Here is a 142,784-nt window from a genome sequence, read left to right as displayed (position 1 = left end):
TGTCTCCAGCTCAAATAAGCAGAGGCCATCCATCCTTGTATCACTGCAATCACAGGCACAGAATATGTGCTCTCTAAATTTGCTGACCTGATAAAGGCCAGTCCAGGAAGGTCCCAAGATCAGGTCTCTTTCCACTATTCCATGCAGATGCTGATAGGTTTGCAATGAAAGAAAATACTTAAGATGCCCAAATGGTTCCTATTTTTGCTTTGGCTGCCAGGAAGCTCAGAATGCAATATAATTATGCTCAAATAAATTAATATCTTACCTGATCATAGGGGTTCCTCTCTATCTGTAGAGACTCTAATTCCCTCCTCACAGGTAAGAAAGAGTACCAAAATATCCCTCCCTTGCTCTCCAGATCCATCCCTAGAAACGAGTCAGTAGACACTGAGCCTTACCCCCACAGACTTTTGGGTAGCCCTCCAGCTCTTTCTACAGATGAATGCAGGAACAATCCTGATGGACTTCAGACTGTCCCAACAGAGCCAACTCCTCCCCATCACACTGCAGTGGACTCCCTACCAACACCATCAGCAGCCCTCTGAGAATCTTCACAGTGCAGGGACTTTTTTGAAAACCAACCCATTCCCTGCCACAAGGAGCTCAGAGAACTTGCTCAGGACAACAGCCAGGATTCTTGGGGTAGTGTACTGCTTAAAATGGGGGAGTTCCCCCTCCCAGCCTTCTGGGGTGGATCCTGTGACCCTGGCCTAGCCAACCACAACCCCAAACCACTCTTCCTCACAAGGCGATTGGCTCCGCTTTGGGCATGTGAGTTGCACCCAACCAATCAGCACAACAAATCCCTTGGCCCACCCTAGGGAGGGACCTGTGGTTGGCAAGAGAGACTCAGCCCCGCTTTTAGAGACCTTAGAAGTGGTAGGGGCAACGGGTTTTAATCAGTCATTACACAGATATTGGTATCGATCCTAGTGAAATAAACGCTAGGAAGGAGAAAGAGGACACTTCTCCCTACTTTCGCTGGATATTGAGATGAGAAACTATGGAAGATTTTATATGCCTTTCTGCACAAATGCGACTAAAGACATTTGCCCATTATGTTTAATATGAACCCATGTGACAAATTCATCCCAGAGTTTTGTACTAGAGACAAAAACTTCTGATTTGAGAACGTATATGAGTTTGGAAGGAAAAACAAAGCAAACGCATCAGGAGATCTGCTGATCTTTTGTGATTAGGTCCCTGGAAGCTCACCGCAAACGTGATACTGGGGTACGAGGACTGTATTACCTCTGTTCCTGGTCGATCCAGCCCTAACCTTCCTCTCTCTGAAGCCTGATCCCTCTGCCTTCAAAGAGGAAAGGTATGTGCCCCAAGATGTCAAAACCTGAAGGGAAATCGGGAAAATTTCTTTTTGGAGGAAGTGAAAATAAGATCATAAAAAAAAGTGTTTTGACGCACCCCAGTTCGCGAAGAACTTCCAGGCCTTTGGGGCCTGATCTCACCCCCACCCACCTGCCTAGTCTCCCTGGTCTGAAACTTCCTAGAAGCTAAGCAGGGCATGAGGGGCAGGCCTACTAAACCAGAGAAGGGACCTGCTCCAGCCTGACTCAAACAACAAGAGCACAAAGAAGGAAACAAAAGTGAGAGCAAACTATTTTAAAGAGCAAAGCAACCTGGCAGGTTTCACCATTAACCTTCAAACATTCTGCCCAGCTGCCCATCTCCCGGCAGGGCCGCACCTCTCTCCATCATCTCGCAGATTTCTCCGTGAAACCAAAACTCTTTTTATTCCCATTTTGCAGGTAAGAACACTGAAGCTACAAGAAGTTATGTGATTTGCCCAAGTCCACGTGGCTAGTAAAAAACACAGACAGGATTCCTACCCCAGCCCTTGGGTCTCAGAGGCAGCTTTCTGGCACCACAGTCTCTCCCTGTAAACAAGGGCACACAGATATCCACACATACACATGCCCTGCGGTTGCTGGGAACAAAACCCGGAAAATTGCTGGTGTGCAGGGGTAGGAAGGTCTGATTTCTCAGTGCAGATGCCAGAATGAAAGCCACTCCAGCTAGACATGGAGGTCACACCCTCTATGCAGAGTAAGGGCCCAGCAGTTGCATTTATGCCCAAAGACACTAGGCCACCTTGGGTCTCTGGGAAGGCTGCCCCAGGGTCGGAAGTGTCTCAGCTTAGCAGCCTGCAGGGCCAGAGCCGCCAGCAGACCAGTTTCACACATAAAACAGCCAATATCATGGCAGTGGAGAAGCAGAAGCTAGAATTCCTGAAGTGCAGTGTCCAAGCTGCAAGACTACAGGGCCACCTCCAGGTCCAGGTCTGAAATCCTATGGGCTAGGGGACTTGGCTCTTAACCGTTATGATCCTCTGTGCACCAGAGCCACAGCAGCCACCAGAGAAGCATTCCTGCTGTTGACAATGGAGGGGAGGCTAGGAGTCCCGAAACAGCAAGACGGGGGCAGGGGCCATTTCTCAGGGCCCAGAATGTGTGGAATCTGCGAGCTTGGGTAGGCTTTGTGAGTTGGCAAGGAGTTCCTGTCTCTGCCATCCCGAGCCAGGTGGCCCTGGAGACGCGGACAAGCAGAGTGTCAGAGCGGGTGCGGGGCCGTGGCCTCTCCCGGGGCAGCTGTCCGCTTGAATCAGGCAGGGAGGCGCCGCTGGTGACGGCACCTCATGAAACATTGATGCCCGGCTTTCACACTGCCATCTCCCGGCACCTTGAGCCAAAGCGGCAGCCCCAGAGACCCGTGGCCATCGGAGGGCAACTCAGCGGCTCCTGCCCCCCAGCGTGGTCCCCCGACATTCTGGTTTGCGGGACCCTGTCCCATCGCAGGGTCCCAGCAGCAGTAGGCTCAGACTGGGGGCTTGGGGAAAGCAGAAGCATAGGTCAGCCAACTGCTTTCCCCCACAAGGCTTCCAGAGGGGTTATCTGGCTGTGGGCAACATCGGGTGGAACCCAGATCCCATGAGTCCTGCCCATCTCCCAGGAAGAGGCCAACGGGGACACATGGATAGAGTCCTCCCTTATACGGGGGCTACCGATGGAGGGTATGCGGGCGAGGGACGGAGCAAGTGGCCACAGAAGCATCTGCGCTCCGTAGCGTTGATCTCTCTGCTCTTCAGCCCAGCCTCGGAGGAGAATTAGGGAGGGGGGTTATCCTCCAAGCAGGGCAGGGGTCGGGCGTTCGCCCCTCCCCAGTAACAACACCCCCCCAACACCCACAGAGAAATTCTAGGGTCGGACCTCAAACCTCCTTGGCCGCCAAAACCTGCGCCGCGGGCGCTCCCTGCCAAAACGCAAGACCAGCTTCCTCCCGCAGGCTGAGTGGAAAGAGGAAAGGTAGAATCTTAGAACCCCGGCGTGACCCGCGCCAGGGAGGACCAGGGGAAACTCCAAACAGAACCCGTCAAACCGAGGTCTTCCTGGGCCCCTGGTGTGCCAGGTGGAAAACTGAGTCGAGTGAGGAAAAGTGCGCGGAGGCCAGGCCGGGACCCACGGCGGCTTCGTCCGCGTGTGGCCCGGGTCCCCCTTCCGCCCGCCTTCCCCGGCCTCAGACCCCGCCGGCGACCCGCGCCGACCTCTGACTGCGCCCCGAGGGAGGCCCGGACCCCTAGCCTGCTGGACGGCGCGTCGCCCCTCCCCGCTGGTGCGGGCGAGCGCCTAGCTTCCCCTCCCCCCTTCCCGCCTCCCCGGCCGGTGTCCCCGCCTTCCCCGCGGGCGACGGGCGGCGGCGGCGGCGGGAGGAGCGGGCCGAGCCGACGCTGCCTGGACCTTGCGCGGTGCGATGTAGCGAACCAGCGGGCACCGGAGCTGCGAGCACTGCTGGAGACGCAGCTGGATCCGGGGCCCCAGCCGAGGTCGAAACCTGAGGCGGAGTCCGTGGCTAGCGAGCCCGGAGCCGAAGAGCCGCACACGCAACGCAACCCGCGTGGGGTAAGAGTTGTTGGGCTGGGGGCGCTGGGTCGCCGCAGTGTTGGGGCGCAGGGAGGCGGTGGCGGATTCCGCACTGTTTGCTCCAGGCGTTTGTTTGTGGGGTCCAGTGGGTGGCGCGGGACTGAGCGCACCGCCCGGGAGTCCGGGCGCCATCGAGGCAGCGCAAGGACTCGCTCCTGAGCCCAGCGCACTGGCCCAGCTGCCGTCGCGGAGCGCTGCCTCTCCTACTTGGCGGTCCCACCCCATGCTTCGGCTCTAGGCACCCCAAGAGGGCAGCAGCCCCGGGGGCGCGGGCCCCAGCCCTGCTAAGGGCACAGCCCCGGACGCCCTTCTCAGCCCCTCGCGGAGGCGCAGGCCTCCGGGGACCTCTAGGAGAAAGGGCAGGCGAGAGGGCCGCCCGCCGCTTCCCGTTGCGCCGCGGAATGGGGGCCCCAGCACGAGCGAAAGCGCTGGCCCCTCTGCACGCCTGGGGACTTGAGCCGCAGCTTCGTGTCAAGAGGGTATTTTTTCTAAACGACACCGCTTCGTTCGTTGGTTCGTTGGTTCCTTCGGGCGGCTATGCCGCAGAAAAGCAACAGACACGGCCAGAGCCCCGGCTCTCTTCGCCAAGGACCCCGACGTCCCGCCGCCGTGCTCCGAGGCGCCCCCAGCCCACGGCGGCCTGCCCTCGCCCGCAAGAGTCGGGCTTTTTCTTACCCAGACAGAAACCCCAAATGCTCTTCGCAAAATCCAATAAAGACACTCCCGCGGCTTCTCCGGGGTTTGGTTGTTGACGCAGGGCTCCCCGGCACACAGCCGCTTCTCTAGAACCGGGTCTTGGAAATCTGAAATTGACCAGCCGGCTCTGAACGGCTTCAGCCGCGGTCAAGCGAGGGCCCCGAGGCCGGCATCGCAGAAATGGGAACCCCAGGCTGGAATCCGGTTCCAAGGTTTTCCGATTCAGGAATTCCCTGAATCTAAAAATATTTGAGCCCACTTTTCTGAGAAGCTGAGGCTTGGGTATTCTGTTGGCAACCCAGGGGCCTCTGACAGCCACGGGGCCCAGAGGAAGGTAATCCCAGGTTGCTGTCCCTTTGGCCAAAGACACAGGTCTAGGGTAATGGTTAAAGCTACAGGCTGCAGAGGCAGCAGGGGAGGGGGGACTCGCTGGCTCCCTCCCCTTTCCTCATACTGCTTGGAACTCTTTATCTCTGCTCAGAAAAGGAAAAGAGGCAGACGGGGGCATGGAGACCAGCCTGCCAGGACTCTGGGGTGCAGGGGAAGCATTGTTGCTTCTCCGGCCATACTCAGAGTGCCCTTCTCTCAGGAAAGCAGGTCTTGGGAAGAGGAGGCTGGGGTAATGGCATTAGCTGACCCTCTGCTCCCAAGTTGTGTGACCAGCCTCGGCCATTCGCCCAGCCTTCTCCGCCCCTCAGCTCAGCCATTCTCAGGAACCAGAGAACGACCAGTGAGTGGACTCCGTGAGCCATGAGGCCAGCCCTGCCAGCTGGTGCCAGAATTCCGAGTTCCATGCTTCCATAGGCACCCCACTCAGCCATCCTGCCTGAGTACATCCCAGGTTTCTGCACCAGGACAGGCTGGGGAAGCCCAGGTATCAGGAAGACTCAAGCTGGGATCCTTGGAAACCTAGAGAATCCAGTGAGATGGTTCCCTGCCCCACCTGAGCACCCCTTTCCCCCTTCACCCAGTAATTGCTTGTATTCAAAGAAACAAGAGCTTTTATTGGAGAGGGGGTAGAGCAGACAGAAGGAGGTAGGTGGTCCCAGATGCACTCCCAAAACTGGGTTTTCTAGTTTGAACTTCTCCACAGCCTAAGAGGCTTAGGGTTGGAATGTCCCAGAGAGTCATGGATGGCCTCGAGGGCAAGCCACGGCACATTCCTTCCTTTTTCCTAAAATCCCTTGATTCTAATGCAAAGATTAGGACAGGGTACCCCCCATAAGTGGGCGAAAGGATGCCCTCCGTGAGGGCCCTCCAACCACGCTTCCCAAATAAGATTACTGAACCATTCTTGGGCACAGAATCTGTTTTGAGCGAGCCCGGCCTCAGGAAAGGTCCCTATGGGGACTACTTCAAACCTCACAACAGCCTAGGCTTCTCCACTCAACCCAGCCAGGACTCCAAGCCTCCAAATTTCCTGAAAGTCACAGATTCATCGCTAGCTCTGTGTGGCCTGGAGGGATGGGAACTAGGGCACATGGTTCCAGCTCCAGGAAGCCCTCTTCCCTCCTTTCCTCACGTCCCCATCACCAAGCAAGCTGGAAGCTGAAGCAGCAGGTAGGAATTGCTGAGTCCCGAGTCAGACATGGAAACTGGGGCACAGTGCAGGCCGAGCCTTGCCCAAGGTCAGACGGCAAAGTGGGGAGAACACTGAACCCCTGCTTTTACTCCTGAAAGAGAGCTGCGTCCTGTCCTGTGTGTATGATGCATGTCTGTGAGTGTGCTCAAAGCCCCTTCCCTGCTTGGGATAGTGCCCAGCCCGCAGAGGGTGAGGCTGGAGAAAAAGAGAAACTGTCCGTGTCCATTCTCCAGCCAACACCCTGGCTGGCCAGGGTGTCCTCTCGGTCAGTCCCTTCCTCGCCCTGTGCTCATTCAGCATTGGGGGGAGGGGTACTGTGTAGCGGAAGTGACCCCCCTGGGCTCAGCCCCTCTCTAGGCCTCCGGGCCCCTGGCGATATGGAGCTTCACCCTGAAATTGACTGAGGGCCTTTTGGTGGTCCACACAGCAGGCATCAAGATTTCCAAAAAGAGGGACTATTGTGACTGCCTAGGTCACTGCCAGAGGCTTGGGTCCACTGGAGCACACAGCAGGTGCTCGATAAACGCATTAAATGCATCAACAGTGAAGGAGGTGAGCCCCTCAGATGGATCAGCTAGAGCTTCAGAGTCACAGAACACTCTCCATCCATCCATGGAAAATGGTCTCCTTACATCCCATGGACAGTGGAAGGCTAGAGCTTTCAGCCTCTGGACACCCAGAGGTGCACCTTCATTCCCCGTCACCACCCAAGCGGCCACTGTGCTCCCCACCTTGGCCTGACACCTGGCAGCCTTAGAACATAGCTTCTGTCCCCGATCAGCCTGATTTTGCGTTGAGTAGAGTTCTGGAACCCAGAGGTCTGGCTGTGGGCATGCCTAGGTGACTATACAAAGCCCCATGGGTGGATTTAGTGAGTACGTGTGCATCTGTGTGTGCCGCACACCTACATTGTACGTGCTACATGCGTGTGTGTGTGTGTGTGTGCGTGCGCGTGCACTCCTGAGTCCTGCCTGTGCCCAGGCAGGCTGGGTCACACGCTGTGCTTGAAAAGAGTTACCTGCTGCTGCAGGAGACGCATCGGCGAAATGTGGTAAAAGATGGGGCTGAGGGCAAATGCCGGACAACCACACTTCCCAGGCCCCCTTTCTGCCATCCTCCGCCTACACACACACACACACACACACACACACACACACACACACACGACTTAGAGAAATTCCCCTCTGGGAGGAAAGGGCAGGAGTTGCAGAATCTCCCCAAAACCAAACCCCCTGAGAACATAGTCCCTCTGTGGCCTCAGACCCAGACCCTGCCCCTGCGGCCACAGGCACCACTGAGAGAGTGCGCCAGACCCCCAAGGAGCCATGCTTTCTCCCAGGGCCCAGAGCTGGGGTCTCGGGCTAAGCTTCAAGGAGTGAGAAGCAGGCCTGTTTCTACCCTTCGGCCATGGACCCCTGCAATCCTCGCCAAACAGCTCAGCCTGAGACTGTGGGTCTCCCTCTGGTGAGAAGCCAGGGTGAGGGCAAGAAGACAGTGCCTGCAGAACATCGCAGATCTCTCAGCCTGCGCAGTCAGTCCCAAGCAGAGACCTTCCTGGAGGAAGAGATGCGGTTGCACCAGGCCCTGGGGTGAGGCGTGGGGCCTGGAGAGTAGGGCAGTGCTTCTCCACCGGGGTGCTGTCCTGCCCAGCGCTGCTCCTATCTGGGGAAGTTGGTCAGCAGGTGAGGGGCAGAGGGCAGTCTGGGGTCCAGCTGTGGTCAGTGTCACACTCGCCCACCCTAGCTGCCCCTCTGTTTGCTCAAGACTCTGAGGTCTCAGGGCCGGCTAACAATTGTTCGGCAAAATCGTTCAACAAACTTCACTGAAGTAGAACTCCAGAAGCGTATCCTTCTTGGGGTGGGGAGGGGAACGTCTGTGCCTGCACCCATGGAGGCCCCACTGAGCGGAGCTCAGCCACCACTGTACCAGAGAGAGCCTCAAAGGGGGTAGGCTTCCTGGCCTGGAGACCCAGGGCTCGCAAAAGGCAGGCACCTGGCCTGCAGGCGAGGCCAGGTGCCTGCCTCTCGGGGAAGCCACGCAGAGGCCCCAGATGGCTGCAAACCTGCCCTGAAGGGGGCAGAAGCCAATCCCCTGGCTGCCAAGGCCCTGGCCGGGCTGATTTGGCCGGACTGGCGCAAAACAAGCGGAGGGAGCCCTACAGAAGAGGCTGCGGGGCCGGTGGGGCTCTTGGGGTCTCCCGCTGCACTCGCCAGAGGCCTGGAGCCAACAGAAACGTTTCATCTGATTAGAAGCCATCAGTTCTATCCCAATCCCAGAAAATTGACTGCGGTGGAGAGGGGGAGGCCTGAGAAGCAGCCTTGGAGGACAGGGTCCAAGCTAATTAGGAGGCAGCATCCGGGGGCCCATTAGAACGCAGGCTGCTGTCACTCAGCCGGGCTCAGGTCCCGGGAGAAGAGGCCGAGAAAGGAGGGGCGGGCGGCCCTTCGACGAGGACGCCGCTGGGAGCTGCCGGAACGGGCCCCGGGCTCTGCCCCCGCCCTGGCGCTGGCTCGGAGGCGCCCGCTCCGCGCGATCCTGCTCGGGGAACATTCTCTCATCCTGGGCTGTTCTCGCCAGGGGCTGGGGACTTCGAAGCGGCCCAGACAGGAGTTGTTTCTGAGCAAAACAAGTCATTTGGGGCTTGAGGTGGGCACGAGCCACGCGGGACTTGGAGGCCAGATGCGTTTCTTTTGTGCGGCCGAGGGAGAAGTCGGTGTGTCAACCGGGAAGGAGGGAGCGGCGCGGGGAGGCGCCGGGGGCGGGGGGGGGGGGGTGGAGGGAGGGGGCGGGGAGGCGGCGGGAAGGTGGCTGCGGAGGGGAGGGCACGGGCAAGGGAGGGCGGGCGGCTCGGGGCTGGATTCCGCCCGCGCTCCCTCGCTCGCTGGCTCGCTCCCTCCCCAGCCCCCTCCCACCCAGGCCCACCCCACCCACCACCCCTGGCGCAGGGACTGCTGGAACCTGGCGGTGCGCGCTGTCGCTTTAAGACAGCCTCTGCCGGCGCCGTCCGGAGCCTTAGAAACCGGCCCCGGATCGGGAGCCAGAGCCGGGGCCGGGCGGGCGGCAGAGGCCCGAGCGGCGGGAGCGCAGCGCGGAGCGCGAAGCCGGTCATCCGGTCGCGAGAAACCGCTGCCGCTGCCGCCCGCCTGGCCCCGCAGCCCCGGGCAGTCCATGGGGCGGGCGCGGCGTCGTTGCGGGCGCGGGCAGCCCTGGGGGGCAGCCAGTTAGGCGCTGTGCTCTTGTCCCCGCAGGTCGCAGCCAGGGCGGCCGGGCGCGCCCAGCCCCGGCCCCTGGAGCGCCCGCCGCGGTCCCCGCCTCCATGGACGCCTTCAAGGGGGGCATGAGCCTGGAGCGGCTGCCGGAGGGACTCCGGCCGCCGCCGCCGCCGCACGACATGGGGCCTGCCTTCCACCTGGCCCGCGCCGCCGACCCCCGCGAGCCCCTGGAAAACTCCGCCAGCGAATCGTCAGACACGGAGCTGCCAGGTAAGCGCGGCTCCCCGCGAGGCGCGCACCGAGCCGAGCCGGGCGCACGGAGCGGGGAGCGGGAAGCAGGGCCTGGAGCCCGCGCCGCGCAGTCAGGCTCCCTCTGCACCCAGGAGCGTCAGGACCTTTTCTTTTCCCGTTCTCGGCCTGAGGGTGAACGCGTAAATTTACGCGCTTTATAAAACGAAATTCAGTGCTCTACTTCCACCCGGTCCCCACGCGCCAGATGCACAAACCTACAACGGGAGGGTCGGATTGACAGCCCCTCTTGTTCAGAAGCAAAGAGAACAGGAAAAGAAAAATCCGTTTGCGTAACTGGGTGCCCAGGGGCCGCTCAGACCGCCGGAGAGGAGTAGATCGAGAAAGGAATGGGGCAGCGGACGAGAGAGAAAGTGCCCGGAGAGACAGAGACGGGGGCACACACCCCGACAGGCAGTGGGCGACAGACTGAGGAGGGAGAAATCCAAGAGAAGGCGCGGCGGGAAAAGTCAGGAAAACAAACTGAGGGGAGCGGCGGTGGACAACCTCAAATAAAAAGGCAGAGGACAGCGAGGGCGAACGGGCCAAGGGGTGCGCACCCAGCAGGACCCCCCCATTGAGGGAGCCCGGCCCCACGTGCGTCGCGGGACCCCGGAGCCGCCAGGCCGCCCAGCCAGGGCCCTGACTCGGCTCGAGCACGTCTCCCTCCGCGCTGCCTTTTTGTAGGAGCTCAGGCTTTTTCCCCCAGGCCGGCTGCGAGCTGGGCCGGCGGGTGGGCGGTGCGGGCTACGTAGCGGGGCTAATCGTCGGCGGGTGCCGGCTCCCGGGGTCCCAGGTTGGCTCCCGCAGACGGCGCCCCGGCAGAGCTCCCTGATCCGTGGGCACCTCTGCTGTGCTCATTTCTTAATCCACCGCTGAGTGTATCTCTACGCGTTTTTAATCCCTATTTGTTTCTGTTTTGCATCCCTAAGTGACTTTCTCTGAGAAGTTCTGTTTGCTTGGCTAAGAAACAATCAACGCGGAACTGTACTTTTGTTTTCAAGAGTTTTTAGCGTGGCCTTTGGTTGGTTTTTATTTGTTAAAACCCAGAGGAATATACAGCGGTAGACTGCTTTTTAAAACCAAATCTACGTGGATATATTTAATTTTTTAACTGTAATTTTCGGTGTAGAAAGAATTACTACACTAGGCATATTTCTCTGGAATTTTAAAATCTCTACATGCAACATTATTCTTGGGGAGATGTTTTAAAAGTCAATCCAAAATGGCGCGTTTCTCCGGGATTTTTTTTTTTTTTTTTTCAAAATCTATTTGCAGCGGTGTCATTTTGATAACTTAAATTATCTAACTCTATAGTGTCGTATTTCCCTGGGACTTAAAAATTATCTCTAGAAAGGGCATTATTAGGAAGGGGTTAAAAAAATCTATCTACAACAGTACATTGGTTTTTTCTAAATCCCAGAGAAATAAATGCCTGTGTCTGCTTGGAGTTTTTACACCTACAGCACTGTATTTAGTTAGGGGTGTGTTTGCACGGAGATTTCAGGCTTCTTAATTTGCGTTTCCTGTGTTCCTACCTGTCTATTTTTAAGATTTTGTGAGCCTTTCCATGGTTTTAGGATAGAATTGAGTTTATCTGGGCTTCTATGTTTTGTTTTTAAATTTTGTCTTTTTATTTCCATGTGTCTGTGACTGAACATGTTTTGCGTAGCTGTAAAGAGTGAGAGGCTAGAGCCCCAGGTCACCTAGACAGTCTGTTGGTCTGGGCTGCAGCCTGAGGGATTTTCTGGGCCTCTGGAGTTGAGGCCTGGAGCAAAGGCCGGGAACACAGCTGTGTTGTGCCTGCCCATGTGGCTCCCACACAGCCCTGGGGAGAAGAAGGTAGAGGGGCTGCAGGCCATGGCCTCGCTCCAGCTCCACCAACCCACTAGCTTCAGGCTGGAAAGATTTGGTCCTGGCTCAGAAAAGCAGAGCCCCTCCAGATTGACACCCCAAAGAGCCCTCAAAATTTCATACATATGCGGGTGACAAAGCCAGACAGGCTCAAGCCCCAGCGGAGCGGCAGGAGCAGGCTCTGCCCAGCCAGGAACCTCGGCCTGTGCCTCCGGTTCCTGGGCTCTTGGGGCGCGTCTGACCAAAGGTGACTACTGACGATCTGGCCCCCAGCAGGCTCTTTCTAGTGGGGACAATTCTAGGGCTCCTGGCGGGAGGAAGGGCATGCCAGCGCTCGTGGCAGGCGCTTCGGTGGAGCCGGGATGGGTGCAAAAGGGCAGAAGCCCAAGGTGACTGGGGCCTGTCCTGTCCGATTCAGAGAAGGAGCGCAGTGGGGAAGTCAAAGGGCCAGAGGACAACGGCGCAGGAGGCACGGGCTGCGGCGGCGCAGAGGACCCGGCCAAGAAGAAGAAGCAGCGGCGGCAACGCACGCACTTCACAAGCCAGCAGTTGCAAGAGCTGGAGGCCACGTTCCAGAGGAACCGCTACCCCGACATGAGCATGCGGGAAGAGATCGCGGTGTGGACCAACCTCACCGAGCCGCGCGTGCGGGTGAGCTCAGCGTGTGCGCCTAAGGCGACCCGAGTGGAGGGCTGCTGGCCACCTCTGCCGCCGTTCTCGGAAAGCTTTAGACCCGTGCTCAGATTTTGTCTCTGTCCCACCACTCAGACCTGCTCCTTCCCTCCGTGGGAGAAGATTCCACTGTAGGCCCTGGTCTCCCGGCTGCTGCTAAGCCCTTTGGTGGTTAGTGCCCTCACCGCCTGGCAGCCTACCTGACCCTGGGGCTCTGCTACAGCTTCACCATAAGATCTGTGGCCCCAGGGGGGATTTCCCCTGTGCTGTAGGGCCCAGGGCCCACTCGGATATGACTGTCCTAGACTGCACAGAGGATTCCCACTGATGGGGACCTCGGAGCTGCTGGCACCTTCTCCCGAAAACGAAAGGGAAAGGCACGTCTTGCCTAGCCACCTGGCAGAAGCCTGAACAGTACCTAGGCTTGGAGGCTCAGAAACTCCTGGGGCAGTGACCCCAACCACACAGGCTGCTTCTCCAGAACCTCAGCATAGTCCCCGCCTGACTCCTCTCCAGCAGTCAGCCAGTAGAGAGCTGGACCCTTTCCCTGTGGCCCTTTCCTGTAGGGCTGGGTTCAGGTGAAGGAGGAGCAGCTCTGGTGGAAGAGTGACCCTCAGGCCGAGTCCCTTTGGAGATGTAAGATCTCTGACCTGTGACCAGACTGCACCCTCCCTCTCCTCGCCTTTTCCTTCCCAGTGAAATCAAGAGTGAAGAGGTTATGTTGCCAGAGCAGCAAGAGAATCATTTCTTTTCTGAGTACGCAAATATTTAATCAGATACTGGGAGGACGTCCCAAGCGAGCCCAAAGTGCTACCTGGTCTCCTGACTCCCCGCTAGAACGCAAGCTCTCGCCCCTCCCATCAGGCTGGCCAGCCCAGTGGGACACGAGTGAAGACAGCACTCAGTAATCCTGAACTCACTAATCCTGCCCAGGTTTAGGGTGATTCGGGTGGTGTGGGGTGGAATCAGGCAATGTCAGTGCCCAGGACTAGAAAAGGCTGAGATGCAGGGGTCCGGCAGGCTCGCTCAGGAAACTCAGCCCAGGGCTGGAGGAAGGTTTCAGAGGCATGCATAGGAGGATAGGAGAGAATGGGCAAGGACCAGGAGTTGGTAAAGAACAAGTTCTTATTAAATTTTGTGGGAGAAAGTGGAGGGGAGATTAGAGAGAAACTAGTTCAGAAGTGAAAGGAAATTAAATATTTGCAGAGAAACATATTTGGCATATATTTAGGTGGCAGGGAAGAAATTAAATATTTAAGGGAGGGCAAAAGGATCAGATGTTTGAGAAAAATAAAGAATCAACTATTTAAGAGAAACAGTAACGGTCAGATATTTGGAAAGACGGGGAAAACTATTTGGGGAAGAATCAAAAGGATCAAAAGTGAAGGATAACGGAGAAAGTGGACTGAGGGAAAAGAAAGCAGTTCAGATAGCAGGGCGGACCAAAAGAAAATAAACATTTAGGGCAGAAATGAGAATATCAAATGTTCCCAATCAATATGAATACAAACTATTTGAGGAATGAAAAAAAGTAGAATAAAGGGAGTCGGAAGATCCTACATTTCAGGGAAGAAAAATACCTTTTACATTAGAGGGCGAAGAAAAAGAACAGAATATTTAGGAGATAGACTGGGACCCCTTTTGGGGAGAAGGCCGGAGATGGACTGTTGAGAGAGGAAAAAGCAAACGAATATTTGCTAAAACAAAAGAGGATAGATCCGTACTAGAAGAAGCTATCAGATTTAACTTAGGGGAGTGGATGTAGATCAGAAATGGGGAAAAGACGAAATGTTTTCTGGGGACAGGAAAGGAACCATTAAGGAGCGCGGCCGCAGGGGCGGAAATAACGAAGAAAAGAGACGCTATTTGGAGAGGAGGAGGCAGCGGAGGGATGGGGTGGAGGAGGTGGAGGTGGAGGGGCCTTCCCGCCTTCGTCAGCCCTGACCGTTCTCCTGCCCCCTCCCCCAGGTCTGGTTCAAGAACCGGCGAGCCAAGTGGCGGAAGCGCGAGCGTAACCAGCAGCTGGACCTGTGCAAGGGCGGCTACGTGCCGCAGTTCAGCGGCCTGGTGCAGCCCTACGAGGACGTGTACGCCGCTGGCTATTCCTACAACAACTGGGCTGCCAAGAGCCTGGCGCCAGCGCCGCTCTCCACCAAGAGCTTCACCTTCTTCAACTCCATGAGCCCGCTGTCGTCGCAGTCCATGTTCTCGGCACCCAGCTCCATCTCCTCTATGACCATGCCGTCGAGCATGGGCCCCGGCGCTGTGCCCGGCATGCCCAACTCGGGCCTCAACAACATCAACAACCTCACCGGCTCTTCGCTTAACTCGGCCATGTCGCCGGGCGCCTGCCCATACGGCACGCCCGCCTCGCCCTACAGCGTCTACCGGGACACGTGCAACTCGAGCCTGGCCAGCCTGCGGCTCAAGTCCAAGCAGCACTCGTCGTTCGGCTACGGCGGCCTGCAGGGCCCGGCCTCGGGCCTCAACGCGTGCCAGTACAACAGCTGACCGCCCCGCCAGGCCCCGCGGGCCCGCGGCAGGCGCGGCGCCGGGCCAGGGGCGGCGCGGAGGACCTCGCCACGCCGCGCCCCCTGCGCCCGCGCAGCCCTCTCCTCCCCACCTCCCCACCTCTGGGCTGGTTGTGTGTTTGCTTTTCTGGACCCCACTGTGCCCTCCCAAACGAGACGAAACAAAACAAAAAGACGTCGGAGAAAAGTGCTGCGAAAAAAACGGATGAGTTGCAATTTCCCTCGGGGTGGCGCGGGTGGTGTGTGTTCGCTCCCTCGGGCCGGGCGGGGCGGACCGGACCGTTGCGCGGAGGGGACGCGGGGCGGGAGGCCGGCGGTCCGGAGAGGGCGCCCTGGGAGCCCGCGTTCCCGCCGCGCCTGCGAACTGGACGCGCGGAGCCCGCGCAGGCCGGCCCGGGCCCGGTAGGAACCCAGGCGCCCCCTCCAAGCTGGGCCGGGCCGAGCGTACCTTAGCTCGATTCGGATCCGAGTTGGAGCGGGCGTTCGGTCGGGGATGACGGTGCCCAGCCTGGGTTCCAAGACTCGCTGTGGAGCTGCACGCGGCGCCGGCGTGCCCCGCGTGCCCTCGCAGCCGCGAGTACCGGATTCCTATTTTAAGGCTACGGAGCCCCAGCTGGCTGTGCGGACGCGGCGGGAGAATGGGGCAGGCTCATCTCCGAGCACCCCGGCGCCCCCCACCCCCACCCAGCTTCGCCACAGGCCCGGACCCTCCACTCCGCTCCTGGGCTAGGAAGTGGTCCCCTTGGCCCGGCGAAGAGCCCTCCTCGCCGCCTGCCGTGCAAGAGTCGAGCCGGGAGAGCTCGGGGCGCGGCCAGGGCCCCCCCCCCCCCGCGCCGCGCCCACTTTGCACACCCGCTCTCCGGCCCGCGCCCCTGTTTACAGCGTCCCTGTGTATGTCGGACTGACTGTATAGAATTATAAATCTGTCTATATCGACTTGTCCATGTACGTCTATTAAAACCATAGTACAAGCGTGCTAACCACTGCCGGCCCGGACTGCTTCATTCCACTGCGAAGGGAGGCGGGTAGAAAGGGAACGGCGCCACCGTGGACCCTGTGGGTAAGGAGAGAGGAGCCAAGTGGCCGCCTCCTAGTGGAGTGGGAGGTGCTCTCTTCCCACCACGATTCCTGACCTGCTCTGCCCGACTTCATGAGGGCCCCATCCGGAGCTCCGAACTCCCTCTCCGCGCCCACCAGATGCTCCCCGGCTGGACCGCACAGCCTTCGCTCTGTGCTCTGTGCTCCGCAGCCCTAGCCAGCACCCCATTTCCGCGGCTGCCCGACTCTGCAGGCTCTTTCCAAGCTGGGTCGGCGGCGATCCCCAAGCCCTAGGGGCGCTCTGTGGCCCCTGTCCACCCGGAGAGTCAGGGTGAAGGCCGCTGAGAGCTCCTTTAGTCCTGGAGTTGCCTTTTCTCCTGTGGCCCCCGTACTCCTATCTTGAAGCCCTGCCCTAGCTGTTCCAGGGGAACTGAGGATGCGGGATCCGCCAGGGCCTCCCTCAGCTCCCCCCGCCCCCGCGGAAATCCCACGCAGGGGCATCTGGCAAGGCTGTGCTGGAGAAAGTGTCCATCGCAGGGAACTAACGTCTCACTTCCCTTCCACCCCAAGGTATGGGAAGGAGGCTGATGCCGCTTCCACCCTCCCCAGGCTTTGGAAACTACTGAACAAGACCAGCCTGTAAAGTGCCTGTAAAATTCTGCTTCCTTTAAGTCCCTTCACTTCCAATGGCAAAAGAGAATGTTTGCAGCTGGAGTGGGGGAGGGAAGAGGGGCTGGTATTCTGCTTTAGACTCACCTTGTGACTGGGATTGGCACTGCCCTGGAGCTGGACCCCCGGGCAAGCCCCAGATGGGAGGGGGGCCCAGCCATAGGCCTAATCACCAGCTACTAGCTGGAGAGCCCTGTGCACACATTCTGAAACCAGGTCAGCACTGCCTCTGAGGGCAGGAGTGTTGTCCCTATTATACAGGGGATGGAACCATGACTTCACCATGCTTTGCAACTGGGCCAAGGTCACAGGGAGTCAACAATCTTTATATTCCAAAGCATCTTTCCCACTGATCTTCCCACTTTTAAATGAGGAGTGAGGAAGGGTCCTTCCTGGAGGATGGCTCAGCCTGATGCTATAGGACTTAACAGTGTGGGGCTCTGAGGACAGGGCCAGATACACAGGCCAGAGGAGGGAGGTGGGAGGAGGGAAGGCTGGGGCAGGGGGCTGGAGCCAGACCACCCCTCCTCCCCCAAGGGCTCCAGTCCAGAGCTCCGACCCCTCACTCTCTGGAAACATAAACACACAGCCACATCTGGACTCAAAGTTCCTCCCCCAGCCTCACACATCTGCCAAGGCCAGGGGGGCCCTGGTCTCAGTTGAGGGCAGAAGGCAGGAGACCTAGGAGATGGGACTGGAGAAAAAAGGCAGAGAGGCCACTCCTGAAATTCAGGCCCAGCCTCAGGGGACACGGCCGACAAGGGGCTCTGGCAGAGGCTCCAGTGTGGCTTTGGGGTCCCAGACCAAGCAGCTGCAGATAGGGGTAACAGGGCAGAAGCAGTCCCAGAACGACCCTGTCACCCATCAAGGAGCATGGCCAACAAGGTCAGTGTCAGACCCTATGGAGGGCTTCGCCCAGCTCTTCCGACCCCACTGTTCGGTAGCTGCAGAGAGGAGTACCAGCCAGCCCTCCCAGCTGTACCACCACGGGATCATCTCTGAAGGAAGGCTGAGGAATATGTGGGGCTCTGAAAGTCCAATCTTCTGGGGGGAAAAAGCAAAAAGCCCTAGTTGTCTTCTGCCTCAAGAAGCCCCGGGGAAGGAGTACCATTCATTCACGCCACATTTACTGTGTTCCTGCCCTTGGCGCTCGGGATTGAGCGCTGGGAAACAGACAGTCCAGGCTCTCACGGACAAGTAAACAAACACGTGTATAATTACAAACTGGGCTGAGTGCTTTTGAAGAAAAAGAACAGGGTGCTGTGAGTCAGAAAAAAAATGAGAATTCTGCCTTGAACAGGGTGCTCAGTGGGCTGTTCCACAGACGTGGCTCTGTCTCTCATTTCTTCAGCCCGTTTGGGGCCCAGGGCCCAGGGCCAGGGTTAAGCGTCCACTGCTGGGTCAGCCCCCTTACCTGCATGCCAACCCTAGAAGGAAGAGTTCTCCTTGTCCCCTTTCCCTCTTTCCCGGATGAGGTCCCTGAGCCTGACAGAGGTCAGGTCACTTGGCCAAGGTCCATAGCAGGAAGTGATGGAGTGGGCTCCAGCCCAGTCCGTGGCCCTCTAGCTTCAGCACCAGGCTGCCCCATGTGCGGCACCTGGAGCAACATGGTCGGGAGGGGGAGGAGCCTGGCCTGGAAGGGGCTGTGATTTCTCCTGGCTACTGGGGACTAACCCCAGGAAAGAGAAAAACAGATTTGGTCCCTGCTTAGTGCCGAAAGCCACAAAGGGCTGCTGCAGGCTTCGAGCGGTTATGAATTAGAAACAGGCGGGCCAGAGGAGGGTGTCCAGCACTGGTTTGCGGGCACTACGGGGAACCACCACCAGAGTCCCTGGTCACTGAGGGGAACCGAGGTACCTCCCCTAGCTTTAGGGACCCAGCCAGGCTGCGGGCTGCCCTCGGGGCCATGGCCTCCCTAAGGACAGCTGCCAGAGTCATCTAGAAGGGGAGGGGAAGTCACAGCTGGCAGATCTGCCTGGGACGGGGCATTGGCCCGGGAGTGCAGGCCCTGGAGGTGGGCTGTGTGTCTTCCTTCAGCGCCACGTGCCCGAGCCTGCTGCTCCCCACCAGCGGGGCCTCCGTCAGGAGACAACAAGTGTGGGAAAAGAGAGGAAGGATGGTGCGTGCCCACCGACCTCCCCATCTTCTGGGCCAGTTACTCAGCTCTGGAATCCTGAGGAAGCTTCGCTGTGGTCTTGGAGAGCAAGGTTTGCATTCTGGCTCCACCTCTGAGTTGCTTTGGACAAGAGACAACGTCTCTGAGCCTGTTTCCTCTTCCATAAAAGGGAATAACAATCACTTGACACAGTTGCTTGAAGGATTAAAGGAGATAACACGTAAGACATTAGTTGTGGGGCTGGCGTAGAGTTATTACTGATATGGTGGTGGCAGTGTTGCTGTTAATAAAGGGACGTGTCCTGCCACTCCCCTTGAGAGCCTTGTTCCCCGCTTTCCACATTAATAGGACTTCTCTGAGTTTCTCAATGGGTTCTTTCTGAAAATATCATTTGGAACCCAACTTGGGTTTTCCCTCCGGCTTCGCTGGGTGTCATGGGTGTGAGTCGTGACCGGCAGCCCCACCGACCGCCTTCCCCACTGCATCCCACCTGGGGACCAATTCCAGACTTGGACCCACAGGAACCCAGCCCGGTGTCCTAGGTCCAGGGCCTGGGAGGCCCAGTGGAACCAAGCCCAGTCTCTGCTGTCCCCTGGGCCTGGGGAGAGGCCCACAGGTAGTCAGTACTCTGACAGAGGAGCCCGGGGAGCACAGGAGACCCTCACCCCAGAATTGTCCTCTAAGGACTCCCCGCAATGTGGGATAAAGGGGCCTGGACCCTTCTTTTGTGTTCTAGATCTTACTGATAGCTAACATCCGGCCCTTCCTGAGTGCCTGGCCCCAAGAAGCACTTGATAGCAATTCCAGCACTCCCTCCTCGGGAGAGGGAGGGGCTCCTTATGTTTACACAGGAAGAAACTGAGGCTCAGAGAGAATCAACAGCTCACCTGTGATGCCACAGTGAATGGGGGACAGAGTTGGGACCCAGGTCCCTGGTCCCTTCCATGCACTGGGCACTCTCTTGACATCTGTATTGGGCAGCAGGGGATGGGGGGAAGGGTAAACAATTATAGGGGCGTCTGGGTGGCTCAGATGGTTAGGCATCTGCCTTCAGCTCAGATCATGATTTCCAGGTCTTGGGATTGAGCCCCACATGGGATTCTTGGCTGGCTCAGGGGGTAGACTACTTCTCCCTCTCCCTCTGCCTCGCCCCCTGCTTGTGTGTTCTCTCTCTCTCAAATGAATAAATTTCAAAAATCATTTTAAAAAAATTATAATTCATGTTGATTCCTGTCAAGAAGCTGGGCTCAGGTGTGCTCTGGGAGAGAGAAAGAAAAGGCCCCAGGCCCCAGGATTTGCCTCCACTGAGCTCACTTGGCTATGCGGGGGGAGAGCAGCAGAGGGCACAGACTGAGGAAGCCCCGGAATGCCGGCAGCAGAATGGAGTGGGCAGGTGAGGGCACAGAGCAGCTTTCTGGAGAAGCCAGGACCCTGGAATATCAACCATTAAATCCAAACTCCCGTCTCCTTCAGTACTACAAACTTCTCATTTCCTAGACACGTGTTTCTTGTCTGCCTCCCTCTGGAAGCCCTCCTAGGCGTCCTCCCACCCCTTGCTGGCCTGCCTCCTTGCCGCTTTCACCAAAGGATTCTTCGCACTCCCCGTGTTGCCTTCGCAGGGCCCTGGACCCGGCCTCCCAGTTGGCTGGTGCTGCCCAGAGCAGGTGTCCCCCTACTGAGTGGCTGTTAAGAACTTCAGGAGACTCAGCCCCCAGAGCCCAGTCAGACTGGGGGATGGGGGTGCTGTGACCCAGGGCAGAGAGACCCTGCTGAGGAGGAGGTCAAGATGCAGGAAGCTGCATCGGGAGGAAATGGAGGATAGCTGCTCTGGCTGTCTCTGTCCCGTTTCACTCTGCACTGTCCCCTGCCATGCACCAGATATATTTTATTTCTCTTCCTCGTCTCATTTTATAGATGAGGAAGCTGAGGCTCAGGCCTGTCATGTAACCTGTCCAAAGGGTACCCAGCTTCTAGGAACTCAGGTCCCCACCTGACCGCAGAGCCCACAGCACTCACTCATGTGGACAGAGCCTCCCAGAAGCAGGGCACCGGCAGCTGGGCAGGGCGGCTACTGTCACAGAGTCGGCGCGCTGAGGTGAACAGGTGTGGACAGCAGCACCTGGAGAAGTGTCTGAACACCGTCATGCTCCGGGCACATTTGCTGAATAAAAGAACTGAGGGATTGGGGCACCTGGGTGGCTCAGTGGGTTAAGCCTCTGCCTTCAGCTCAGGTCATGATCTCAGGTTCCTGGGATCGAGCCCCACATCGGGCTCTCTGCTCGGCAGGGAGCCTGCTTCCTTCTCTCTGTCTGCCTGCCTCTCTGCCTACTTGTGATCTCTCTCTGTGTCGAATAAATAAATAAAATCTTAAAAAAAAAAAAAAAAAGAACTGAGGGGCTGCCGTCCACAAAACAGATCCTGGCTTTTTCTCCCTCTCCCTGCTCCTCTCTCCTCTCTCTTGTCTCTTTCCTTCACCCGCACACACTTACTCCTCGTGCCCAGCACAGGCCGCTCTGGGCACTGCTTTTAAAGGTGAGACAACAGGGGCACCTGGTGGCGCGGTCAGTTAAGCATCCGACTCTTGGTCGTGATCTTGGCACCCCGAGATGGAGCCCCACATCGAGCCCACCAACGAGCTCCTCGCTCAGCCAGGCGTCTGCCTGGGATTCTCTCTCTCCCTCTCCCTCTGGACCCGACACCCACTCTCTCTCAAATAAATAAATAAATAAATAAATTTTTTTTTTTTAACTGGAGCAACCAAAAAAAAAAAAAAAAAAAACCCCACCCAATTAAAAAATGGGCAAAGGATCTGAATGGGCATCTCCCCGAAGAAGACAGACGCATGGCCAATAAGCACATGAGAAGATGCTCAGCATCACTATTCATTAGGTAAATGCAGATCAAAACCACAGTGAGATACCGCTATACATCCATTAGGAATAAAACAAGATACCAGGTGTCAGCAAGGACGTAGAGCAATTGGAACCCGTGTGCATTGGTGGTTGGAATGTAAATGGTACAGCTGCTCTGGAAAACAGTATGGCAGTTCCTCAAAAAATTTGACAGATTATTACCATATGATCTAGCAATTCCCACTTCTGGGTATTTGCCCAAAAGAAACAAAAGCAGGGACCCCAGAAGATAATGTGTACACCCATGCTCATAGCGGCATTATTCACAATCCCAAAACGTGGGAGCCACCCAACTGTCCATCAACAGATGAATGGAAAAAATGGGGTCCATGCATACAATGGAATAGTATTCAGCCTTAAAAGAGAAGGATATTCTTTTTTTTTTTAAGATTTTATTTATTCACTTGACAGAGATCACAAGTATGCAGAGAGGCAGGCAGAGAGAGGAGGGAGCAGGCTCCCTGCTGAGCAGAGAGTCAGACTCGGGCTCCATCCCAGGACTCTGGGATCATGACCTGAGCTGAAGGCAGAGACTCTAACCCACTGAGCCACCCAGGCGCCCCAAAAGAGAAGGATATTCTGACATCTGCCATGGACGAACCCTGAAGACATTGTACCAAAGTGAAATACACCAGACCCGAAAGGATGACTATTGGAATTCCACTCATCTGAGGTACCTAAAGTAGGCAAATTTATGCAGACAGAAAATAGGATGGTAGTTGCCAGGGACGGGGGAGAAGGGGAACAGACAGTCATCGCTGAATGGGTACAAAGCTTCAAAACAGAAATGTTCTGAAGATGGACAGTGGTGACGGTTGCACAACAATGTGAATATGGTTGATGCCGCTGAACTATCTACTTTTAAAAGGTTAAAATGGTAAATTTCACATCATGCGTATTTGATCACAACTCTTTTTTTTAAAAGATGTATCTGTGTTTATGCCCCAACCTTCTCCAGAGAGGCTAGAGCCCAGGACGTTCAAGGGCCAAGGCCACCGCCACTCTGCTGTTGATCAGAAAACAATTCCCTGCAGCCGTCTTTGACTGGCAGCCCATGCACCCCCCCGGGCAGCTGACCCTCCCCTGTGGCCTTCAACCCATTCTCCATCCCTTCATGCAGCACAGCAGTGGGAACCCAGTCAGGACACTTCCCTTACCAAGTGTCTATTCTGCAGCCAAGAGAGAACAACTGGTATGGATAATTTTTCTCTATCATTTTAGCATAATATTAAATAACAGGTCTGCCGCTGCCTCTTTTTTTTTTTTTAACTGAGCTTCTCTGCCAGAAAACCAAACAAGACAGGCTATAAAACAGTATTTAAGCACTGTCCCATTTTTGCTCTTATATATGCACAGGGAAGTTTCTGGATATGCACAAAGTAACACCAACTACCTCGGGGGTGGTGGGAAATGAGGGATTTTTTTTTTTTCATTTGTCCTTTCCAAGCTATATTCACTGGGCATGTGTTACTTTTGTAAAAGTGACATGAAACAAAAAATATTACTTTAAAAATACCAAGATCTGTGATCTGCAGGGCGGGGAGTGGCATGCCTCCGGGACCTTATCCTCACCCCAAAGGTGTCAGTCATCACCTGCCTGCAATGATGTGTCAACCATCAGGATTCAGCCTCATTTAGGGGCAAGCCGGTGTGACAAGTGTCAAGTAAACCTTTACTGTCAGATTTCCACAGAAGTGAACTTTTTGTTTCCAAACACATTCTTCTTTAAATGGAGGTCAAATGAATAGGGGCTAAGAGGAATGTTCAGAGAGAAGAATCATTTGTGATGTTCTTTTTTTTGCTAAGCAAAAAGGGTTCAGAGTTTAAAAAACGGCTGTCATAGGCAGGGAACCTATCCCTCTCCCGTGTCCCCTTGCTGCACCCCCTCTGCCCCATGCAGGTCCTCCCAACTCAGCAGCCCATCTACACTCCTACCTTGCCTACACACACACACACACACACACACACGCACACATGCACACATGCTCACATGCATGTAGGGTGTGCCTGCCAGCCAGCGCGATCATGGAATCTTTATTAGAGAGGTCCAAATTACCAAGGTTTTACTACACTACTAAAAATAGTCATGCTTACTTAGCCTGCTTAATAAGCACACCATTTCTAATTTTTCTGCCGGAGTAAACTGAAACATCATTCCAGAAATACATTTTTACTGAAACAAGAAGGCTTATTTTTTCTCCTTCGTTCATACATTTTTTCCCTCCTTCCCCTCTCCCTCCTCTCCACCCGTGCTCCTCTTGTCTCCCGTGCTCCTCCTGCTCAACTCCCCACCCCTACTCATTTTTAAATTTTTAAAACATAAAGGGGAAAGTAACAGTGATTTGGACTTGGCTTTCACACAAAATGGGCCAATTTTTTTTAAGTGTTGGTAATTTGTCCTGAAAATGGATATAGGGAGTGGGGCTGGGAAGGCTTTGAAGAGTGGGGTTTTATGAGAGGAAAATGAGGCCTGAGTGTGCGGGACGGCGGGCTGCACCTTCCCCTCTGTGCCTGGGACCGTGCAGGCACGTGTAAATGACCGCAGCTAATAGCACCATTATTGCTTTTATCACATTATATTATTATTAGTCATCAGAATCAGACAAAGCATATTAACCCATTTAATTGAACCAAGGGCTTAACGTCCCAGTGATTTCACGGAAAGTCCTGGGCAAACCTTCCAAGACACTGCAGCCACGAAGCAGCCAGCCACTTGGCCACTCGCCAGGCTGTGGCAGGGCCTGGCAAGGGTTTCCCCAAACTGTTCCTGCCTGTGGCTTCTCTGGGAACTTTCCAGGACATGCTGGGATGGATGCTTATCCCCACCCTTACTCCAGCCCTTCCATGCACATACCTCTCTGTCCCCATGGATAAACCCAATCTACTAAAGGACAGATTTCCATGAACTACCCCACCCCCAACACACACACACACACACACACACACACACACACACACCTGGTTGGCCCAGGCCCCCTCCTCTATTCCCCGAGCTGGCACTCCCCTGAGTCAGCAAGGCTCGTACTGAGCACAGGCACACACTACTCATGGTGAACTCCTGGCTTCTCTTGAGCTTCGTGCCCCACCCCTCCAAAGCTCCTTGAGTCCCGCACGCCACAGGTATGGGTGCACACATCCCGTGCTTAACATTTTGTTCCAGGTGAACATTGTGTGATTTTCCCTGATTATAGGATACATAGTCATTCTTAACATTTCTGAAGTTCAGAAAAGCATGCGGACCAAAGTCAAGACCACCGAGCCATCACTGATGATAACTTCCCAGACATCCCTCCACCTGTACACAGGTGCATTTACACATATATTATATGTGTGCACATACTATTACAGAAAGGATATCCTGCCACGCATTGCTCGAGAAGCCACTTTTTGGACTTAGGATAGTACCAAGAACACCTATTCTTATCCAAAAAGTACTATTTTTAAGGGCCACATGTCTACATTCATAATCATTTAACCAGCATCCTCACCAGTGGGCATTGGGGTAACGTCCTAATTTCTTTTGTTGTGTTTCTCCTCTAGCAGGCCACTGCAGACATCCTTCTCCATGCGTCCCTATGCACTAGTCATCGGGCACATCAGGGTAACTCCAAGAGCAGATCCGCCAGGCCCCAGGAATATGCACATAAAACCCCTTTCCTGCTGACATGAAGGCCACACCTATGGCCATTGCCGGACGTGGCCAAGGGGACCCATTCTGCAGATACTGGCCAGTACTAGCTTTTGTCTATCCTCTTTGCCACCTGGAAGAGAACAGATAGCTCATGGCCACTTTGCATATGTGGTTTTAATTATTTCTCCTCCTCAAAACAAAAACAAAGACAGATTGTGTCGTGTACATTCAGTTCTACAACTGGCTTTTCCCATCTGCCAGTTTCCACTCCTTTTGGGCACGCTCATTCCAGGGTTAGGGGAAAAGCCAGCTACTCAAGTCAAGAGAGTCACCAAGTGCCCCCTTTGGGCGCCCACAGCTTCTATCCTTGCTAATGAGTTATCTGCGGGTGCGGCAGTGGGGGAGCAGAGAGCCAGAAAGGACTGACCTCAAGGTCATCACCTGAGAGACCAACTTTCTGGGTGCAGGAACAGCTGGGCTGCTCTACACGGCACTGCCAAGGTGGGCTCATCCCGCCTGCAGAGCTCTTGCCCGCCCAGCACGTCCCTCCTGCCGGCCATGCCTCGGTGTGGGCTGGCTTCACTGAAACCCGCTGATGGGTGACTTGTAAGCCAAACCCTCGGCGGCCCAGGCTGTAATTTCCCCATTAGGCGCCGGAGTCACAACCCATCTGCGCGCACCATCCCCTCCATCTCCGAGGCTCCCAGGGCCAAGCCAGGGGCTGCTGGGCCAGCAGACTTCGGACTCGGGCCCCACTCGGAAGGCAAACATGGCTTGAGTTTTAATGTTCAAAAAAATCGCTCTGGAAAGAAGACTAAGGCCACTGGGAGGCTGTGGAGCAGAGGGTACCTGTGTAGCCTGCATTGAAATCCTGACTCTGCCGTTTACGGACAATCCCTGCCAAGTGACGGTCCCTGTGGGGGCCTGCTGACCCACCTGTAAAATGGAGCTAACAATTGGTTACAAGATTGGAGCACAGCTTTGCGGGAGAGTGTTGCAAATGCCACACTGCATGGCTGTGAGTCCTGGCTCTTACTCCTTACTTGTACAGACTGCGGGGTGGCGGGGGGGCACTCCATCACCTTTCCAAGCCTCAGTTTTACCACCTGTTTAATGGGAATCATGAAAAACACCTAAGTGTTGTGACACGATTCGGATCGTGTATGTGAAAGTATCTTGGAGGCAGAAATGCCAACAAAATAGAAGGTAACGTTTCCACTGTCAACAATGCGAACGGGGGGCGCCTGGGTAGCTCAGAGGTTAAAGCCTCTGCCTTCGGCTCAGGTCATGATCCCAGGGTCCTGGGATCGAGCCCCGCATCGGGCTCTCTGCTCAGTGGGGAGCCTGCTTCCTCCTCTCTCTCTGCCTGCCTCTCTGCCTGCCTCTCTGCCTACTTGTGATTTCTGTCTGTCAAATAAATAAATAAATAATCTTTAAAAAAAAACAAAAACAAAAACAATGCGAATGGGCTGTACCTTCAGAGCCTGGGCCTGAACTCTGCTTAGACACGTCCTCGGTGAAGAGGACTTCTCATCTCACACCGCCATTCCAGGCGTCAAGGTCCTACTGGGGATGGAGGGAGGCCACGTGTGCTGACCTGTGGGCCAGTGGGGGGCCCCTGCTATGAGAACGTCATTGTCCTATCACCACCAGCTTACAGAGCTTGGAGTCAGTCCCCAGTGTCCCAAGAGTTCTGGAACAAATTCTCATCCCCCTTGGGCTTCTTCCACACCTTCCTTTGGAAACTTTGGTTTTGTTTTGCAAAGGGCTAGCCATACGTGGTGCCACCAACCCCGGGGGTGCTTCACCTAGAGGCCTCTGAACCCAGGTCGGGCTTCAGGTGGGGATTTGTAAACCCCTCATCACGTTTCCCCGTTTTAGCCTGAGAGGTCTCTGTTATACCACATGATCTTTGGGCCCCCTAAATATAATCCAGATTCTATGTGGTCAAATCTATTCAGGGGCTGCCATTTTTTTTTAAGATTTTATTTATTTATTTGACAGGCAGAGATCACAAGTAAGCAGATAGGCAGGCAGAGAGAGAGAGAGGAGGAAGCAGGCTACCTGCAGAGCACAGAGCCCAATGTGGGGCTCGATCCCAGGACCTGGGATCATGACCCGAGCCGAAGGCAGAGGCTTTAACCCACTGAGCCACCCAGGCGTCAGGGGCTGCCATTTTTAAAAGGCACAGTCAGCAACCAAAAATCATCTTTAAATGATTCCAACCATGACTTGCCTCTCTCAAAGAACATCAGGGAGGATCCCATTCTCACCCCCCAAGGACACCTGTCGTCGCAATTTCTCCGCTTTGCAAGCCTCATGCTCCAGCTAGGTCAGACCCTCTGTATAAAAGTCTCTGACTCTTGGCCCTTGGCTTTTACTTTCTTTTTCTCTCCCTGTCCCGGCTCCTGATTGTGTAGACCCATCAAACCTGACTGGTCTCCTCATTTGCTCTCTGTTTTGCCCATTACCCTGGCTCTCCATCATGGAGGAGACCAAGAGAGGATGATGCTCCCCGCTCCTCCCTTTCCTGATCCATCCTGGCTCTCCCCCACTCCCCCAGCACTATGTCACCCACAGTCTACATTAAATCAAAGATAGAACTTGGGGACGGTGAAGCGTGGGATGGACCAGCACAGGCAGAGCTCCGGGTGGTGGGATGTGGATAGGAGCAGGGCACTTTCGTGGTGATAAACCTGTCTCCGTCACATTTACCTCCTTCTCGTCATTTCCCAAGCACTTGGACTCGTATTGGCAGCCATCGCCTCTCCCTTCTGGGCAGCCTACTTAAGAATTCAGAGCCATCCTCTCTCTCGAGAGCCTGTGAACCAAGAGAGCAGGCCCCGGCAAGCTGGGCCAGGGACAGAGACCGAAACAAGGAAAGAGACCACCGAGAGCAAAGTCGGACTGGGTAAAGGGCTCTTTGAATTAGGACACAGCCTGTCTCACCCACATTTGATGGAAACGCAAGGTGTGCAGTTCCCAGCATCTCTGTGTAGGATTCCTAGGGGCTGTTGGAATAAATAGGAGAGTTTATATTCTCACTCCCTGCCTGGATCTCCATCGTATAGGGAGTGCTTCCTGCTGGTGGAATCAACAAGCCGTTAAACAAAAACAAAAATATCCGGCCACCTTCCAAATACCTCCAGCCTTAGATTCCAGATCCTTCCCAGAGGAACTAGGGGAAGGCCTGAGTGTGACCCAAAAGACTCAAGCCCAGGTCCCCTGCATCCCAGTGCAGCTACCAAACCACAGGCTGCCAAGACAGAGATGAAAGAGCCTTCTGGGGACAGCTCTACTGGACCCAAGGCCTGGAGGGCCATGAGAAGGGTCCTGCTTTCCACAGCCAGGCCTGGGCAGGCAGAGCACTTCTGCCCCAAGCAAATCAATTGAAAGTTGTGGCCAGGCCTGTTTGAGTTGGTGAGAGCCCAAGTGGGAATTCCAATCTGCCAGTGTTTGCTCTGCAGACGAATAGAGCCAAACAGAAATACTGCTTTGGGACTTTGCGCCAAATACCCGCTGGCTTGTTCTGCCAGCAGTGCTGGGCCGGCCCTCTGCACGTCACCCTCTCCCGGCTCCCTGCTCGGTGACAGCCTTCTGCTTGTGCCCTTCAAGGCAGCTTGCCTTCCCCGCTGTGGCCCAGAGCCCTGTGCCTGGGGCTTCCCTGTGGGAACCCAGGCCTTCCAGCTCATTCCATGCCAGCTCCCCATGGAGACCCCTTTACCGCCCACCCCCAACACCAACTCCTGACTTCTGCTTCCTGCTCTCGGTGCCATACTGTCCTCCCTGACCCTGACATTGGCCCCTGACCAGCATGGCCCGCTGCGGCTGGCCACCCAGCAGAGGCAGAGCTGAGCAGGAGGAAGCACCAACCACAGCTGCCTCCAGCCTTCTTCACGTTCTCACATGTATTTCATTCCGTCCTCAGAGTGGGTCAGTTTTATCAGCCCATTTCTCAGAGGAAATAGCTGCATTTTCAGAAGATTTGGCACCTTGCCCAAGGTCACCCAATTACCGAATCCAGACCTACCCACTCCAAAACCGGAGCACTTTCCAACTTACCTCTCTGAGGCTAATTTTTTTTAGTCCTTTGTTCACTCCCAGGGGCTTAAGGCAATTCTCGGGATTCCTGGTGAGAGCAGGGGAATGTGTTTTCATATTCTCCCGAGCAACGTAGGCACACAGCAATGCCAAGAGTGTCCACGGCAGTGTGAGCAGCGTGTTTGCTTTGCCCCAGGTCTGAACCAGAGCTGTGGCCTGAGGCCTGCCTGTCCTACAGGCAGGGCCGCAACCCCAGAGTGCCCACAGAAGCCCCCAGCCTTCAGGGTCAGGCACCGCAGGCATAAAGCCCTGGGCCTCTGCCCGATCCGCGGAGGGCTCACATGTCCTGCATACTTAAGTACCCTCCCTCTCCACTAAGGGCACTGGCATAAAGTTTTCTGTGCCTCCGGAAAGAACGAGGCTACCTCTCCCACCCTCAGACGGCTCCCCAATAGCACGGTGACAGGTCTCACTCTTCAAGGCAAGCCTCCTCCACATCTTTACACGATGGGAGTGTGAACATTTGCAAATGGCAATGATTTGACTCTCTTAAAAGACGCATGCTCTCTGCAAGCGAACAACCATCACTTCCTTAAGGAAATGTCTCTCATCCAGTCTGGCTGGATTACTGATTACCGAGGTCCCCAAGAGGACCAGGACTGGACTGTGGGTCTTCTCATGACAGCACCCCAGCACCCAGCACAGCTCAGTAAATAGTAGTTGGATGCATGAACAAAACCACGAGAAAAGGTTTCCAAGTGCCCTTGTTCTGTGGCCTTGGAGGAGCTGTCACCCATGCCCACAGACCATAGGTCCATGCAAGGGGCCCGTCATCCAACCGCTCTCAATTTTACCCCAGGTGTTTTCCACTGACCCAACTCCCCAGTAGGTCTGGGGCTTTTTTTCCCTCAACTGTATGTGCTGGTGTCCCACCCCAGCTCTGCCCAGGACTCCTTCCTTCCTCTGTCAGACAGGGCCTGCTAAAGTAACGGGCCTTGAGAACAGCCCCCAGCAATGGGAGCAGAGGGGCACCACAGGGCCCTGGCCAGTCAGGGACAAAGGGTGTCAGCCAAACCTGCCCCACCTGTGCCTTCAGAAAATTCCATCACGGCTGGATCAAGGGAGTGTCAGGAGTGCGGCAACTCTGCTAGTCATGTGGCCAGAAGGGACACAGAAGAGGCCACCTTTCAAGTGAAAAGTCCTAACTGACCATACTAGCAGCAACAGCCCAATACTGCTGCTCCTCTGACCCCTCTGGGAGATCCCCCATGCACCCACTGGGGGATCACAACCACCATGAGCCTAGAGAAAAGCAGAGCCAACTTCCAAACAAGGGTCGTCACGGGAGTAGGTGCATAGAGAGAAATGCTGCTCTTCCTGCTGTGGGGCACCCACAAAGAGCCACCCAGCTTTGAGAAGTTCCAAGATCAGTGGGGCTGCACCAGCTCAAAGGAGCCATTATACATGTAGGGGGCTACTGGAGGCCCTTCTTGGTCTGGGGTCCTCTGATGGCTTTCCCGGGAGCCCAATGAGTCCTTGCTGCTGAGGTCAAGGGAGGAGAGAGCCAGTGTGGCCCCTGGATGAGGTGTCTGGCCAAGGGCAAGTCCTGAGCATCTTCTCCCCACCCCACAGGCTGAGGGGGGAGCAGACCAGGCAATCAGACTTTATGGGCGCCTACCCAGGCCCAACCCCCTGAGGCAGGGCAGTACCATGAGCTTAAGCAACTGCAGAGAGGGCAATTCAAAAAGCCTGTGTTGAACGAGGGCCTGTCACAGCCTGCAAGACCCCTTGGCGTCTGGGTGCCCACGCTCCCTATGTCTCATCAGCATTTTCGGAGGTCTGGGACAGTTTCTTCTGCGGCAAGTCTTCGAGCATCAGGCTCAACACGTGCGCAATCTCGTAGTACAGCTCCTGAAGCCTGGAGGTAGGGGCAGGGGTGAGGGCCTGGGCTTGGATGGGCTCCATGCCCCTTGAACCCCCCCACCCCACCACATGCCCACCCCCGGGATTCCCATGCCCGGTTGGTGTGGGTGCGGGGAAGAGCAAGGGCTGTAGAGGCCAGATTGGGCCAACTGGAATCCAGGTCCACTGCTCAACCCATGGCCCCCGAGTAAGGTATTTCAGTACGCATGTCAGGTTGGAGACGCCAGATCCTGGGCTATAAATAAGGTGGCTATGGGGCAGTGACCAGACACTGCCTGGCCCACTCTTAGGCCAAACGTGGAGGTTCCCAGACCCCCTCCTTTGAGTTCCTCCAGGCCATGAAGCCCTCCAGGGGGCTTCTGTCATAAAGCCAGCCTACTGGTGTCCGTCTTCACTCAAGAGCTCACCATGACTCCTTAGCAGCTGTGCCCCCGCCTTTCTGCTCAGTGATGGCCAGGTTTCCTTCCAGCTAATGCTCACAGAGCACAGCCCTGGGCTGGGCCAACTCAAAGCCTCACACAACTGCTTTTGTAGCATCGGCTCTTGTGTGACAGGTGGGAAAGGGACAGAGACCTCCCCAGAGTCACAAAGAAAGGTCGTGGCATTACCAGGCCAAGGGCCTGAGCTCTTGCCTTGCCAACCGGTGCTCTTCCATCTAACTTCTGGAAAGGGGCTGGTGAGGAAGGCCCTGAAGAGTCCGGGGCCCAGCACCGCAGGGCCAGTGAGAGCAGGCCAGGGAGGGCCAGGGAAGCAGGGGCCTCTGAGCCTCAGGCCTATGCACACATGGGGTCCTGCAGCCCCAGGAAGGGCTGCAGTTCAGCCACACGCAGACAAACCAGCGTCCCCTTGCTTTCCCAAGGCACCTGCCGTGGCCCCCCCTCCCCCGGAGGAAGCTTAGGGACCAGGAGAGGCCCCATCTCCCAGGATTAGGGGCAGCGGGGCAGGTACTGACTTGCAGATGGTAGCGTCCTGGTTGTCCAGAGTGGACAAGTAGACATCGACGAAGGGCAGGCTGGTGCCGAAATCATCCAGGACCATGGGGTCGGTGTGCTGCAGGGTCCTCTTGAAGTTCTCCACGAGCTCACCGAAACTTTTGTAGTCAGCATTTTTCTAGAGAGGATAGCATAAAGAGGGCTTTGAAGAGGAAGGCACAGGGATCCTTCACGAGGGGCCCAGGCATAGGCCTGACCCCAGCCCCAGGAGAGGCCCTGCGCCGAATCACAGCTTCAGCTGGACTCCCTCCAAGTCTCAGCCCCCTGACCGCAGCAGCCTCGTGAGCCACCATCACTGACATGAGGACAGGTGACACAGAAAGGAACCAGTGAGAGCCTGAGTGTGGCTTGGCGTGGCCTCACCCCGCCCTGCACAAACTCGGGCACAGTCAAGACAAGCAGATGACTCCAGCTCAGAGAAGGGGCTCAGGAGGGATGCACTGGCTGCATGGGGAAGGGAGAACAGGGGTTCAGGGCCCAGCAGAGCATTCAGCGCCCGGCCTGAGGAGGTCAGAGAGCTTAGGCTGAAAAAAGAAGGCTTGCCCCCAGGCTTTCACAGGAGTATCCCTCTTGACAGAAGATCTCCAGCCTGCTGTGCTCATCCTTGTTCCACTTGAGAAAAACCGGAGTTGAGGAGCACCTGTCAGGACCTCCATGGCCTTGCCCAATGCAGTGGATGGGCCCCCTATGGCTGCCCAGTGGCCAGGGGGCCTCTGTAACAAGAGCATTCCAGGCAGAGGGCCTGGCAGTGGAGTTGTGCCCAGGAAGAAGGGAGAAACGATATCTACAGTCCTCAACTCCCTAAGAGGTCCAGAGAGATACAAAAATACAGAGAATAAAGCCCAACTGTGGAAAATACAGGGCATCAGAACCTGCCCTCCCTAAGACCAGAGAGGGCTGACAGCACCTGCTGCCTGCATGGGCCCCAAGGCCCCTTTGCCCATGGGCCTGCCCTCCGCCCCCGGCCTGGAGACGGCCTACCTGCATCTGCATCAGCCTGCTGACCTCTTCCTGCTGCCGCCTCAGAATCACCTGCTTCTCTCCCATGAGTGCCATGTGCCTCTCGGCCATCAGGTCCAGCTTGAACTTCTTAAAGGAGGCCTAGAGAGGGGGGAGAAAAGGGGAAGATACACGCTCTCACCACACACCCACCCACCCCGTCTTTCTTCTTCCCTAAGCTCGTGTGGCTCCTCAGCAGGGGCAGCTCCTGACACCATACAGGGCCGGCCCCTAACTCAAGCTGCTGTCTGCAGCTGCAAGGACTCCTCAGGCCCCCATCCCGCTGACCGCCAGCACGAGGCAGGGAGATGGCCTGGCCCAGGGAGAAGAGCAGGGCTGGGCAAGGGAGGGCCCACAGAACCACCTCCCCACGCACCCCCACTCCGGAGATGGGGGCCTGTGGCTCTGCCTGCCATGTGAGCACCAACCCGGCCATCCTGACGAGCACAGCCTCACCTCAGTGTGAATGATCATCACACCCACGAACATACTGAGGAAGATGAAGGTGGCAAGCAAGATGAAGATGATGGTGAACGTCCGGCTGAGAGCCAAGTTGCGATTGTCCAACTGCTCCTGCAGATCTGTCCAGCCATCGACCTGTGTGGGCAAGGCACGGTGTGCCGAGTGCCAAGGCCCCACGGGGTAGGCCTCCCCATTCCCTGGGCTACGGCAGCCCTGGCCCCACTGAGGATGTGGCTGGCTCTGCCTTCCCATCAGCCCCACACCACCACCCCCAGCCAATGACCCCAGTCTATGCATGGTGGCTGGGGACGCAAGGCTCCACGGGGTACAGACGCTACTAGCCAAGGTGCCCTGGGGGCTCTTTTCCAAAAGGCCTCCCATCCTTCCAGGAAATACACTGCCTCTCTACAAGGCCCTCCTATGCAAAGACCCCAGAGTCTACCCTTCTGGACTTGGGCACGGCAGACCGATTTTGGGTGGAGTTGTGACAGCCTAGTCCCAGAAAGGCTACGTGACATGGCTTTCATTTCTAAAGTAAACTTGATCCAAATGAATTATCTTTTGAGAACTCCTTGAAAGTTTTTACAACCCTGTGGGTCAAATGGGAATGCTTTAGGGAGCCACAAGCTCAGAGAGAGGAATGGACCCCTGGCCAGGGCCCTGGCATCTGCTTAGCTCTGGAAGGCCAGCCTTCAGCATCCCCAGCCCAGCTAAGTACCTGAACATGAGGACGATCCCATGTGAGGCCCAGGCTGTCCACACACCCACACCAGCTGGCACTCCCTTCCTAAGGCCACTGCCCCAACCCCTGTTCCCACAGTACCGTGGCCAAGCTGAAGAGAGTGAAGAAGGCCACAGCCAGGTTCCCCCAGTTATTCGGGTCACCCCTGTCTGGAGTTCCAAATAGGCAGAAGCCCAAGATAGCGAAGATGAACATGAGGACGAAGAGCAGGATGAGCACGGAGGCCACGATGTAGGCTGTCTGCCCCACGGCAGTGATGAGGGTCTGCAAGGCAGAGGCATGGGGGCTAGGCCAGGCTGCCAGGCTGAGTAGGGCTCAGCGGACAGGTCCAGTCTGCCCAGACCCCAGCTGGTCCCAGCATCCAGTGCCAGGCCCCATAAAGGGATGGATGGATAGATGGATGGATAGATAGATGGGTGAATGGATGGATGGACAGACGGATGGGTGGGTGGGTGGATGGATGGATGGATGGATGGATGGATGGATGGATGGATGGATAGATGGGTGGATGGATGAATGGATGGGTGGATGGGTGGTTAGGTGGGTGGGTGGATGGGTGGGTGGGTGGATGGATGGGTGGATGGGTGGGTAGATGGATGGGTGGGTAGATGGATGGGTGGGTGGATGGATGGATGGGTGGGTGGATAGATGGACGGGTGGTGGATGGATGGATGTACAGACGGACAGGTGGGTGGATGGATGGATCGATGGATGGGTGGATGGATGGATGGATGGATGGGTGGGTAGGTGGGTGGAAGGATGGGTGGGTAGGTGGGGGGTTGGGTGGATGGATGGGTAGATGGATGGGTGGGTGGATGGGTAGATGGATGGGTGGGTAGATGGATGGGTGGGTGGGTGGATGGATGAATGGATGGATGGGTGGATGAATGGGAACTGTACCCAGACTGAGGGCTGGACCAATCCAGTAGTACTTGAGCAGTACCTGGCCTCTGCTCTCAGTCTCCCATGGGGAGATGGTCCTCAGGCCTGGGTGTCTCCCCATCAGCACCACTAGCAACTCCACTTGAGTCCCAGCTTGCCTCTGTAGTCATCCCAAGGTGTCCCACTCTGCCTCTCAGCTCAGGGCCAGCCCTGTATGCTCTGCCAAGCACAGAAGGAATAGGGGAGCTACCCTGGGAGTGGGAATGACGAAGGCTCAGAGGGATGTTGCTTCCTGTTCTTTCTAGGTCCTACTCCACCGACAGGTCTCCATCCCATGACCTCAGTCTTCCTCTAGAAAGTGTGCATCTGTCTTGCCTCCCACTGTGTTTACCACTCCTTGGGAGCATATGGCTCTTCGTCATTCATTCTCCATGCCCCAGTCTTGCATACATTTGGTGCTCAAGACATGGTCACCTACCTAGATGCTGCCCCAGACATTATTTCAAGGCAAGTGGGCATTATTACTTGTCATGTTTTGCGATGAGGAAGCAAAGGCTCAGAAAAGCAAAAATCCTTGGCCAGTACAGCGGCAGAGCTAAGACCAACTCCCGAGCCCTTTGCCATGTATCCCTTCACCTACCAAGGCCCCCCCTTGCAGGTCAAGAAGCTGTTTACTGGCTTCACACTAGGAATGGAGGCACTTGAGAGAGCTGCACCCCGGGACAGTGAAGCGTTAGTCTGGGGTAACTCAGGAAGCAGAAAGACAAGGGGAGAGCCCTGGCGCTGCCTTCCACATGGACTGGCTGGATAGCCACCTGCAGAGGGGAACACATCCCTCTCCTTGGGGGAAGAAAATCAGTGACTCTGGGGATTAATTCCAGAAGAGGTGAGATGTACAAAACTGCCTCCCTCCCTGTGAAACAGAGACAGAGCTTCTCCCCCAAGAACTACTTCAAGGGAAGAGGCAAGATCTCATGAGAAACGCTGCCCTGGGATGTAGTCCACAGAAGAGGCCTGCCCAGGTCCAGATGTGTGGACAGTGAGGTGCTCCAGAGAGCAGGAGACCAGCACCGGGAGGCTGTCACCAACCCCCAGCCTCTTTGTCCCTTAACTCCTTCATCCCCATTGACCCCCGCACCACTTTCAGCTCCTGCTTCCTTGGTGCCCAACACCAGCAAAAAGCAGCCATGCTTCCAACTGTCTGACTGTCCCTCAGTCTGACGCGCCTATCACTCAGCATCCACCTCTCAGGGACCTCTCGTCTTTTCTGTCCACCTGCCTTACCACCATCCCTACCAGCCAGAGACTCCAGTGCCCGGCACCTCTGATGCTCCCCTCCCCCACTCCTAGGACACATTATAGGGTCTATTTCTAGCCTATAAATAAGGGGAGCCACTCTCAGGTTTGAAAGGAAGGCTGCCGTGATTTGAGGTACCCTTTGAAGACTTTCCCCAGCAAGTGCTCACCATCACTCGGCATCAGGGAAATACAAATCAAAACCACAATGAGATACCACCTCACACCAGTCAGAATGGCTAAAATTGACAAGTCAGGAAATGACAGATGCTGGCGAGGATGTGGAGAAAGGGGAACCCTCCTACACTGTTGGTGGGAATGCAAGCTGGTGCAACCACTCTGGAAAACAGCATGGAGGTTCCCCAGAAAGTTGAAAATAGAGCTACCCTACGACCCAGCAATCACACTACTGGGTATTTACTCTAAAGATACAAACGTAGTGATCCGAAGGGGCACGTGCACCCATATGTTTATAGCAGCAATGTCCACAATAGCCAAACTATGGAAAGAACCTAGATGTCCATCAACAGATGAATGGATAAAGAAGAAGTGGTGTATATATATACAATGGAATACTACTGCAGCCATCAAAAGAAATGAAATCTTGCCATTTGCAAGACATGGATGGAACTTGAGGGTATTATGCTAAGTGAAATAAGTCAATCAGAGAAAGACAATTATCATATGATCTCCTTGATATGAGGAATTTGAGAAACAAGACATGGGATCATAGGGGGAGGGGAAAAGTGAAACAAGTCAAAACCAGAGAGGGAGACAAACCAAAAGAGACTCTTAATCTCAGAAAATAAACTGAGGGTTGCTGGAGGGGAGCAGGGTGGGAGGGATGGGGTGGCTGCATGACAGACATCGGAAGGGTATGTGCTTTGGTGAGTGCTATAAATTATGTAAGACTGATGAATCACAGAACTGTACACCTGAAGCAAATAATACATTCTATGTTAATTGAAAAATTAAAATAAAAAAAATATTCTCCCCCAGCTGGGGGGGCATTTTTGCCCCAGGGCTCTCTAAGGTGTGTGGGAAGTCAGTGCAGGAATCCTGACGAAGTAGGGTGGTGATGGAGAAAAGATGAGGACTGGTCACGAACTACGTAGCAGGTCACACAACAGGACTTTGAGACAGAGGCATCAATGCTGACACTCAAATTTACAACCTGGCCGTTGAATGGGGGTGGGGCACAGCCTTTATGTAAAGACACAACACAGGAGGAGGGGCCAGGGTCTGGGGATGTGAGGGTGGGGGAAAGCGATGACATCCAGCTCAGACGGCCTGGATTTGAGGAGCACAAGAGACATCCAGGAGGTCATGCGTCTGAAGGTCAGAGAGAAGCGTGGGCAGGTGATGATCCCTGAAATGTGGGAAAGATCACCCAAGAGAATATGCAGAGTGGGATGCAGGTGAGAAGAACATGGGGTACAGTCTTGAGAAAACAGCATGCACCCAAGACATCAAGCTCAAGAGGCTGGAGGAACCCCAAGAAAGGGCAGTGACGGGGTGCCAGTGGGACTGGCCAGGGGACCTGGTGACAAGGAGGTTGCTGACTACCTCAGAGAGGCTAGTTCCTATGGACGGAAGAAGCCAGGGCGCAAATGACAAGTAAGGAAGTGGACAGTAGGAGTTACGCCCCTCTCTCTCCAGGAGTCTCACCATGAAGGGGAAGGCAGGAGGCCTGTTTGGGAGGGGCCCCAGGGGCAAGTGACCACATGAGAGCATACAATGAATGAACGGGGGTCTGTGCCAAGGGGAACTCTTCAATGCAGTCCTCGTCTTGTCCCCCAGGCCTGGGGCTGCTAAGTGTAGGGCCCAGGTTCCAGACAGATGCCCGGCTGGGCAATCTCTCAGCAACACAGGCCAACACATACCCAAGCTGGTTAGATGCAGCCAAGGCCGCCCCTTCCTGGAGAAGCATGGACACAGGGCACAGAGCCACGGCAAACATACTGTGCCTGGGATGGATGCTTCAGGGCGGGCTGGGTCAGCTATGAAACCTTCCAAGCCAAACAAAGATTGGTCACCCCATGACTTCTAGCAGGAGCCCCATTCCTGGAGCAGCCTGAACAAAGTAATGCTACTATTTCTGTCAGGAGAAGCAGCAGATTTTTAGCTGTATGGGGAAAGCACACAATCGGAATTGAGTGGCCCATGCCACCAAGGCGCCGGAGACTCCTGGGAACGCAGCTCGAAGGGCCTGGACCCTAAGCAAGTCCGTCCCTTTGGTAGCATGGGAGAGAGGAAAAGTTTGCGTGGCCCCTGGAGTCAGCCACACCTTTCAAATCTTGGCTGTGATATTTAACTGCTGCGTGACCGTGGGTCTCGATTTCTTCACCTGTGAAACAGAGCTAAGGACACTCTTTCGCAGTTGTTTTAGGATGAAATGAGGTAACATTGGTAAGGAGCGACCTGCCCTACAGTAAGGCTCCATAACCGGATGGTGGGGGGAGAAGGATTATTTCCTCGGGGGCTGGTGGGCAGATGGGCCCCGCGGTCGGCGCCCCCAGCCCACAGCAGCCCCAGGTCACTCACCCGGATGCCACGGCTGTAGGTGATGAGCTTGAGGATGCGCAGGGACTGCATGCCATCAGCAATGTTGAGGTAGGGGTAGTGCTTGCCCTTGAATCTGTGCAGACCGTAGGGGATGAAGATAGTGACGATAATGATGACATCCAGCAGGTTGTAGCCGTCCTTCCAGTAGTTGATGGGGTCCACGTAGAGCTTCATGCAGAACTCAGAGCTATAGATGGACACAAATATCAGCTCGGAGACCTGCGGGGGATGCCGAGGGTCAGAGGGTCAGACCAAGCTGCAGAGCCCCATCGTTCCTCCCCCTCCCTGCAGGAGGGGCCCAACCGGCTGTGTGCATCTAGGCAGGCAGAGGGTACGCCTCAGTCAACCACGTAACAGAGAAACCCAGGCAGAGTTGTAGGCACACAGCGGACACACGGTGGGCCCTATTCTCTTCCCGTTCTGCAGCTTCCCTCCCTGCAGCCCAAAACTGGGGCTAGGTCACACCCAGAGGGCTTGAGAACGACAGACTGACTGGAAGATGGAATGACCACCTAGACCCCAGTCTAAATCAACTGGGCATGTGAGGTAACCTGAATGTAAGCTTTCCCAAAGAAAAGATCCCAAGAGTTTTCTGGCCAACCTGAATTTCCAAACTTTTAGGAACAGAGATGAAATACTCAAATATCTATTAATATTTATCCATCCATCACAAATACTGAAAATCAGTTGTTTTAGAACAGTTAGAACAGCAGAACATTCTGCTTTTTTCCCACTCCTATACTTTATGAAATAACCTTATTCAAATTCTTCTCGTGCATCTACAACCCCAGTGGCTTTGATTTTACCAAAAGGTACTTCCTGAGTGATCTTTTTCCTTATTATCAAAACACAACAACGAATTAGACAGAAAATATTCAGCCCCCAGGAAGCATATGATCTAGTAGAGGGAGACAGAAATGAAGGCTCAAACAAATACGGAGATAATATGACCCCAGGTGGGAAGGAAGGGGAGCGAAGGAAACAGCCAAAGGAGATGGAAGGACAGGTTGGGCTGGGGAGGGAGAGTCGTGGCAGCTATTTTAGAAAAGGGGGTGAGTGGAGGCCTTGGAAAGGAGCCGTGCTAAAATCTGGGACAAAGTTCCCCAACGGCAAGTACAAGGGCCTTCAGGTGAGAAAGAGTTTGCTCAAAGAACAGCAAGGTCCACGTGGCTAGAACAGAAAGGGGTGAGGAGGGCGGGAGATGCCGTTGAAGGGGTGGGCCACAGAGGGTAGGCCTGGTGAGAGCTTTGAATTTTAACCTCCACCTTGGAGGATTCTGAGCAAGGGAGTGATAATGTACATTCTTAAGAGATCTCCGTGGAAAAGCGACTGGTGGGGAGCTGAGTCGGGGGGTGGCTTTAGGGAGGAAGAGTCAGAGAACGGGAGAATGATTTCTCCCAGTTACCCAGCTAGAGGGGAGGTTAGACCGGACTGGACTGGGGATGGTGTGGCATCAAAGGGAAGAGGGGACAGCCTGTCTTTTGTAGGCTGCCAAGTCAGGACTTGCTGCTGGAGTTCGGGGTACACAGGGAAGACAGGAGGCCAGGGAAGATTCGAGGGCTTGAGACAGAGCAACTGGGTCAGCAGTGATGCTTTCCCTGGGATGAGTTTGGGGTGCACTGAAATGGGCTGGAGAGAGTTTCTGGAGAGAAACAGGAAGGCTTTTGAGATAGAGCACCTTCTAAATATATGTCAGATGCTGCCACTGGAAGATGTAACTGTGGCCACAACTATCTATTCCGATAATATTAGGGCAGCTGGGATTTTTATTTGTCCTGCCGACTTATGTTTGTGGCCCCCTAACTGGCAACTGTTTACATACATTGTTATTTTTTTAACTACTACCTAATATATAAGAAACACAAAAAGACATAAAGAATAATATAATGAACAACCACATACTACCACCCAGCTTAAGAAATAAAATATTACCATTGCAGGCAGCCTCCTGTGTAGTCCTCAGGGACCATATGTATCCCTAAAAGTACATGGCATTCTTTTGCATTTTTTTAGACATCACAACAAACAGCATAATGTTACACTGAAGTACTCTTGGCAATTTGTTGGGGTTTTTTTCCATTTAAAATTATGTTGGAACACCTGAGTGGCTCAGTCAGTTAAGCATCTGACTCTTGATTTGAGCTCAAGTCATGATCTTAGAGTTGTGAGATCAAGGACCACCCCCCGCCACACACACACACACACACACACACACACACACACACATGCACTCATTCTATCTGTCCTGAAAATGAATAATTTTTTTAAAGATTATACTTATTTGAGAGAGAGAGAGCACAAGCAAGGAGAAGGAGAAGCAGGCCACCATTGAGCAGGAAGCCTGACACGGGACTCAATCCCAGGACCCTGGGATCATGACCTGAGCCAAAGGCAGACACTTAAATGACTCAGCCACTCAAGTGCCCCTAAAATGGATAAATCTCTCTGAAAATAAATAACACTACGAGATTCATCTATGTTGATATGTGTAAAACTAGTTTACGCAAAATCTAGTGGTTTTAAAAAACTACTATGTAGCGATACCACTCATGAAAATACTGTATTTATCTAGTTACCCATTGGGGATATTTGGCTTTTTGGTAAATTTTACTATTGCAACAGCACAACAGTACAAAAAGGGTGAGTAATTGGTATATATCACATATATATTTACACATATCCATGTGTAAAGCTCCCTCGGGTACAGACCCAGGAGTGGAATTAGGGAGTTGTAAGGTAAGAGCACCTTCAACTTGACTGCATGGTGAGAAGTGTTTTCTGTAGTTATTGTACCCATTTAATCCCACAATGTTCCTACTGCTTCACGTGCTTACCAATGATTCCCACTGTTGAACTTCTCCATTTTTGTCAGTCTGATGAATATGCAATGGTATCTTTTTATTTTACTTGTAATTTCTATAATTAATGAAGCTGGACATCTTTTTATACACTTAATTGTAAACTGCCTGTTTCTTATCTTTTGCCAAATTCTCAGCTGGATTGTTTTGTTTTTTTCTTAGTGGTCTGCAAAACAATGAATTTTTCCAGATATTTTGAATCCTGATTTTTTACCTGTTAGATGTGTTGCAAATATCTTCTCCTCCGCTGACTTATGTTTTCACATTTTCAATGATCTTTTGATGAACAGAAGTTTAAAATCTTAATGGAATCAAAGGAACCAAACTGTTTTTTCATGACTTACAGAGTTTGTATTTTAAGAAACCATCCCTTCCTGAGATTGTGTAAATATTCTATATTTTCTCTAAACATTTTGAAGTGTCACTTTTCAGGTTGGGTCTTTAACCCAGTCGTGTCTGCCATGAAGCAGAGATCCAGTAACATGCTCTCTCCACACCTATGACCAATGGTCCCAGTACTGTTTCCTGCAGAAGGCGCCCTTTTGGCACTGGCCCACAGCGCCCCCTGACAGGTGCGCGGTCTCTGTCCAGACCAGGGTCTGTTTCCCAGCCCTCTTGCCTGTTGCCCTGGCCTCTACCCTGCCTTTATTAAGAAAGCCCTACAGTCTGCTTATCTGGTTAAGTCTAGCCTTCTCTCCCCTTTAAACTTTCAAAGCCATCTTGTTTGCTTTTTCTCTTTCACTCTTTTCCCTAAATTTTAGCATCAGCTAAACCTTCACATATTTGAATTATTTTCTCCTAAAAGATCACACAAATCTGGGGCGTCGGGAGAGCTCAGTTGGTTAAGTGTCTGCCTTTACCTCAGGTCATGATCCTGGTGTCCTGGGATCAAGCCCCATGCTGGGATCCGTGCTCAGCGGGGAGTCTGCTTCTCCCTCTGTCCTTGCCCCCTTCTTGTGCTCTTGCTTGCTGTCTTTCTCTCAAATAAATAAAATCTTTTTTAAAAATCACACATCTTTTTTGATTTATTAGATTTTATTAAATCTTTTGTCAAAGTACTTTTCATATTTCATTAGAAGTGCTGTTTTATAACTGATATATTAAATGTAATTAATTTTATTTATTAATCATATATCCAGCAAACTTGCTGGGCTTTATAATTAACTTTATTAATTACTATTAACTTTATTAGTTAACAATTTTTTTCAGATTCTTTTGGGGGTTCTATGCAGAAATGACAGTATTTTTCTGAACTTTGAAAGAGAATACTGCTAAAGTTTCATCACTATGTGTGAATTTTGATACAAGTTTTACATACATTTTTAATTGGGTTAAAAATAAATCCTTTCTATTCCTAGTTTGCTAAGCTTTTATCTCCTTATTTTTTAGATTTTTAAGAATTTATTTATTAGAGAGAGTGCATGAGTGGGGGAAAGGGGCAGAGGGAGAAGCAGACTCCCTGCTGAGCTGGGGGCCCCACATGGGGCTCCATCCCAGGACCCTAAGGTCATGACCTGAGCCAAAGGCATATCCTCAACCAACTGAGCCACCCAGGTGCCCTGCTAAGTTTTTATCTTAAAGGATATTCATGATATATTTTTTTCCTGCATCTCTTGAAACTATCTGATGGGCTTTTTTTTTCTCCTTTAATATTTTAAGCTGGTTAATAAAATATGTGGATTTTTCTAATACTTGAATTTCTGAAAAAGAAAAAACTTGGCAATGATATATATTCTCTTTTTCATCCATTTTCTAATTCAGTTTCTTAATTTTCTCTTTGGGATTTTTGTGTTAATGTTCATATAATTTGGTGTCATTTTTCTTTCTCCTATTATCCTTGTCTAGTTTGGCATGGAAGTTATACTAGCCTCACAAGATGAACTGCCTGTGGGCAAGGCAGATATACTCATTTAGCTCATCACTGTAAGCACTGTATTTGTTTAGAACGGTATCTTCCATGAATGTAAAACTATCTAGTCCGGGTTGGGTCGTAGGTTTCGGGGGTAAAGTTTTAACTACTAATTCAATGCTTTATAGCCATTAAAGGAAATATAAGGACATACAAAGTTTATTTCAAGTTTTTGCTTTTTTATTGAATATCAGTTTTGTAAATTTTTTCTAGAATATCTTATTTCAGCTAAGTTTTCAAATTCATTGACATAAAATTATTAGATTACTGACATCTACTGTATCTGTAATTTTCCTTTTAAATACCTGACATGAGGGGCACTTGGGTGGCTCCATCGATCAGGCGTCTCCCTTTGGCTCACGTCATGATCCCAGAGCTCTGGGAGCGAGCCCCAAATAGGGCTCCCTGCTCAGCGAAGAGCCTGCTTCTCCCTCTGCCTGCTGTCCCCCTGTTTGTACTCTTGCTTTCTTTCTCTATCAAATGGATAAATAAAAAATCTTAAAAAAAAAAACCCCTAACATGATTCAGAGCTTCCATTTGTCTTGTCTCATGAAAAAAGTTATTTCATAATTGTTTCCTAAGCTCTAACTATGGCTTTGTTAATACTTTCTCTGGAATCTTTGCTTTCTATTTCATTAATTTTTGTCCCTATCTTTATTATTTCCTTTTTTCTATTTTCCTTTATTCTTCTACGTTTCCTTCCTTTTCCCTTCTTTTTGATTTTATTCTGTTCCTCTTTTCCAAAAGGTCAGCTCATTAATTTTCTAAATTGAGGTATAATTCATGTACCATAAAATTCATCATTTTAAAATGTAAAATTCAGTGAGGCGGGGGTTAGTTTTGAGTATTTATAACATTTGTTTCTACTTATTGTAAGATATATACATAACATGAAAATTACCCTATTTAACCAATTTTAGATGTACAATCAATTCAGTGGAATTAAGTGCATTCACAGTATTGTGCAACCATCGCTACCATCTATTTCCAGAACTATTTCATCCTCCCAAACAGAAGCTCTGTACCCAACAAACAGTAACCTCATATTCTCCTCTCCCCACGTCCCCCAGAAAACTCCATTCTAGTTCCAGTCTGTATGAATTTTCCTCTTCTAACTACTTCATGCAGATAAAACCATACAATATTTGCCCTTTTATACCTGGTTTATTTCACTTGGCATAATGTGTTCAAGGTTTATCCACATTGTAGTGTGTATCACAATTTTATTCTTTTTAAAGGCTGAATAACATTCCATTTTACATATAGACACATTTTCTTTATCCATTCGTCAGCCAACGGACACATGATTTGCTTCCACCTTTTGGCTACTCTGAACAATGGTGTACAAGAATCTGTTTGAGTCTCTATTTCTGATTCTTTCGAGTATACACTTGGAAGTGGAATTGCTGGATCATACGGCAATTCTACATTTAACTTTTTGAGATGTGTTCTAGAGTGGCTCCATGATTTTACATTCACACCAACAATGCACAAGGGTTCTAATTTCTTCACATCCACAGCACCAACACTTGTTCTCCATTTCACAGTTTTTGTTTTTATAATGATTGTAATAATTAGGGTGTGGAGTTGTATATTATTGTGAGTTTGATTTGTATTTCTCATTCTAATGACTTAGTGATTCTGAACATCTTTTAATGTGTTTATTGGTCGTTTGCTTATCTTCTTTGGAGAAATGTCTACTCAAGTCCTTTGGGTATTTTTTAATTGGGTTATTTTGTAGTTGATGTTATTGTTGAGTTGTGGGAGCTCTTTGTATAGTCTGCACGTTAACTTTATCAGATTCATGATGTGCAAATATTTTCTTCCTTTCTGTGGCTTATCTTTTCACTCTCATGATAGTTCCCTGAGACTTACAAATGTTTCCATTTAATGAGATCTAATTTATCTGCTTTTCCCTTTTGTTGCCTGTGCTTTTGGTGTCATACATAAGAATCTATTGCTGAGGTCAAGGTCATGAACATTTACCCCTGTGTTTTCTTCTAAGAATTCTAGCTTTTATATTTGGGATGTTGACCCATTGTGAGTTAATTTTTGAATACAGTGTAAGGTGGGCATCTGAGTTATTCTCTGCGTGTGGATATCAAGTTATCCTAGAACCATATGATGAAGAGACTATTCTTCCCCAACTAAATGGTCTTCACATTCTTGTTGAAAATCAATTAGCCATACTTAATTTGGTTTTATTCCTAAAATTTCAATTATATTCTTTGTCTATGTCTATCCTTATGTCAGTACCACACTGTTTTGATTACAATATCTCTGTAGTAAGTTTTGAAGTCAGAAAGTACAAGTCTTCCAAGTCTGTTCTTCACATTCAATATTGTTTTGGCTACTCAAGGCCCTTTGCACATCCACATGAATTTGAGAATCTATTTTTTAGTTTCTTTTTTTATTTTTTTTTTATTTTTTTTTTTTTAGGATTTTATTTATTTGACAGAGAGAGACACAGCGAGAGAGGGAACATAAACAATGGGAGTGAGAGAAGGAGAAGCAGGCTTCCTGCCAAGCAGGGAGCCTGATACGGGGCTCCATCCCAGGACCCTGAGATCATGCCCTGAGCTCAAGGCAGACATTTAACAACTGTGCCACCCAGGCACCCCAGTTTCTTTTTTTAAAAAAAGAAAATTTTTTCTCTAAATTTGGATAGGGATTGCAATGAATTTCTAGATCACTCTGGGTAGTCTTTGTAACAAGTCTTTTTTTTTTTTTTTTAAAGATTCTCTCTTCTTATTTGAGAGAGACAGAGACAGAGATACAAGCAGGGGTAGGGCCAGAGGGACAAGCAGATTCCCTATTGAATGCAGAGCCTGATGCAGAGTCCAATCCCAAGACCCCGATATCATAATCTGAGCTGAAGTCGGTCACTTAATCAAATGAGCCAGCAAGGCACCCCTGTAACAAGTCTTAACAGGTCTTCTAATCCATGAATACAGGGTATCTTTCCATTAATGTAGGTCTTACTTCTTTCATCAATGTTCTATAGTTTTCAAGACACCCATCTCTTATCTCCTTGGTGAAATCTAGTCCTCAGCATTTTATTGTTTTGGATGCTTTTGTAAGTCAAATTTTCTTAAGTTCCTTTTCAGATTGTTCATTGCTAGTATACAGAAATATGTCTGATTTTTGTTGTTGATCTTGTGTCCAACAACTTTGCTCAATTTAATAGTCCTCATAGTTTGTGTGTGTGTGTGTGTGTGTGTGTGTGTGTGTGTGTGTGTGTGTATTCTTTGGGATTCTCTATACATAACATCAAGTCACATGCAAACAAAGATAATCTCAATTTTTCCTTTCCAATTTGAATGCCATTTTTTTGCCTGCTTAATTGCTCTGGCTAAGGCTTCCAGCATAATTTTAAAAAATGGTAAAAGCAGGCATCTTTGTCTTTTTCCTGATCTTAGTTTAGAAAGATTTCCAGCCTTTCACCCCTGAGCATGATGTTAACTGGATTTTTTCATAAATTGTCCATTATCAGGTTAAGGAATTTCCCTTCTACTTCTAGTTTGTTTGGTTTGGTTTGTTGTTTGTTTTTAAATCATTAAAGGGTATTGGATTTTGTCAAATCCTTTTTCAGCAAGAACTGATACAAACTTGGATTTTTATTTTTTCCTTCATTCTACTGGTGTATTACATTGACTGACTTTCATATGTTGAAGGCATTCCAGGGATAAATCAAGTAATGAATCATGGTGTCATGATCATGGTGTCTAATCCTTTAAAATAGGCTGCTGGATTCGGTTTGTTACTATCTCCATGAGGATTTTTGCATCTATATTCATAAGGAATATCTGTCTGTAGTTTTCCTGTGATGTCTTTTTCTGGCTTTGGTGTCAGGGTAATGCTGGACTAATGTAATGAATTCGAAAGTGTCCCATCCTCTTCTATTTTTTGGAAGTTTGAGAAGCATTGGTATTTATTCTTCTTTAAATGCAGAGGGATGGGGATCCTGAGTGGTTCAGTTGGTTAAGCATTTGCCTTTAGCTCAGGTCATAATTCCAGGTGCCTGGGATTGGGCCCTGAGTTGGGCTCCTTGCTCATCAGCAAGTCTGCTTCTCCCTCTCCCCTTCCCCTGCCTGTGCTCTCTCTCTCTTACATATATATACACACACACACATACATACATACATACATAAATGCAGGAGCAAATTAACTAGTGAAGCCTTCTGGTCCTGGGCATTTCTTTGTTGGGAGGTTTTTGCTTAGTGATTTAACATCTTTACTTATTATAGGACTGTTCTAATATGTCAGTTTCCTATTTTTTCCTTAAGTCAGTTTTGCAGTTATTAAGTTTCTAGGAATTTGTCCATTTCATCTAGGTTGTCTAATTTGTTGGCATCCTATTGTTTATAGTGTTCTCTTATATCTCTTTTTATTTCTCTGAGGTTAGTAGGAATGTCTCACATTCATTTCTATTATTAGCAGAGTCTTCACTTATCTTCTTCAATCTAGTTCAAGTTGTCGATTTTGTCAATCTTTTCCAAAAAATGAAATTTTGAATTTGTTGATTTGGTCTCTTCTCTGTTTATCTCACTCTAATCTTTTTTTATTTTCTTCTTTCTGCTAGCTTTTGGTTTGATTTACCCTTCTTTTCCTAGTTCCTTAAGGTCTAAAGTTAGGTTATTAAACTAAGATCTTTTATCTTTCCTAATGCAGGCATCTGCAGGTATGTATTTCCCTCTGAGCACTGCTTCTGCCGCATCCTATAAGTTTTATTATTATTTTTTAAATGGAAGTATATTGACATACAATATTAGTTTCAGGTGTACAACAGTGATTTGATGTTTATGTACATTATGAAATGCTCACCACAGTAAGTGTTGTTACCAGGTGTCACTATACAAAGTTATTACAATATTATTGACTATATTCCTTATGTGTTACGTTGTGTGTTCATTTTTTTTTTAATTTTAAAAAGATTTTATTTATTTATGACAGAAAGAGAGAGAGATCACAAGTAGGCAGAGAGGCAGCCTGGGGGGTGGGGGGTGGTGCGGAGGGAAGCAGGCTCCCTGCTGAGCAGAGAGCCAGATGCAGGGCTCAATCCCAGGACCCTGAGATCATGACCTGAGCTGAAGGCAGAGGCTTAACCCACTGAGCAACCCAGGTACCCCTGTGTGTTCATTTTCATTTACCTTAAAGTACTTTCTAATCTCCCTTGTGATTTCTTCCTTGACCTGTTGGTTATTTAAGAGTATTTCCATATATTTGAAAAATTTCCAGTTTTCCTGCTGCTATTGATTTCCAGTTTCGTTCCACTGTTGTCAGAAAAGATACTTTGCATGATTTCAATATTTTAAAATTTATTGCATCTTGCTTTATAGCACAACATATCCCAGAGAATGCTTCGTGTGCATTTGAGAAAAATCACTGTTTTCTTGGTAAATTGACCTTTTTGTTAATATATAATGCCCTTGTCTCTTATAACAGTTTTTGCCTTAATATCTATTTTGTCTGATTTGGGTACAGCCAACCTAATTCTCTTTTCATTTCTACTTGCATGTTATATATTTCTCCATTCTTTTACTTTCAACCTATTTGTATCTTTGGATCTCAAACAAATTCTTTGTAGACAGCATATACTTGGATATTTTTAAAGATTTTTAAAAAAATTTATTTATGTGACAGAGAGACAGCAAGAGAGGGAACACAAGTGGGGGAGTGGGAGAGGGAGAAGCAGGCTCCCCGCTGAGCAGGGAGCCCAATGTGGGACCCAATCCCAGGACCCTAGGATCATGACCTGAGCCAAAGGCAGACATTTAATGACTCAGCCACCCAGGTGTCCCAATATTTGGATTTTTAAAAAATAACCCATTCTGTCTTAATTGGAGAGCTCAATTCCTCTATATTTAAAGTAATTACTAACAAAGAAGAAATACCTCTGCCATGTTGTGATGTTTTATATACGTCCCATTTTTTTTTGTTCCTTAATTCCTCCATTACTTCTTTCTTTTGTGCTTGATTCTTTTGTAGTGTACCACTTGGATTCTTTTCTCATTCTTCTTCTGTATACTTTTTCATTGTGTTTTTACAATTAAGCTCTTAAACGTGTAACGATCTATTTTTAATTAATAAAACCTTAGCTTCAATAGTATATAATAATTCTGTTTCCTTAGAGCTCCGTCCCCCCCTTAAAAAATCAGATTCTTCCCTTTCCTCAGAGTTTGTTACTTTTTGTGGGTAGTGTTGTTTATTTAGTGGCCTGGCTCAACAGTTTTTTTAAAAACTATATTCTTTGCAGGGTGCCTGACTGGCTCAGTTGGTATAGCATGTGACTCTGGATCTCAGGATCTCAGGATTCAAGCCCCATGTTGAATGCAGAGATTACTTAAAAATAAAATGTTAAAATTATGCTTTAAAACTGTATTCTTTGCCATCAGTCTGGCCTTTGAAGTGTCTTCCTTTAGTTAGTGCTTAAAGAGAGATTTTTTTAAATACCTCACACAAAAAGAAAAAGAGGAAGGGAGGAAGGAACAGGAAAGGAAGAAAGAGAAAGAGGGAGACAGGGAAGGAAAGGAGGGAAACAAAGGAAAAAACCTTTCCTAGTCTTTGCAGACAGCTCTGTGTTGGAGAACTCCTCCAATGCTTAGCCAAGTCATTTATATACCTTAGCCTTCACTCCGTACATGTTCTGAGCCTAAATATCAATCAGAGGTGAAAATTTGAGGTCTTCTTAGTTCTTTTCCAAACATATACCCTGTCCTGGGCATTTAGGGCTCTCTAAACTCTACCACATACATGGAAGTTTGTTAATGCCTTCATTTTCCGAAGACTCTTTCTCCTGGATTTTCTTCTAAGGCTTTCAGCATGTCCTTTGTTTATGTCAACTGGTCTCTTGTTGTGGTTGCTGTTGTTGTTTTGCCCTAGATAGCAGTGAGTTTTTCATCTGTCTCTCAATGATTTTAAGAAATGCTCTCTGCAGAATCACCTTTCTGTGCTGAGAAAGTTCTAAGTCAGGCAAAACAAAGGCAATTGCCTTGCATCAGTCCTTCAGGCAGCCCTCAAACAGGTCAAAAGAGACAACATAACTCTTTAAGAACAAAGTCTGCTCTGTGGCTTCTGGAACCCAGGAGACCAGAGTTCCACAGTCAGAACTTAGGCTGCCATCTTCAGGGCCATCACCACAAGAAGGAGGGGACTGGGTCAGGGACAAAATAAAATGTTGTAAAGTTTTCTTATCTTTTGAAAGCTGAATCTTTCTTGGGTACCTGGGTGGCACAGTTGGTTAAGCATCCGACTCTTGGTTTCAGCTCAGGTCATGATCTCAGTCATGAGATAAAGCCTTGTGACAAGCCCTGGGTTGGGCTCCATTCTCAGCAGGAAGTTTGCTTGGGATTCTCTCTTCTTCTGCCTCTACCCGCCCCCACCCCCCTGCACTTGCTTGCACTCTCTCTAAAATAAATAATCTTTGGGATGCCTGGGTGGCTCAGTCAGGTAAGCATCTGCCTTCAGCTGAGGTCATGATCCCATGATCCAAGTCCTTTGTCAGACTCCTTGCTTGGGGAGCCTGCTTCTCCCTCTGCCTACTTCTCCCGCTGCTTGTGCTCTCTCTCTGACAAATAAAATCTTTTAAAAAATAATATTTTTTAAAAAATAAAAAGTAAAAGTTGACTTTCTGGATTCACTCTTCACTCATTTGCTATAAATCTTTGACTATTTTCCAGAGTTCTGACACTTTTTGTCCCTTTTCAGGTACTTCTGTGGACAGATGGACCCTTAAAGTACCTACTCTACCATTTTCACTGACATCATTCATCTCTTTCATTTTTGAAGGATGGGTTTTCTGGATACGGAATCCTTGGCTTTTTTTTTTTTTTCTTTCAGCACTTTGAATATAACACCCCACTACCTTCTGGCCACTGTAGTTTCTGGTGACACATCAGCATTAATTTTACTGAGGATACTCTGTATGTGATGAATCGTTTCTCCAATGGTACTCTCAAGTTCTCTGACTTTCAACAGTCTGTTCACGATGTGTCTAGATGAATTTCTGAGTCTATTCTCAGAGTTTGCTGGTGTTTTTGGATGTGTAGATTAATGTTTTCCATTGAATTTGGAGAATTTGGGGCCATTATTCCTTTATAATTTTTTTGCCCTTTCTCTCATCTCCTGGGACACCTTATCTGATGAGGTTCCACATGTCTCTGATCATTTTCAGTCCTTCATTTTTCTTTTTTTTTTTTAAGATTTTATTTATTTATTTGACAGAAAGAGAGAGAACAAGCAGGGGGAGTGGCAGGCAGAGGGAGAGGGAGAACCAGGCTCCCACTAGGATCCAGATTGCAGGGTTCAATCCCAGGACTCCAGGATCATGACCTGGGCTGAAGGCAGCCTCTTAACCGACTGAGCCACCCAGGCACCCCCTAGTCCTTCATTTTTCTTTCTGTGCCTCGCACTGGATAATCTCAGTTGACCTATCTTTCTGTTTTTCAATTCCTTCCTCCACTAGCTCAAATCTGCTACTGAATTCCTCTAATAAATATTTCAATTATTGTACTTCTCAACTAAAGAATTTTTATTTGGCTCTTTTTAAAATTTCTCTCTTTACTCATATTCTCTATTTGGTGAGACAGTCCTCTCATATTTTCCTTTGGTTCTTTAGATAGGATTTTTTTTTTTCATTAGTCCTTTGAACATACTTACAATCTCCAAATTAAAAACCTTTGCATAGTAAGCCGAAGAGATGGGCTTCCTCGGGGACAGTTTCTATTGACTGTACTTTTATTTGCTTGTGTAGGGGCCATACATTCTTGTTTCTTTGTATGTTTTGAGATTTTTTGTTGTTGTTGTTGTTGGAAAATGGACATTGTAAATTACATAAAAGTGGAACTCTGGAAATCAGATGACACCCTCTCCCTAGAATTTTGTTATTGTTGCCATTTTTTTAGAAGAAACTTTCCAGAAGTGCTTCTATAAAGTCTATATTCTTTGTCATGTGTGGCTAAAGACCCACTCAGCTAACTTAATGGTCTGCTAGTGAATGGGCAGGTATTTGTATAAATGCCTGGACCCACTAAGTCTCCCAGCCTTTGCCATGAGGTTCTGAGTGTTGCAGCAGACATTTAATAGTCCAGCAGTTTACGTCTCTGCCTTAGCCTTCATTTCCTGCTTGCAGAGTCTCAAAATTTTCCAGAGGTGAGATATCAGGGCCTTCTCAGGACTTTCCTGATACCTTCGTTGAGATTCTCCAAAATGGTAATAATTTCTCAGAGTTTCACAGTTAATCAAGGGTTTTCATACATGTTATCCAATGACCTCGGCCACCCTGTGTACATTAATGACATCACTTTATGAATGTTGAAGCGCAACAATTTCAAGATTAAGTAACTTGCCAAAAACCCCAATTTCTCTAACGCTGAAATCTGCACCCCTTCCACAGCACAGAACTTCCCCTAGGCTTGCAAACCGGGATGCTACGGGAGGTACGTTATGTGACCCATATGGCCTCTGCAGGGTAATCAAAGATTTAGATTCCTCAACTCGGCTCTTCCCCTAACTCCTATCAAGTGCCACACCTAACATGATGCTCTGTGGTCCATTACCAAACGCTATGGAGCACACTGCCACACCGAAAGGTTCAGAGATGTGGTGCCAAATGGACACTGGCTCATTTCATGCATTGATTAGGGTACTCCACCACCTTCCTCCATGGCCTCTGACTCCATGCTGGGTTGATGTTGACCACTTTCACCACCAAGAAAGAAACTTGTTATTTACCATAAAAGAAGACAGAGTAGATTTTTATCCATTTTATTATACAACAAAACATACATATAGAACCACACAAACAAATACATAGCCTAATGGACTATTACACGGCCCACACGCTATAACTACCACCTAGGTCTAGAAATACAACTTTGTTCACCAGCTATCCCACAAGTCCTCCACGTGTGCCATCCCAATTACAACTCCTTCCCTTTCCCCCAAATTAACCACCATCCTGATTTTCATAGTCATCACTCTCTTGGATTTCTCTATAGATAGGAACACATGTATATATCCCTGGAACTAATACTTTAGTCTTGCCTTTTAAAATCTGTTTAAATTTGGTGTCTTTTAAGTCTTCCATTCCTTTTTTTCCTTTCAATTTACCTATTGATGAATCCAGGCAGTCTGACGGGTAGAACTTCCCAGTCTAGATTTTGCTACCTACACACTCAAGATGCAGCTCAGCCTGCTCCCCTGTCCCCTATCTTCCAGAAACTGGTAGTTAGATCCAAAGACTAGACCGGATTCAGGTTTCATCTCTTTAGCAAAACCATAGCTTCTGTTCTTTCATAGCAAGCATATATCTGCTTGTCTCCCCTCTGATGATGGTAGCGGCCACGCATTCTCATTGCCTAAATCCATTTCTTCACTAGGGGCTGAAAATAGTGATACTCTAATTCTATCATTTCCTTTTTCACTTATTAACTGGGAATTTCTATAAAGAGAGTTCTCTCTTATTGACTGTACGGTTACTCAGTAATATGGTTCCTATTAGGTCAGTAATGCTTGATTCTCTGAAAAAAAGAAAAGTAATGCTTTTCTCTTAATGTTTTAGAGATAAAAATTAGTTCCTTATTACCCTCCAAAAGTGACCAGTTAGTTTTTGGTATCATTATGAACTTATGGATTGTATGAGACATTCCAATCCATTTTAATTATCATCCTTATCAAAGCTCAAATTGTCCCATCTTCGGCTAGTAGCAGCCTCTTCAAGTTGTCTCCTGAGTCCTTTTGACACAACCCCCGTGATCTTTGACATCTTCCTTGCTAATATGACAAGATATTCCTGACTCCTCTGGTATGTTTTTTGCCTTGACTTGTGGTCAATCATTTCTTTAAAAATCCCTAGTTTGTTTTCAGTGAGAAACGGCATTTCAAAATCACATGAATTGTGAGCACTATGGCTGTGTAATTGCTGGAGTGGTCAATGTTTAGGTCTTTCACGGTTAAGGATAAAATACTTTCGTCAATTTATCCTGATACTTCCAACTTAATGTCAAACTGGAGGATTTTTACTTAGCATTGTCTGTATTACCTCTGTTTCTCCTTTCTTCCATGAGTATACTGATTCTCAAGAACACAGAGGATAAGAGAACGAAACTGTCCCATGTTTGCCCATCTACTTTATCCCATATGACACACACAACAGTCTCAAAATGATACTACTCTAATACATCTCCACTAATTTGACTCCTAAAAATGGTTTAAAATTTTCTGGGCATTAACTCTCCCCACTCTCCTCCATGTTTGAGTCATACTGTATCTTCACCATCAGAGGACAGATTCATTCTATGGTGTATTCTCTCCTTGTTAGCCCACAATTAGGATTAATTCTACCAATAATTGTATTTAACGCTCATCACCCATCCTAATGTTGATGCATCTCTAGTCATTTTGGTTGGCTGCAACTTATTCTTTACCAGATTCTGACAGAAGGGCTCAAGGGAACATTATCACCCAAGGGTTTTCATGATTGATGACAGTTTATCTCTGTGTGCATTATACTTGAAATTTCATCAGTTTTTTTTTCTTTTTTTTTTTTTTTTTTTTTTTTTACAGAGAGAGATCACAAGTAGACGGAGAGGCAGGCAGAGAGAGAGAGGGAAGCAGGCTTCTTGCTGAGCAGAGAGCCCGATGTGGGACTCTATCCCAGAGACCCTGAGATCATGACCTGAGCCGAAGGCAGCAGCTTAACCCACTGAGCCACCCCAGGCGCCCGAAATTTCATCAGTTTTAATGGATCTAGAACTCTTGGTTCATTTTCCTCCCTGAAGTATCTTAAATATGTTGCTTTCTTTTAGCATAAAGTGTTAGCAAAGTCTGCCAATACTTCCCCTTTCCTTAGCAGCCTCTTTGCCCAGATGCTCATAATTTCCTCCACCCTCTTTCATTTAGAGTCCAATAATTTTAGTAGAATGTTTCAGCGCTTGTGGTTCTAAATTCATATTCTCAGGTGTGTAATGTGTGCTCTTTTGATATAGAACTTCAGTTCTTTTATTTAAGGTAACATTTCTTAGATTATAGGTTTCTGTTTGTTCCATCCCTTTACTTTGTTACTGTTTCAAATTCAGGGACTCCTGTTATCCTTATGTTGGATCTTTTCTTCCCCCCATTTTCTTTACAACTTCTTTCTTTTCACTTTATTTTTATTTTTATTTTTAAGTAATGTACACCCAACATGGTGCTCAAACTCACAACACTGAGATCAAGAACTGCGTTATCCACCGACTGTGCCGGCCAGGTGCCTCTTCCCCCATTTTCAATATTCATTATTTTCTCTTGAATCCTTTTAACTTCTTCATTATTGACTGATTTTAAAATTCTCTTCCTTGGGCACCGGGGTGACTCAGTTGGTTAAGCATCTGCCTTTGGCTCAGGTCATGATCCCAGGGTCCTGGGATCAAGTCCTGCATGGGGATCCCTGCTCAGTGGGGAATCTGCGTCCCCCTCTGCGCTGCCCCGACTTGTGCACTCTCTCACTTTCTCTCTCTCAAAAATAAATAAATTAAAAAAATAAATAAAAGTCTCTTCCATTAATCCAATATGTCTCTTAAGCTATTACCAGTTGTGCTTAATTGCTCTTAGCTGCATCTTCATTTCTGAAATGTCTTTTATTTCTAATTCTTTCCTGAGTTTTTTCACTTTGCCTCTGTTCTTTCCTATTTCATATCATTTTCTTAAACATTTACCTTGTTTTGAAATAAGATGTTCCAGTTGTTATCTGTTTTGTGGACATGTCTTTGTGGTGGGCTTCTACCATCTACAGGGATATTATTCTCCTATATATTCTCTTTTCTCACTTCACAAAAATTGTGTGGGATTTTACTTCAATCTCTTTATAATATACTTTTTTCTATGACATAAGTTTTCCTGAACTTTTAGAAGGTGTGGTTCTGACTTCATGTAGCTCCCTCTTCTGTTTTAAAGACATGCTAGCTTGATTTTTAAGGTTTCTTCATTCCATCCCCCTCCTCCAATTTTATCTAGACTTTCTCTTCCTTCATCTCTGGGTCTCTCCCCTGCTCAATTTTTATTCCACTCCTTTTATTTCTTCTAAGCAGATGGGGATCATGGGGGATATCCCTGAAGGGAACTCTGGCCGGTCAGTCTTCAGAGTTCACAAGATCCAGACTGCTTTAGGTCCTTCAGGAATTACCAGGAACTTCTTGCACTAACCCAGTACTGGACTGAACAACACCCTTCCCAATATCAAATACTGTTCATCGACAGAAGAAAAAAAAAATATATATATGAAATTATAATGTATATAATACATATAATGAAATTATATATATGTGTGTGTGTGTATATATATATGTGTATATATATATATATATATATATATATATGGATATGTTAGTCATCAAAAAGAATGAAATCTTGCCATTTGTAACAATGTAGATGGAACTAGAGGGTATTATGCTAAGTGAAAGAAGTCAGTCAGTGAAAGACAAATACAGTATCATTTCACTGACATGTGGAATTTAAGAAACAAAACAGATGAATATAGGGGAAGGGAAGGAAAAATAAAACAGGGAAGGAGACAAGCCATGAGAGACTCTTAACTACAGAACAAACTGAGGGCTGTTGGAGGGGAGGTCGATGGGGGATGGGGTAATACGGTGATAGGCATTAAGGAGGGCCCTTGAAGTAAGGGGCACTGGGTGTCATATGCAAATGGTGAATCACTAAATACTACCTTAAATTAAGTATTTTAAGTTTACTTAAATTCTACCTTATAGACTAATAATACAGTATACGTTAATAAAAAAAATATGTTCTCATATCAGCCCATATTTTCCAACTAATATTTATTGAACATCCTCTGCTTCCTCTCCCACAGAGGCTAATACTGTGCAGTTGGGGCTCATAGTAAGGATACGTTTTTAACTAGTTTTGATTTTTATGCTGCCCATGGATTCTGGTTTTGCTCCTAAGTTGCTCCATTCCCCCCCCCCGATTTTATTTATTTATTTTTAGAGGGAAAAAGAGAACATGCACCCACAGGGGGAAGGGACAGAGAGAGAGAATCCCAAGCAGACTCCCTGCCAAATGCAGAGCCTGTCACAAGGCTGTCTCATGACCCTGAGATCCAGTGACCTGAGCCAAAACCAAAAGTCAGACGCTTAACTGACTGAGCCACCCAGGCACCCTCCAAGTTGCTCTTTTTTTTTTTTTTAAGGAGAAAATTCAGAGAGATTAAAAAACCATGTTACCACTGCTAATATTGTTACCATCTTTCCAGATTTTAGAATGTATTTTTTAAGTCCTTAGAGCTTTCCTATGGAAAATTTTCTTGAACAAAATGCCTTAAAAATCTTATAATATTTTCACAAATAAAAAGGATGAAACAGAAGAGACTTTACTCATTTTGTCTGCTTACCTCAAAAAGTCTGAACAAGTTGTATTTTGTATTATAATCAGTCCACAAGACCACAAAAAAGGCATTCAGGGAGACGGTGCTAATCATAATTATCTTAAAGAGACGACTCATTATGACTCTCTTCACAAATGCCTGGCACTGAGTATCTCTCCTCCTGTCAAAAAGTTGAATAAGAGGTATGATTATCTTACAACAGAACTAGATCCCAAACATTACACACTTTTTGTGAGACTAGGTCCTGCTTTCTCCCCTCTGCGAATATAAATTTAAATATACTTTTAAATTGCAACACATTGCAGAACCCCTGGCTGGCTCGGTCAGTAGAGCAAGCGATTCTTGATCTCAGGGTCATGAGTTTGAGCCCCACATTGGGTGCAGAGATGACTTAAATAAATGTGTGTTTTTTTCTTAATTGCAACACAATGCTAACATTGAACTAAAATATGTATGATGACCTCTGAGTTGATCTCTTCCCACTCAGTTACTTAGTTCCTTCTCTTAAACCTTGGGGTGGGGTCGGGGGGAATGATTCCTAGTCCCTCTCAAGCAAAACAAGGCATTATCTTCATTTACTCCTTCAATAAATTTTTACTGAGTGGTTACTAATGCCAGGCAAGACAGCAGACAGCAGACACTGTGGATATAAGGAGAACAAAACTAAATATTGTCAGTCTAGTAGGAAAAACTGGTAATAATCAAATCATCACCTATATAAGGGTTTACAAATCAGTGATTAAAAAAAAAACTGGACACCCTAAAAAACAGGCAAAAACAGTCACTTCATGAAACAAATTTAAAGGGTAATGAACTTCCCCCAAAATGTTCAGTAGCATTACTAACGGGGAAGGAAGGTTGCAAATTAGGTCCAGCCATTATTTTGACTTATAAAATTAGCAAAGATTTAAATGTCATAGCATCTAATGTTGGCAGTCGTGTGGTGTGATGAGGTGTTCTCATAAACTGCCAGGGGGCGTGGAAATCGGCTGGCCCCTCTAAAAAGCCTTAGAACTATTTTTAACCTCTGATTCAAGGAACCTACCCCAAGAGAATGCAATCTGGAATGAAGTGGCTTTGGCCAAACATGTTCATCCCAGCTTTACTTACAGTAGGAAGAACCTGGAAACAGTTTAAAAGTCTAACAAGAAAGACTGGTTAAGTACAGATGGCCATCCACCTCATGGAATCTTACATAGATACCAAAAAATGCCTACGACTTTTTCATGGTTTAACAAAATGTTTATGCTCCACCGGATAGCAAAAGACAAAAACAAAATAAGATACCAAATTCTCTACTCAGTATTATTTCAACTGTGCAAAAACAGGTGAAAAAAACTGAGCAGGACACGGCCAAATGCTGACAGTGTCTGCCTATGATGGCAAGCTTACAGTAAATCTTTTCCTTGGTTATTATATTTATCTATGTTTTCCAATTTTTCTCAAAAAGTATGTATTATTTTTCCCCACTATATGTAACAAATGGACACACTCTTCCTAACAGTAAATAAATACAGAACGCATATACTTTCATAATCTAAAAAACAAGATGTACAGTTTTCATCATCTGTTTTGAGGTGAGGTCAATTACCTTCAAATTTTCTTTTTTTTTATTTATTTACTTGACAGAAAGAGAGAGATCACAAGTAGGCAGAGAGGCAGGCAGAGAGAGAGGGGCATGCAGGATCCTCGCTGAGCAGAGAGCCCAATGTGGGGCTTGATCCCACGACCCTGAGATCATGACCTGAGTCGAAGGCAGAGGCTTTAACCCACTGAGCCACCCAGGCGCCCCTCCTTCAAATTTTCTAACACAGTAGCTAATAAAAACAAAGTAAGAAGGACAAAAAGATAAAAGGACTAAACAGAGTCAAATTCAGTGTATGGGTCAAGTAAGACTGTGACTGAACACTGACTTAACTAACCAGTCACGATATTAAAGCCAAAGAAGCAAACTGTTTGGCTGAGGCTTCACCAACCTCCCCAGTGAGAGTGCAGGGGTGAGTGTACCCAGAAGCTAAGAGTATACTGGCACCCTGCTCCCAAGCTGCCATCTGCTCATTTCTTAACAAGCAATAGAAATAAAGAATATTTACTGAAATTTCCTGAATCTTGCACAGAACTCTGCTGAAGGATTATCCAACAGCGAGCTCGAAATGACTCTTGTATCGTTCTGGTAATGAAACTGTTGAGACATTTTCCAAATTCCCAATCTTTATTCCTTGCTTTGATCATCCAAACAGAAAATCTCTGCTTAGGGATTTCCTTGGCATCTAGATTCCAAGAGGCCACAGACCAGGGCCCACAAAAGGAACTCCTACTTTATGACGTCATTCTTGGGCGTTATAGTGCGTTACTAGCCTGCAGGTCCCCAGAGTCAAATACTTCCTGTGCTGAGATCCTGTCTTCCCAGGGAGACTATGCACCTCAGATCAGTGAAAGGGATACAAGTATACAGGAACTGTGAAGCTCCAAGCTGAATCTGGGAGATACCAGAGCTAGAGCAGAAAAAAGTCATTTCTCTCTCAAGAAGAATCCACATCTGGGGGACACCTGGGTGGCTCAGTTGGTTAGGCGTGTGCCTTTGGCTCAGGTCATGATCTCTGGGTCCTGGGATCGAGCCCCGCATTGGGCTTCCTGCTTAGTAAAGAGTCTGCTTCTTTCTCTGTCTCTCCCTCTGCCCCTCCCCACTGCTCATTCTCTCCCTTTCTCAAATAATAAAATCTTTAAAAAAAAAAGAAGTATCCACAAAACCCCTTAATAATGTGTTAAGACTAAGTTAAGCATCATATAAGAGGAAAAAGCAAAGTATTCTGGGATTCTAAGAGCCAAGAGCATACATTGAGGCACAGGACCAGAAACATCAGGATAGACAGAAAAGATGTTGATGGGTTTGGGGCTAGAACACAAGAAAAAGGAGGAAAAGAGAAGGTCATCCACTCCCAGCCCTACCTTATGGGAAGCCCATAATGTGTATATATGACCCTCCTGAACAGAGCATACGTGATGAGCCTGTGGGGCCAAGATATTTTAAGTACAAGAGCCATAGGGTTTTTGCTCTGTTCAATTCTTGGGATTAACATATTCTCTTTGCTTTCCTTCTTCTAATCCCTTTGGCTTCCAAGGCAAATCTAGACAGAGGGAATCTGGATAGCCCTCCATTGTATTAAACCTTTAGTGGCTAAACTAGTCACATTCCTGGAAACATAAATTCTTGAGCTCTAAGAAAAGCGAGTAACCACCAAAATAGCTCTGTAGTCCCAGGCATTCTAGAATAAGTGTATGTTATTATTCCTGGTAGGAAAACACTCTTGTAGGCAACCAATACACTAAACTGGGAAACAATATCCTATTTATTCAATTTCTGCATTTAAAATCATCAACAGTGAAACGTTAAGAATCACTTCAACTCATAGCCCCAAGATTCAAACTTTAGCCTCATCGTCCCACTTTACATTCTGTCCCCCAGGGATCAGCTCCTCCTGTACCTCCTACTGCCTCCTTTGGTCATATGGGCCCTAATGCCTCCTGGGCTCATGCCCAACATCCCCACAGACTCCTGGAGCAACTGCTGGAAGAAAGCCTAAATTAGTCCTTCACCTGAATCTGGTTCCACCTGCCCCAGTACATCAGTGTCTACTCAAGTTGGGGGGACACAGAAGGCCCTTGGTGGATGTATGCTGTAGAATTATACAAATGAATGGCACTAGGGACCCTTATGCTCGCTGAGCATGGTGGGAGTCCATCTCTGGGAACCCCAGTGGTCTACTTCCATGCCTTCCCTCATGGAGCATCAAGGCACTCTTTGGGGGAGAAATAGAAGATTAAGAATGTAAAGAATTCTTTCACGAGGCTTGGAGGGGTGAGGAAAGATGGCCAGCTGGAAGCAGCAGAGAGAAGTCCGGTTGTTAGAATACCCCACGAGCACAGCTAAGCACAGCTGAATGTGGTTTCTGAAGTCACAGATGAACACATCAGTCTGGGAATGGAACTCCAGCTGTGAGCACAATCAGATGCGATAAGCTTCTCCAGGACCTACTGAAATCATCCATCTTTTCTCACAGACAGGTGGACACAACAGGCACCCTGCGATAAGAAGCCAAAGGGGGCACTTCCTCTGCCCTTTCAGCAGCAAGTCACACTGTGCTCACCGTGGGTGCCACCAGCCCAGCCCAGCCGCACACAAAGGGGGACATCAGCAGTCAGCCGGCATGGCAGTTTGGTGACTCAAGTCTTCGGCTAAGAGTCATGCCTTTACTTGTCCCAAGAACTGGCACTGGAACAGAAACCTCACATATTATAGCCAAACCTTCATACAGCTCTTGGTGTTTTGCAGGAAATTCCACAAAATTAAAAGTCCCAGAGTTCAACCGGTCTATTTTTGAACTGGGTGAGAGAGCTTACAGACCGTTGCGTACTTCCACCAGTCCTGCAGGACAGTAATGGAGTCAGTTTGGGTTCAAACACAATATACATGCTGTTGCTTTCAGTCTAGAGCAAAAACATCAAGAACCATGCTTATTCTGTTTATCCAAAGATTTCCTTACTCCTATCAAAGTAATCATTACTTTTACAATGTTAACTTCAATCTAGAAAAGGGAACTGTCAAACATGCCGGCAACCTGGTTTGTTACCCAGGAAGGTCTTCCAAGGGGTCATAGTTTATGTCTATGGAACATAGTTCATGTCTATGGAACTCCTTTCTCCTCCAGAGTTTCTTTAGAAAGAAAATAAAGGGAAACCGAAGCTTACTGCATCAGAAAAACCACTGCCATCGCACAAAGATTTGGAATAGAAAAGAACCTGGGAGCCTCCAACTTTGACAGGGTCTTTTGAGGCTGAAATGTCAGTTACTTGAACAGAGTCTGGAAGTTCATTCTGTTGGAATTTACCCCGGTTAGTACTTCCACAGCCTTCTACTGCGGGGGCTCTGGTGGTCTACAGTCAGGTCTGTGAGTTCCAGCAGATGCAACAACCCTTAACAAAGACCTTATGTCAAACCCTCATGTAGTTGCTAATTAGTAAATGCATTCTCGGGTCTTCACCACTGCAATTACAAGCCAAATCCTGCTCTTTCTGCTGCACTAATATGTGGTGTATGTCCCAGTCAACAAGCTGAGCCCCTCATGCTTACATTCAAAATAAGGGGAAAGGTTTCAGGGTACAGTGAAACAAGGTCAGTGACACCAAAGGGAACAAACAAGTCTGGAAGGTGGGATATTCTACAGGACACCTGATCCTGTTTTTACAGTAAGTCAATGATGTGGGGGAAAGGGTGGAAGAAAGGGGAGCTTGCTCATTCTAGACTGAACGAACAGAGACTAGACGTGATGGGTGGACTTCATGTGGATCCTGATTAGAACAAAAATACTGTCCAGATGCATTCCTGACCTTCAAGAAAATCTGATTTTACCTGGGTGTTAGGTGATACCAAGGAATCATGGTTGATTTTGTTAGGTGAAATAATGGCATTATGGTTTATACAAGAAAATGACTGTATTTTCTAAAGATATTTACTGAGGGATGTAGGGATAAAAGGACATGCTATCTAGGATTTTAAATGTTAAAGCTATTTTGCAGCTTTTAAATGCTTTACCAAAGAAAAGAGAAATGGAGACTTCTGTGAAGTAACTGATGTAAAATCTTGATAATTGTTAAATCTGAGTACATAATAGTTCAATGTACTATTCACTTTATTTTTAAATATGTTTAAGTTTGTTCGTGTTTAAAAATTCATGTGAGGGGGGCCTGGGTGGCTCAGCTGGTTAACTGGCTATCTTCGGCTCAGGTCATGATCTCAGGGTCCTGCAATCAAGTTCCAAGTCAGGTTCCCTGCTCAGCACAGAGCCTGCTTCTACCTCTCCCTCTGCCCCTCCCCACAGCTCATGCTCGCTCTCTCTCTCAAATAAAGAAAATCTTTACAAAAATAAAATAATAGGGACACCTGGGTGGCTCAGTTGGTTAAGCAGCTGCCTTCCGCTCAGGTCATGATCCCAGCTCAGGTCATTGAGTCCCACATTGGGCTCCTTGCTCAGCAGGGAGCCTGCTTCTCCCTCTGCCTCTGCCTGCCTCTCTGCCTGTGCTTGCTCTCTCTCTCTCTGACAAATAAATAAATAAAATCTTTTAAAATAATAATAAAAAAATAAAAATTCATGTGAAAAAATTAAAGAGCTGAACTAAAAATCTCTGGTAAATAAAATGTATAAAAGTCCCCAAATCTATAATATAGGAAAGAGTTTATAAAAACACAAGGCAGGGCACCTGGCTGGCTCTGTTGGAAGAACATAGGACTCTTGATCTCAGGGTTTTGAGTTGGAGTCCCAAGTTGGGTGCAGAGATTACTTAAAAAATAAAATCTTAAAAAAAAAAAAATTTTGCCTTTTCCTCTAAACAAATTTCTAAGAAGCAGCAATGACGCGTCTCCTGGCAGCCACAGAACCTGGGCGGCTCTTGTCCCTCTTCAAATGGAGGGTGTACTCCATATCCACAGGGCAAACTGAGAGGACCTGTCTCTCCCCAGCCAACAGACCCAGCCAAGAACCGGCTTCGGAGGGCACCTGGGTGGCTCAGTGGGTTAATGCCTCTGCCTTCAGCTCAGGTCATGATCTCAGGGTCCTGGGATCGAGGCCTGCATCAGGCTCTCTGCTCAGCAGGGAGCCTGCTTCCCCCCCTCTCTCTGCCTGCCTCTCTGCCTGCTTGTGATCTCTCTCTCTCTGTCAAATAAATAAATAAAATCTTAAAAAAAAAAAAGAACCGGCTTCAGAGAGCTCAGCCTCCCTGTCTGATTTCCATATGGTTTCTCTGACTGGGGCCCTGGTTGGGTAGGGACAGGAATGTTTGCTTGTTTTAACATAGGGATTTTTCTGGTCTCTGAAACAAGGTGAGTTACACAAAGATGATCCCTGTTAAATCCTGGTACCATAATGCTTCAAGAGATTAACACACCTTCTCTGGACAAATATATATATATTTATATATTTATATATTTATATATGTATTTATTCTTTAAATCTATATTCTAATCTTATTACTAAGTACATTCCATGGGGTGCCTGGATGGCTTAGTTGGCTAAGCATTTGCCTTTGGTTCAGGTCATGATCTCAGGGTCCTGGGATCCAGCCCTGCGTCCGGCTCCCCGCTGGGCAGGGAGTCTGCCTCTCCCTCTGCCCCTCCCCCCGCTCATGCTTTTCCTCTCTCTCAAATAAATTAAGTAAAATCTTTCAAAAATTAAATTAAGTTTTAAAAAAGATTAGTACAATCCTGGGGCACCTGGGTGACTCAGTCGGCAGAGTGTCTGACTCTTGGTTCTGGCTCAGGTCATGATCTCGTGGTCGTGAAATCAAACCCCACATCAGGCTCCACACTCAGTGCAGAGTCTGCTTCAGATTCTGTCTCCCTCTCCTTCTCTCTCTCTAAAACAAATAAATAAAATCTTTAAAAATAGTAAGTACATTCCTGAGTTCCTTCAAAGAACACTGGTATTTTAATTTTTAAGTAACAGATTACATTACTTTACATTCCATTTTACTCCTATCAGTGACACACAGAATATAAATAGAGCTCATTACAGGATAAAAACTCAGTAGTTTCTTTTTTTTTAAGATTTTTTTATTCATTTATTTGACAGAGACAAGAAATCACAAGTAGGCAGAAGTAGGCAGAGAGAGAGGGAGAAGAAGCAGGGTCCCTGCTGAGCAGAGAGCCCGATGTGGGGCTTGATCCCAGGACCCTGGGATCATGACCTGAGCCGAAGGCAGAGGCTTAACCCACTGAGCCACCCAGGCGCCCTGAAAACTCAGGAGCTTCTAACTTAGTGGCCATGTAGACCCTCAGTTCAGGAGTTACAAACTGCAAATGATTTTTTAAAATGACCCTTAGAGAACCTGGGTGGCTCAGTCAGTTGGGCGATTGCCTATGGCTTGGGTCATGATTCTGGGGTCCTGGGATCGAGTCCCACATCGGGCTCCCCCTGCTCTGTGGGGAGCCTGCTTCTCCCTCTTCTTCTGCCTGCTACTCCCCATCTTGTGCTCTCTCTCTCTCTCTCTGTGTCAAATAAGTAAATAAAATCTAAAAAAAAATGACCCTTAGTTCCTCCTAATGCAGAAAGTCAAATAATGATCTGGCAAGTTGGTCACTGTGACGGTGAATCCTTATATTGCCCCAGAGGCCATTGTTTTCTCCTTCAACTCCCTCTCTGAAAAATATGAAACAAGACAGCTTACCCATTTTCTGTGACTTTTGTAATCTAACTACTTAAATAGCAGCTACACTCCAAATCAACTTCAGCATCGTAAGAATTGTTATAGCTGTGTTAAAACCCTTTACCTACAGAGTTCACCATTCTTCTTCTACCTTCTAATTATTCTCCAACACAATGTATTGGTAAAGTCACCATCATCACTTGAGTTTCTGGGTTATAAAATGTGTGCATACTCCCCCATCCCAATTTCTGGATTTTAAGAATGCTATTTCTCCCTTTGAATATTACTAATGTAATTCCCTGAGTTGGTTTACCTTATATGTATGATTAGAAATAATGAGAAATCCTCAGGCTCAAATTTAAATCATTTTGTAATTAAGCACTGATTGTACAAAACACTGTTCAAAAGGTGAGCTTAAACTGACAAGTGAATTTGTTCACGTGAACTGCCTTCCACATACATGATGGCTAAGACGTGCACCGGGTTTGTCACACATTTCAGAAAAAAAAAAATCACACAGAAGCGGCTGCTTTTTCAATAAACTTGGCCAGTTTCACATCTCTCTTGGTCAGTCCACCATAGTCGTGCGACGTTAGGGTTATCTGCACCTAAGAAACACAGAAGCAGCTACAATTCATGATTCTCGTCTTGGGTGGTTCAGAAATCGATCTTTTCTTCAACATTCACATTTGACAACTGGGGAGATTAAATGATTTACAAAATACTACATTATGAATAAGCACAGCATTTCTAAAACCTAATGAACTCCAGGGACACAGCCTGCTTCAGGCTGGGCCCAGCACCTGCCCAGGGACAAAAAGGTCCTCTCATGTGAAGGGCAATTCAGCGGCCTGAATCTGAAATCTTGTCTCTCAAAAAAAAAAAAAAAAAAAGAGAGAGAGAGACTAAGGTTTCATTTTAACTCCCATTACTTTAATTACATGACTATTTTCAGGCCACTGAGAAAGACCAAGCTATCAAATGTAGTATCTTAGCAACTACATTCAGAAAAGCCCATTTCTAAATTAGGGAAGTGGGTCAGAGGTGGGGTGGAGGAAAAGACTGTGGCTTCTTGAAAAATCAATTAAAAAGCAGAAGCAAAATTATGGACAAAGAGAGGCAAGTAGGAAGGAAAAGTTTATCATGGTACCTGTGTATTCTGAACTATTCCAATAAATCACAAGTACATCAGGGAATGTTCTCTTCTTCAAAGAGACTTTTTAAAGAGAAAACAGAACCACACAGAAATCTAGATGACAAGATATTTCAAATGTAATATGACCATAAAGGCAAGGACATTTGGGGTGGGGGGGGGAGACCATGATTCTTCTTACTGAGCCCCCTTAAAAACTACTTAAAATCTTTTTAGCCTGCTCTTTGTCCTAAGAAGGCCAGTTCCTACTTGGAATGTAGAATTTAATAAACAGTTGTTTTTAAAGCACAGTTCATGAGCATAATTATTTCAGTAAGGTAAATAAGGCCATATCTCTCTTATTCGCTACCATAACTTTCAAAAATTTATCTTAGGAGGGTTTAACATGTATCTACATTTTAATTCAGGAGCCTCACTTGGCCCAAATGGCTCATAATAGTTTTAGTAGACGACAAGCATGAAAATAAAGAGTTTGGTCACTGATGTCTTGAGCAGATCGGAAAATTTGTTACTAATTTGCAATCATACCCAGGGATCCTCAGGGAAAGAGTAAGAGATGCTTTCCTAAGCACTACTGATCACACTTGACACATGGCTGCTCTGCGCGGGATAACAAGGAAGAACAAAGTTTCTCAAACTCCATAGACCAGGTGATCCCCAAATAAGGCAATTTAGTACCTTGTTGTACACATTGAACCATTCCGGGTGATGATTCATCTTCTCGGCTTGCAGGGCGACTCGGGACATGAAGCCAAATGCCTGCACGAGACAAAGCTGAAAGTGATTAGTGGCACTGCCTTCTACTCTGGACCTGCGAGCAAGAGAGAGAGAGACCAGTACAATCCAGCCAGATAAAGACAAGGCTCAGATCCTTAGGGAAACCTGGAGAAATCCAATAGGAAGCGGACTGCTCTCCACAGAGCTGGGGTGACGGTGTAGCAGGACCATGACCTGTTGCTCAATGGTGAAAAACAATCAGGCTCAAATAAACAAACCAGGAAATTGGTCTCACCCAGTGACCTGTCTGGACTATTTAATTGTCCTCAGGACAAGACTCACCAAAATAGCACGGGAGTAATTTCCCTTCAACCAAGTGCCCTGAATCTCACTACCTGGCCCCAAATCTTAGGGGCTACTTTTCTTGTATCCCCACTCCCTTTGTATTTGGTTGCTGGGTTGCTAACTAAGGCATCAATCCCAAGACTATGGAAAAAATATCTTACTGAACAACATCCCCCATCCTTGCTCCCAGACAGGACTGGAGGGGATAAGAGACTTTTTTTTTTTTTTTTGACATCTAGAGTGAAACAGGGAAGTCTGCCTTGCCTGCTCGGGGTCTCCTTGCTATTGTCCCCGTGCCCTGTGAAACAGGAAGCCTTCGCTCCTCCCCGAGCAGGGAATGGAGGACTCAGGCACACACCTAACTGTGGACCTGTAGGACTCTATCTTCATTCCACAGAGAAAGTACAAACCTAATTTTGCTAATCAGACGGCAAACTTGTCCTGAGAGGACGAAAAGCTTTTTCTCTTTTGCTTGCTTTCCAATTTTTATGATGGTGATTGCAAACAATAGGAGAGTCTGTCTCTAATGTGTCCAGAAGGCAGAAATACTTGGTAAGACTCTAAGGTAATGGTACAGTAACTACAAATTTACAGTGGAATTCACAGGGCAGTAACCACTGTAGCCACATAAATAAATATTTAACTTCACAACCCCTATCCAGAAAAGCTGGAGTGATGGTAGTTGAACTATATTTTCTGAATCACCAAACTGACATTAGAGCACATTTCCAAATTAAGAGTGAGAGGTATGGAAGATGCCATTTTAAACCATTCTATGTTATTCATAATGGTTCTTATGTCAGAATGATTTTATTTAGGAAAAAGACTCTCATTTTGGTCTTTAATTAAAGGCATGAAGGTTTTCCCCTGTCAGGATAAGGAAGAACATTCAAGCAAAATCCATCTAACCATGTATGGAATTATCAGTGGAAAACAATATTCACCCCCTCCTTCCTCTTCTCATCTCATATTCTGATCTCTAGATTGCATCAAATGTGAAAGTCTTTTAATTATTCAGAGTTAACCTGCATTAAACTATGCATAATGAGAATTTTTTAGTCTATTTGCCTCTAGTGCCTTATTCTTGTTTAGCTTTAAGACTTCCAAAAAGTTAACCACAATCCCTGAGAAAGGGTAATAGAGTCATTAAGGGCATAGGCTTTTGAGCCAGGGAGGCCTGAATTCAAATTCCCATGCTACAGCCTATCATGTGAGCCTCAGTTCCCTGTTCAGTAAACTGAGGATAATAATAAAAAGCTCATGCATTCATCCTAATAAAAAATGAGATGGGGATATAAAAGCACTTAGCATAGCACTTGGCCCTGGGTAAGAGACCAGTAGTGGCAGATACTGCTACCATATGCTGCTCTGGCGAGGCTGCACAAGGTATGTGCATCACACACATCGTCACAAAATGTAAAGATAGGTGAAAAGCCCTCCCATTCTAAGACTCCAGTTGCTGTCTCCCAGAAGAATGGTGCTTTCCTATCCCACATGCCATAAAGACTCAAACCTACACACCGGACAGAGATCACATAGTACAGGGTAACACCCTGATGCACGCTGCCTGGGGAAAACACCTTAATGACAAGATATTAGGTGGGCAAAGTCAGTCACTACCCAAGTTCTATGGTCACAATTTGTTTGAACTATGCAATCCTAAAGGTCCAAAGTGAGGCTTGGCATCCCTTACTATTTCCCAAGAACCAAGTGGATCAAGGGGATGATTTGAACAGAGTCAGAAGTGCTCCTCAAAGCTTTGATTACCAGCATGCTATCAGCACGTTAGCAAAATCTACTCTATCACAGATAGGGCTTAAAAGAGAACACTCCTTGGGGGTCTCTGGGTGGCTCAGGCAGTTAAGCATCCAACTCTTGATCTCAGCTCAGGTCTCGATCTCTTGGTGCTGAGTTCGAGCCCTACAATGGGCTCCACACTCAGCATGGAGCCTACTTAGAGAGAGATAGAGAACAGCCACATCCGAAGAGTTACACTGATCAAAGAAAAACCTTGGACGCCTGGGTGGCTCGGTCGGTTAAGCATCTGCCTTCGGCTCAGGTCATGATCCCAGGGTCCTGGGAATGAGACCCACATTGGCTCCCTGCTCAGTGGGGAGCCTGCCTCTCCTCTTTCTCTGCCTCCCACTCTGGCTACTTCTGTACTCACTCTCGCTCTCTCTCTAATAAATAAAATAAAATAAAATAAAATAAAATAAAATAAAATAAAATAAAATAAAATACTGTACCCCTGGGGATAAAAATATATTATATGTTTATAAAACATTAAAAATTTTAAAAATTTAAAAAAAGAAAAAATAAAATAAAATAGCCTTCTACCATATCTACATAAGATGTAAAAAGAAAAAAAAAGATACTTTCAAAGATCCTCCAAACTTATGTATTCCTCAGCTTTACATATTTCCCTTCAACTGTCACCTAACACTTGCATTTAACAAAATATCATAAGCCTGATAAACCACTTACACAGGATCTACTCCTAATTCTTCCCGAGGGAAAGAATACTTGCCCCTGCTCTGGGAGCAGGGAGAAAATTTCATAATCCTTCTTCCATATAACAGAACTAAATAGTCCCCAAAATATTTATTTTTAAATCCACAAATTAAAAACATTCACAACAAAACACATTCAAATTAAAGTATAAGTATTTCTGCAAGGAACTGAAATGAGAGGATAAGAGAGGGAAAAAAGCAAAACCTCAAAAGGGAATTTTGATTATCTGGCATTAATAAAGAAAGAATATTACTTAACAGCAAAACTGGCAGATAGTGAAAAGCATCTGTCCCTTCTTTCCAAGATTTCTTTTTTACAGCCCTATCTACTTGTTCTCAGGAAGCCAGTTGGAACCTACAGGCCTTAAGCTAGCTAAGACTCCAGGCTTTCTAAAACCATGTCATCAATGAAAACTGCAAAGAGCCTGAGGCAGAATACACATCACTAACAATCCAGTAAGAAGTTGAGGGGTCAGGACTAATAGACAAAATGAAGCAGAAGTCAGCAAGAGTTTATAAGAATTAGAAAATAAGTAGAGAACACAAAGTACATCTAACATACATGTAACTTTAGTGAATAAGAGAACAAACACAGAAAGAAATGAGATAAATAATTCAAAAGTTTTTTCTAGAAATAAAATATTTCAATCTATAGATTGAAAGAATTCAACCATTTCTAGACATCCTAGTGAAGTTAGGGAATTTGAAGATTAAAAAATCCTTATGGTGGGGTGCCGGAGTGGCTCAGTGGTTTAGGCCTCTGCCTTCAGCTCGGGTCATGATCTCAGGGTCCTGGGATCGAGCCCCACATCAGGCTCTCTGCTCAGCAGGGAGCCTGCTTCCTCCTCTCTCTCTGCCTGCCTCTCTGCCTGCTTCTGATCTCTGTCTGTCAAATGAATAAACAAAATCTTTAAAAAAAAAAAATCCTTATGGCACTTAGTCAAAAAGATCAATTCACCTACAAGGAATGAAAATAATGCGGCTGACTTTAAACTTCCACATACCGGCACTGAACAAAAGAAGTCAGAGAAGCAGTGCCTACAAAGATTTTAGAAAATCAATGTGCAAAGAACTTTATATCCAGCTAAACTGTTTTCAAAATTACTACAAGAGACTTCATCCCTACTGAGGAAACTTTTTTTTTTTTAAGATTTTATTTATTGGGGCGCCTGGATGGCTCAGTGGGTTGAGGCCTCTGCCTTTGGCTCAGGTCATGATCTCAGGGTTCTGGGATCAAGCCCCACATCAGGCTCTCTGCTCCGCAGGAAGCCTGCTTCCTCCACTCTCTATGCTTCCGCCCCCCACCCCCCCACCCCGCCACCACCTGCCTCTCTGCCTACTTGTGATCTCTGTCTGTCAAATAAATAAATAAATTCTTTAAAAAAAAAAAAAGAATTTATTTATTTATTTGACAGACAGAGATCACAGTAGGCAGAGAGGCAGGCAGAGAGAGAGGAAGGGAAGCAGGCTCCCTGCTGAGCAGAGAGCCTGATGCAGGGCTCGATCCCAGGACCCTGGGACCATGACCCGAGCCGAAGGCAGAGGCCTTATCCCACTGAGCCACTTAGGCGCCCCTAAATATATCATTTAAAAGGTAGATCCAACTGGGGTGCCTGGGTGGCTCAGTGGGTTAAAGCTTGTAATCTCTGTCAAATAAATAAAATCTTTAAGAAAAAAAAAAAAAAGGTAGATCCAACTATACACTTTCAACTCTAAACAATAAGACAATATCTTTTTAAAATCTACTCGACATTCACAGAAACTGAACACATATTGGCCCACAAAGAAAATCTCAATTTCAAAAAGAAGAAATAGTGCTGACAATATTCTCAGTTAAAATTAAAAACAAATCAAAACAAAACAAAGCAAAAGTAGCAAAAAAAAAAAAAAAAAAAGCACTACCTGGAAAAGTTCTTTTTTTTTAAATTTTTAAAAATTTTTTAAATAAGATTTTATTTATTTATTTGACAGAGAGAGAGAGAGATCACGAGTAGGCAGAGTAGCAGGCAGAGAGATAGGGGGAAGCAGGCTCCCCGCAGAGCAGAGAGCCCGATGCGGGACTCGATCCCAGGACCCTGAGACCATGACCTGACCCGAAGGCAGAGGCTTAACCCACTGAGCCACCCAGGCGCCCCCCTGGAAAAGTTCTTAAATCCTTCTTTTAAAGTCTTAATTCACAGAAGAAATCAAAACCGAAACTGAATAGAAATTAATCATGTATGCAGGACATACAGGACACACATAAAGCAATAATCAGAATAAACAAACACTTAAATTAAGAACATGAAAGAGGGATGCCTGAGTGGCTCAGTTGGTTGGACGACTGCCTTCAGCTCAGATCATGATCCTGGAGTCTCAGGATCGAGTCCCACATCGGGCTCTCGGCTCCGCGGGGAGTCTGCTTCTCTCTCTGACCTTCTCCTCGCTCATGCTCTCTCTTACTGTCTCTCTCACAAATAAATAAAATCTTAAAAAAAAAAAGAACGTGAAAGAAAATAAATAAAAATAAACTTAGGGAGAACAAGAATGAATATAAATAATGAGAACAGCAGATGTAAATGAACAGGAAAGAAAAAAATGGCAGAACCAATAAATCCAAAGGCTGAAATAATTATGTAACAGAAAATTGGTTACTCCATTTAAAGACAAACAAAAGGCAGGTAGAAAAAGCACAGATAAACAAAAGAGAAAATGAGAACAGAGAAGCAACTACAGATAAAAGAAATTCCAAAACATTAAAAAAAATTTTTTAAACAAATGCAATATTTATACAAATAAATTTCAAAACATAAGTAAAATAGTTCTATAATAAAAATTATCCAAAAAATTTATCAAAACTGACCCCAGAAGAGAAAAACAGAAACAGGAGTGATACCAAAAAGTAACAGTTCCTAGTCATTTCACAGAGAAATTCTACAAAACCTTGAAGGCAGAGTTAACTCTAACACTAATTAAACTGTTCCAGAGCAGAGAAAAAGACGGACATTTTCAAATTAGTTTTATAAACTACCATAACACTATCCCCAAATTCCCACAAAGATAGCATGTAACAATGAAAGTATAGGTTGTTTCATATTAAGTGAAATCTTAATAAACAAAACCCAGCAATACACTAAAAAAGCAAAGTACTATGAGCAAATGGGATTTATTCTAAGAATGCAAGGAACGTTCAATATAAGGAATATATTGATATAACTCACATATAAATAAATCAAAAGAAAAATTATATAATGAGTTCCATAAATCCTGAAAAGATATTTGATAAATTCAATATTTCTTATGTATTAAATCTCTTATAAAATAAGAATTTATGGGCCTCTCTTTTTTGTGGTTATCAACTGTTTTCTTTATTTTTAACCAGTAAGGAGTACAAAAATTGCTTTATATTTGGAGGGTTATAAAGGAGCATGTAACCACAGCATCAAAATATACATACCAAAATTGGCTACATGGATAATCATCAGTGTTCGTAAAAGCAGCAGATAGGAAGAATCCAAGTTGGACCCCTCTTTAAATAGAATATATTCTCAGCCCAAAAGGTAATATTATTCTTAAAAGGGAAACACTAGATGATTCCTATTAAAGTCAAGAATTAAAAAAAAAAAAAAAGCCTTTTATCCAAACAATAACTAAGTAGAAAAATATATTGGAAGAAAAGAATCCATCTAAAGTGCCTCCCAAAATTATCTAGGAGTAAATTTAGCAAGACATATATGAATTCTACAGGCAGAAGACTTTAAAACACTACGAAATAATGGGTAGTTCTTACTACTTTAAAATTTTTCTCTGTATGGCAATAAAAACCAACCAAAAAAGTTAAAAAACAACAAGCAGGATTTGCAGTACCTATTTCCTTGGCATATAAAGAACTCCCACAAATTAATAAGAAAAAGATCAACCACCAAATTTTTTTAAATGGGCAAAGGAGATAAAAGGTGACAAATGGGAGCAAATGGTTCTTAAACATAAAAATTGCTCAGACTCATACATGATAAAAGAAGCACAAATTAATACTAACTTTTACATCAACTATACCTCAGGAAAGCTACACGGGGTGGGAAACAGTTAAACATATCAGTTTGGTAAAGATCAAAAAGTCTGATAATATTGCAGGAGAAAAAGCACTTATACATCATTACTCTGGAAGAGAATTTGACAATATCCATCAAAATTAAAAATGTCTGTGCCAGAGGTGCCTGGGTGGCTCAGCTGGATAAGCATCTGCCTTTGGCTCAGGTCATGATCTCAGGGTTCTGGGATAGAGCCCTGCTGGGTAGGGAGTCTGCTTCTCCCTGTGCCCCGCCCCTGGCTCTTGCTCACGCCTTCTCTTTCTCCGAAATAAACAAAATCTTAAAAAAAAAAAAAAAAAAAAAAAAAAGCCTGTGCCTTTCAGCTACATAATCTCTCTTTTAGGAATTAGTCCTGCAGGCACATTTATACCTGAATTACAAGCCTGGTCACCGCAGGGGCACCAGGGTGGCAAGTCGGTTGAGCCTCCGACTCTTGGTTTTGGCTCTGGTAGTGATCTCAAGGTCAGGAGGTTGAGCCCCATGTGAGGCTCCACAAACAGCACAGCTGGGATTCTCTGCCTCTTCTTCTGCCCTTCCCCCCACACCTCCACCCTCTCTCATGGTCTCTCTCTAAAATTAAAATATCGTTTTAAAAAATGGGTCACTGCAGGGGCGCCTGGGTGGCTCAGTGGGTTAAGCCTCTGCCTTCGGCTCAGGTCAGGATCCCAGGGTCCTGGAATCGAGTCCCGCATCAGGCTCCTTGCTCGGCAGGGAGCCTGCTTCTCTCTCCACCTCTGGCTGCCTCTCTGCCTGCTTGTGCATTCCCACGTTCTCTCTCACTCTGACAAATAAATAAAATCTTTTTAAAAATTTAAAAAATGGGTCACTACAGCACAGCTTGTAAGGGCCACAGATTTGAAAAAGCCGAAGGTCCATCAGTAAGAAACTGGTTAAATACAGGATGGCCCACTTATCACAGGAATACTATGTAGCCATTAAGAAGAATGAAGAAACTATTTGCTGAAAAGACCTCCAAGATATATTACTAAATGAAAAACAAATGCATAACAATAGTCTGTGCATTGTAAAAAGGAGAGGACACTATATGCTTTAATATCTCCGCAACCATGTATGAGAGATCAGTAACTGAGAGCGACTGTGGCTGGAGAGGGGAAACTGGGTGGTTGAGATCAGGGACCACAAAGGACTTACTATACTCTTTGGTGCTTCTGAATGTGCCACTAAATACCTGTTCTACTTTTAAAAATTAGTTGGGGAAAAAAAACAAAGATGCCATGCAAATGAAGATCTCACTCTAAGGGGAACCGAGATACGATAAAGTATGTAACCTGGTTCATATTAAAATATTTTGGCTGATGTTAACTTCTTAACATACGCCTACCTGCTTAGGTGGGTTTTTAGTGCCAATTTACAGCATAGTTTGTCCATGAGCCATGTTCTGCTGAGCCACGGCCATTTCAAACAAACATATGGCCAACAAATAACATATAATGGCTGATAATAGTTTCAGTCTTTCCTCTATTGCAAATTACAAACATTTTATGAACAAGTCAATGAATGCATGATGAAGTATGACTTTTTAAGTCACTCTGCCATGTTAAGGAATGTAAGCATTACAATCATGGTAAATTGGGCCAATGAAGTTTGTCATTTGGAAATCTCCAAACCATCAGCAATTAAAAGATTTTTCCATGAACCCCAAATCAAGTATTCCTAGGAAACTTTAACTTCTCTTAAAGTTCCTTTTGTTTCATTTTATTCCATGAAAATATGAAAGACTATCAGATGCACAAAACCAAAACAAAAACCGTGTATCAATCTGTGAAATGTTTAACAGCACCCTGAATTTAAAACGCAGCTTCAGTCCAAATAGCATGTATGACTTATTAAAGCTCTAAGACTTAACTTCGAGCACATATTTACAATACGAATCTTTCATTACTCCCAGCAATTCTCTTTGATATAAGTTCTTTAACTCTGCTGCCTTTTATATTTTGATTATAGACTCTTTTAATTATGCACTAAAAAAGAACATATCTCCCACTAAGAAAATGAGCACCAGCGACTCCAAAGTAATTTCCCCAGTACAATCTCCATTAAGCCTCTAAATACTTCCTTTACTAATTCAATGAATTAGAACTCCATTGTTTATGAATCACCTTTATGTTTGTAGGCCTATAACTCTTCTTTTATAAAACACAATTGCTATGGAAGGAAATGATATTTACGTCTGATTAGAAATAAAAACACTATTACATAAATCAGTTTGGGCATTTCTTCACGTCTTGAAACATGATCGGCAATTTAGTCTAATTGGTGATCAAGGAAACTATCTTGTGATCAATTAGAGTAATTACCAGATTCCGGCAATACAACCTACCTTAATTTCAACTAGAGTCTGCACTTCTTCAACTTTAATTAAAAATAATGAAAATTATTAAGCAAAATGCACGGCAAGATCATTGCCAAGCACGCACATGTCATAGGACAGGACCTTCCCGTTGGTGACTGATCGATCACACAAACACTGCTTGGTGCACCAAGGAAAGGCATACTTTGCCCCAGAATATTACATGACTCACCATGACTTTCTCATGGAAAACACAGTTAACCGTTCCAGCCACTGCAAAGGGAACATCAGATACTAATTTGCCGGCAACAGAAGAATACTCTTGCGTAGGAACTCAAGAACTGTGAGGAACAGACCCAACCAAAGATGGAGTTGTTCCATGCTTTTCTTCTCCAAAATATCACTCACGTTTTGAGCACACCGGTCAACTGCAGAAACGTTAGGGTCAGAGACAGAAACTGAAACATCCTAGTGCTGCTATTATTCCTAGCTATGTGACCTCAGAAAGCTCACTTAACATTTGAAATGATCCTGACTTTCCTATCATGTAAAAATGTAAAAATGTAAAAATGTAAAAATGTAAAAATGGAGTATGTGCCAGGCATTCCATCAGGAGCTCAGTTAATGCTAGTGATTATCATCATGACCAACACTTTAATTCTATAGCGTCTGAAGCCTGGACAGGAAGAACTCCCTTCCAAACCTAGCAGAAGAACCATTCAAGACCAAAGAAATCCACCCTTGCAAGGACGAGAAAATCCGAAACATGCTGAAAACTGTTTCTCTAAGTGGGTATCCTCACAGAAAGATTTCCAGTGGAAATGGCAATTTGACAGTGAGCATCGCAGTCAAGCAGGTGACTCCTGTGTCCCTGAGGAGCCAGACTAAAGACCTTACCCGAGGACCGCCCCCAAGGCTGTCCAGTATGTGTGTCTGGGGACAGTCACCACTCCCACCAATCCCAGGCCCCAGATCTAGCTGCCACCTCCTTGATGCACTGCAGAGCGGGACACCTCCGATAACTCAAGCCAAGAATATCCGGCTCGGATCTTAAAACGGGCTTCCCCAGGGCACTAGAGACAAGGCCCACAAGGCCCACAAGACAAGGTCCACTAGGAAACAAGCAGCTGGCTCTGCTGTGCCCTAAGCTAACCCAGCGCCCCTTCCGCTGCTGGTAGTAAGTACACTACCTGTGAGGCAGCACACTCACTTCTACACACTGCCCTCAAAGGCTGTGCTCACAGGACCGTAACATTCCAGAGCCTTACAGAAAAGAAGTTCTTAAGTCACCATTTTTGGCAATTACCATAATATCCCAAACAGCCATATGGAAAAATAAGATAGCTTTTAGCTAATTACATGGTACTACCTTCAACATACACTGTTAAATGAAGCAAGGTGCAGAACAGTTTTCTTTTGCAGAACGAGGACTTATAATTACATAAGTAAATTCCTCCTGAATTCCCAGGCCAGGAAGACTAGTCTTTGACGGAGTAGACGTCTACTGGTATTCATCCTTCTCCAGGCAGCAGAGTTGAACCAATATCAACCCCTCTACCCACAATTTTACCTAAGAGCCCATCGTTTCTGTTCCATTGTTAGGGAAAGTCCTCTAATTAGACAGATATCATCTATCTGATGTGTGCCCAAGAAGCATTATGGACAAGATGATCACAGGCTGAGAATATCTTATCCCTGAAAAGACATGACTCATTTCCGAATTCCTCTGCACCTAAGTGTAAAGTACATTTCCCCACATCATCAGCCGCTACTATGGGGCGTACCAACAGCTCTGACTGATGAGTTCCTTCTAAAATTTCTCACGATCCTTCAGTTTTGCTCTCTGGGATTCAGCGCCTTTCACCAGTTTCCTCTCTGTCTTTTCCCTCTAAAGCTGAGTGAAACACGGGTTTCAAAATCACTCCAACAGGAATCCACCAGAGAAGCCATTTACGTGGAGATCCCTAACATCCAGTAACTTCTGATGCCTCCCTGTTCCCTATAGCTGCTCATGACAGCCAGCCAGCCGCTTGGGAAATGTCCCGCTGGAGGCTGTCTTTCCTAATCAGCTGATAATCCCTGTTCGTTAGTTAGTTAGTTAGGGGTCTCATGAGGTGAGAGGTATGGCAAAGACCCCCAGAGTTTTTTGTTTTGCTTTAGCAAATTAGAATTTATGAATTAAATTCTTAAAGAATAAGAATTTATGCTCCTTGGCATTGTCATTATAAAGTTTATAAAAATTCACACTTATATAGAAAAATACTCTTAGGCTTCAACGTTATGTGTCCAAACCACTAAGATATATGGACTATCTGGCCAAAGACATTTTTAGAAATCAAATAATTGGCAAAATGGCAGTCTTCTCCTGATCTTTGCTTCTTTACATTCGGCTGGCTCCTTTTAGGAGATGAAACCAGTGCTTACACTGTGAAATTCCAGTATACATCTGACATGAAATTGTTCTGCCCTGTTATTGTACCTAAGTTTCAAAAGACAGAGAGAAGGCAAAAAAGCTTCTGCTCCAACTGGAGTATTTTAAATTAAACTGCAAGTCAAGATCCGCCAGCAATAATTAAAAGGGTTGAAGGAAGAGAACAAGGGCTCAGAGCAGAAAGAATACCCACTCCCCCAGCACGGGGCGGGGAGAGTGGGACTCCAAAAAAAAAAAAAAAAAAAATTAAAGAACAAAGCAATACCTAATTTGGCTGAATTGTACAGAAAATACATTTTCTACAAGCAGTACACATTTTGTAAAGCAGAGCCTCATGTCACTTTGCATCACAAAATATCTGAATGTATAAAGAGGTTTGTCACAACAGCAACAAATTCCTACTTAGTCTTTCCTCTGCTTACTTCTAAATGGGATCAATCCTCCTTTTAATAGTTTTTCAATAGAGTTTTGGCAACATGCACCAATATTTTCTGTGGGAAAACTACATCACCCAAAAATCCTCAAGCCGACCAGACATCCTGATAATTTGGCAGAGGACCTCCAGTGATAGACGGCTGCAATGCATCACCTCAACCAAACAGCCTGCCACACCCCCTTCTCAGAAAACAGTGCCAATGCAGAAGCAGCCAGTGAGGAAAGAGACCCATCTCCTAAATCGTCTGTATTTATTTGTTTCAATGTGCACACATAGGTTGTGAACTTGGAAAGGTCCCTGAACCTGTCAGAGTCTTCAGACACTGAGCTAAAGCAAACCACAAATATATTCAGAATTTATCCTCAACCTGTTATGAAGAGGCTTAAGGAGAAACCTTCCTATGGTTAACGGATTGAAAGTAGGGACTTCTTCGTTTCTGTGTTTTAAACCCTATTACTAAAGAATTAAAGAACAAACTCTGGGCTGGAGACACACAGAGAGTAAAACAGACTTAGCACTTACCCTGCTTTTGGTATCAAAAGACTCAGAAGGTCTGGCAGATGGTGTCATCTCATCCTGAAAAGTTCTAATCCCAGCTCTGTCTCATTCTATGGCCTTGAGCAAATCCTAAACCTTGCTCACCTCCCCTCATCCCTGTAAATCAGAGACTCCACTACTTCACATCACTGTGCAAGATCTCATAAAAACACGCAGAGTGCTCTGCATGCAACACCGAAAAGGTTCCAGTCTGCTTGAATCCTACACAAAGTAATTTTATGCCTTTTTTTTTTTCTGAATCTAGAGGATTTGCTCTGTGTGGCCAAATCAACTAAGTTGCATCCTCAACACAAATGAAAACATTTAAGTGTCTGTGATAAAAATTCACCGAGTAGGCTAGTAATTCAGGAAACAGTAACAAACAGAAGAAACATTTAAAAGAACAAATGCTTACTTAGGTCAATTCTTTCTGCCATACTTCTATATAAATTACCTTAGCTTCGGCTGTTGATCAAGTTGGGCTTTTTTGGGTCTGGGGTATTTTTTTTTAAAATCATTCATAATATCCTGAGTTGGGGGGGGGGGGGCTTGTTTTCCTGGAAGCATCTAAATGGGCAAGTTTGTTTTCCCTCTTGAGAAGGCTCCCATTCAGTTCCAGCACAGAGCTGCTGCCGTCTCTGTGCACGTGAGGACTGACCGGCAAGCAGCACACAGCAAAGCCCCATCTCTGCACCAAGCCCCGCACACTCGCTTGCAGTCCCAGCAGAGGAAAAGAACTGGCTCTAAAACCCCAGGACAAAGAAAACAGAGAGATACGGATGCAGTGGAAGCGCTGTGCCATTTGAAGCAATTCCTAAAGAGAAAGTCTTCCCTTTCGTTCTTATAAGTTTATTATTTCATACCTTATGCAAATCATACTTTATATATTAGGCAGTAATATTTTAGAAATACTCAAGTCAAATTAAAGGCTTCAATAGCCTTGCCAAAAGCACTGTGATTTTCCTATAAAAAAATTATTCCAATTTGTTGATCTTACATAGGATGAAACATACTGTAACAATCTTCATAATTTATGTCCTGTTGGGACACAATGATTTAAAGTAACATAATACAGAGCCGCATCATGGCTAATCTAAACCACCTGACCAGATAAACACCAGCTTCCCTTCTCTCTTCAGCAAGGGCATTTCTGTTTATTGTCATATCATTTCCTCATTCTAGGAACATGCAGAATAAAGGCAGCCAACCTGCATTTCAGTGGGAGGCTAAGCTGGCCTTTCCCATGTCGGGAGGTTTGTGCACACACAGGTACCGGTACAATGTCAAGGGCTTACAAGACAGAAAACAACCCAGGAATTCCACCCTCAAAATCATTTACAGCGAAGCAAATATGGATTCAACCAGTACAATCTGGACCAGGTGTGGTGTTATAAACCACAATCTTCAGGTTTGGTTTTTGGTGTTTTTTTTAATGTCACTGAAGAGGTAATTCTTTCAAACAAATTATGGGGCTTACTATGAGCCAAATTTTTATAAATGTTTCAATCATGCCTCTTGCTATGTGCACAGGCACTCATGATCTGATTAACTAAACTGGGACGCCCAAATTAACCAACGTCTTTTTGGGGTGAGGCATCTTGGTGGAAGAGAAAGACAAAGAGCCCCTACAGCAGGACCACAGCCATTTCTGGTGCAGACTGCAGACTGCAAGGTTTCTCCAGGGCCCACCCAAATCCCTTCAACCCTTCTCACACATGCAAACCTTACTGGGCAGAGCGAGGTTTTCAGGGGGACTTAAGGGAAGGGTTTAAAGTTTCAGTCGTGAAAGAAAAAGTGCAGGAACACATGTGCATTCAGCAGATAACAATTCCCTGAAAATATTTTGAAACAAAACAAAATGCCTGTCTGACCAAATTTTTATAAACTTGGTTGGGGAAGAGGAAAACAAACAATTGTTTAAGGATGGTTTCAAATACTGCTCTCTGCTATTACTGAGAATTTTCAAAGCTTTTCATGCTCCATTGGAAAGAGCTCTGCTTCACAAGCTGTTCTTGCCTGTCCTGCCAAAGAAATGGTCTGATACACTTTATTGCAAGTTTATCGATTTGCTTACCCAGGCAAATATATGTAATTATCTCTGCCTATCAAGATTGGGGTACAATAGGATTCCTCCACTGAAAGCAGGGAGATGATTAAAAACCAATGGGAGGAGATGGGTTAGCAGACATGAGGCACATGCATCCTCACCCAGCCCCACGGCAGTGGACGCTGCGACACCCTGACCCAGTGGCACCGGTCCCAGATCGCATACAACCTGAGCCAACCTGACCGGCACTGTCCCTCACAGAGATCGGTATGGGAATGGACACAGCAAGCAGATACATTTGTGGCACAACCTAGAGCCCTCTGATTTGTGAAATTCAACAGAAAATATACTTTGTGAAATCAAACAGAAAGTAGCCTTTTTCAGACAACAGACATTCAGTAACTTGGGTTTGAATTTAACACTGTACATATCTGTACAAATTTAAGGTGACTAATTATAAACCTTTACTATTACTGATGGCATTATCAGTTAGCACTAACCAACAGTGAGTTCTGGTAAAAAGTGGTCTCTTGCCCTAAGGCACTCACACCTTGGACCAAGAGCCCACTTGCTAATTCTTGTTTTCAGTATGTTTGCACTGTATGTACATCGCCCCACACTTCCTGAACCACTTCAAAATTAGCTCACGTGGCTCTGAGGCCAGGAGGACTTAGGTCGCTATGGGTTTCTCCAGCCTCATGCAAAAATAGGGTTCTCTGATGATAAAGAGCCTTGTCGATAAGCTACAAGGTAACTGTCCCCAAGCTCTAACTTCTCACAATCCTGTACATTAACTTTGTTAAGAATCTGTACCCCAGAGAGTAATCCCAGCAATTGCATTTTTAGATGTCTACCCTAAGGAAGCTCGCACATCTATACACAAGGAGACACAAGGATGCTTGTTATAGAACTGACAGTAATAATGAGCAGTGCCAAGAATCGAAATGTCCATCAGTAGGGGAATGGATAAACTTGGTCAACTTATTCACAATTTTATTTGATTTCCAGAGGAACAGAAGATTTAAAAACAATCTACTAGGGATATCTGAGTGGCTCAGTCAGTTAAGGGTCCTGGGATCGAGCCCCGCATCAGGCTCCCTGCTTAGTGAGAAGCCTGCTTCTCCCTCTGCCTGCCACTCCCCCTGCTTGTGCTCCCTCTGTCTCTAACAAATAAATAAATACAATCTTTTTACAAAATAAAAATAAAAATAAAATAAAACAAAGAACCATCTATTATATGAGAAGCGGTGCAATGGATGGAGGGAGTATTAGTCTAGGAACCCAAAACCTGGGCTCTGTACCCAAACCTTGAGCAAGCTACAAGACCTGCTGGGTTAAGACTCCATCTGGATACAAGGAGGTGAGGTGTACCAATCACAGATCACAGTGCCTTCACACACACAGTAACGCTCAATTAAAAAGAAGAGCAGCTAATAACTATAGCAGGTTGATCGTTCCTATTTTACAGAAGAGAGAATTGAGGCTCCAAGAGGGTAAGTCACACTTACTCTCTTACTCACTCTGTGCCCTGAGTCACACATCTCACAAAAGGTGAGGCTGGGATTCGAATCCAAGTACATCCAACTCCAAAGCCTCCATGTGTATGTTTAGGACAAATCCCTGATGGTTATACTTTTTCCATTTCTCTCCTTTACCTAAAAGCTAATTAGAGCAAAAACCAGTTTTCTATAGTTTCTGTTTTCTAAGTGTAACTACAAGAGAAAAATTAAACATAACAAAAACTTTAGAAAAAGGAAAAACTATTAAAATTTTTTTTCCTGTGCCTTTTCCCCCTCAACTGTCATGACACTGTGTACCTTGAACTTTCTTATAACATTAAAACAACCTACTGATTTTTCAGTTAATAAGAATGGTCTTAGAATAAATGAAACAAGATGGGATTAGGTGGGAGACAAACCATAAGTGACTCTTAATCTCACAAAACAAACTGAGGGTTGCTGCGGGGAGGGGGCTTGGGAGAAGGGGGTGGGGTCATGGACATTGGGGAGGGTATGTGCTATGGTGAGTGCTGTGAAGTGTGTAAACCTGGCGATTCACAGACCTGTACCCCTGGGGATAAAAATATATGTTTATAAAAAATAAAAAATTTAAAAAAAAATAAGAATGGTCTTATTTCTTTTTAGAAGCCACACAATCTCAGAGAGAATGGGTAATCTTCTCTTTGAGAAACTATTTCAGGTACATGGCTCAAGCATGTAGGAGAGAGACAGGGACACCAAATAGCTCTTTTTAAGCTAGGCCTTCTGAACATTAAGACTCTTTGAATCCTCTACCAATACACTGTGGAGTTCTAAGAGAAAAACCAGAAGAGTAACTATATAATTTGGGGTCTATGGAATGAATGAGAAGTCTTTCTTTAAATCCTTTTTTCGGGGTGCCCGGGTGGCTCAGTGGGTTAAGCCTCTGCCTTCGGCTCAGGTCATGATCCCAGAGTCCTGGGATCAAGCCCCACATCGGGCTCTCTGCTCAGCAGGGGAGCCTGCCTCCCCTCTCTCTCTCTCTCTCTGCCTGCTTCTCTGCCTACTTGTGATCTCTCTCTCTCTGTCAAAATAAATAAATAAATGAATAAATCCTTTTTCTCAACACCCGGTGACAACATTAGATAACACGATAAAGTCCTCTTTGGCTGAGCACCTATTAAAGCAACCAATTAGCTCAGGTACTGTGCCAAACCCATGAGAAACTGAACCTGTAAAAACAAAAACTCCACCCACCAAACTTGAAATGACAGGGACGTTGTCATCCAATCTTCCAATCTGCAAAGAGTCTGCACTGTGGAAAGATTCCCAAAATTTCTATGGGACCCAAGTTCTTATCCTCGGATACTTCTTCCAGCTACACACGTGCCTGGGGCGTGCCACCCAATCTTCATGCCCAGCACCCCTATTTGTTCAGGAGAGGAACACTCTTTGATGGGCTGTGGAAAGGAGGAGTCAGCACGCGTAACTGCGGTTATGTATTTCTGTCTCTAATGCTTAGAGAAAAGAGTACAGATCTCAGATGATCTGCGTCTTAGGCTTTCAAAATTATGATGCTGGTAGACCATCATCATAAGGTCAAAGTCTCCATTACCCCATGGGTCCGCCTAATCTTCCTCAGGCACCAAGGGCAAATCTGGGGGACACACCTGCCCTGGTGTTCTGAGATGTATTCTTCATGGAAACCTTGACAATTACAAGTAGTTCCAAATCCAAACACAAAAGAATATAGAGAGTGTGCAGGAGGTCAGAAGTAAATTCAGGGTGGTTCTGAAAGATGTGGAGCATCCAGAGAGCCACATTTCATGAGACCAACAGGGTTGAGGCCGGCAAGGACAGCAGCGGTTACCTGGCCCTAATCCCCAAGGCTCAGAAAAGGATGCCTCGCAATTTCGAGTTTGAATTAATTTTCTTTACAAAAGAGATGTTCTGCTTTAACTTTAAATCCTTCTGGGGGCGCTTGGGTGGCTCATCATTAAGCATTTGCCTTCAGCCTGGGTCATGATCCCAGATGCCTGGGATCGAGCCCCGGCATCATGGGGCTCCCTGCTCAGTGGGGAGCCTGCTTCTCCTTCTCCCACTTCCCCTGCTTGTGTTCCTGTTTCCCTCTCTCACTGTGTCTCTCTCTGTCAAATAAATTTTAAAAATCTTAAAAAAAAAGTTGAAAAAAAAAAATCCTTCTGAGCCCTGCAAAATGTTATGGAAAAGTGCCTGAGTCGTCCTGTGATACAGAAAGTCCAGAAACTGAGAAGGGAAACGTGTGCTTGAGGTACAAGCCTAGTATGCCCACCTTGAATACTTACTCCTCCCCCCTCAGCCTTGGCTTCCCTACCATGGCAGGAAGGGGGCAGACCAAGGATGGCAGGGTTCCTCCCACTGGGTGATGTGATGACCAGAATACAGAGATAAGTGATGTATTCCTTGATGATTTAAAAAAAAAAAAAAAAAAAAAAAAAGATTCTTCTCAGAGCACAGACTTGGGGTCTCCCTAAGCCAGCAAACATGCTATTTAAGAAGGTTTGTTTCTTCATGTTACTTTGGGAAGAATCTAGAGTTCTTTTTCCGGCATAAATGACCTATTTGGGACCTCAGAAGTGTTTTTACAAGATATGGTAAAACTTTAAGGTAGTTAAGTATCCAAGTTATCTTTCAGTTCCATATATTGGGAGAGTAGACCGCAAGTCATAATGATCTGTCCCAGCCTTTCCAGAAAGAGCACTTGTGAACCTTCTTACGTGTTTCATCTGTTGCCTTCCTTACGTGCAGTGAAGGTTTTGGGCCTGGAGATCATGTCTACATGTGGTGGAGGCAGGAGAGGATTTTAGCAGTCTCTGCTTTTTGGCACAGACTGAGGTGAGGCATTACTATTTCTCCTGAGTGCCTCAGATTTCAGCTAAAATCCCCTCAAAGACGATGAAGGTTCCTAGGACTCAGGAGATGACCAACACACGTTACATGGGCATAACAAGTTATGGATATAAAGTTCTAAAATTTCTACAATCTCAGGGGGAAAAAAACCTGAATAATAGAAAATCAGTGACTGGAGGCACCTGGGTGAAAATCAGGCACCTGGTTGAGGCCTCTGCCTTTGGCTCAGGTCATGATCTCGGGGTCCTGGGATCGAGCCCTGCATTGGGCTCTCTGCCCAGCAGGGAGCCTGCTTCTCTCTCACTCTCTGCCTGCCTCTCTGCCTACTTGTAATCTCTGTCAAATAAATAAATAAACTCTTTTAAAAAGTTAAAAAAAAAAGAAAAAGAAAGAAAGAAAGAATATCAACGATTGTATCAAGATAAGCTTATAACAAAGTTAGAATCTTGTCTGGCCACTGTTCATATACCACTTTCAAAGAAAGCAGAACAATACCGACCAATGACAGAGAAAGTTCTAGGTTGGTGTATTCTCTTGAAATTCAATACTATTCAGCACTCTCTTTAAATGTATACCCTTTAAACAGTAAATATGGGGGCGCCTGGGTGGCTCAGTGGGTTAAAGCCTCTGCCTTCAGCTCAGGTCATGATCCCAGAGTCCTGGGATCGAGCCCCACATCGGGCTATCTGCTCAGCAGGGAGCCTGCTTCCCTTCCTCTCTCTCTGCCTGCCTCTCTGCCTACTTGTGATCTCTCTCTCCGTCAAATTAAAAAAAAAAAATCCTTAAACAGTAAATATGATCAGGTACATTTCAAATGTGATTTTTTTGAAGACTAAAAACACTTGAAGAATGGATTTACTTGAGACACCTGGGAGGCTCAGTCGGTTAGGTGTCTTTTTTTTTTTTTTAAAGATTTAAATTTATTCATTAGACAGAGAGAGCATGCACACACAAGCTGGAAAAGCAGCAGACAGAGGGAGAGGGAGAAGTAGGTTCCCCCCAGAGGGGGAGCCCGATGCAGGGCTTAATTCCAGGACCCCAGGATCATGACCGGAGCCAAAGGCAGACGCCCAACCAACCTAGCCATCCAGGTGGGTGCCCCTGTGCATCTGACTCTTGATTTCAGCTCAGATCATGATCTCAGGGTTGTGAGATTGAGCCTCGCACTGGTCTCCGCACTGGGCATGGAGCCTCCTTCAGATTCTCCCTCTCTCTCTCCCTCATCCCTCCCCTCTCCCTCTATTTAAAAAAAAAAAAAAAAAATAGATTTAACTTAAGAAAAATCTGCTCACAACTAAGGATAGAGAAAAAAAGTTATATTAATATAACAAGTATTTACATTCCCTTTAAATAAAGCCTTTGGCTTTTATAAGTATAGGTAGGCCCTACTTCATTGAAAAGCTTAAAAAATTAGATGTAAACAGATTTTTTTGATGCAGCACCTTTCTGTTGCCACTTGTGAGTTTATGAGTTAGTAACAAGTCTGGTTCCTTCAAAGCAAATGGGAAATGGTTTGGGCTTTAACGCAATAATTTAAAACCTGGTAATAAATTCCTTTAATAGCATTCTAAATATACATATTAAAAGTAATTAAACTTTCTAAACCTAATGCTTGAATTTCAGACAGCATTCAAGCATTCCTAACTTCACAACCTGCTAACTCTATCCCTTCCCCCTGCCCTGCACCGCCTCAGCACAAGCCCCTCAGCCTCTACTAGCACAAAATTAATTCAGAGGCTCATTTCCATTAGCCAAATGCCAATCCAAACTCCAGCCCTGGGCTTCCCAACTGCCCCACCCAACACCCAAAAGCACCATGTGACTGTCTCTGCTCCAAAGGGTGGGGGCTTCACGAAAGAGTGACACCACCCAACCCGGAAAATCAGCAGTAAAACTCAGGGTGCCACTGAGAGCCACCCTGTATTACAAAGGTGAAGTGGTCAGTAAGTGGAAAAGCTACCTCAGAATATCTCTGCTGCCACTTCTCAGTGAGAAAAATCACTTTTAAGAGCTAGTCAAGGGTGCCTGGGTGGCTCAGTGGGTTAAGCCGCTGCTTTCGGCTCAGGTCATGATCTCAGTGTCCTGGGATCAAGCCCCGCATCGGGCTCTCTGCTCAGCAGGGAGCCTGCTTCCTCCTCTCTCTCTGCCTGCCTCTCTGCCTGCTTGTGATCTCTCTCTGTCACATAAATAAATAAAATCTTAAAAAAAAAAAAAAAAAGAGCTAATCAAAGCTCCATGAGAGGGGAGAGGCTCACCGAGCCACTGCTGGGTTCCAGTGTGGTACCCAAGGTCGGTGGCCACAAGACCAGAGCCTGAGATGTGTGTGACAATAAACACTGCAAGGCAGCAACACGGTCGGCACAGAGGCCACAAAACTGCAGAGCAAGAAGCAAAAGCTCGAGCCCCCACGCTCACAAAGCTAAAACGTTTCCTCGTGTGAGAAACAGAACCACCACTAACAATTTTCGGAAATAATGTTTGAGTCTTGGCTCAATTGGATAATTTTGTTCTGCACCAAAGACAATTCCATTCAAATTCTCAAAGTCTATGGGTAGATCTGTACTAATTTCAAGACATAGTTTCCTTCTAAGCCCAAAGAAATGAAAGGCAGAAACCAGCGAAAGAAAAAAAAATAGTAACAACATATATGAGAGGGTTTGCCATTTTATGAAAAACAAATGAAGAATTACAGTCACATCACACTGATAAACTGAGAGGCTGCCAGTGGTTTTCAGGGCAGATGTAACATTTTAACAAATGTGATTGTTTGTGAACGAAATAATTCTGATCAAAAACTTAATTGCAGCCAAAGTGAGCCCTGGGTTGTGTCACCATAATCCACTCTGACAGGAAGCAGTGAGTGGAGATTCCTACTGTGAACGGAGCACATGTGAAAGGTCAGCTCTGGCCTGGAACTTCAAAACCGTTAACGTGTAAAACAGTGTGCATTAGAGCCCGGAATGGCTAAGCACTGGATTAGCGGATGTCCGCTGTGTGGGTCTGATGTGCTTTTGGCAGGTAATGGTTAATTTGTAAATAGGCAATGTATTGTGACTTTCTTCTGTGCCTCTTCCCAACCCTGGTCAGCAGAGCCCATTCTTAATTACAGACAGGGTATTACAATATTAGATAGATGATATGGGCTCGTTGTAACAAAGTTTCGTATTTTAAAAATTAAACTTATTTTTTAATAATTTGGTAAGAAAAAGTTGTGTGTTGCTAAAAAAATGAATGTCTGCTGATATGAGCAAAAAAATGTTTCATGTAAAATCTACTTGTCTATCCGATAGCAACTATATTATAATAGCCAAAATTTGCCAAGTAAGGATTTCATTACTAGAAATCTAAACTTCACTCAGATACTATCATCTGAAAAAAGTTATACAATGTTGTTTTGCATGGCTTAAAACAAAATTCTAAATAAAAATCCAGTTCTTACCACAGTTTTCACTCCTGAACATGAGATGTTAACTTATGAAAGAATCAGGCTCAACGTGCCTTCTAAGCCAATGCATGCAAAAGTACCTCATACATACTCTGAGCTATCAAGTTGGCCCATTTGACTTTATTTTTTTTTAAAGATTTTATTTATTATTTATTTGACAGAGAGAGATCACAAGTAGACAGAGAGGCAGGCAGGCAGAGAGAGAGAGAGAGAGAGGGAAGCAGGCTCCCTGTCGAGCAGAGAGCCCGATGCGGGACTCGATCCCAGGACCCTGAGATCATGACCTGAGCCGAAGGCAGCGGCTTAACCCACTGAGCCACCCAGGCGCCCCTGGCCCATTTGACTTTAAATTAGCCATTTCTCCCATATCTAAACCACTTCCAGTAACACCGCATTAATAAGAGATAAAAGCTGACACTGTGAACTTCAGTGATTTTAGGATTTAACTCATTTCTGAGTTGAGAGGAAATAATACTTATCTTTGACAATAAGGTCTTCCAAAATAAGCTTTATTTCTGTTCAAAATCAGCCTTCTAAGGTTGTGTCTCTCTGGTGCTAGACAGATGCAGCTGTTGGGCCCTCTTTAGGCTAAATCTAGGGATATTGACAGAGGCTCCATGGCAAGGTGGCCACGTGGCCAGCACTCTCATGATTACTATCCCCTTCAGAACATCAACTGACATGTTTAAAAACAAAACCACACACAGGATTCTAAAGGCAGTGGAAGATGGAGGAGAAAAACTAGTGGCCAGCATAATTCCTCATGTTTCCACTTTCCATACACAATCTGAAACCTTTAACATATCGGGAAGATTTGGGATCTCCTCAACAGTCTGCCCCTCAAAGTACTGGGTATTCAAATATACTAGTCTGCTGCTCTGTCCCCAGCAATCCCCTGGCCCCTAGGCCTGCGACACTGTCCCTGGCCCCTGCCAGGAGCCTACAGTGTGGTGGAGAAGACAGAAAGGCCAACCATGAAGACCTAGTATGGAAAGGAGGTAGAAGACTACAGAGCCAAGAAAGGCTGTGAGAGACTGGTGCTGGGCGCACCCGTCTTCCCTCTTCACCCCTCTTTTCCACAGACATCTGAGTAGATACTGCCCTGCCAGTTACCCTAGGAGCTGAGTGTATCATAGGTACACACACAGGAAGGAGACGTCATGATTCACCAAAAAAAATATTTTACAAGGCTCCAAACTGGTCATTACGGTATTTTTTCATACTGTTAAGTAACTAATTACACCAAGTAACACACTCAATATATAATTTTGCCCTCACTCAGAATCATTTCTTCCACTCACCATAACATTTTCAGCCCAATTATTCTTGGCTACCCTTCTTCTTCATCAGTGAGGCTCAAGCTCAAAGAAGCTTACAAAGGTCCCTCCAGAAAGATGAGCAACAAAGCAGAAATGCCTCCACACTGAGTTCCAAACTAACGTGAGTACACCCACTCAGGGTTGGGAACCCCATGCTGCAGTGCTGCATGCCACCCAACCCACAGGATCAACACTTAGGACGCTCCCTCTCTCCCTGGAGCAAGAGGACTGCTCAGAAACAGTGCTTATTTCTTAATGGCTTATATTCGTTTACACATTAAAATACTGAATGTCCAGAAAGCTGAATTTATACTTTAATTCAGTTCTGGACAGACAGCTGTATGGCTCAGTCATTAAGCATCTGCCTTTGGCTCAGGTCATGATCCCAGGGTCCTGAGATCAAGTCCCACATGGGGCTCCCTGCTCAGTGGGGAGCCCGCTTCTCCCTCTGCCGGCTGCTCCCCCTGCTTGTGCTCTCTCTCTTTGACGAATAAATAAAACCTGAAAAAAAGGGGGGCACCTAAGTGGCTCAGTTGGTTAAGCAACTGCCTTTGGCTCAGGTCATGATCCTGGAGTCCCAGGATTGAGTCCCACGTCAGGCTCCCTGCTCAGAGAGGAGTCTACTTCTCCCTCTAACTCCCCACCCCAATTCTCTCTCTCTCAAATAAATAAAATCTTTACCAAAACCATTTAAAATAATAATAATAATGATTATTATTATTATTATTATTCAGTTCTGGACTGTGAGTTAGTTTTCACAAATACAAAGAAATATGTTACCGGCTTCTTTTTAAGGACCCACATTCAAATGGGAGGACACTGAAGAAATTTATCATTCAATTCTTATTTGTAGAAGCAGATTCTCTGTAACTTGTAAATTATTGTGATTTACAGTGAATCATTATTATATCCATAAATGCTGGAAAGTTGGTGAACAACATGATATAATGACACCCCAAAACAATTTTAGAACTGCAGGTGCACAAATCATAACATGTGGGAGATGACTCAAAGGATAATGGGGAATAAAACAGTTTAGGAAGGGTCACATGGAGGAGGGAAAGGGGCGAGGGCACAAACCCCAATTTTCTAAGATGTCTGTAAAACCACACTACTCATTTATAGGCAGATGCAGTGGGGCAGGCAGGCATGGGCCACAGAGTCAACAGCCACGTTCAAACAAGCAAAGGCAAAATGCTCCGTAATTTACAACAACCCAATCACATCGCTCATTCTTTTGAGGTTAAATGCTACTGACATAAGCTCCACCTGAATCCAATCAATGTGGAGACTTTGAGAAGATTCACACGAAAGGACTAAATTTGTCACAAATGGGTTGGTTTCCGATCTTAATGTAGCCAAGTTGCTTTACTCTGACCTCCATTGAACAAATCAACTTAATGGGCACTAGGAGTGCTATAAAACTTAACAATGGAGTGATTTTTAACTTTTAAAATATAGTTATGAAGCAAAATGTTGGATAGCTTCTACAATACTGGAAATCAAATTAAATCTAGATGTTTTTTAACAGTCTTGACAGATATAATCCTAGTTACCATGTAAATTTATGGTAAGCTGCTGTGATATTAGCCACAGGTGCTACTTTTAATATATGAGCCGCATCTGGCTGGGAATAGAATTTCTCAGAGGACTGAAAATGACCTCACTATCAGACAATGGAAGGGGAAAAAACAAGACCACTGTGGCATATAAAAAGCTGAAGATGTGGTCCACAACTAAATATTTCACATAAAATTCATTTTAACTCTGCAGTTATAGGTTAAAGGATATTATGCTTTCAATATCTAAGAGGCGTAGATATATTTCAGCCAAATAGCCAAAAAAATAAGAATGTAAGACAGTTATGAATGCCCTGGCTACACACAGAATGCTGGTTTTCCAACCTTTGATCAATGTCAGAAAAATGATGCAAGAAGACTTGAAAAGAAAATTCTTTCATGGTTCCCAAGAATGTGACGTGATTAGACACCACCAAGCCTACCAAACCAAGATGTGACAATTACTGATCTCCACGCAGCAGCAGCTCTCCAGTGCCTGGGCAACATCACTGGCTGTGTTCTTAAACTTCTTTGGAGTCATTCATCATGCCCAAGAAAACATTCTCATCAGGTGAAGTTTTTGAAAAATCACTTCAAGTAATTACCATTCTGAGTTTAAAACCCACCAATATCACCCACAGACAAATACAGGCAGAGAACACAAGTTTCTCTTACCTCTCCAATTCAAAAGTTAAAGGACGAGTATGTAGAAAACACGGGATTGTTTCCTTTTCAGAAACCCTTCCTGAACCATTTGAAAGCCACCATTTGCCAGAGAACTGGCAAGTGTGGAAATGTGATAGAGGATTTACAAAGATTTAATTTCCTATGAAATAACTCTTCCTGAATTAAACAAGCCTTCTTTATCTGGAAAAAAAATTCTCTAAAAGAGAAACATTTCTTTGAAAATATTCCCTACATCATTGCACTAAGCTGTGAGAATGGTAGCTACAAAGCCCTATAACATAACATTTTCCTTCTGACCTTCTCAAGTAACTTGAAAGGGCTTGATTTCTTAGCTTCAGGAGATCAGTTCAATCTAGGTGATGATTTTTCTTTTCTTTTTTTTTTTTTTTAAAAACAAGTAACTGGATCCAAACCTGATCTTGAGGGCATCAAGACCCTGAGTATCTTTAACAAGAAGAACCCAGTATGACTCCCTGATGCTTTTGTGACCGGCTGGAAGCAAGAATATGGATCATTTAGAAAAGGTAGGCTCACAAAGCCTCATCTGTGAGATGGTTAGTCACTGCAGAACGGGACTGGTTGAACTAAATATGGCCTTTCTGTGCAATGGAATACTATATAAATATCCCACCGTTAAAAGTCATGAAGTAAAATATTTTACTGACAGAGAAAAATGTTCCCTATACACGAAGGGAAAAAAGCAAGTGAGCAAACTACACTACGACATGACCCCAAATATATATGCATACATACCTATGTACATAGTCATAAAATACAGATTCACGTATACTGTTTTTTAAGCAGGCAGAAGGATTACAAGTACATCTTGCTCCTTTGTACTTTTTTTGCTTTCCAAATTATAAAACACAGTATGCCACCAGGAAAAAAAAAAAGTTGTATTTTATTAACAAGCTAAACATACCACACGAGTGTAACTGGGAGCCATCGTTCCCAGAAGAGCAAGAGGGGCCTGGCTGATGTCTGTGGGGTACGCAAGCCATGCATACATGTTAAACCCTTCAAGTGAAACCTTGCAGTTTTAAGTAAACAGCAAGATGGAAGAAACTTGTCCTCAAGCTAACATAGCAGAATCTCACTTTAAGACACTGAGAAGTACAACGGCCCTCTCTTCTACACATCTGATCCACAGCTATATGGTCAGGGGCTCAGAAAGCTGATGTCTCTCAGTGCAGGACAAGCTTACCCTCTCGACACAGAGTTCTAATTTGCCAAGTAAAATTTGCTAATTAGCTGCTCTCTGCAGATCTTCTATCTGGAAGTGACTTCCCTCTGCAGGTACAAGCTGACTTTCATCTGGAGTCAACTTAGGGCCAATAACTGAATGATCAAGTATTATAAATGAATGCTATCAGGGCAAGGCATGGGGAGCCATATAGCAATTTACAGGTCAAAAGTCAAACAGTACCTGGCTTCTCTTTTCTTCAAAATATAGCCTCCTTTAGGCCCTCCAAAATAGATGTTTTATCCTAAACAAAGAAACAGATTCAATTTTGAACTCAATAGCAGAGTTGTTCATTCAGAGGTCTAAGACGTTCGGAAACAAAAAGGCAATCCACATTCTGATTTATTCCACAAACCTTCAAAATCCAGATCTGTGTTAGACAAGAGCTTTGGCCTTAGGGCAGGAAGCCTGGCCTGGGAGGGAAACCCACTGCCTCCTTCCTCTGTTAAGTCTGAGCAGGGTCCTTAACTTCCCTCTTTCCACCATGACCAAACTGGGTTACAACACCTAACCCTGTAAGAATGCTGGGAAGCTTCAATGAAATAGAAAGAAAGAAAGAAGAAAAGAAGGAAGGAAGAAAGAAAGAGAAAAAGAAAGAAAGGAAGGAAGGAAAAAAGGAAGAAGAGGAAGGAAGCAAGCGAGCTACATTATCTTCCAGGTCCCTAACAGAGACCCACTATCACCTACTAGATGCTCAAACACTCCTTAGTTCATAAACATTTCTGTGACTCTCCAAACTCACAGAGACAACTGCTTTGACTGCATTTCAGGTAAATAACACAACATTGAGTGTTACCTATATACACTGGCACCTGGGTGGCTCTGTCAGTTAAGCGTCTGACTTCCGCTCAGGTCATGATCTCAGGGTTCTCGAATTGAGCCCCGAATCATGAACCCTGAGTCCCAGGCTCCCTGCTCAGTGGGGAGTCTGCTTCTTTCTCTTCCTCTGCCCCTCTCCCTGCATGTGCTCTCTCACTCCCTCTCTCTCTCTCAAGTAAATAAAATCTTTTTTTTAAAGTTATCTGTATATAGAACGACCCTAAAGCAACATTTTTCATTTAATCAAAATTTCTAAAAGTAATTCCTGAAAAATGTACCCAATGAATTTATAAACTTTTCTACCTAAAACACCAGGAAGTTACTATTTTTTTAAAAAGTCAACTAACAGGGGCGCCTGGGTGGCTCAGTGGGTTAAAGCCTCTGCCTTCAGCTCGGGTCATGGTCTCAGGGTCCTGGGATCAAGCCCCACATCAGGATCTCTGCTCACCGGGGAGCCTGCTTCCCCCTCTCTCTGCCTGCCTCTCTGCCTACTTGTGATCTCTGTCAAATAAATAAAATCTTAAAAAAATAAAAATAAAAAGTCAACCAACAGTAGTAGACTAATGAACACAGAAAAATTAAAAAAAAAAGGATCTAGGATTAAAAGAATGGTCTTGAAACAAAAATGAATGCCTAATCAATATTAGTAAACAGGCCTAGGGCAGTCTCTCAGCAAGACACTTTGTGGAAGCTTGGAAGAATCTGCCATGAGCTCTCAGGACACCGAAATTCACAAAAGACAAAAGTTGTGGGTGGCTGAAGCTGTGGAGCCCAAATTCCAAGCGCTAACCTCCATCTCTCATTATGGGAGGAAATTTACTACAGATGCCCATCTGCGGGCATGCCCATCTATAAGGGCCTCACTTCCTTCTCTGATACTTCCAAACCGCAAGCTGCACAAAGACACATTCAATGCTGTTCTGGGAAGCGCCAGCAGGCCATTACAGATGATCCCATCATACTCAACTACTTACCGCCAACACCACCAGTCACCATTAGGAACCATCTGTGTCCAAGAGTAAGGAAAAGAGGGAGGGGACAAGTCCCTGGTGAGAAAGGATTTTAGGTATATAAATAATCTGTAGGAGACAAAGAGATGAAAAACACAACTCTCTGGGGCCAAGGGCACTGGCTAGGATCACCTATGGTGAACCCAATCAAGGGACCTCATGTATTCAAGATTTATGTAGGTCTATCTAAATCAAAGCAAACAAGCAAAACACGTACATAACACTGGGCTGGGTACTGTGAGAAATGTACACCAGCACAACCCGAGTCTCTGCCCTCAAGGTGCTTGATTCTTAGGTGGGGAGAGACAAAGGTGAGTAGCTACATCTCCCAGCTGCACAATCTAATCGGAACTTAGTCACATTCTAATTCTCCCACCAGTTCATTGTTAATGTGGGCAAACTACTTCACCCCTAAGCCTTGGTTGCCTCAACCCTTTTAGCTCTAATGTTCATCGATTCAACATCAAAACAAGGCTGAAAGAATATCACAAACAACATAACCCAGAATGGAAGAACCAACAAGACTAATGTCTATGGATACGAAGGTCTGTATAAGGCACCTGAGCAACGCGTCCTGCCCGGGCTCGCCTATACTGCCATATCTTCCAGCCACCCTCACCACAGATGTCATTGATGACATCCATGCCACTTAATACAGTGGTCATCCTTTGGTACTACTTGGACTCTCAACACAACTGATTCCTCCTCCCTTTTAATTTTTTTTTTATTTGTTTATTTTCCTCCTCCCTTTTAAAACACCATCGTTAGGATTCTGTGATAGAGTAGGGGCCTGACTGTCTTCCTATTTCACTAGTAAGTCTTCTTCAGTCTTCTGCCAGCTCCTGCTCTTCCTTCCAACACCTAAATAGACGGCATCATGAGCCCTCTTCTCTCCTCACATTACACTTTCTGAGTGGTCTCTTCCATTACCTTGGCTTTTTTACACACATACCTGAGACTTCCCAGCTACCCACAACCCAGACCTCCATTCTAAATCCCTAACTCAGACATAAAACTACCTTCTTTAAGTTGAAGTCCCAGCAACTCACACTTAACAATGTTCCAACCAGAAGACTTCATCACAGCACCCCTACCATGTTCCCCTCCCATACTTCCCCAGCTTAATGAATGCCACTTCTGACCACCCGGATCCTCTAGAAGTCATTTTTAACACTCCCTTCACTTCTTCCACCTCACCCATCACCACTCCTTCCTAGTCAGAGAATCTCAGGTGCTCCCTTTATAAAAGTTACGTGTGGCACCACTGGTCCCTGCTCATGTGAGTTCCAAAATACAGCTTCAACCCCTCTAGCTCTCTGCTTGTCCTCTGTCACTATCACAGTCCACAGCCCCCTGCTGGGTCCACCCTAATGACAGGTCTCACCTGGATGACTGCACAAGCTCCTTACTATTCTCCCTATATGACCTTTGCCCCCTCCCCCTTCTACTCCATCCTCTAAGAAACGGCATCAGTCCTTCACCCTCCCCCACCTACTTTCAGGATATCATCCTTCCCTTTCCACCCCTCTGAGAGTCTCACGACAACCTTTCTGCTTCCCATAATACCTCGCACTTGACCCCCTAGTCGTCTTCCCACCATCTTTGCTTGCCACTGTCATGGTGCCTGTGGATGTCCTCACAGATGCTTTCCAGTATGTCAACAATGCCAAAAGGAGAGGCAAACACCACTTTCTTCTTAGACTGTGCTCCAAAGTCATTGTCAGGTTTCAGACTGTGAAGATGAAGCATAGTTATGCTGGTGAATTAGAGGTCACAGATAACCACGTCAATCAGGAAATTGTCAACCTCAGGGGCAGGTCAAATCGGTGAGGAGTGATCAGCCCTAGATCTGATGTGCAACTCAAAGATCTAGAAAAATGGCTAAATAGGGGTTCCTGAGGGGCTCAGTCAATAAGCCTCTAACTCTTGATCTCAGCTCAGGTCTGGTTCTCAGGGTCCTGAGTTCAAGCCCAGTGCTGGGATCCATGCTGGCTGTGGAGCCTACAAAAAAAGGAAGAGAGGAAAGAAGAAAAAAAGGCTAAATAACCTGCCTTCATCCTTTTGATTTCATTGTACTGACAACCTCAGCTGGCATCATGGACCACTGAGAATCAAGAAGTAAACATAGGAGGGAAAATCCGAGGATTCTTTTCCCAGGAATGTAATACATCTGTGCACATAAAATGCCTCAAGGGACCAAGCAGTAGGGGGGAGAAAAGGCATCAGCTTCTCAGTTCCTTAGGGAGAACTTCCGTGAATTAGGTCTTAACCATTATTCTTTCTCATAACACTCTTTTCTATTGGAGGCGCAGCATCCATTCTGGCAAATGGTTGGCAAGTGATTGGAAACTGCCTGAGGTCAAGTTCCAAGTCCACTGGACTAACTGTGGGGCTTTGGGCAAGTCACTTAATCTAAACCTCGGTTTCCAATCTGTAAAATGAGGAAAACAGTCTCTAGTTCACAGGGTTTTGTGAAGATTAAGTGAATAAACACATATAACATCCTTACAAAATAGTGCCTGGCCCAAGGTTTAAGTGTTCATTAAACATTAGCTACTAGGATTTTCCTTCATGGCACTTATCATAACTTGCAATTATATAGTCATTGCTTTATTTATGTTCTCCCTCCACTCCCATATCTAGTGAGCTCCATGAAAATGGAGCAATATCTGCTTTGCTCATCACTGCACCCCCAGGGTCTAGCACAGTGCCTAGACTATGTAATAGCTTATTAGTGCTGGGTGTATGACAGGAAAAACTTTCTGGAAGTGGGTGAGATGCAGACATATGAACAAAAGATAGGTGGGATGGAATAAAGAAGGTGAAGAACAGCTTAAATAAAGGTAGGAAAGAAATGAACCAAGATGCTCGAGGTCTTGGCTCCAGCTCCAGCATTGCCACTGTTTCCTGCTCCCTCTATCTCAACCTGTCTCCCCACTTCTTCAGTGAGGAGGATGACTAAGTGACCTCTTAGTTCTAATCTCTAATAGACTAAAGAGGCCTCTGGCAGAGGAATTATGAGAGGTAGGGTTAAGGGCCAGCCTATGGGCAGCTCTGAAAACCTCTGAACAGGGGAGCCTGGGTGGCACAGTCAGTTAAGCATCTGACTCTTGGCTTCAGCTCAGGTCATGATCTCAGGGTTCTGAGATCAAGCCCTGAGTTGGACTCTGCGCTCAGCATAAAGTCTGTTTGGGATTCTCTCCCTCTGCCCATAGCCATCCCTGCCCCATGCACACCCTCACATGCTCTGTCTCTCTCTCAAATAAATAAATCTTAAAAAAAAGAAAAGAAAACCTCTGAGAAGATGATGTTTTGGGGCCCCTGGGTGGCTCAGTCGTTAAGAGGCTGCCTTCAGCTCAGGTCATGATCCCAGAGTCCTGGGATCAAGCCCCACATTAGGATCCCTGCTCTGCAGGGGGGGCCTGCTTCTCCCTCTCCCACTCCCCCTGCTTATATTCCCTCTCTCACTGTGTCTCTGTCAAGTAAATAAATAAAATCTTAAAAAAAAAAAAAGATGATGATGATGTCTTGTAAGATAAAATAGGAAGGAAATGGGACTTTCTGAGTAGAGACCAACTTCGTCACAACAAAGCAGCATGGAGACCAACACACAAAGGGAGATAAAAGGCTGTAAGAAAGCTTACACGGGAACTCAAGGGGGAGACAAGGTGAACCCAGACTAGAGCACAATCTTGGGGAAAGACACTGAGTTCTCAGTAACTGATAACCAGGATAGTTCTTCAGTTTTCGGTTAAGGTGCTCAAGAAAATGGTGGCACTGCTGAGAGCAACAAGCAAGTTGGAGGAAAGAAAGGTAAGTTTGTTTTCAGATACTCTAAACCTGAAACACTAAACTGAGGAGAGACAGCACCACAAGAACCCACCTTTCCAATCTTCAGTCCATCTCATTGAACCACACTTAGGGCTCTCATTTCCCCAACAGGTTACAAATAAATAAGAGGTGCCCTGCCCCTGTCCTTGACCTACATACTTCCTTAGCCCCTTCACTCAAAAAAACCTATCAGACTTTTTTTTTTTTCCGTACCTATTGACCACCTTTCTCCAATTCCCTCTTTCCCCACCCTCCATCTCTGGTAACCACAAGTCTGATCACTTTTTATGTAAGTCCTTTTGTTTTCAGATTCCACATTCAAGTGAGATCATACAGTATCTATCTTTCTCTGACTTATTTCACTTAGCGTGACGTCCTCAAGTGGTAGGGTTTCCTCATTTTTTTAACGACTGAATAATATTCCATTGTAATACATACCACATCTTTTTTTTAATGTTTTTTATTTTAATTTCAATATAGTTAACATATAGTGCTATATTGGTTTCAGATTTACAATACAGTGATTCAATAACTATAGGGTACGGGTGCCTGGGTGGCTCAGTGGGTTAAGTGACCTACTCTTGGTTTCAGAGATAGAGCCCTGCGATGGGCTCCACACTGGGCAGGGAGTCTGCTCAAGGGTCTCTCCCTCTACCTTTGCCCCTCCCCCTGCTCCAGTGCCCACTCTCTACCCCCCCAAATAAATAAATAAACAAGACAGTTTTTTAAAATTCTATGTATCAGTGCTCATCACAGTAAGTGTACTCTTATTCCCTTCACCTATTCCCCTCACTCCCCCACTTGCCTTCCCTCTGGTAACCATCTGTTTTTTCTCTCAAGTTAAGAGTCTGTTTTTTGGTTTGTCTTTCTTTTTTTCCTTTGTTCATTTGTTTTGTTTTGTAAATTCCATATGTAAGTGAAATCATATGGTATTTGTCTTTCTCTGACCGACTTATTTCACTGGGTGTTATATTCCCTAATGCCATCCATGTTGTTCCAAATGGCAAGATTATGGCTGAATAAGATTTCATTGTGTGTATATAGAGACATAAATATACATTTATAAACAAACAATTTATAATATAGGTATGTACTACATCTTCTTTATCTGTTCATCTATCAGTGGAACTTAGGCTGCTTTCATAACTTTGCTATTTTAAATAATACTGCAATAAACATAAGGATGCAGATATCCTTTCAAATTAGTGTTTTTATTCTTTGGGTAAATACCCAGTAATGCAATTACTTGATCGTAGGGTAGTTCTATTTTTAATTTTTTGAGGAAACTCCATATTGTTTCCAGAGTGGCGGCACCACTCTGCATTCCCACTAACAGTGCAAGTTTCTCCACATCCTCACCAATACCTGTTGTTTCTTGTGTTGTTGATTTTAGCCATTCTGACAGGTGGGAGGTGAGATCTCATTGTAGTTTTGATTCGTATTTCCCTAACCATGAGTGATCCCGAGCATCTTTTCATGTGTCTGTTGGCCATCTGGATGTTTTCTTTGAAGAAATGTATGTTCATGTCTTCTGCCCATTTTTTAATTGGATTATTTGGTTTTGGATGTTGAATTTTATAAGATCTTTATGTATTTTGGATACTAATCCTTTGTAGGGTATGTCATTTGCAAGTATCTTCTCCCATTCAGTAGGCTTTCAGTTTTGTTAACAGTTTCCTCCACTGTGCAGAAGCTTTTTATTTTCATGTAGTTCCAATAGTTTATTTTTGCTTTTATATGCCTTCCCTCAGGAGACACATCAAGAAAAGTGTTGCTTTGGCTGATGTCAGAGAAATTACTGCCTGTGCTCTTCTAGGATTTTAACTGTTTTGGGTCTCACATTTAAGTCTTTAATCCATTTTGAGTTAATTTTTGTATACAGTGAAGGAAGTGGTCCAGTTTCATTCTTTCGAATGTAGCTGTCAGGTTTTCCCAACACCATTTGTTGACGAGTCTTTCTCCCATTGCATATTCTTGCCTCTTCTGCCAAAGATTAATTGACCAGGGGTGCCTGGGTGGCTCAGTGGGTTAAAGCCTCTGCCTTCAGCTCAGGTCATGATCCTAGGGTCCTGGGATCGAGCTCCGCATCGGGCTCTCTGCTCAGCGGGGAGTCTGCTTCCCACCCCCCCTGCCTGCCTCTCTGCCTACTTGTGATCTCTGTCAAATAAATAAATAAAATCTTAAAAAAAAAAAGATTAATTGACCATATAATCACAGGTTCATTTCTGGACTTTCTCTCCTATTCCACTTCTATTTTTGTGCCAGTGCCCTAATATTTTGATTACTACAGCTTGGTAGTATAACTTGAAATCTGGACTTGTGATACCTCCAGGCTTTTCTTTTTCCAGACTATTTTGACTATTTAGGGTCTTCTGTGGTTCCATACAGAGTTGAGGATTATTTGTTCTAGTTCTTTGAAAAATGCTGCCATTGTTCTTGTTTTTGAAGTAAGCTCTACAAGCAATGTGGGGCTTAAACTTATAACCCTGACATCAAGAGTCACATGCTCTATCAACTGAGCCAGCCAGGTGCCCCTAATGCTGTTGGTCTTTTGATAGGGATTGAATTAAATCTACAGACTGCTTTGGATAGTATGGACATTTTAATAATACTTGTTCTCTCAACCTATGAGCATGGAATATCGTTCCATATGTTGGTGTCATATTCGGCTTCTTTCATCAGTGTTTTATAGTCTATAGACTACAGGTCTTTCACCTCCTTGGCTAAGTTTATTCCTAGATATTTTATTATTTTGGGTATAAATGCACATGGGATTGCTTTCTTAATCTTTCTGTTGCTTCATTATAGTGTACAGAAATACAACAGATTTCTGTATGTACACTGATTTTGTATCCTGCAACCTTACTGAATTCATTTATCAGTTCTAGTAGTTTTTTGGTGGAATCTTCAGGGTTTCCCATATATAATATAGACCACAACTTCTGTACCCATTCACTTGTCAATGGACACTTAGGTTGCTTCCTTGTCTTAGTTGTTGTAAATTATGGTGCTTGAACATAGGAGTGCCTATACCTCTTTGAGTTACTTTTGGATCATTTCCTTTGGATACAGTCCCACAATATACAGGTTATTGAAACATATGGTAGTTTTAATTTTTTGAGGATCCTCCATTATGTTTTCTAATCTGGCAATACCAACCTGTCAGACCTTTAAGGACCAACTCAAAACTCCCCTTCTCTAGGCAGCCATGCCAGAGTACAACTTCTGTTTATTAGTACTTCACATTTTAGTGCCTCATCAATATGAAAATTAAAAAAATCAACTATCTTGTATAATTCAGATGTGCTACCTCCCCAATAAAACTGGAAGGTCCTGGGGCACCTGGCTGGCTCAGTCAGTAGAGCATGTGACTCTTGATCTCGAGGTTGTGAATTCGATTCCCATACTGAGTGTAGAGATTACTTTAAAATAAAATCTGGGAGCCTGGGTGGCTCAGTCAGCTGAGCCTGTCTGACTCTTGGCTTCTGTTCAGGTTGTGATCTCAGTGTCATGAGATTGAGCCCCACATCAGGGTCTGCGCTGAGTGCAGAGTCTGCTTAAGACCCTCCCTTTCCCTCTGCCCCTCCCCTCTGTGCTCTCTCTCTAAAATAAATAAGTAAATCTTTCAAAGATAAAATAAAATTTCAAAAAAAAAAAAAAAAACCACAAAAACCTAGAAGGTCTTCTGTGCAGAAATGGAATCATGTACTTTACTTACATTGTCCTCCTTCCACACTCAGAGTAGAGCTAGTCCCTCAGGGGTGACCAGCTCAAAGACCACGCTACGTTCCCTGATCCCACCAGAGGTAGGCTCTGTGGCTCTCAGTGGGAAGACCACATAGATCCCTGCCCAGCCCAAACTGGATCTTCTCCAGGTGCCTGGCATGCATCCACAGCCAGGGCTGCAATGGTGAGGACAGGGCACTGGAAATCAGTTTGATGAATGATACGGTAGAAGGCCACAATCCTGCCTTGCTGGCTGAGGGCATAGGAGCAAACAGATTCATTAGCAGTGATGGCTGTTTTGATAGGATTGATTTTAACAATACAATTCAACGACCTGATTGCTCAACAGTGATACCTGGGTTACTCTTGAACAAGTACAGCTTTGTTTGTTTTAGTTGGTGAATAGTGCCTTTCTCAGGGAAGTGTTGTCAAACCCTTTTAAGGTAGAAAGTAATCCAACAGGTAGTCCTTGGAAAAAAGGTATCTCCTAGAAAAAAATAAATAAATGTAAAAACAAAACAACTTTCTGTGTCACTGTGGTATCAAAACATGTTGCTGTAGGAATCAGAGATGTGAGTGTGACACCCACTGTGACATGACCCAGAGTGACCACAAGCAATCTCACGGTCTCGGTCTGGTTCAGGGTCCTTCTGGAAAATTCAGTGAACTAGTTAAAATGGCCCATTCCAGCCTGGATCGGAAGGGCAATACAAACAGTAAATTATCTGCAAAATGGGGAAGACGACGTACTGTTCTGTTTACAGTGATGTAGGGCAAAGAGCAGAACACAAAGACCTCCAAGCCATGGAAGAAGCTCCTCTCCCACCTGTCCACAGTTGGGGGCTGACTCCCTCCTGGGAGCAGAGGGTACCTGGTCACCCCCTGGCCACAGAAACCGTTCTGCATCATTCTACTTGCTGCTAGGTAGAGATGACCAGCTGCGGAGGCTGCTCCTTCACGTACCCAAGATCCGTACTTTGAAAGAGTTGAATATAAGTTTCTACATCACAGACCTAATGCGCCAAAACTCTACAGACAAAACTCTTCCTTTGCAAACGTGGACATTGTTTTCAATGGCTGTACTGAAGCAAAAGGCTGGTATGAGCAAGACCAAAATACATTGAAGTTATTATTTGAGGTCTCCTTTAAATTATTTTCTGTAATTACTGAGCCAGCCGTCCATTGTTATTAATTCATATTCAACCTATTTAAGCAGTCCCAGCAATGCAGGCGGAAAACAAATGCCTCGGTAATTTCCTAACTTTTGAGTGTTATTTTCTTGTCAGTTAAATTTAAAGCAACCCATTTCTGACCACATTATACCAAGTTAATCTCATTTAAAGTGCTTCACAAACCCTAACGGCTATGCTCAGGTTTTGTACTAATGAAAGCAATTTACATAAATGAAATTTATGTCAATGCATTTCATGAAAAATTTTTTATTTTATAATAACTATAGTACTTATATGATAACATCTGTTGATATTCACAGTCTAAAGCTGGCAAAGATTTAAACCCACAACATTTTCCATGCATCATGTACATTATCTGTGAAAAGCAATAAAAAAAAGCAATGAATGCATTAATCATACCAATATCATCTGCAAAGCATAAATCTGAAATACCTTTCACGTCAGCTCAAACTGCTTTTTATTTTTTACACACCTGATTTTATGCCATCTGTAAAAGGGCAAGACTAAGACTGCTGAGGAAATTCTATTTCTTGGCTGTTTGACTTTCACAGAATACTTTGGCTACGTTCTGTAAACAGAAGATTTACTATACGACTAAGAAAACGTGAAGCAGTTGAAAGTCCACTTTTATGAAAGGCCGGGGTAGCAGCCCCAGTGTTTTCACGCCGCACCGTGGCGCCATATTTGCATGTTGGACACCTGTTTTACATTTCCCCTTGTCTGTCCATGACATGCGTTTTCGCAAATACACATAGGGCCTAAACCCATTTTATGAGATAAACAGCAGAGGCAAGATGCCCAATGATACCTTTTTAGTCTCTAGTTTCACTCCTCTGAAGGACACCAATACTGCTGTCCCAGCCACTGCCCAACACCACGAGCATCATCTGCCCACAACTCCCGGGAGCCCAGCATGAATACACCACACAGAAATTTTTTTTTTTTTAAAGATTTTTATTTGTTTATTTGACAGAGAGAGATCACAAGTAGATGGAGGCAGGCAGAGAGAGAGAGAGGGAAGCAGGATCTCTGCCGAGCAGAGAACCCGATGCGGGACTCGATCCCAGGACCCTGAGATCATGACCTGAGCCGAAGGCAGCGGCTTAACCCACTGAGCCACCCAGGCGCCCTCACAGAAATTTTTTTTAAAAGATTTTATTATTTACCTGAGAGGGAGAAAGAAGAGCTAGAAAGCACAAGGAGGGAGAGCACCACGGAGAGAGGCAGGCGCCCCGGGGAGCAGGGAGCCCGACGAAGCGGGGCTCGTTCCCAGGACCCTGGGATCATGACCTGAGCCGAAGGCAGACGCTTAACTGACTGAGCCTCCCAGGCGCCCCACCACGTAGGTATTTTAATTAGCTCCTCCAATGTTAGGTAAAGTTTGCTCAGATGTGTTGCTCTCCATTCCAGTGACAACGAAGGATGCTTTCTGAGGTTTCGAGTCAACAGCAGCCACAGAGCCCATCAGTGGGCAAGAGTGACACCAAGGCCACCGTGTGCAATAAGCATACCGGTTTTCACCTGACCTGGTTCCCAGACACACAGACAGGAGCCTCTATGGTAACAGCAAAGGACACTCTCTAAGCTACATGATGAATCAGCCTTGGGAACACTTCCCTCCTGGGAGTGTTCCCCTACCTTCAACAAGCAGGGTACGTTTCCACTTTCAAGAGAGCTCAGATGTGACATTCCTATTATTGCATTACTGACTCAGAACTCTGCACCGAGTTTTGGCTTACAACAATGAACAATGAAACCTGAATTAATTCTTCCACAACGAGAACTGTTGAGAGCTGTGTCCCACTGAGGACTGTTAAGATTTTCATTAACAGTTGTCTTTCTTCTGGTATTGAGCTTTTGACTTCACTAAGTGTTTCAAAATGTTAACCATAAGCCTATTATCAAATTCCTCAATAAAACATTTTTATAAAGTAAATGAGCAACAGTAACTTTCAACAGCTCTACAGCAGGAGCTCCAGGGCACAAGAAGGGAAAGATTTTACCAACCCCAAACTCACATATGGTGCTACTGCTGCTAGATGCACGAAATGGTGTTCCTTGGCAACCCACCCTCACGGCCCCGCCACTCAGGGGGCCCATCGCCGCGCCCCACCCTCTCAGCAGCAGCAGTTACAGCAACCGCAACGTGAAGAACAAGAGGCCAAACAAACGAAGCTCGGACCTTGCCTGTAAGCTGTACCCGAGACCCGCTATGCAGTCGAAAAGGGCCATTTTTGTAGGTCAAAATGGGCTGAGGGTAAGCCAGGTTCTATGAGTCACTCTAAGAAAATCGAATGCCTCAAGGGCCAGTCCATTGGAGGCAGCCCTGGCGGGCACAGGAGCTCCTCTGGGAATGCAGGGAATCCCAGGTCCTTGTCGAAAGGCTGCGTCCCCTTCTCCTGAGTCAAAAGTGTTCTCCATTACCAACTGGAATCTCCTCGTAGCCTCCTCCTGGAATTCTTCATTCACCCAAGAGATACCAAACCAGGTGCGGTGTCCCATGGCGGCTGCTGGCCTATTCCCGATACTCGCTCCTCTCCACCCTGAACAAGGGAGGCTCAGCATCCCTAAGGGAGAGAAGGGGAGCCTTCCCCTGGGGCTTGAGCTGCTGCACAGCCACTCGGAGCTCCGGCCCAGGAGGGCTCCACCTGCTGGCATCTGGGATAGCTGTTTCCTGGGTTCCAGAGCCTCACCTTCTGCACCTACCTCCAAAACTTCAAACCGCACCTGATTCTGGAAGCTTCTCACTTGACCCGACTCATAACACCTAATAAAATATACCTTTATAAGACATGTATCCCGCGTTTCTAACAAGACTTCTTGTTCTTTCCATGCAGGCACCCTGCAGTTGCCAAACACCTAAGAATCAGTTTGTCTCTGAGAGACCTCTCCCTCCTTAAGTCTACAAGAACAGAAGAAAAGCATCTAGTGCTCATAAACGTCCTCACAAATGCCAAGCCCACCCTGTGTGAGCCCAAGCGCTCCAAGTACAGACACCTGTGGCTCCAAGTCCAGGCAGCGCTATGCTCTGACGGCTCAAGGAGGCTCGCCATGCCCATCATGCTGCCCCTCGACCCTCCACACCTCCCCCGGGGAGACTCAGCGGCTCCTGGCCACACAACCTCTGCCCCGGCGGCCACCAACACTGTTACAACCCCTTGGGAATTCTGCTCTTACAGTCTGTAAATATTTGCACCCATCTGAGCTATCAAATGAATGCGAACCATTTGGAACTAACCATATCCTAGAATAAAACCACAAAGAGAAAGAAAGTTCCGATGTATTTTGCTGTCTACTTATTGTTATAGTGAAACCTAGAATAACCCAAAGCTTTGAGAATTAGGTCTCTCACCCAGGGTCACTAATTTTTCTCCCTCCCTTCCTTCCTTCCTCCCTCCCTTCCTTTCTTAAAATTTTACTTGAGAGGTAGAGAGAAAAAAAAAAAAGAGAGAGAGAGAGCATGAGCAGGAGGAGGGGGAGGGAGAAGCAGCCTCTCCACGGAGCAGGGAGCCCACCTTGGGGCTCGATCCTAGGACCCTGGAATCATGACCTGAGAGGAAGGCAGGCACTTAATCCCACGGAGCCACCCAAGCACCCATGAAAAATGTTTCTAAAAGGTATGGTTCGTTACCTATAGTAATAAGAGAAATGAATTCTAATGCAAATATGTGACACCATTTCATCACACATTCTACATTAGCAAGCCCTTTAAAAACGGTAACACCCAGCAAGTATAACCTTCCTCCTGAAGAATTATTGTAAGTAAAAAGATGATGTAGAGAACTGAAAAATGTCCATAACCTATTAAGATAAAAAAGAACAGAATTTTTAGCTGTATGTTCAGCTGACTTTTAAAAATATATACTGACATCCAGTGTGGGCTGAACTCCGCTAAGGGAAAGAGGGGACCAGTTCGGACAGCAGCTCCCTCCAGTTTCCAGAGCTGAGGCCAGGAGAGGTCCGGCCACTGCCAGGAACACATGGGGCACGGGGCCCTCCCCAACTCTTGCTAAGGGCAGGGCCACACCAAAGGAGACCTGGCCTCATGGAACTGTGCCTAGGCACATGGAAGTGCCTCCTCACAACGGAAAATTCTAGGCTAACATTCTCACTATCCATTTTGCACACACACAGGATAATATCTAGAAGATAAATTTCTAGATTCGGACAATGGGTATGTGCATTTTAAAAGCGGATACACAGGGCAGGGGGCGCCTGGGTGGCTCAGTGGGTTAAAGCCTCTGCCTTCGGCTCAGGTCATGATCCCAGGGTCCTGGGATCTAGCCCCTCTTCAGGCTCTCTGCTCAGCAGGGAACCTGCTTCCTCCTCTCTCTCTGCCTTCCTCTCTGCCTACTTGTGATCTCTCTCTGTCAAATAAATAAATAAAATCTTTTTAAAAAAAAATAAAATAGGGGCGCCTGGGTGGCTCAGTGGGTTGGGCCTCTGCCTTCAGCTCAGGTCATGATCTCAGGGTCCTGGGATCGAGCCCTGCATCGGGCTCTCTGCTTGGCGGTGAGCCTGCTTCCTCCTCTCTCTGCCTGCCTCTCTGCCTACTTGTGATCTCTCTCTCTCTTTCTCTCTCTGTCAAATAAATAAATAAAAATCTTAAAAAAAATAAAAAATAAAATAAAAATAAAAGCAGATACACACTCCCCAACTGCCCTCTAAGAAGGTTATACCAATGGACAGCCCCACCTCTTGCCTCACCGTCTCCCACATCACAGCCCCACCTCCCTCCTTACCAGCTAGATTCCAAATGCCAATGTTTTAATTCCTGCCTTTACTTACGCATTACTTCCCTTGCCCCTCAGTTCCTCCACTGGACTCAAAACCTTGGGATCATCCTTGACTCTCCCTCCCCCCGCACCATATCCAATCTAACAGCAAGTCTTGTTTGTTCTCTCTTCAAAATACACGAGGAATCCTACATTTCTCTTCACTGCCATTTACTCATTTGCTTCTTGTCTACCTTCTGCACTAGAACAGAACTATCTGAGCTTAGACTTGTGCCTGGCACAGTGAAGATGCTTCATACATATTTGGTGAGTGAATAAATACCATTTTTACAGTAAAAGTCAAGCTGGTTTTTAAAACCATCACCGCATGAAAAGTACTATGTTGTGGATAAACTCTATCAGAGGAAAAAGACTAGAAAATAAACACTAGATGGAAGAAGTTGCAGTGGGACTTTTTCTTAATGTACAACGTCCTATTTTAGCATTTCCTATTATTGTTTTATAATAAAAATGAGGATCTTTTCTGTCCTAAATAAAAGGTTAGTGAGCATCTATGAGGAAGAGAGGGTCACGACTGTAAGCATCGGCTGTGAAAAAGAGAAAGGTGGGGCACCTGGGTGGCTCAGTGGGTTAAGCCACTGCCTTCGGCTCAGGTCATGATCTCAGGGTCCTGGGATCGAGACCCATATCGGGCTCTCTGCTCAGCAGGGAGCCTGCTTCCTCCTCTCTCTCTGCCTGCCTCTCTGCCTGCTTGTGATCTCTGTCTGTCAAATAAATAAATAAAATCTTCAAAAAAAAAAAGAGAGAGAGAGAAAGGTAACTCTGAGAGCTGGAGCTGGCCTGGCAGGCGCACCAAGGCCCTGGGGTTACACACGAACAGCAGACAAGGCCACTCCGCGAGCAGGATGGATTCAAACAAAAACAAGACCAAGTGCAAGGTTAAGTGAACGTAGACAAAACATGAACACTGTGCACACCACAAAGCACCAAACGTCCCCCCTCTCCCAGCTAATGAGTGAGTGTTGCTTCTCTGCCTACTTCAGCTTTGGCCCCACTTTAGTCTACCCTCCCTACGGGTAAGATGGATTAAAATACTGAAGCACAGAGCTGCCCATTTTCTGACAGCGTCCAAGCCAGACCAAACTATCCTCCCGACACCATCAGTTCCCTAACACGCGCAGTCTGCCTCTTGCCGCAACAAAGCAATTCAGCCCCACCTGCTCCAGGAAGCGGCGGTGGTCCTAGTGATCTCGGGCGGGTGGGCAATGACAGGTGTCACGACATCAGCTGCAATTACCGGCCACTGGGCATGCAGAAGCCCTAAGAGACCCAGCTGGAAAACTGACCCCAGGAGATGATCTCAGGGCTGGTTCTCTGAATACACTCCCTGATTTTCTTGTCATCTGCCTCTTTTTCCTAAAAGCTGAGGGAAGAAAATAAACAAAAAAATTTTTTTAAGTCAAAGTAATAGGGCGCCTGGGTGGCTCAGTGGGTTAAGCCGCTGCCTTCGGCTCAGGTCATGATCTCAGGGTCCTGGGATCGAGTCCCGCATCGGGTTCTCTGCTCGGCAGAGATCCTGCTTCCCTCTCTCTCTCTGCCTGCCTCTCCATCTACTTGTGATCTCTCTCTGTCAAATAAATAAATAAAATCTTTAAAAAATAATAATAAATAAATAAATAAAGTCAAAGTAATAAAATGTCCCAATGAACAGTATTACAATTAATCAAGGATGCCCTGCACAGCTTCTCTTTCCTCCCATTTCTGAAAGTCGCCCCAAGCACAGGGTTAGCGGGGGCTGGATGACTGACTCTTGGGCAGAGCCCGAGGCAACGCTACTCAAATACTTTAAGCCACATGTTCAAGCCCAATAAATTAGCCCAGGCTTAAAGAAGTCAGGCTGTACACATGTAAGAATTTTAATAAGCCCGGAAAATGCTACCTAGAGCTTATGCACGAGCTTACTGTACCAATGGGATTCGCTGCCACCAGCCACAGAGTGCTAAGCCCCTGACAAGAGCTGTCAAGCACATGGGGCAGCAGGGACAGGGAGTCGGCTTGGTCTAGGTCTCCTCAGGAGCTGGAGACTGAAAGCAGAAGGCTGGCAGCCAGATGGATGGAGAGCAGAAGAGGGCACGCAGCTCAGTGGAGCCAACAGCATTTCCTAGGAAAACACGTCAAAGGTTTGTTTGGTGGAAACCTGGTCCTTACACACCCTTCCAGAAACTAGCAAACACTGTAATCAATGTCTGCATTTATCAAATGCCTGTTTGTATCCAGAACTGTGTTAGCTACAATAGAGAGTTATTGAAGCAAACATGGTCTCTGCCTTCTAGATGCTGACACCTAATATAAATAAAAACAGTAAATCTGTCCAGAGGATTACCAAACTCGCTGAACAAACATGAAATAGTCAAAAGCACCGACCTTGTACAAATGCTGTGGGGTAAGAGCTGCAGGGTAAGTCATGGGAGATGACTCTCTAAACAGGGCGGGGCTCTAATGGAACAGTCATCTTGTCAAGGCCGAGTCTCCAAGGGGGAAGGTCAGCTTTTAAGAAAAGCTGCAAGGGCTGGGGTAAAACGAGCCAATCAGAGAAATGCGTGAAGCTTGGGGCTTGAACGAGAGAATGAAATATGTGTACACAGAGAAAGAAAACTTGACAAGCATCCAAGAAAAGTAGGGGGAATCAGTCGAGCAGGTGTATGTTTCTCTACTGCTGTTCCTCAAGCCCTCTTCTGATACACACAAGAAACTCACACATCCTTTTAATGTTATTTAAACTTTGAAAGGAAACTAAATGTCCTAACCCACACCAAACCAGAGGGTTCAGAATCTGATTTTCCAGATGACAAAAACCACTCCCTTCCCCTAGAGCTGGGACTCACCCAGCTGGATGGCAGCACCTGTCCACAAGGGCAGTGCAGCTGTCACTGACATCTTAAGGATCCACACGGGACCAGACCACCAGTAATATTAAAGATCCGCAGCCTGAGAGGACACAGACAGACCAGGGTACTAGCAAGGATATGTCATATTCACCTGATTAAAATTTTTGAAGGAAAATTCCTTGTAGATGGCATCTCTCTCATGTAATTCTGACCATCCTGCTGCTTTCAGGTCAAGGATAACTTGGTTCCTCTCCTCTGCTGTCAAATGGCGAGCATCTGCTGCCTATAAAAGAACACACGTAATACCTGAAATGTAGAGGTTCAGTCAAACTCTATTGCATAGCCCTTTCCCTTATGGAGAGATGCAGAAAAACACCTTAAGGGCAACAATCAGTGACCATTTTGGATTCCTCCATTCTCAAAAAATAGACGAGGCTAGCTCCATACAAAATAAGCTGCCTCCATGCTAAGGTGTCTCACACTTACTGTTGCCTCACACTTCACAATTCTGTGTCTCTGGTTTATCACAGATACAACCATCAACCATTACCATTGGTCATCTTACCACGACCGTATTACTAATGGCCACCATGCCCAGATGTGGGAAATTCGGTAAGCATACCCATGCAAGGAGACCCTGCAAGTCCGCTGTCAGGGCCCAAATTAGAACTCAGGGCTCTATACTCCTGATCCATTGCTCTTTGGACAGTCCCACATACCGTGGTGTTCTTCACTGCCTACGCACATGGCTCTTAACTCTCTGGGTGCACTCTCCCCTTTCTGATGAAAACTAACTTCCAGGGGGAAAAACACAATCACACACTTAACACAGGATTTGGGATAATAACTTCTGGGGGTCCACAGATCCTCTACACTACAGGCAAAAAGCCCTTGCCTTAGTACAGTGAGTTTTTCCAGAATACCAGTAAGACAGATCCCCCCAGTCTGGCCAGAGCACTGTCCACCTTGTTGCCACACTCACCCTGGTGACGAAACTCACAAACCCAGAGTCCTGTTGGCTAACATGCCCCCACTTCCCATGCAATTTGTTTTTTAATTGAAAGAACTCTATACATCATGGCCAGAGAAAGGAGAGGACATTCTAGCAGAAGTCAGAAGAGCTTAGCTCTCGCTCCAGCATAAATGCCAACCAGTATCTCCGACCATACCTATTTGCAGGGCTACTGAAGGCTCAGGTAAGAGAGGGATTGTCACCCAGAAAGACAAAACATATTATAAAGGGCTCCTCATCAAACAGCAACTAGGGGCTTAGCTGTATCCCCTACCGTGAAATTACAACTCATTCCCACTTCAGAAACCCTGAAACTGTTCATCACTGACATTAAAGTAAGTAAAAGGGCAGAGTAAGTAAAACTACTGTAAGATAATTTATTCTGGGACACCTGTCTGGCTCAGTCCGTTAAGCATCTGCATTCAGCTCGGGTCACGATCTCAGGGTCCTAGGATCAAGCCCCACACCAGTCTCCCTGCTCAGTGGGGAGCCTGATTCTCCCTCTCCCTCTGCCTCTCCCCCTTCTCCCACTGGTGCACATTTGCTAATAAATAACTAATATCTTAAAAAAAAAAAAAAGGACAACTTATTCTAAGAATTGGAAAAAAGGTTGCTAATGAACCAATTTTCTTGTCTCTCTTCCTTGCTAGGTCAGCCACCCTTCTCCATAACTAACATAAGAAAAAAAAAAAGAGGGAAAAAAAATCCTCTTAATTAAATAAAAACATTTGAAGACCTGTTATCAAAAGCACTTAAACTACTAAGATCCAAAACATCTCTTCATTACTCTTACCATGACCTGTTATAGGAAATAATCTAAAATTTTATTAGTCACTTAAATATGTTAAGTCAACTCAGAAAAGTATGGAAAAGAAATTAAATTATGTGTCCACTCTGAGTAGCTGCCAGGAAAACTCTTAACCATGCTGTGGGCAGTGCAGCAGTCACCTGGAGTGAAACATGCCCCCTGCGCTGTTTTCCTCCACATTCTCCGCCATGTACATCCCCAAAGAGGGCAATGGTATGCACTCTGTGCTTACCGCTGGTGTCTGCCCAAGAACAGGGACCGTGTCCAGGGCTGTGAAATGGAGCAACTTCATCTACGAAACACAAATGGTCCCCTTGACGCACCTTCTGCAGAACCCTTTATGATGGGCTTAATTTTTTTTTTTTTTTCCTGTGGGAGATGGGGATGGGGATAGGCAAAAGTAGAGGATTTGGAGAGAACAAACTTCATCCAAGGCCTCACTTGGTTACTTTCAGCCATGGGGATGCTGAACAAATCACTTAGCTTCTCTCAATACCAGTATCTCATGTCTATGGTGGGGGCATCACAACCTCTACCTGTCGACACTTTTTTAAGATTTTATTTATTTAGGGGCACCTGGGTGGCTCAGTGGGTTAAAGCCTCTGCCTTCGGCTCCTCTCTCTCTGCCTTCGGCTCCTCTCTCTCTGCCTGCCTCTGCCTACTTGTGATCTCTCTGTCAAATAAATAAATAAAATGATTTTTTAAAAAAAGATTTTATTTATTTATTTGAGAAAGAGAGAGACCACAAGCAGGGGAAGTGGCAGAGGGATAAGAGAACCAGACTCCCTGCTGAGCAGGGAGCCCAATGTGGAACTCAATCCAAAAACCCTGGGATTATCACCTGAGCCAAAGGCAAACACTTAACCGACTGAGCCACCCAGGCGCCCCGAGATTTTTTTGAGAGAGTTAAATTTAAAGAGATCTTGAATGTGAAGGCACCCAGCATTAGACCCTGGCACGTGGCAGCCTCTCAAATCCTGTTTGTTCATTCCTCTGAACCCCATATTTTTACTTAATCATCAGCACCTTGGGTACAGGTACACCCTGGGACACGCTTAGGTGACAGTAAGCACTGAACTCGTGCTCTCACCTTAGTGGCCACGAAACAGTGTTCACCTTCCTCCACCATCGAGCTGTCTTCAATGTGTCCTATTAAAGACTTTCAAAGGGCCAAGGGGCTCCAGCCAGCCTCTTAGGATGAAACACGAAATTTGATACAACATTTCCCCACTAGGTGGTGCTGCGTGTTAAAGCTTCCCCTCAGTTAATGTATCCCAATATATTAATTTCTGATGCCAGAAAAATGACGAAACTCCCCGCGGAAGAGGAAAGAAGTATAGATTTGCCTCCCCCAAATACGATAATATGTTACGAACTCCTCCCAAACATCACAGCAAAACAAGTGAGCTAACTCCGCGCTGAGCCAGCGGCTTTTCGGCGAGCGCGCCGCGCCTTTAGTCACTTCAAGTGACCCTCAGCGTCAGACAGCTTTGCAGCTACTTGTACTTTCTTTACACAAAACTCGTCCTTGGTTTTCTTCCCGCAGGCAGCTTCGCAGACAACGACAAACGATGATGCTGCGGAGCCCCTGTCTCCGGCCAGGCGTCTGGCAGGTGCCCGGCGCCCGAACGCTGCTCCCCGAGGTCCGACACCGAAAGCCGGGCCCACTGCGAGATTGGCCCGGGTCCTTCCCCCACGGCCACCAGACGGCGCCGCGGGGCCTCGCCCTCCTCCCGCACCGCGGGCCCCGGCACTCACCGTGGCCGAGAAGCTCCGGCCCCGGCCCCGCAGCGTCGCCAGCAGGAGCCGCGACAGCCCCCGCGCCCCTAGGGCCGCCGCCATGGCCGCTGGCCCAGGGCTGCCCGGCGCGCTGCCTGCCCGCAGCCCGCAGGCGTCCACCCGGCGGGCCGGGAGCCGGGAGCGGTGCGGGTGGCCCCAAGCCGCGGGCCAATTGGTCCTACAGGCGCCCGCGCGGCCCGCCTCGGAAGGTCCCGGGAGCTTCAGGGCCTCAGACCGTGCTGGCAGCAGGCGGGCGGGCGCCGCAGGCCCCCGCGCTCTCAGGTCCCGCTCCGCGCCGGCCGCGTAGTGCCCGCCTCGCGGCCGCTCTCCCGCCCGCGTGCTCAGGTTTAACCCCTGGTGGGCTCTTCGGTGTCCGGGCTCCGGCTCGCCGCACTCTGGAGGACAGTCGGTGCTGGGCTCCCTGTTGGGCGGTGGGGCCAAGAGTCCGAGTTGGTGGCGGCACTTTGCGGGCGGGCACGGGGGGAGATGGGCTCTGGTGGGTGGGTGGGAACCAGTCCCTTCCCCGCTCGCGGAGGGCAGAGAACCACAGTAGTTCGGGTCTGGGCATGTAAGGCAGGGAGCCGTGGGTGCTGCTGGGCCTGCCAGGCCGCTGAGGGCTTGGGCACGCTGCTTCATCGGTGCTAGCCCAGATAGGACAGTCTGGAAACTCGGCTCTGCATGCTCGCTAAAGAGCAGCGCACGCTGCGCGCTCCAGTGATGAACGTAGACAGTCACAGGATTCCCCCCCGCCCCCAAAGAGGTGGATTCTTTTATGTATGTATTTACTAGTATTTTATTCTTACTCTTTTTTTTTTTTCTTGGCTTTTTTTTTTTACATGTCACATAACAATTTATTGGCTTTTAGTATATTTACTTGCGCCTTTTTTTACTAGCTTAAGCAAATTAATAATATAACCAAGTTTGCTTAGGATTTAGCCATATACTCAATTTTTTTTTTAATATCAGAGTCAATATAAGTTCAACTTAGCAGTTGCTAGCAGTTAATTTTATATTCCATATGGAGTTGAGGGGGAAAAAGCTTTCTTGCCTCAAAATATCCTAAAATTCAGACATGGCTCAATATGCATTCTTAACATTTTCCCACTTGACAAAAACTCAAGGGAGGAATCTTGCTGCAAACTCTGATCAGATGTCACTGACCTCAAGGCATCCATCTAAGGCACTAGTTTCCGTTGCCTGATGCCTCAAGTGGGCAGCGACTGGAGATGGAATTAAAAGTTTCGTTTCCAGTACTTGGGTGTATACAATCATGAATACCCTGCAGACTTGCTTATTAAAGTGAGAACTTCAAAATGAACTGGTAGGTGTGAGGTAACAAGACTCCTCATTTTCCTTCCCTAAATCCACTTTAGGAAACTGGTGTCTTAGCTCTAGTTATGAAAAGCAGCAGCAGTAGCATGCTGGTAGGGCCTAGGGCAAGTGATGTTCACCAGTAGGGGCTGTGGATACTCAGCCTTCACATGTAGGTCTCCAGTTAGTAGGATTTAAGTTCCTTACCAAAGATTTATTGAGCAAGTCCTCTATAGTGGACACTCTTGGGAAAGGCAGTCTCCTGCTCACAGTCTTTTAAGCCTTGCTCACCCATGTAAGAATGGGCCTTAGGCCTAGAACACTCCCTTACTGATTGTTACAAAGAGCCCATACAGCCTGTTCCAGGCTTAACACCTTGTGTGGGAATATCCTTCCCTGATCCAGGCTCACTCAATATGTACTCCTGTATTCTGCTTGAGCACGCAAGTCAGAGCCCTGGGGCATGCCCCCTCCCCACCCCCCCACCCCATGCCTTTCAGTATTACAGACTCCACTGGGTTGGGAGGAGCTTGTGCTAAGACACTAGAAGGGCACTCTGGCCTTTCACTGCTGGGGAGGATCCACTTGCCTTGGGGACCACCACACACTCCTAGAGCTGATCTCGCTCTGTCTCTTTTGTTGAGTACAAATGCTGTTCCATCCAGTATGGGATTGTGTTGTGTCTTCCTTGGCAACTGATACTAACCAGGAGTGAGCAAAAGTGTCTGGATTTATGTCCCCAATGACTGGCATTCTCATGATCTTTCTGTCTTCCATGCAGCTGAATTCCCGCCCTCCCCATCCCTGGCACTGGTACCAGTGCACAGACACTGGTTCTGCTACACAGACACCATGCTTGGCTTGGGATGGTTTACCTGATCTTGGACCTTTCGTCCTGCCTCCCACTTCCCGTTCCCTCAGCACCAGGGCTTTCCAATGATCCTCTCTACACTTGAACCTCCCCTCTAGGGAATGGCCCTGCTCCACCTTCCCTCCAAGGGAAACCCAGGTAGCTTGTCTCAGCTTAGTGTTAGAAGCAAAGCCATGGATCTGTTGGCCGTACTAAGAGCCTGTCCTCATCCTCCACACCAGCATAGGGCCCCATTACATATCAAAGGCATGAATATGCCTGTATCTTTAATAAGACAGCTTCTCATCTGGGAGTGTGCCCCCCGCCAGCAAATAAGACTATATATATACAATCATAACTTCAAAAAAAAAAGTAATGCTGAACCTTCTCAAAGATCTATTATGTAGTCATGGTTAGGAAATCTCTTGGCAACAGTGAAATATTTATCATTTGTTAAGCAAAACAAAACAAACAAGATGCTAAATGACAATTATGTTATGACTCTAACTATGGGAAATAAAGGAGAAAGACAAGAGGGTAATGGATTATGATTGTCTCTCAGCTCATGGCACAGAGACCCCTCCAGTCACCATGCTTAGTTTGGAACGTGGGAAGCTGCATGACCCAGAGCAGGTTATTTGGGGCCTCATTTATTACCCTTCTATAAAACAAGGATATTTAATATTAGTGTCAATCTCAGAGCTACTGTACCAATAAATAAAATGGTAGGTAAAGAACTTAAAATAGTAGGAACACACACAGTTAGACTCAAGTGTTCGTTATTGTTATAAAAGATGGAATCACTGTAAGTTTTTCTTACAAGTACACACACAGATACGTGTAAAGGTTCAAACCCCAGCTTCATCAGCTTACTGTGTATGTAACCTGGGCAAGTTACTCAGCCTCTCTCCATGCCTCAGTCTGCTCATTTGTAAAGTGAAAAAAATACTAGTACCTTTCTGAACCACCAGTGACCACCCCAGCCATAGCTGTCCACAACTTAAAATTGCAAACTCCTGCCCAACATAACATTCAGACAAGGTGACTCAACTAAGATTCTATTTCCATAGAATTTAGGGTGCATGATAAAATGAACTATTCTATCTGAAACACTGGAAATAGTCACTACAAAGGTTACTTGTCATTATGTGGTCAGATGTCTTATAACTGCATTTAAGGGATCTTTTAGAAACAGCTTTTCACCAAAAAAGTTGGTATAAATTACACAATGTCTCTTTTCTACCTGTGTCCTAAGCTAGACTAGAATCAACTTGCAGGCAAGAACAGTGTTACATATTTCTTTTGGCTCTGACAAACTAGCACAGTGCCAAGAACGTCTTAAGGTTGAATCAGTGCATGCTGGTTAGGTAATGACTAAAATTTGAGTTACGCTTTAGCCTAGAACTGTTACTAAATAAGCTTTAGTTTGATGATATTTACTTTCTTCTAACATCTGCCCTATCCAGAAATGATTTAAACCACTTCAAATTCTTTCGGTGAAATTAGAGATCATAAACACCAAAGTACTTGACTCTTTTATTTTCCCAGTTACTTACAAGGTCACACTTATCCATTCTAGTTCTTCTTCCACAACAGAACATTTTCCTGCTTACAGGCTCTGAGAGAAAAACTGCAAATGAACGGAAACCAACCTTCTTCGACATAAAGACTTTTTAGGAATCAAGACTTTTCTAGAACTATACTGTGAAAAGTCCTATTTCCTCCTCCTATGAAGCCAACTATCATTCTACGCACTGTTCCACCTGAACACAGCCCCCATTTGAAACTGGATTACCCTCTTAAAATATTGGAATAGTAAAAACAAGAATGGTGACTTCTGTTGAATTTGCATTTGTTTTTTGTGGTACTAATTAAAACACCAATTTATAATTTTTTAACACATTCAACAGTTCAACAAATGCATGATTCTTTTAATCTGACTAAAGCTGTAAGTCTGTACTTCACTGGAGAATATGTAAGGAAGTGCAGCATTAATTTCTGAAATTTCTTGTCCTGACGTCTCCTTTCAGTCCGTTGCTATTCAGCATGTTCCTGCTCCTGTCCTGGAATTAGCCACCGAATGCTCTCCGTTCGAATGGTAGCGTACATAATAAAACTAATCAAAAAGAATAAGGAAAATACAAGCAGCCAGTCCACACTTTTTATCAAAGTGCTGGGAAGAGGGCCTATTTGGTCAGCTTGAGTTACCACCACATTTTTCTTGGCTTCTATACCTGAAAGAGAAATCAGCTGTTTCAAATCAGAGAGAAAACATACCCGCTAAAGATCTTTATGAAGTATTCTGCATGGTATGCAAAAAGATATGCAGTCTTAAAATAAACACCACACGAGTATATTTGGGATGGGTCTCACTTGCCTGTTAGTGTAATTTGTAACTTGCCTTTCTCCCACCACATCAAAGGAACAGGAACCCATTCAGCTGTTCAAACCTAAACACTAGAATTTCTGTGAACTCCTCAGAAGGGTCTTCGGGCATGGTGAGAGTTGTCTTTTGTTCTCTTTGAGATCAAAATTCAATAAGCAACTGGTAAAGCTACTCTCAGGAGTCTACAGAATGTTTTCACAGGTGAAGGAATGCTAAATTCAAAATGCTTTTAAATAAGTCACTGAAAAAATTGTTAGGACTAACCACCACTGATAGCAGAGATTACCAAAGATGCTGTGACTCCTCAATTTCTTTTATGTTCTAGGTTTTCTTAGAATGTTGAGCAAAATGGCTCCCTCTCTCCATTTCAACCTGATTGACAGTCATGGGTCTGGTACTATAATACTTGAATAGCTAATTAACTGTTAACAACCCTTCACTCCTATGAGGTAACTCAGTTTTATGTTCTTTACTGTGAGATATAAGTAATGAGATGCAACTTAATACATATGGAAGGTATGTTATAACTCATTTTGATTTCCAGTGAATATACTTCAGGAAGAAGTAGGGTGCTCATAATTAAGGCATTAAAACTTTTTTTTTTTTAAAGATTTTATTTATTTGACAGAAAGAGGGATCACAAGTAGGCAGAGAAGCAGGCAGAGAGAGAGGGGGAAGCAGGCTTTCCGCTGAGCAGAGAGCCGGATGTGGGGCTCGATCCCAGGACCATGGGATCATGACCTGAGCTGAAGGCAGAGGCTTTAACCCACTGAGCCACCCAGGCACCCCTAAGGCATTAAAACTTTTATGGAGCAAAGTTTTGCAAAGAAAATTTCTTCAATAGTCCGTGTTCAGACTTTTACAGAATAAAAAATAAGGCCACATGTGTTGCCAAATATTAAGGAATTAAAATAGCATCTGCATATGGATGAATAAACGGAATACCGCACAGCAACAAAAAGGAAGAAAATATAACCATATGCATCAACATAGGTTAATCCCACAAACATAATGGTGACTGAAATGAGCCAGACACAAGGGAATCCATTATATGTGTCTCCATTAATATAAATTTCAAAAACAGGGGCGCCTGGGTGGCTCAGTGGGTTAAAGCCTCTGCCTTCGGCTCAGGTCATGATCCCAGGGTCCTGGGATCAAGCCCCAAATGGGCTCTCTGCCCAGCAGGGAGCCTGCTTCCATTCCTCTCTCTCTGCCTACTTGTGATCTCTGTCTGTCAAATAAATAAATAAAATCTTTAAAAAAAAATTATATATATATATATATATATATATATATATATATATATATATATAAAAAGTTCAAAAACAGGTAACACTAGTCCATGGTGTTAGAAGTCAAGATGGTGGTCACCCTGATGGGCAGGAGCAGAAGCGCTGAGGGGATGGACTGGTAATGTTCTCTCTGGGTCAGAGGCTGGTTACCCAAGGCGTTCATTTTGTGAAAATCCATCACCCAGCACACCAATATAATGCACATATTTGTGTAAATATTACACTTTAGTGAAAAATGTATGTAAAAAGTTAACTACAGGTGTATGGTATGTGAATTATAGAATAATAAAGCTGGTTTTTTAAAGGTATCGATAATCACTAAAAATACCTATTCGTGTTAAGCTTGCCGCTGGTTGAGAGACTTTTAACAGAACCACGGTAGTTCTCATGAAAAGAAGGCTTACACCTGAAATCCAGTCTTGATTCCTTCACTTAAGAAGAGCAGACAGGAACCCACAGAAGACATATACCTCCAGCAATAAAGTCCCTTCTACAGCATATAATTTGTACATACCTGTCTGGTTAAAAAGGAAGACTTTCAGTGTTTCCAATGTTCGGTCTGTATGATTAAATCTAGCCATTGGCTTAGCTCCTTGAAATAATAAAATGTTAGGAACAGCTACGGTGCCAAACCTGGTAGAAAGGCTATAACAGAAAGCAGTCAGTCAGACAACCTAACTACCAGTGGGTTTCCTCACACAATTACCATATCAGAATGGATGGCAATAAATGAGAAAGCATCATTTTCCTGTGACCTACAGAGGTTTCTGATAGTCAAACTATATGCTTATAGCTATTTCTGACTTTTCCCCTATGGGTTGAGGTTGGGGGCATTCCTGTTCTGCTGAGCTGCTTTCTGTTACAACAAAGAACTACCCTTGACACAGTTATTCCACTTTTTTTTTTTTTAATTAAGTAAACTCTACCCCAATGTGGGGCTGGAACTCACCACAAGATCAAGGGTCGCATGCTCTACCGACTGAGCCAGCCAGGCATCCCCTAGTTATTCTGCTATTTAAGTTGCAAACTGCCAAAAGAGATCAGACCAGAAAATTCTAACTCATGGACAAAACAAACTGTGTCAATTAACTGGACAGAAGAAATTTCAAACTCTCCAGGATGCCCATCTCCATCCCTCATACAAGAGGAATGAGAATCTGCAGTCTAGCAGACACACCAGGAAGTTCACAACTGGGGCAGGATGTAACAGGATCTGAGTGGGACTGGTTACCTTTACATAATACAAAGTCATGGTATAAGCTCAGGAGTCAAAACACATGGGTTCAAGTCTCAGGTCTGTCACCTACCCAGCTGTGTGAGCTTCGGGCGGACTATCTAACCTCTCTAAACCTCAGTTTCTCCTGTTGTAAAATGATAGTACTGGATAGTCAGGATTTTTTCTTTTGTAAACATGCTGTCACTTAAATATTTAACACAGGAAGCAAACATATGTCATAAGCCAAATAACAAGGACAAGTATCCTCTACTCTCCATGATTAAGGCACCATAAGAGGCACTGAGAAGGACTCATGGAGATGACCAAATGAAGCAGATGATAAAAGCCCACAGGGAATGGAACACCAAACCCAAAGTACTAAGCTGGTGCTGGGACCCAGCCTGGCAGGCTTGGGGCAGGGGAATGCCCAAAGTCTGACACTAACCTAGACCGTCCTTTCCATCAGTCTGCTCCCTTGGGCCAGGCCACGTAGATATTTCTCTGAAGCCCTTGTGAGAATTACTAATTTGCTGTGATTCTTTCTCCCTAAAAAAGTTTAGGTAAGGGCACCTGGGTGGCTCAGTGGGTTGAGCCTCTGCCTTTGGCTCGGGTCATGAGCTCGGGGTCCTGGGATCGAGTCCCGCATCAGGATCTCTGCTCGGCAGGGAGCCTGCTTCCTCCTCTCTCTCTCTGCCTGCCTCTCTGCCTACTTGTGATCTCTCTCTGTCAAAAAAAATAATAATAATAATAATAATAATTTAGGTAAATATTAGCAGTTATATTATCCACACTGAAGATCAATAGAGTGCAAAGTTTTACTCAAAATTTTTACTCGAGGGACACCTGGGTGGCTCAGTGGGTTAAGCATTCAACTCTTGTTGTCAGCTCAGGTTGTGATCTTAGGTTCACAGGATCAAGCCCCACGTCAGGCTCTGTAGGGTGTCTGCTTCTGTCCCTCTCTCTCCCCCTCTCCCTGTTCACTCAGTCCCTCCCTCCCTCCCTCCCTCTCTCACAAATCAGGAAATAAATAAATCTTTAAAAAAAATTTTTTTTACTCAAAAAAGTTTAACCAACTTCATTTTTACCAACATGACCATCTTCCAGACTTCCCAAACTGATTCCCACACAACCTCCTGCACCCTGCTAAAGGGTATGTGATGTAGAGGAGGAGGGTCACGCTTTATAACCCAGGCACAGTCACAGCACTGGGGGGAAATACAGAACATGTGAACATAGGTCTTTATAACGCAGCTCACTCAACATCTAAAAAAGACAAGAGCCCACTGAATAATATAAAACAAAAGTAAATGTCATTTTAAGGGCCTAAATTAATTCATGAATTGATTCACTGTGCACTAAGGAACATACATGCAAGAATAAGTGTAAACAAAAGGAGAGAAGAAAGGGGGAGGGAAAGAAAGAAATCCTGAGCAGACATACAACAGGGTGCTGAGTCGGGGCTGCCAGGGGTAGAAACCTAAACTATGGGTGAGTCTCAGGAGGGTCCCACTTGTGATACCAATTTTGCTAATTTAGGCTGGCCAACACCCTGAAGAGTCCTCTGGCCCCTCCACTGCCATCAGGTGGAGCCACCTTTAAATTCCACCCTGCAAACTGGTGCAGACCCTATGGAAAACAGTGTGGAGCTTCCTCAGAAGGTTAAAAATAGAACTACCCTAGGATCCAGCAATTGCACTACTATATAAGTTATATACCTACATAACTTATAGATATATAGATATACCTATATATCTATATAACTTATATATATAGATCTCTATCTATATATATATATATAACTTATATAACTATATATACTATATAACTTATTTATCCAAAGGATACAAACATAGTAATTCGAAGGAGCACCTGCACCCCAGTGTTTATAGCAGCAATGTCCACAATAGCCATAATATGGAAAGAGCCCAGATGTGCATCAACAGATGAATGGATAAAGAGACACACACACACACACAACAGAATATTACCCAGCCATCAATAAGAATGAAATGTCACCATGTGCAGTGACATGGATAGAACCAGAGAGTATTACGCCAAGTCAGCCAAGAGAAAGACAGATACCACATGATTTCAGTCATACGTGGAATTTAAGAAACAAAACAGATGAACATAGGGGAAGGGAAGGAAAAACAAAATAAGATAAAAACAGAGAGGGAGGCAAACCTCATAAAAAAAAAAGAAACTCGTAACTCTGGGAATCTAACTGAGGGTTGCTGGAGGGAAGGTGGGTGAGGAGACCGGGTAACTGGGTGGTGGGTACGAAGGGAGGGCACGTCATGGAATGAGCACTGGACATTACATGCAACTGATGAATCACTAAACTCTACCCCTGAAACTAATAATACACTATATGTTAACTAAATTGAACTTAAATTTTTAAAAAATTATTAACTCAGTCATAACAACTCATTCATTTATATAATACAACCAAGTGACTTACTTCTGTGCAAAATGGGGGGAAGTTATAGTATGTAACCACTCCCCCTGTTTTGAGGACAAAATGACATACAAAATGAAAAGTGCTTTCCCCAATATCTAGAACCTGGTAAGCCCTCAGTAAACAATAGATATGATTAACATAAAAATAGGTTAGATGGGTAGATAGATGATTGACAGATAAATTCCACTGTGCAGAGAACAGTCTCTCCTCTTCAGGGGCCTCCAGAAAGTGAGGCCTCAGCTCCCTGAGGAACATGACCACCCTCACCGCTCACCCTTGTCTATCCCTCTCGCCAGTCCAGCTTCCATGCTCACACCTACCTCCTCGGCTTCAAACTTAACTGATGACAACCTCCACATAACTGCAAGCATCAGCCAGGAGGGTGACACATAAGCTCTACTCAGGGAACATACCTGCTGTGCTGAGATGCATCCAGTGCCAAAAAATGAAGAGCTGGAAATGCCCGGGGCAGAGAATTAAAATGAGGGGCCAAACTGGCAGAAAATCGGCACCACGGGGTGTAAAACAGGACTAGCGTGCAGTCACTACCATTTGGGTTTAGAAAATCCATAAGGTCCTGTAGTAAAAGAAACAAGTGAGAAAGTCAGCAGAAAGTGTTCACGTACATTCCTCTGGAAGAATGCCCAAGAAACTGGAAACACTGCTGCCTCCAAGAAGAGGAGGCAGGAACACGGACTGGAGAGAGTCTATAGGTATCCCCTTAATGGACTTGTGGGTTTTGAACCATAGGAATACATGAATCAGCAGAAAAGTATTATCAAATAACAAATCATAAACTTTCCTATAAACTTCCTTGATAGTGCTATAGAGCAATTATATTATTTTTCATAATCCATCAATTCAAATACTAAGTACCGATAAGGCACAGGCCTCTCACACACTCTAATGGCATTAATAAAGCACTGAGATCTCAGGCCCCAATCATCAATTCAGCAGATCCCAATCCACAAGCAGTTGAATCAGTGTATTCAGCCGAAGGCTAGTTCAATTTAAGGGTGCACCCTCCCTGCCACCACCCTACTCACACTGCTGAAACGGCTCTCTCCTGGTCAAGTGTGTGACACCCTAGAAACAGTCCTGCAGAGCTAAGGCACAGGGTTAACCAGGCGCTGAGGGGATTGTGTGAGGCCAGCGCTGACTACTGCACGTGGACGGACACTCAGCCTATCACATACCCTCATTTAAAATAAGCAGTCACAGGGGCGCCTGGGTGACTCAGTGGGTTAAGCCGCTGCCTTCGGCTCAGGTCATGATCCCAGGTCCTGGGTTCGAGCCCCACATCGGGCTTTCTGCTCAGCGGGGAGCCTGCTTCCTCCTCTCTCTCTGCCTGCCTCTCTGCCTACTTGTGATTTCTCTCTGTCAAATAAATAAATAAAATCTTTTAAAAATAAATAAATAAATAAAATAAAATAAGCAGTCACAGTGTGCAGAGCTAGGATTTCTTCTCATATTACATAAGTAGCCTGAATTCATCCTGCTACCTAGCTTAATAATCCCACAGAAATAGTCATTATCCCAGTATTCTCTTCAGAATTATCCTTTATCCAATGGACTGGTAAAGCATGGCTGGGTTGGGGACAACTATCTCAGCTCTCACTCCAGAGAAAACACTGGAGTCAAGCTCTTTGAAGGAAAGAAATTTTTCATTAACATAAAATGCTCCCCAGGGGTATCACCACTCTAAACAACGCTAAATCACAATCTTAGTAATTCAGATTTTTTTTTAACTTGCCTCTGTAATAAATACATCATTTGGAAGAAGAAAAATGCTAGGAATTCTGATCCCAAGCGCCTATCTGTTCACTGGGATTTTTTTTAAGATTTATTTATTTACTTGCAAGAGAGTAAGAGAGAGGGCATGAGAGTGGGGGAGGAACAGAGGAAAAGAATCTCAAGCAGACACTGTGCTGAGCACAGAGCGCAATGTGGAGCTTCATCTCATGATCCCGAGATCACAACCTCAACCTAAACCAAGAGTCACACTTAACCAACTGAGCCACTGTTGGTGCCTCTGTCCACTGGGATTTTCATCATGAGGCCTGGTGGAGAGAGGACCTCAAGGGTCAACCCGTCTAAAAAACATAACTGACACTAGTTCTATCACCTCCTCTCCCTACGAACATCATAGAGAGCCAAATGAATTTTCAGTGATGCACCCATTAGATGCCGTCCCACCTATAAAATGATGAAAATTCTGACCCAGCAGCTGAAAGTCTATAAAATCAATAGCAGAAAAAGAGAAAAGCACTAAACCATTCTTTCTTACCTGTGACATATTTAAAATTTTCAGAGTGAAGTTTTCTAATCCCGTCACATTTCTCTCCTCGCAGTTCACCTTGGGGGATTTCAGACTTTCCGTGTTATTGGAGTCCTCGGGTGGGGCCGGGTCGGATTCAGCCACTTCAGGCTCTGCGTAATACTCCTCCTCCCTGTCCTGGAAGCCGGGTCCCACACCATCCAGAGAGAAGATGTGCTCCCGGAGACTGCACCGCGAGTCCTCCTCCCCTCGGGCCCCACAGGTGCCGCTGCTGGGCTCCGGACTCAGTTTGTCCTCGGTCTCCCCGGGGATTACGGATAGCATCACCACGTGGTCGCCGTCAGCATCCAGCCCCAGCACTGAGCCGGCCTCTCCTGCAGACATGTCCTGGCCTGCGGGGCCGCGCGGGGGCTCCTCCTCACTGGCCAACACAGCTCCCGCCTGCAGGGAGGGAGCACGCTGCTCTTCCGACTGCAAGTGACTGCTGTCCTCTGCAACTGAAACATGCCGGCATGGGCCCACTCATAAGTCCCTTCTAAGTCCATGAACTCCCCCAGAATTACAGTTCTCCTCAAATAAGAGATTCTCCCCAACAGAGAAAAGAGGTAACCTTCCCATGAAACTCTCAGAGGGCCATCCACCCTTCTCCAGATAACGAAGAAGGTCACCAGGAGGTACCAGATTAATGAATGTCAAATACAAAGTGGACAAATACAGACCTTCATGTGATACCTGCGGCTTGCCATGCGGATTATAAGCAAAAACATTCCAGTGCAGATATCCAATGAGGAAATCCAATGAGGAAAATATAACACAAACACCTTAGCGAGTTCATTTGTTTGATGAGAATATCCAACAAAAAAATGCTGCCTTTATAGAAGATTCTACTCTAGGGATGCATCCTTGCATACATTCTAACAGCTCTTAGCCTGGCAGGACAAGGGTTACCATCCCCACTTAGCGGAGGACCCAGCTGAGGCAGAGAGAGGCAGTGTAACGCCCAACAGCACACAAGCTAATAAGCAGCAGAGCCAGGTCTCTGAAGTCTTCTGGCTGCCGTGCCAGATGGCTGAGATGATGCCTCGAGGCCTGGGAACAATGCTCCAGCCATACAGCATCTCCTGCCTGCTGTGCCTCTCTAGCCAGACAGAGCCGACTCTCCTGTCTGCTGCCCTTGGGAGTGACAGGAGGTGCAGCCCTCAGGGCCAGGGCCACAGCAGGGCAAAGGAGGACCTTCTTCCCACTGTGGAGCCACAAGACAGAACTTGGCGAAATGCTCAGGTAAGGGAAGAGTCTGGGGAAGTCTCATTCAACCACCGAGCAATCTCCGCTCACCTCTGCAACAGGGACTCCTGCCCTCCAACTCCCATTAACTCAACAAGAGCTGCCAGACTCAGTGCCAAGCATTGACTGGGGGGAACCAATGAGCCCAGCTGTACTCAGACAAGCTCACCATGTGGCTGGGAAACCACCAGCCATGCAATGGGCTCTGCCAAGCCAACAGCATGTCATCAAAGTGTAAATAACCAACTGGCTTTAAAGTTGGGGAAGCTTCCTAAGGCATGCACACTTGTACAGGTCTCAGAGAATATCCCCATAGAGATTTGCAGATTCATTCAGCAATTCAAAAACCTTGTCTGAGAATTCTGCTCTGGCTAAGCCGGAGTAAGAAGGACCAGATTCACCCTCCCTAGTGAAACAACCCAAAAAAAGGCCAAAAATGTGAACCGGTTTCAGGAGACTAGTTAGCAGGCAAGGAAGGATAGGGATCCCTGAGAAACAGGAAGAGGAGAGCCCTGGAAGTGTTCCAGTTTACCACCAGAGGGAATGCCTGCCATGGCTCAGGGAGCAGCAAAGGAAGCAAGCAGAGTCCAGCACTCCTCAAGTTGAGGAGATGGTACGGAGGGTTCACAGAGACCAAGAAAGCTAGAGTTCGTGAGACATAATAGTAGAGATGGGCAAGCTCCAGAGACCTGCAGAGTGACCCCAATCTAATACAGCGGTCAGCATTTACATGTGGGTAAGCTCCCAAAGCTAGGCAAAGAACCACCCAAAAGGATCAGAGGCAACAGTACCCAACACTCACACAGAGCTGGGAAGCATACCTGTTCCCACCACCTAGACTGGAAAAACTCACAGTTCCCTGAGCACTGGGGAGCGTACACAAAAGTAGTGGGGCAAAATTGATCCTACAGTAAATACAGCTCTGCTCTTGCCTCACAAACCTTAAAAGCAAGGAACATACCATACTCAGCTAACTCAACTGTACCCTAGAACAAAACTCGTGAATATTTAGAGGAATACAAAAATATCCAGCATTCAACAAGGTGAAATTAATGTCTGGCATCCAACCAAAAATTGCCAGGCATGCAAAAAAAGCAGGAAAATGTGATCAATAATGAAAAAGGTAATTAATCAATTAAAACTGACCGACAGCTTGCAGATGTCAGAATTAGGAGATAAGGATATTAAAACAGTAATTACAACTCTATTACATATGTTCAGAAAGTTAAACAGATCTAGAGACATAAGATATAAAAGATCCACATCAAAACACAAATCGAAACCACAGAGATCTCACCTCCTACCTCTCAGATTAGCTATTATCAAAAAGACAAGAAATAACAAGTGCTAGTGAGGACGTGGAGAGAAAAGGAAACCCTTGTACACTCTTGGAAGGAATGTAAATTGGTACAGCTATTGTGGAAAACAGTATGGAGGTTCCTCAAAAAATTAAAGCTATAGTTACCATCTGATCCAGCAATTCCACTTCTGGGTGGAACAAAAACACTAATTTGAAAAAAATATATGCACCCCATATTCACTGCAGCCTTATTTACAAAAGCCACAGAAGCAACCTAAGTGTCTACCAAAGGAAGAATGAATAAAGAACACAGAATCTATACACACGATATTATTATTCAGTCACAAAAAGAGGAAACCTTGCTATCTGCAACATGGATGGACCATTACACTAAGTCAGGTAAATCTCAGAAAGACTAATAACATATGCTCTCACTTACATGTGGGATTTTTATAAATAAATAAATAACTAGCTCATAGATCCAGAGAACAGACTGGTGGTTGCCAGAGGTGATGGTGGGGGGAGGGGATGAAATGGGTAAAGATGGTCAGAAAGTACAAATTTCCAGCTACAAAGTAAGTCATGGCAATGTAAAGTACAGTATGGTGACTCTAGTTAGTGATACTGTCTTGCATATTTGAAAGTTGCTGAGAGTAAACCTTACAAGTTCTCATCACAAGGAAAAAAATATAACTATGCATGGTGTCAGATGTTAACTAGACTTACTGTGGTGATCATTGTGCAATTATACACAAATAATAAATCATTATGTTGTACACCTGAAACTATATATACTAATATAATGTTATGTGTCAATTATAATATGATTTTTCAAAAAAACCCAGATTGTACTCTGGCAAGGAAAACTACAATGTTTGAAATGAAAACTACACTGGGTGGAATTAATAGCAGATTAGGCAATGCAGAAGAAAAGACAGACTAGTGAATTTGAAGGATAGCAACCGAGTTTGAATTTGAAAGCACAGCAACAGAACCTATCCAAAATCAAACACACAATAAAAACAAGAATCCAAAGAAATTAAGAGAATCAGTGAGCTGTAGGATAGTTTCAAGTGGCCTAACATACAGATCATGAGAATACCCAGAAGGCAGAGTAGGGAGGTTAGTGTGGACAGAAAAAGTATATGAATTAATAATAACTAAAAACTGCACATACTTGATGAAAATCATATATCTACAGTAAGAAGTTCAGCAAATCCCAAGCTCAATGAACTACACCAAGATATTATCATAAGCAAATCGCTCAAAATCAGTGACAAAAACAAAAATCTTAAAAGCAGCCAGAGAAAAAAGATAGACTGCGTACAGAGGAAGAAAGATAAAGATGACAGCAGATTCCTTGATGAAAACAATGCAAGCAAGATAGGTAGCAACTTTAGGGGCACCTGGGTGGCTCAGCAGGTTAAAGCTTCTGCCTTTGGCTCGGGTCATGATCCTGGGGTCCTAGGATCGAGCCCCACATCGGGCTCTCTGCTCAGCAGGGAGCCTGCTTCCCCCCTCTCTCTCTGCCTGCCTCTCTGCCTATTTGTGATCTCTGTCTGTCAAATAAATAAATAAAACCTTTAAAAAAGAAAAAAAAAAGATAAGTAGCAACTTTAAAGTACTGAAAGGAAAAAACTATAAACCTAAAATTCTATACCCAGGAAAAATATCTTTCAAAAATGAAGGGAAGGGGCACCTGGGTGGCTCAGATGGTTAAGTGTCTGCCTTTGGCTCAGTCCCAGATGGGGCTCCCTGCTCAGCGAGGAGTCTGCTTCTCCCTCTCCCTCTGCCCCTCCACCCTGCTCATGCTCTGTCTCTCTCTCAAATAAATAAATAAAATCTTTTTTAAAAAGAAAAAAAAAGAAGGGAAAATAAATACCTTTTCAGAAACATTAGAAGCTAAAAGAATTCATCACCAGCAAACACCCAGAACAAGAATCTCAAAGGTATTCTTTCAGGCCAAAGAAAAACGATACTGGATGGAAATATGGATCCACACAGAAGAATGGTGAGCACAAGAAACAGTAAGGACACTGATAAAAAGACACAGTTTTTCTGAAAATGCAGCTAGGAAGGGGACAAAAAAACCAGGGAAGGTGATAAGGGGCCAAAGGAGGTTTCTGTTTCAGCTTTTAGAACAGAGAAGTTTAAGGATATATCAAATTGATGGGAAAAGTGAGGAGGGCGAGGGAACAGTAGAGGTTAGACAGGGCAGAGTATATGGCTTCAGCAGCAAGGTGTGTCCTTGACAGAAGAAAGTCAAGCTCTTGTATGACTGTAACTGTGACTCAGAGAAGGCTCTGGGTGCCTCTGCAGGAAACCCTGCCAATTTGGTGGTGGTGGGTTCGCAATGACAGTCTTTCTGTAGTCTTTGGTTGATGAGCATGTACCGCTTATATAATTAGAAGAAAAACATGTTTGCTGGGGCGGCCACAAAACAGAGGAAGAAAAGAAGCCAGAAAGGTTACACATCTGGGAAACAAAGGGTGCCAGGTATAAGGGCCAACCCTCCTCCCAAATGCCCCAGCTCCACAGACATCTGCTCTCTCTGAACCTAACCAACATCTTAGGTCTCATAAGTTCATAGAAAATGCCAAGATCCACCTCAGGAGAAAAAAAAAAAAATTCAGGGCAGAAATTAGAACCTGGCTCTAACTGATCACCCTCACGAAAATGGATAGATATCCCCTGCAAAAAATCAAAAAGGCGTCTGAGTGATGCACACACAGAGCTGGTATTTTCAGTTCAGGAGGGTTATTTTTCCCTCCTGTGAAAGAGTTAAGTAGACAGTACACATTATGCACCATAATATTCTTATGCCCTCAGGTACCAGTGTTTTCACTTAAGTATTGGGAAGAGAGGAAACTGAATTATTCCACACCAAAACAGAAATGACATACCGTGTGAGAGCTGCTGAACCCTTGCATCACGTGCCTTTTAAAAGAAAATGCTTAACCTCAACACACTGACTGCGTGTGAGCCACGAAAAATGACAATCACTGCATCACTGGCAGCAAGAAAGATATCTGGTGGGGCACCTGGGTGGCTCAGTGGGTTAAGCCTCTGCCTTCAGCTCAGGTCATTCATGGTCTCAGGGTCCTGGGATCGAGCCCACATTGGGCTCTCTGCTCAGCGGGGAGCCTGCTTCCCCCTCTCTCTGCCTGCCTCTCTGCCTACTTGTGATCTCTGTCAAATAAATAAAATCTTAAAAAAAAAAAAAAAAAAAAGTGTGGGGGTGGTTAAAGTGGGTTAAAGCCTCTGCCTTCAGCCTGGGTCATGATCTCAGGGTCCTGGGATTGAACCCCACATCGGGCTCTCTGCTCAGCAGGGAGCCTGTTTCCCTCTCTTTCTCTGCCTTCCTCTCTGCCTACTTGTGATCTCGGTCTGTCAAATTAAAAAAAAAAAAAAATCTTAAAAAAAAAAAAAAAGAAAGAAAGAAAGAAAGATATCTGGAGAACAAGGGTGGGGGCACGGAGCCCACGCTGCCAGGTAGCCCTAGCCTAGGTCAGATCCTTCACACCCTTCCAGTTTTGCTCAGAAGGCTCTCTACCAGCTGCAGGTTTTTCACAATGGCTTCTATGGCAGCAATACCAGGCCCCTCATGGTGTGGCCTCTGTCCACACTCTGAACGAGTTCACCAGACATCTTGGTCCCTGAACACTCACGATCTCTTCCACCTACCTCAGTGTTGTCCCGAGGGCTGTTTCTCTACCAGGAAAGCCCTCTACGGGCTCTCCTGCTGGCTAATCTGAATCATCTTTCAGATCTTACCTTAAACTTCACCTTTGCAAGGTGAATTTCAAGGTGAACTTCACCCTCCCTGACCCTTAGACCAGAGAGGTCTCCCATCACAGCATCCAATAATACCCTGGGACTCTCACTGAAGCATTTTCCACTGTTGGAATTTACTTAATTATTTGTAGTCATTTAATGCCTATCCTCCCGCAGATAGGAGGGCGGGCCTGTTTTTCTGTGTGGCTCACCACTGTACCTCAAGAGTTCAGCAGAGCATATACATGTGATGTATGCTCAGTAAAAATCTGCCAGCTGACAGCCTAGGGAAGACGGGCATGGGGGTGCTGAAGCCAAGAGGTGGTTCCTGTGCTTTGACACCTGGACAGCACTGCTACCTCCAGCTGCTCATTTGCCAGTAGTGTCCACTACAGGCCCCAAAGCCTTGGATTTCCAGCCACCCTAAAAAGGACCCAGGTGGTGAAAGTCCCTCTGTCCTCACCCCATTCAAGGCCACACCATGATGACCAATGGCCCACCCTATGGCTGGTGTTATCCTCAGGTCTGCATGCACGTGGCCCAGACTGCTGGGGGAGGGGGAAGTGTTCACATCACACTGACTACAAGTCAGTCCCCCAAATCAGCAAGATTCTGCCTGGAAACAGAGCACACTCAACGTGGGCAACGTGAGAAGATATTAGTAAAGGGGCCACCAACCTGTGGGCTGGATGTCAGAGAAACCAAGAGCAATGGTAAGGCACTTCAGAGCCAGTAACAGCACAGAGGGAGCCAGTTAACCATTCACAGACCTTAAAGAGATCAGAAGCAGGGGTGCCTGGGTGGCTCAGTCATTAAGCGTCTGCTTTGGGCTCAGGTCATGATCCCAGGTTCCCGGGACTGAGCCCTGCATTGGGCTCCCTGCTCAGGGGGATGCCTGCTTCTCCCTCTCCTACTCCTTGTGTTCTCTCTCTCGCAGTGTCTTCTATCAAATAAATAAGTAAAATCTTAAAAAATATATATTTTTCAGAAGAAGCAACAGTCACAAAACCTTGGAACCGTGTGCTCGCCCTTCTAGAAGCTGTGACTTTCCACGGAAGGACAAAGCCAACCATGATAACCCCTAAGGGAGGAAGCTGAGAGACTCAATATCCTGACCTCATGCTCCCTTCATTCCAACCCATGGGAACCCAGAAGGCAAGACAGCCAGTTGTTAGGTCATATGGGACAGCTGCTCAGGGCACAGCGCAGGACAGACAAAGCTAGAGAACGACCTGGGAAACAAACAAAAGCTGTCCAGCACATGCTGTCCCCTCTCTGAAACTGGTGGCTAAGCACAGTGACAAAGAAATGTAGTACAGAGGGTTAAGCAGGCAGGCATGGGCTTGAATCATGGCCTCCTCAACTTCTGCCTGTTGGAGACCTTGGCAGAACACTTAGTGACACTGAGTCTCGGTTTACTCATCTGTAAAACGGGAACCAGAGCAACAGCTCCTTCATAAACATCTGAAGATCAAATAAGATGATGCTCATAAAAGCACGAAGCACAGCACCTGGCGCAGAACCAGTGCTCTCATCAGTGACTGTGTTACTATACTTCCCCCCCTTCCTCCTGTTCAGCCACCTGGCGGCCCTGCCTCCTGCCTGGACGCCGCACGGAAAGCAAAGTCCTACCTATTCCCGTAGGGAGTGACAAGCAAGGCCGAAAGGTCTAGACGTTAACAAATTGTGAGCAGTGGGGGGCCGTGGGACTGAGGATAAGACCCTAGGAGCCCTGCCTCCAGGGTGGCTGCCTCCCCGCCTGAAGCGGCCCCAAGAGCATGCCAGGGCAAGCAGGGGGTTACCCGGGGAGTCTCCTCTATTTTTCTCATCCAGGCCACCTGAGCAAGAGCAGCCTTCTTTAAGAAGGGATCCATCAAGGTGCCAAGTAAAGGGCTCTGTAGGCAGAAAGACGGGCTCTGCCACGACCCGAAGGGCAGATGCGACCCTGAGCTCCGCGCCTCCACCTGTAACGTGGAGAGCCTCTTACAGCCTCCCTCCTAAGGCGGGTGCGAGGGCTAACTACGGGAAGGCACAGTCCGGCCTCCTCGAAGGGGCGCCGTAAATGCCGGCTCTTCGTTACGGTTTCTCTCATTCATAATAAAAGGTATGTCTCAGTAGGAGCTAGTACACGGCCACTCCCGTGACTGACGCCTGCTGCAGGGGCCTGCATGGGCTCCCCGCCACCACGGACCACCACTCGGGGTCACACCGTTGGGAAGAGAAACGACGCGGGGCTGGGCGCGCCGGCCCGCGCCAGGAAGGGCCGAGGGGCGCGCCGCGAGACCCCGCGCAGGTCAAAGAGCTTCGTCCTAGCGGACCTCCACCGCGCCCTGCCATTTCACTCGCCGCCGCCTGCCGCCCCCGGCCGCGGCCCCGGCTCGCACTCACCCTCCAGGCCGCGGGCGGGAGGTCCCAGCACCCACAGCAGGACCTGCCACCACCCGAGGAGCCGCATGGCGCGGGGCTAGAAGCTGCCGGGACCACCGGCCCGGACGCAGGGTAACCGGCGCACGACGACGCGCGTCGCGCTCCCGGCCTCCCGGGCGCCTGGGGGGAGGGGAGCCGCGAGCGCGAGCGCAATCCCGTGCGGCCATCTTGGCAGCTGGCAGCGCCCGCTGGCGCCATCTTGGAGTCGGGCGGTCTGCCTCTGGCCTGTGGTCTCCGGTGTTTAGGATTCGCTGTTGTTCAGAAGCCGAGAGCCGGACACCTCGAGTCGCATCGAACGTTCCTGAGCCCCAAGCCCCGGACGTGGTTCCAGCCCAGGCTAGCGGCCGTCTATCTTCGCGCGCGAGCCGGTCTCGCTGCTGGCAGCACACACTGCGCCCGTGTGACGCTTCACTCCGGGCCCCAAAAGGCCCGGAAGCCTCCTCCTTCGAGCGCTCCGAATCTCCAGCCTGTTCCCTTACCTACGGTTCCCTTACCTGTTCCCTTACCTACGGTTGCCAGGTGAAATACAGTGTGCCCGGTTAAATTTGCATTTCACAGAAACCACGAATAGTTTTTTGTTTTTTGTTTTTTTTTAAGATTTTATTTATTTGTGTTTGTTTTTTGTTGTTGTTTTTTTTTTTAACTCCCAAGAAACATACGGATATTCCAATGTAAATATGTCCTGTAATTATATTTGGTGCGTCTGGTCACCCTGACCCTACCTCCTGTGAACTTAGGGCGGGCAGTTTTGGTTTGGTGGTTGGTGGATTTGCAGGGCAATCTCCTGCTAGCTAGGCCTCCCCCAGCAAAAGCTGCTCGGAAAGGACCTAGAGTGTAGAAAGGCCGGGATGGGGAGGGGTGGTGTGTCCCAGAGCAGGGCTCTGCAGTCCAGAGCGCGGCGGGGGCGGGGGGTGGCGCGGAGGGACCTAAGAGACAATGCTCAGAGATGAAAAGAATGACTCTCCCAGTTAGCAGTTAAAGGAAGGGCCTCCTAAAATCAATAAAGCCACTTTCGAGCAGTGTGGGCCGGGGCTACATCAGTGCAGAGTGCTGCTGTCAAACTTATTTGAAGAGGTTGATAACACAAATAGATTTCAAAGGCCTTTACATCAAATCGCTGGTAGTTAAAGCAACGTGAAGAGGAATCGAGGGGTTTTTTGGCCATATGGTGAATCCCAACTCCAACATTTATAGGGATATATGATCAGTCAGCAAATTATGTAACTTTTCTTAAATTCAGTTTCTTCATCTATATAACGAGATGAATTTATGTGAGTTTAAATGAGATGTAAAGCGATGAGCACAGTGCATAATGCCCAGTAAGCACATCAGAGCGTTACCCATTATTTGGATCTACAATTCTAGTGCAGTAAGCACAGTCCCCTGGTGCCCATCAAAGAGAGTTAAAGCAGGAAGATGTATCATCAATCTGACCTCACTGATTATTCTTCTATTCTAAATAAACCGCCAGGTTTTTGCTATGGTAAATTCTCAGATGCTTGTGGATCCAGGAGACAAGGAACAACATGGAGGAAACAGCCTACATTTCTAGGGCCGATCACGACAGTCATCATTTGGCTGAACTACCTCCTTTGCCCCCTACCCAGTAATAACAAACCTTTCCTTTATTTTTTTTCTTTCTTTCCTTTTTCTTTTTCTTTTTTTTTAAGTAAAGTCTATGGAGCTTGAACTCATCACCCTGAAATTGAACTTCATGCTCTACCAAGTGAGCCAGCCAGGCGCCCCAAACCTTGTCCGCTCTAACTTATTCTCTCTCATACCCTTCATACCTAATTTGAAGGTGCATAAAAGCCAATAGGACAGAGGATTAAGGGGTTTAGGATTTATAAAAAGGAGAGTGATTTGATTTGTCTGGACACTCTGGAGTGGATGCTCTGTTAGTACTTTTTTATTATGTCCTTTCCTTCCCTGTGTTTGTGCTTTGGCTGTTTGTTTGGACAATACCCTTGCAGATGGTGGAATTGTTGTCTTTCCTTAAATACTGTGTATACACTCTCAAATGACAACTCGGAAAATGCTGTCAACAAGACAGAATTCACATTTGACTGTCTCACCACCAGATGGCACCTGGACTTATTTTCTATCTTTTTTTTTTTTTTTTTTTTAAGATTTTATTTATTTATTTGGCAGACAGAGATCACAAGCAGGCCAAGAGAGAGGAGGAAGCAGGCTCCCTGCTGAGCTGAGAACTAGATGTGGGGCTCAATCCCAGGACCCTGGGATCATGACCTGAGCCGAAGGCAGAGGCTTTAACCCACTGAGCCACCCAGGTGCCCCTGGACTTATTTTCAACAAGAAAATTGCCTTCAGGTTTGTCTTGAAACTTTATTTTTGTTTCTGAGGGGAAAAACGTTGATATCATCATCTTTGGCTGAAATGAACTCTGTGTACCACCATTTGGCCCAGGATTGTTCATTCGTATGAATGATAATAATTTGATAATAATTAGAATTGTTATGCATAACTACACACCCGCATGCCAGGTGTTTAGTTTATCCCCTTGATGGATTTGCCTAATTTGTTTTGAATCTGATGAGTCATGAGAGCTTCTCTTTAATGGTGTCTGTGTCTGTCTCTCTCTCATGAAAAAAAAACAACAACAGTATTTCCATTCCCTTAGATCACTGCAGCAGAGTATATTTTCCAAAGACTGCCACAGTAATATCCTTCCTCCCACATGCTGTTCTACAAAGTAATTTTGCCCCTGCCCCATCAATAGATAGAATCAAATTCCCCTTCCCTTGAATCTGGGTGGGCCTGTGATTTACAAGGAACCAAGAGGATGTAATAGTGCATGAAGCCATTCTGTATAACTTCTGAGGCTATACAGCTTTACACTTCTTTGCTGGAAGATTTGCACTGAAGCTCTGAGCCACAAAGTAGGTGGTTGGACTGTCTAAAGCTGCCATGTTCTGCGGAAGTTCAAACCAGCTTGCTGAGAGAAGCCTAGACACTATGAAGAGAAATGCCCACCACCATTCACTGATCCCAGGCCCACTTGGTTCCACCTTTGGCTATCACTTGGACTACTACTGCCTGAGAGACAACAGCCAGAAATGTTCAGACCCACAGATACAGAGATCAAAAAATTATTGTTATTATAAGTCATTAAGCTTGGGTAATTTTTTTTTAGAATAGATGACTGGATCATTTTATTTTGTAATTTAGTAACTTTTAATCTGAAGATACTATGTGAATTAATTTAATAAATCAGTATGTTGGGCATATATTCATATACTTATTCTGCCAAGTTTCTTTCTCTTCTTTATGATTTTAATGTTATATTTTGATGGACTTCAGTTAACCCACTGTATTCATTATTATTTAATCAATACTGAATATTCTGTGCAGTTATAACAAACTGATTAAACTAAGGTCCTTCAGTAATTCAGTATCTTCCCAAGGACATTTCGTCCTCACAGGGCAGATCAGAGTAATGTATAGTAGTTAAGAAAACCGTAACAAAAACCCACAAGCTGGGCGCCTGAGTGGCTCAGTGGGTTGAACGACTGCCTTCAGCTCAGGTCATGATCCAGGACTTCCAGGATCGAGTCCCGCATCGGGCTCCCAGCTCCTTGGGGAGTCTGCTTCTCCCTCTGACCTTCTCCTCTCTCATGCTCTCTCTCACACTCATTCTCTCTCAAATAAATAAATAAAATCTTTAAAAAAAAAAAAAAACCCACAAGCTCTCTTGCCCAACTTTATCTATTCAGGATATATATCCTAAATTTCATTCCTAATTGAAATCATGCTTTAGTTTGGTATATATGAGGTGCTCCCTAGTGTACTCACAAGTATGAACCGTCACAGGAGCCCTCTGCATTTCTAACCTGAGTACTAAGCCCTTGGCATTTATGTTTTCACTCGGATGGTTTTCTCCCAAAGATACCATTCCGATTTGACTTAAGAGGAAACTAAAGCACACACAAAAAAAAAATGGTTTGGGGTCACAGAGGGAGTTTCTGACAGAGCTAAGACAGAATACCAATCTGAATTTAAGACTTTATACACTCTGGTATACAATCAATAACTCATTTCAAATGCTAGCACACTGTTAATCAATACCTCTGTAATGGCTCATGTAGATAAATACTAGATTTAAATAAATTCATTGTATTCAACTAATGAGAAGGATCCTGAGGCGAGAGGTTGAAGATCTAGGAGAGAGGAAAAATTCTGAGAAGAAAGTAGAGAAGGGGATCTGGCGAGGGATAAACCTGAAACAGTAAAAGGAATACAGTAAGAGGAATACGCCTCCATTGTAATAGGAGGAAAGAGTGAAGGCAGATAAGCTATTTTCTCTGTCAGGAAGGTGGTAGGCTGAGAGAGAGACTGTGGTGGTATCTAAGTATCTTAAGAGCGGAGAATGGGAATCCAAAATAACCTAAATGAAGAGTGCCATGAGAGCTAAGGATACAAACGAACGTCCTGGGAGCACTGGGGATCAAGCTGTGGTTGGAAAGCAAGAATTTATAGTAGCAAATGGCACAGGTGTTTTTCTCCATTTAGCATTTAGCAGCCCAGGAGTAAATGGTAGCCAGAATTAGCCCAGAGTTAGTGTTTTGTCAAGCTTGAGTGTTATATAGACCAGGGGCAAGTTAACTGAACATAATGATAGTTGCTAATATCTTTATGAGCCTAGTTGAGTCCTGTTTTTACCGTTTTTTAAATCGTATATTTTTTTAACTCCAGTATAGTTAACACAGTGTTATATTAGTTTCCAGTGTACAATACAGTGATTCATGAGCATAGAGGAGTCTTAACATTATCTTGAAAGGGAAATTTCATGAGTTGGCCATTCCTTAGGTAGAAGAA

General features: G+C 46.1%; 4 protein-coding genes across 12 annotated transcripts; 1 reads left to right on the top strand and 3 right to left on the bottom strand.

Moving 5' to 3' along the window:
• The first annotated feature begins 3,765 nt into the window (after nt 1-3,765).
• On the top strand, nt 3,766-15,753 carry PITX1 (paired like homeodomain 1). The gene is made up of 4 exons (XM_047731583.1): nt 3,766-3,917; nt 9,465-9,698; nt 11,989-12,221; nt 14,211-15,753. Exons 2-4 carry the CDS (start codon nt 9,533-9,535, stop codon nt 14,751-14,753), a joined length of 942 nt encoding a protein of 313 aa, XP_047587539.1. The 5' UTR covers nt 3,766-3,917; nt 9,465-9,532; the 3' UTR covers nt 14,754-15,753.
• Nucleotides 15,754-27,285: 11,532 nt separating this feature from the next.
• CATSPER3 (cation channel sperm associated 3) lies at nt 27,286-61,782 on the bottom strand. Its single transcript, XM_047729108.1, has 8 exons — nt 60,285-61,782; nt 58,198-58,351; nt 39,021-39,260; nt 34,380-34,562; nt 33,551-33,691; nt 33,077-33,196; nt 32,056-32,213; nt 27,286-31,098 (listed from the first exon to the last, which is right to left on the bottom strand). The coding sequence occupies exons 1-8, from the start codon at nt 60,383-60,385 to the stop codon at nt 30,993-30,995; spliced, it is 1,203 nt and encodes a 400-aa protein (XP_047585064.1). The 5' UTR covers nt 60,386-61,782; the 3' UTR covers nt 27,286-30,992.
• PCBD2 (pterin-4 alpha-carbinolamine dehydratase 2) lies at nt 41,950-118,051 on the bottom strand. 8 transcript variants are annotated; one of them, XR_007127338.1, is made up of 6 exons: nt 117,349-118,010; nt 113,922-114,053; nt 68,222-68,302; nt 66,851-66,998; nt 58,198-58,351; nt 41,950-42,065 (listed from the first exon to the last, which is right to left on the bottom strand). XR_007127338.1 is itself a non-coding variant. In XM_047729112.1 (4 exons), exons 1-4 carry the CDS (start codon nt 118,003-118,005, stop codon nt 66,903-66,905), a joined length of 966 nt encoding a protein of 321 aa, XP_047585068.1. In that variant the 5' UTR covers nt 118,006-118,009; the 3' UTR covers nt 66,743-66,902. The 8 variants fall into 8 exon arrangements, 5 of the variants coding, with proteins under 5 accessions (XP_047585068.1, XP_047585072.1, XP_047585071.1 ...); XR_007127337.1 differs by lacking the exon at nt 41,950-42,065 and having other exon boundaries at nt 57,995-58,351; XR_007127339.1 differs by lacking the exons at nt 41,950-42,065; nt 58,198-58,351 and adding an exon at nt 65,669-66,383.
• Nucleotides 118,052-121,051: 3,000 nt separating this feature from the next.
• On the bottom strand, nt 121,052-138,117 carry TXNDC15 (thioredoxin domain containing 15). Of its 2 annotated transcripts, none has more exons than XM_047729111.1 (5): nt 137,910-138,117; nt 129,173-129,654; nt 127,299-127,462; nt 123,723-123,853; nt 121,052-121,764 (listed from the first exon to the last, which is right to left on the bottom strand). In XM_047729111.1, exons 1-5 carry the CDS (start codon nt 137,974-137,976, stop codon nt 121,568-121,570), a joined length of 1,041 nt encoding a protein of 346 aa, XP_047585067.1. In that variant the 5' UTR covers nt 137,977-138,117; the 3' UTR covers nt 121,052-121,567. The 2 variants fall into 2 exon arrangements, with proteins under 2 accessions (XP_047585067.1, XP_047585066.1); XM_047729110.1 differs by having other exon boundaries at nt 129,173-129,660; nt 137,910-138,115.
• Nucleotides 138,118-142,784: the final 4,667 nt, after the last annotated feature.

This window comes from Lutra lutra, chromosome 5 (genome assembly GCF_902655055.1).
Source record: "Lutra lutra chromosome 5, mLutLut1.2, whole genome shotgun sequence".
Classification (NCBI taxonomy): domain Eukaryota; kingdom Metazoa; phylum Chordata; class Mammalia; order Carnivora; family Mustelidae; genus Lutra; species Lutra lutra.
The sequence above is the reverse complement of the archived record's forward strand: the minus strand, read 5'-3'. Positions and strand labels throughout refer to the sequence as shown.

What these genes read in the sequence shown, in the direction of transcription:
- PITX1 (XM_047731583.1), top strand. Translation starts at nt 9,533, where the DNA reads ATGGACGCCTTCAAGGGGGGCATGAGCCTGGAGCGGCTGCCGGAGGGA. An exon ending in GTCAGACACGGAGCTGCCAG is followed by an intron (nt 9,699 to 11,988) that starts GTAAGCGCGGCT and finishes TGTCCGATTCAG; the next exon opens with AGAAGGAGCGCAGTGGGGAA. An exon ending in TCACCGAGCCGCGCGTGCGG is followed by an intron (nt 12,222 to 14,210) that starts GTGAGCTCAGCG and finishes CCCCTCCCCCAG; the next exon opens with GTCTGGTTCAAGAACCGGCG.
- CATSPER3 (XM_047729108.1), bottom strand. Translation starts at nt 60,385, where the DNA reads ATGTCTCAACAGTTTCATTACCAGAACGATACAAGAGTCATTTCGAGC. An exon ending in GCAAGATTCAGGAAATTTCA is followed by an intron (nt 58,352 to 60,284) that starts GTAAATATTCTT and finishes ACTTTTTGACAG; the next exon opens with GAGGAGAGATACTCAGTGCC. An exon ending in CCTACAGCCGTGGCATCCGG is followed by an intron (nt 34,563 to 39,020) that starts GTGAGTGACCTG and finishes TCTGCCTTGCAG; the next exon opens with ACCCTCATCACTGCCGTGGG.
- PCBD2 (XM_047729112.1), bottom strand. Translation starts at nt 118,005, where the DNA reads ATGAAGCAGCGTGCCCAAGCCCTCAGCGGCCTGGCAGGCCCAGCAGCA. An exon ending in GCCGGAGCTTCTCGGCCACG is followed by an intron (nt 114,054 to 117,348) that starts GTGAGTGCCGGG and finishes GTTCTTTTATAG; the next exon opens with GCAGCAGATGCTCGCCATTT. An exon ending in GGTTCAATGTGTACAACAAG is followed by an intron (nt 66,999 to 68,221) that starts GTACTAAATTGC and finishes TGTGTTTCTTAG; the next exon opens with GTGCAGATAACCCTAACGTC.
- TXNDC15 (XM_047729110.1), bottom strand. Translation starts at nt 137,976, where the DNA reads ATGCGGCTCCTCGGGTGGTGGCAGGTCCTGCTGTGGGTGCTGGGACCT. An exon ending in GATGCATCTCAGCACAGCAG is followed by an intron (nt 123,854 to 127,298) that starts GTATGTTCCCTG and finishes TTTCTGTTATAG; the next exon opens with CCTTTCTACCAGGTTTGGCA. An exon ending in CTTCCTTTTTAACCAGACAG is followed by an intron (nt 121,765 to 123,722) that starts GTATGTACAAAT and finishes TTTCTCTTTCAG; the next exon opens with GTATAGAAGCCAAGAAAAAT.